The sequence below is a fragment of the Xyrauchen texanus genome, chromosome 3, assembly GCF_025860055.1.
Source record: "Xyrauchen texanus isolate HMW12.3.18 chromosome 3, RBS_HiC_50CHRs, whole genome shotgun sequence".
Taxonomy (NCBI): Eukaryota; Metazoa; Chordata; class Actinopteri; order Cypriniformes; family Catostomidae; genus Xyrauchen; species Xyrauchen texanus.
In genome coordinates, this window is record NC_068278.1 from 17,197,250 (window position 1) to 17,341,428 (window position 144,179).

Below are 144,179 nucleotides of genomic sequence, written 5' to 3' on the forward strand. Positions count from 1 at the left end.
TATTACATAGACTACTGACTATTCTATTCTATTAATTAAAGCATCTAATGAAGTAGCTTATTTTAAATTCAAATAACTCAAATCTGGAAAAAGGTCTGGAAGAAAGGCCTAAATGACAATTATCACCTGTCTGATTCTTGAATTGACTTTATGCTAAAAGTGTGGGCTAATGTTGAAGGAATTACTGAATAGTACATCAAATGGTTAGCGTTGAATTATAACACTTTAGTAAATGCTGGGCAGACTTTGATAATAATACACATTACATCTGCCTATGATTACCACAACACTGAGCTTTGACACTTGGCACTGCTAAGCTCCGCCTCCAGAATATCCACATCAGCACTCAGATGAGAATGAGCCAATGAGCATTCAACAAGTACCAAGCAAGACTGAATGAATGGGAAGAGACCTCAGGGCAATGTCTGTCAACACATACTAGCTATCAGAGGGCCTCGTTTCTCAGTGTGGATTGTCTTGAGAATTCATCTGTTTCATGGCATAATTCTTTAATCAAGAAATATTGTGTGTTTAACAATACATATGTAGCTGTATGATACAGATCAAGTTGAATAAGCATAATGAAGAGTTAGGATTACAGATGTCAATGACATTGGCCTTAATTACTAAACTAAAAACCTTGAAGTTGAGGATATAAAGCAATATATCTACAGGGATGATGACACTAAAGGTCTTTTCATGGCCTTGCCAATCCAAAGATTGATCAAATGATGCCATATGCATCTAATGCAAGCACAAAACATTCACCAAACCCTTAGTAACTAAATGTTTAGAGTTCTTTACTGCTATTTAGCTCAAAATAAGCAACAATGCAGTCAGCATGAAAAAGCAACAATCATGCAAATCTAAGAGAGTAAACTGCTTTTGCAATGCTAATGTACTGAACGTTGATGGCCTGAAGTCATTTTACTATTGCATATGGTCAATGCCACCTTATTTATTTTTTACATTACAGTGGTTGTCGTAAAAACAAACATAATGCATCACCTTTGCATTTATGCATCGTTTAACTAGCTAAAATCGTTCAAGGATCAAGTTTAAATGGCATAGTAAACTTTTGGGTGCATAACCACTCGAAAGCAGCCTTGTAAAGTAGAGCATAATTATTAAGATATAGACATATATTTGACTTTGAGGCCAAATGAAGGCATTACTCAGGCTTTCTGAAGTTTTAACATTTCATAAGAAAAGTGGTTGAGTTCCTTGATCCGAATCACAAGACAAGAAGTTAGTTGTTCAACAAGCCTATTTTGCAACAATGCATACAGGAGTCTAACTCCAAACAGAGACACGGACATTTCGCGGACTTTGCTCTGAGTAAGAAACATCTGCTGGTTTCGGAAACGACACAAATTCCGTGAACTCTCCGTGTTTTTGTGTGTCAGTTGACAAGGCCTTCAGTTCTGCTCTCACCTGATCCGCCACGTCCTCCGCGTTGTTCATCAAATCATTCTGCGCCATGACAGCAAAACCAAGCGACAGTTCCTCTCGCAAAGACGCCTTTGATGCTTTATGTTGTGCTTGTCGATATCTATGACCAGTCTTAAGTGTGTTACAGATTTCGCACTAGCTTTGCCTTGCTGTCGTCTCTGTATGTATGTGCTAGAATGCCATCTCCGCCCCATAATACCCTGCTCTCTGAGCTGTCGCCCCCTGTAGGACACAGATATGTCTGCATGCCACGTGTACTACTGCAGCCAGAATATAGAGCTCAAGCCGAGAAGTCTTGACCGTTTAGTGTTTACTACTACTGTCTATTATCACTGTAGAACCATATTGCCTAATATATATATATATATATATATATATATATATATATATATATATATATATATATAATAAACTGAAATAAATACAATAAAAAATGAATAAATTCTAACAAAATAAAATGCCACCACTTTACAATAAGGTTATTTATTTGGTAAAAATAATATATGCATTTGGAATAATGAACTAACAATGAAAAATATTTCATTACGGCATTTATTAATTTCGGATAATGTTAGTTTACGAAAAATACTACTATTCATTGTTAGTTCATAATGCATTAAAGGGATAGTTCACCCACGAACGAAAATTCTCTCACCCTCATGCCATCGCTGATGTGACTTCTATGTGACTTCTGCTCTACACAAATGTACGATTTTTTAGAAGAATATCTAAAAGTCCTCACAATGCAAGTGAACGGGGACCAACATTTTGAAGCTCCAAAAAGCACATATAGTCAACATAAAAATTAATCCATACGACTCCAGTGGTTTAATCCATGTCTTCAGAAGCGATATGATAAGTGTGGTGAGAAACAGATCAATATTTAAGTCCACTTTCACATTCTTCTTCTTTTTTCTTTTTGATAAGTCACATTCTCGTACATACCGACACCTACTGGGCAGGGGTGTGAATTTATGGTAAAAATGGAATTAAACATTGATCCTTTTCTCACCCACACCTATCATTTCACTTCAGAAGACATGAGCTGTGTCCCAAACGAACACACTATACACTATGCACTTATAAAATATACAATGCACTCAGCCATGTAATGTATGTATTTTCAAAGTGTATTATAGTCAGGGTCGGGAGGGTTAATTTCCACTACAGATGAAAGAATACATGTTGTATAATGTAATTTGTAACGTATTCAGTTAGATTACTCAAGGTCAGTAAAATAATCTAAACATACAATTACCCTAAGCTTTACTTAAAAGTGTGATGCAAAAATGCTACATATATATATTAAGTAAATCCAACACATAATTTTTTTCAGTGCAGGCAATGTATGATGTCCCATAAAATGTACTAAATTAAAATAACTAAACACTTTTTAACCATTGAAATACATGCACAAATACAAGATTTGACATCCTTTGCTGTTTAGTTAACGAAAAGATAAAATTGCACCTAATGATCACCACTAGAGCTGTACATTTGAGCAATGTCCTAAAACGTTATCTGTTTTAGCACCTTTTACACACTTCACAGATATGTATATAGTACAGAAAGTACAGATTTCCATGCTAACCATTTTTGATTTTTAAATACATTCATATTCAACAAATCAAGGGGAACCAAAAGGTCATTAAGAGCCCACGAAACATTTATAAGTATTAAAAATCAGGATCAGAGGTGTGTGACACGAGTTACATGACTCAAATTTAAGGACTTTTGAATTACTTGATTAAATGCCTTTTTTCATGTGATGTCAAATTATTTAAATTTATATTTCTAAGTAGGAAAATAATGTCACTATCACTGATAACCTATTATAGTGCATAAATAGAACAAATAACCATTAATTCTTATGTATATGGTAATATACGACAACGTGAACATTACTATACTCAGATTAGCTGCAGTATCTATAGAAAATAATCATACCCCTTTGGAATAGTCACTTTATTTGTCTTACAGCCTGAAATCAAACCCCATTAAACATTATATATTTCACCTTTTTTAAAATGTTTTCCTTAAAATATTCAAGTAAAAAAAAAAGGTAACGGTTCCAAAACATGTATAAAAGATGAAAAACAAGAATAACAGGGTTTGAAAAGTGATCATACCCATGGAGTTACTTAGTAGAGCTACCTATTGCTTTTATGACAACCATCAGTAGGTTTGGATATGTCTCTACTAGCTTTGCAAACCTAAATTGGGGAATATTTGCCCATTCTTCCTTGCACAATTGTTAAAATTCTGTCAAATTACTGGATTGCTCTCTTCAAGTCCATCCAAGGGTGTACATGGCAGCATTCATTTCCCTTCAATCCTGATCATCTCCCCAGTCCCCGCTTAATAGAAACACCTCCACAACATACAATTGCCTACACCATGCTTCACAGTAGGTATGGTATGTTTTGGGTGGTGTCCTGTGTTTGATTGTCTCCAAATATTCAGCTCAGTCCAAAAATATACATTTTTGATGAGACACAAAATCCAACAAAGGAAGACAACTGTTACTCTGTGTTTACTTGAGACTTGAAATCATTGGATTGTTCTCTGCTTTTGATGTTATAATGTAAACAGGCATGCGCATAACATTGAGCACATTAGAAAATACATTTTAGAACGTTGCTAGGGATGTTTATAATACAACGCAAAATTGGGGTAATGCTCAAAAATCTCTAGCTGTGCCCAAATATGCATACAGTATTTCCCTGCTATATAGTATACCAAAAACATGCCAATGAGTAGTACTGTATGTCCGAATCCTCAATATTCATAAAACAATAATCGTGAAATACCCGGATGACCTTCTACTTCTGGCGAGATTCTGAAGTGCTCATCCACTGTACACTGTTCTATCCCATCATGCCTCAGGAGCTGAGATGATGTCTGTATATGAAATCTATATTCACTTCTTTTTCTTTAACATAAAGAACTTTTACCAATGATATACCGTACAACAACATTTTACACCAGTAGAAAAACAATTTGGTAACAGTAATTTTATTTCAAACATAAATATCAAAAGACTAATATTAATTATATTATTAATTACAGTACAAGGCTGTGTATCTTTGAGACTCCAATGAGAAAAATCAGAGATTGTCTGAGGCAGATATGTATTTGAGCAGGAAGTGTTTGATCTCAGAGATGTGCATAGTCTCTCTGATGGTGGTGTCTCTGTTGCGGATCAGCAGAAGGCCATTCTTTAGTGTGCTTTCACTGACCATCACTGTGAAGAGGACACCCATCTCATCATACCTGCAGCCAACAGAAGACATCTAAATACTGATTTACTCAATTTTCAGAGAATATGGTTTAAAAATATGAAGAGTCAGTTACTTTGTATGTAAATTCTCCAGAGATGATAGCATTGTGCCCAGGTATCCAGGCCAGGTGGAAATTCCAGCGTCAAGAAACTCTTGGAGCAGACCTTCACAAACCTTAGGAGACACATTTGATTTGTCTTAACATATTTCTACAAAATCTTGATCTTGTCTGATATAAATGTATTTGAATGAACATTTTGTTTGGCAGATTACACATCAAAATGGTGCTAAATGTTTAGCCTTCATTGTACACATTAAGGGTGCGTTCACACTTGTAGTTCGGTTCTCTTGGTCCAAACCAAAAAAGAAATTGATACATTTAGTCCTGGTTCATTTAGCGTTCACACAGCCATTGTTAACACCAAACCTAAAGATACGAAACAAAAGGCATCAGGCAAAACTCACAACCTGATTGGACAGCTTTTATGACGTATATTTTGCGTCGGAACTTGCCGATCATCTAAAAAATGCTGGCTGCTGGGCGGACTGTGTTCGTTGGATTTATATATGTACATATGGTGGTATTTTTACCAGCTGAGAACAAACGAAGAGTTAATAAAATGTGTAAAGGAGTCAAAACAGCGCCTTGAATTCCTCCATTGCACACACAAACGAAGATATGCTGCAAGGACGGCTGATGGTTGTTCCGACACCTGTACCGAACTGTAATGGATAGAGCTCCTATGATGAGAAGGACAAGGTATGCTTGAGGTCAGTATTAGGCAAATTACTTCTTGTTTTTGGTCCGTTTAGTGGTCTTTGGTCAATGTCGCATTCATATATTAATCAAACCGCACCAGAGTTCGTTTGGAAGCGGACCGAGACCCACTATTCAGGCGGTCTCACTCCGCTTGTTTGGTGTGCACCAAGGTTCGGGTGACAGCGTTCACACTTGTTCAAATGAACTGTACAAACAGAGCAATCGCACCAGAGGTAATTTTAATCGAACCAAACCTGCCAAGTGTGAACACACCCTAAAAGACACTCAAGACACAATTTGGGTTCTTCAGCTGCCACACCAGTGGAACCCTCTGGAGAACCTCTTATTATACAGTATCTTAAGATCTCTGAGGCTCTCACTCAAATACATTTTTGTTTGAAAACGCATTGAATTTGCTATATCTACCTCTCATCCACACTAGAACAGCGTTTTTTCTAAATAGGAGAATTTCGAAAATGCTCTCCATTTCCACATACTTTGGAAACGATGACGTTAGGAAACTGGGAATGGTGTTTTCAAATCAAAATGGATTAGTGTGGATCTGGCTTGAAAAACAAACTCTAAGTTCCTGCAAGAATTCTTAAGAACTCTAGACACTGTCAACGGTTCCTTCAGTAACCCCACCATAAGGAAAGGCTTCAAGGCTCCTGAAATATATATTGAAGTTCCTAGAGTACATAAATAGGATACTTGAGGCTCCTTTTAAAGGGTGTCTGGATCATCTCCAGAGGCTTGTGTTGGTGTAGCAGCTGAGAAACCCCAAATGCCTCGAGTATCTTTTCGTTTTTATAGTGAGTACCTGTCTAAGCTCTAAATTAGAGCCCCGTCCCATATCCAGGGCCACTTTCACAGGAGTTAAAGTGGGATGCAGCTTCAAAGCCTGAAGAAAAAGAAAAAACCTGTCAGTCTCTCCATTTTGTTGCATTATAAATTACATCGCTCTTTTTCACCCAGTTAAGAACACTGAAAAATGGCAGAGAAAGCTTGCTTACTGTCCTCTGATAAAGTTTCATATTTCGGTCAGTTTTCTTCAGCAGCTGTAGTGAGTTAAACAGGTAAGACAGCATGCCTAGGTCCATATTCCCACTGATAGAGATAACATGAGGAACTACAGACTTCCTTCCATCTCTACACTAGAAAAAAAACAAACAAACATTCAATGCACTGTTGTGACTTGATGCATTGACATGTTAACAGGTTCAATACAAGTTACTCTCAATCAACAGCATTTGTAGCATAATGTTATATTTTATCAAATATTTTTGACTCCCGCCTCCTTTATTAATTTTTACAAAAATCATCGTTACAGTAAGGCATTTACAATGGAAGTGAAAGAGGCCAATTCGCAGACACAACTATAAGTGAGCCATTTGTATGTTCATTTCTCAAACTGTAAACACTGTGTCTACGGTTATAATTGAAATAATTTGTAATCACAAGTTACAGTTACATTCAAAAAGTATTTTGATTACTGAAGAGATTACTTTACATTTAATTGTCATTTGTTCCATTTTTTTCTCCCCGATTTAGAATTCCCAATGCACTCTAAGTCCTCGTGGTGGCGTAATGACTAGCCTCAATCCAGGTGGCAGAGGACGAATCTCAATTGCCTCCGCCAATCTGCGCATCTCATCACGTGGCTTGAGCGCAGAGATTTGAGCATGTGTGGAGGTTTGTCTAAATTCTCCCTGGCATCCACGCACCCCACCGTGAGTGAGAACCACATTATAACGACCACGAGGAGGTTACCCCATGTGATTCTACCCTCCCTAAATAAATATTCCTGCAAGGTATATTTACTTTAATGGATATATTTAAGGCTTTTAATAAGATATATTTAGGCTTTATTCAAAGAATGCATTTTTAATATACATTAAGTATATTTTGTATTTCTGTACTGGCAGACAAACTAAATACTAAAACACTTGTACAGTGATGTTTAATGAAGCCATTATCAAGTGTCCACATATTTTAAACAGTATTTCTATTGTTATATTATTTAAAACCTAACAAGCTTATTTTATTTAATTTTTTGCTTGAAAAGTGAGCTCATGCTATATTTCTTTACAATAAATGCCATTTAGTTTGATATTTTATTCTCTAATGCAAGGAAATTTATATATTTTTAAGTGATGCCCAAGTATCCAAATACTTATTGGGGCCACTGTATAATGTATACATCTTGTGGCTATACTTTTCAAGCTGTGTGTATTCTAATGTTTATGGACTTGCCCCATTCACTTTCATTGTAACTGTGATTTTAGCTTTTATTATTATAATCTTTTGCTAAATACATGAAGAACATCAATGATATTTATATTATGCCACATTTGCTGTCGATAGAGCTTAAAGGGATAGTTCACCCAAAAAAGAAAATTTACACATTTTTATGATAAATTCTCCTCCCTGCCCAGTAGGTGGCGACATGCACGAAGAATGAGAATCGGCAAAAACAAAAACAAGTGACAGTGGAGATTTATAGCAAAAAAAGGACTTAAATATTGATTGGTTTCTCACCCACACATATCATATAGCTTCTGATGATATAAAACTAACCACTGGATACTTATGAATTAATTGTATGCAGTCTTTATGTGCTTTTTTGGAGCTTCAAAGTTCTGGCCACCATTAACTTGCATTGTATGGACCAACAGCGCTGAAATATTATTTAAAAAATCTTTGCTTGTGTTGAGCAGAAGAAAGAAAGTCACACACATCTTTGATGCATGAGGGCGAGAATATGATGAGAGAATTTCATTTTTGGATGAAATATTCCTTTAACTTGTATTAAGCCTAGTTATTTCTGTAAAAACTAATTTTATTTTCATCCAACAAAAAATCTTGTACACTTTACACAGTATACGCACGCACGCACGCACGCACGCAGGCACACACACACACACACACACACACACACACACTGCTCTGACCCGTAGTTTTGTGCCAGTTCCTTGGTGAGTCTTCAGCAGATGAGAATCCCCCAGGCTCCAAAGTGTCTCCAGGGTCTCTGGGCCCCAGGGGAATTTATAAAGGACTTTGATGCCACGAGCTGCCCCCTCTTTCAGTTCCTCATCCACCACATCACACATACTAAAGTCAGACGGACCTAAAGCAAACTGCAGCAGGTGGTCTTATACTCATGTTCCATAACTGTGTTTCAGCATGCTAATAATAAAATATTCCATGCCTCTTCTACATGACTTTAATCAACCTATTTCCTTGACACCTCTTTCTTGTCTCACTACATTACAAGTTTACAATTCTGGTTCTCTCTAAAGAATTTTTGGACAATACCCTTAAAACCTTAAAGCTGAAATGTATAATTCTGTACCAGTAGCATTACCACATACAACTGCAAAAATGACCCCTGTTTTCAAACAGATTGCTCAAACAGAACGTGTATAACGTGTAAATGCATGTAAGCACAAGCTTTGACCTCTGGATTATGCAGTCATGCTTTACCTTTCTCCACCACTGCAGTCTCTGACGAGCCCAGAAATCCATCCACTGTGAGGAGGTACGAGGAGAACAGAACCAGACCAGCAACGATTCAGTTACCTCAGAGGAACTAACAGAAGTTGAAGAAAAATGTACATCTTTAGTCATATGTGAGGCAAATAAGTTATATAAATTATTAAATTGACACTATTTAAATATGGATATTAGTATTTGTTTGGTGAAAGTGAGATATGGAGAAAAAAAAAAAGAGATTGATAATTAGGCCTTACCAAAAGGGTGCATGTCTGAGCTGTTCATCGGGTCGATGGCACCAACCTATCTCTGCTAATCCAAAGGGCAATTTCCTATTTACAAGCTCCAAAGCCTGAATATACTGCTGCAAAGCACCTTGAGGGATAAACAGCAAATTTCCAGATGACACATAATATCTTCTGATATCTGAAAAGCTTTTCTGTTCTTAAACAAATATTTGCCTAAATATGTCAATCATATCAGGATCTACCATAAACCCCATCCATCCTTACTCCTAATTATATTCATGAAGTCAAAGAGGACCTAAGTGAAGTTTGTGGAATATGTTGCAGGTTCACTCTCCCCAAAATAAAGTATCCTGGCAGTGCAACTTCTACACTAGTGCAATATAAACTTCTGAGCAATAAATTAATTTAACATGCATATGTGTGCAATATCCATTTCACTATTTTAAAGTAAATTTGATATATGTATATAAAAATATAAACTATACTGCTCTGGCATATACAATTTCATCCACGCTACCTTAACCTTTACCTATGTGTGCAATTCACAAAAATTGTTCTACTGATTCTCTAGTAAATGGGTAAATGATGTGACACTCATTGTTTGTAAAAATCTATTAAATTATTCAAAAAATACTTTAAAAAAAATTTAATGCAATGCACACAAAACAATTACTTGAATAAACCCTGCTATGATGAACACATTTAATATTTCTGAGTTCAAAGTAATTTTTATATTTTTTCTTGGGCTTAAAGCAAAACAAATGTCATGTGGTATAACTGACCAGAGGCAGTATCATTAAATCCTGAAATTCTTGAAATTTGTTTGGCATGAGTAGTGAAGAATAATCTTATTAATATTTCTTAAAAACTAAAATAACAAATAAGCAGTGAAACAAGCTTTTGTCCACTAAATCAAAGTCATGTGGTGTACCCAACAGGTAGTCAGGCATTTTGTGGTGTAGTCTGACAAAGACCATAAAACAGATAGGACCCCATTAGACTCATTATTATGTCTTTTTTTTTTTTTTTAAAGGCACATTTAGTTCAGCTCATGTGATGTAACCCTGAGAAAACTTCTTGATATTCTTGTCTCAGAAATTTGTTACAATTTTTTATTTTTTTTTTAAAAAACACAAACAAACAAACAACAATACATATAAACACAATATATATATTTTATTTAAACGTAGAAAATTACTTTTTTTAATTAATAATTAAGTTACATATACAATCTATTTAATAATATATATATATACATACATTATTGTGGTAATCAATATTATGCCACAAATGCTGTCGACTGAGCTTAACTTGTATTGAACCAGGAATATTCTTTTTAACCTTTTTTTTTAATAAAATAATAAAAATGCTTTTTTTCATTTTTTTTATCTATGAAACCAGATCAAACACACAGATTACGTTTCTATGACCTCGAAATAATAATTATTTTAAACTAGATTATTACAACATTTCAAATGGTAATGGGGGAGTCTGTTCTTTCTCTACACCCACCTTGCAGGAGACTCGTCCGAACAGGCACACTATCTTGAAGAAGTTTTTGAATCTTTTGAGTTGCTTCTTCTTTAGTGAAACTGTTCTGGTTGAGAATTTCTTGAATGGCCCCACAGTTAACAATCCTGACAGGTTCCTGACATGTTCCGCCGTACAGTGACGTATTAATCCCCAGCACTTCTGCTCTTGATCTGACTACAGACGTCCACCACTGTTCGTGAATGTTTTTCTTCAGTTCTGTTCCTAAAGGTCCATATGTACAGGTTCTGCTGTGAAAAACACCAGGAGAAACGTAATAGCGATCAGCGCAGAGTCGCATCAGCAGGCTGGTTTGATCAGAGCTGTCATCGCTAGTTTCTGCACTACACTTAAATCTATTCTGATGATATTGAGGTATTTTTTGGGCTAAAAGCAGAAAACGCCTTCTAATGCAGCAAGGGATCATTTTCACGTTACTCAATAGCAGGTAGAAAACAGAAGACCAGCATAATTTATATTTCCAGCGACTCAAGAGCAACGTGAATGTCTCTGCAACTGTCTAGAACGGCTAACATCCTAAAAAGTGTTCAATTAGATCAGCGCGGAATTACACATTTGAAACAACTATAACAGTTTATAATCTATCCATGTAGAGGTGTTCCGTTGCTGTTGCATGACATGATCATGATCAGATTTGTTTCCATGCGCTTCGCGAGCATGTGCGTCCCTCCACCCGGAAGTTGTTCTTTTTTTTTTTTTACCCGGAAGGTATTTTCCGTTACCACGTGTGTACTTACTGGAAATTTTATTTGTGAATCATCAATTTATATTTCACCTAAAGTTTAATTATACTCCTCCGTACGCCGTAGACTCGGTGTAATGGCCAACACGGTGGTTTGCATAGTGTTAGTAGATATATTCACAGAGTGCACAGCCAAGTAACAGAAAATACCTTCATTTCTGAAATAACTATAGGTGCCATGAATAAACAAAAGCAAGTGCAATTCGTAGATTAAAAAGCAGCATATTAATTACATTATTGTAGCATTAAAACGATCAAAGTATGTAACATTTTGGTAAATATTACTATTATACCTGCCATGAAGCCACAAAATAAATCAGGCATTGTTGCTTAATTAATAATAATTATTTTGTGAGACCTTATAGGCTCCATTCTCTATATATTGACCAAAAGGAATTTTTAAAGGAATAGGCTAATTCACACAACAATGAAAATGATCTCACTCTCATGCAATCCCAGATGTGTTTGACTTTCTTTCTTGTGACTTTCTAGACTTTTCTTTTTTAACCCCCCAACAACAGAAATAATTATACTTCTATAGCTTCATGCCCATACTGCTATACAAAACAGGTTTGTGTAGCCTACTATTCCCCCCCGGGCGGAACCCGGGGAGCGATACTATAGGTGATTCCTCACCCCTCACCAATTTTACATCGGTGTGACTGTCTAGCTCATGTTTACATATATACAATATTTTGATATTTATTTGACATTCTTCATCTGGAACTCTTCACTTAGACTGTAGACAATGTGTTTCCAAAGCATAGACAACTTGTTATATTAAAATATATTATTGTAATAAAACTTCACCATGAAAGTCTGCACATGACATAGCAACAGAGAGAGCATTAAAAGCATAAGATGTTTACTGATAGTGGCACCAGGTAGCCAAGGTTGGTATCGCATTCTTTTTTTTGAAGAGGGAGAAAAAAAATTTGCTTTGAAGATAGAAAAAAAAATATTTTTTGAAGATAATTTGTAATTTTTTTGAAGAGAGAGAGAGAAAACAAATTTTGAAGAAAAAAGCAAATTTTTTTTGGAAGAGAGAAAACAATTTAAGACTTATGGTGCATTCAGACCAGACCACTTTGCTACTCCAGCCATCCCCCGTGGCTGTAGGTCAGTCTACACACCGTGCTTGGATGTTGAATGCCAAGCTCTCCTCAAGGAGTAAGAAGGGTCTGGAAACCCTGACATTATTGTCGCTTGAAGACAGTCTGACCGGAGGGGGACTGCCCGGAGGAATTCACAGAGTCAGAACTGGATGCGGTGCTCCGCACGGTGAAGGACGGCTCCGCGGCAGGATACGACAACATCCTACCAGAATTTCTGAAACATCTTGGACCCAAGGCAAAATCATGGCTTGCTTCATTCTACATGCAAATAACTTGTGAATAACCACGAGTCCGGCGCCAGGCAAAAGTCATCGCCATCCCGAAACCCGGCAATGACTCAACCCTCGCAGCCAGCTACCGCCCAACATCCTTGCTATCTGTGTGTTTCTAGCAACTCGAACGCTTGATCCTTCACCGAATCAGCCCAGTCTTGGAGAAAAACATCACAGTTGAGCAGGCAGGGTTCAGGCAAGGATGTAGCACCGGTGACCAAGTTCTTGCCCTGACGAATTACATTGAAAACGGATTCCAGCAAAACCAGAAAACTGGAACCGTCTTCTTTGACTTAACTGTGGCTTATGACACGGTCTGGCATGCTGGCCTCCTGTTGAAACTATCCAAGGTTTTACCGTGTTGGGTAGTAGAGGTCATAGAACTCTTCCTCCATTATAGACGTTTCCAGGTACACCTCGCAGACAAAAACAGCTCTTGGAGGAAACAAGCAAATGGAATCCCGCTGGGATCTGTCCTGTCTCCAAGTCTCTTCAATATCTATATTATGATCTTCCAGCAACACAGTCCTGCAAATTCATCTACACAGATGACATTTGCCTTGGGACCAAACATTGGACATTTGACAAGGTCGAGAACATGCTGAACAAGGACATGGACTTGATGGCGGACTTCCTCAATAGGTGGCGGCTCCAGCCCACATCAACCAAGTCGGTATCCAGTATCTTCCAACTCCACAATGCACAAGCCAAACGAGGGCTCAACATCTACCTCAAGTGTCAGCGGATCAAACATGACCTAAATCCAACATACATCGGAGTTACCATGGACCGATCATTAACATATCACAATCATCTGAAGAAGACAGCAGCCAAAGTCAGCTCTCGGAATAATCTACTCCGCAAACTGGCCACCACAAGCTGGGGTGCAAGGGCACAGACACTTAAGACCACTGCACTTGCTCTGTGTTACTCAACAGTAGAGTACTGTGCACCGGTCCCACAACACTACCATGGCTGCCAGATCTCAGCAGATCTCCGACGACAGGAGCCCACTGCCAAGCTGCTGACTAAATCCAAATGACAAATTGCCACTCAACACGGACATCACACTGCATCCAGCAGCCCGCCTGCCATCGAGAAAACCTGTCTGGTTGAAGCTGCCGCCAGAGGATATGACAGCTAACTCGGCATCGAGTGATGAGTGGGCAGCAACTGATGTTGTGAACCATGTCCTCGTCCTCCTGGCTTCGACCTTCCTCAACAACACTGGTCAATGCTGAACTGATTCCGGACGGGACATCGGTCAATGTGCAGTCAACCTTTTTCGGTGGGGGCAAGCCACCAACCTGAACTGCAGCTGTGGGGAACCAGAAACCATGCAGCAAATTGTCAACGAGTGTCTGCTAACTTATTTCAATGGCGGACTCGAGGCTCTACACCTGGCTGAACAAGATGCTGTTCTGTGGCTGGGCACGCAATGCAAACTCTAGGAAGAAGAAGAAGACCAGAGGCGTCGAGAGCGTCAAATCGACCGGAAGTCATTCATTTTCTATGGCAGCCAGCGTCTCGGTGGCGAAAAGCGACGCGTACGTGGCCGGCGTATCTTGGCCGTTGTGGGTGTCAGAGGAAAGTTCAAGTGCAGGCAACATTATGGTAATTTTCTTGACGCGATTCGGCGGCAACCTACTGGAATATAGAAGTGCTCCGCTCTAGCGAAATACAGAGAACACAACAGTATGAACTTTGGTTCCCACCAAACAATAGTTCCGAAGACACAATGGAGGAGAAACTAATTATTGCCGTGGTGGGTTTTCCCGTAATATATGTTCTGTCCCTGTTTGCTTACAGGGATATATGTATTTTATTTAGTTTATTTTGGTAACAACCAACCAAAATTTTTATTAGTTTCTGCCATCGATCGATTTCTTACTTTCACATTTAAAAGAATTCATGAGGATATACGCAGAAAAGATACCGGTCGTGGGTCGATATGTCTGGATGTTTTGTGGCCCCTTTAAATATAGTTCACAAAACCAAGCATTCTGAACCAACGTTGCCTCCTATTTCAACTACGTCAGAGCGTCCCCGCATCTTCAATAGCGTTGTTGGCAGGGCAGCCAGAGCGAATTTTGACGCTCTCACCTCCTCTGGTCTGAACGCACGGTTAGGCTCAGGAAGGAACTGAACTTTTTTTTTCTCCACCTTGCGGTTCAGGGCTTCCGTAAGCTTTTAACACAGCTGCTGAGAGAGTGACAGGAAATTTGGCCTGTTTCTGTCTTCTTACTGATGTTATCCAGCACTGTATATTTGTATTTTCTTTTGCAAAGCTGAGAAAGTATAATTGTTGAATTTGTTTATTTTGCTGTTGGAGCAAACGGGTAAGCAAAAATGTAATTAGCAGTGGTCCCCTATTCACGGGGGGATAGTTCACCCAAAAATGAAAACTCGCCCATTTACTCACCCTCATGCATCCCAGATGTGTTTTTTTTCTTCTGCTGAACACAAAAGAAAATATTTAGAAGAAAATGTCAGCTCTGTAGGTCCATACAATGTAAGTGAATAGTGATAAGGATAACAGAAGAATTAGCAGTAGACTAATTCTATAAAATTTTAAGCTTGACATTTCTGCCTTTAAACCCTCCAAAAATGTACTTCCATTGTAAGTGCAACACTGTAATCTCGATTTTTTTCACCGCACTCGGGAGTGATGTCACTCTGCTTACATTTACAATATAATTTACTGTCTATAAATGTAATTAATGTTAACAAATTATACATGTTTTCAAAGGTCTAAAGGTTCAACATTGATATCCGATCTCTGTTTCACGATAGCAATGGTCCATGTCAAGCATTTGTTGAAAAACATCCAATAGCACTTTTTGTCCATAAAAGTGATAAATCTGAGAAATATTGATATATTGTCAATTGTTTACATGAGATCTCGTCTGAAAGAATTACCCTTCGTCATCGTTCTTCAACAAACTATGCAATCTGAGCAGCATTCATGTTGTAAAACTGTATATTATCTTATATATTAGTCTCATAAACAAAATGAGCCTGTCTCCAAAGTCTATTTTTAAAAATGCGGTGTAGTTTTATTCATAATAGCCAGGAAGTGGAGTCAGATTTTCGTCTTGAAAGGTGGAGCCTTAATTTTACAGAGAAAAAAAGCTTGCAGGAACCAAATTTTTTGTTAGATCATCTTATAAAAACATGTTCAGCACAAAATATTTCCATTACTATAAACTTCAGCTTCTCTAACTTTAAAAAATAACAACATATATGAATTCTGAAATGTGGGAAATAAAGCCCAAAGTGTCTTTCAAAAGATACTACAACTGTGTCCATTCCCCAAAGGGTCCGGTAAATACAACCATTTAAGTTCAGGTATGTCATTTTCATGGATTGTGCTCAAAAAGGGGGTCCGCATCAACAGGTTAAAGAAAAGGAGATATGATTTTGAATAATTTTTTGTGGTAATCAATATTATGCAACAAACACTGTCGATTGAGCTTAACTTGCATTGAACCAGGAATATTCCTTTAAATTCACAAGAACACGTGAAGGGACTCCCTAAAATGTTTCAAATACCATATCGCCTAAAGGTTAAATAATAATAAAATATAATATAATATATATACACACATACCGTCACTGGTGGACAAAAGTTTGAATGAATGAACATTACATTTATATAGCACTTTTCTGACACTTTACACAGTGAACAGAGGACTCTCCTCAACCACAACCAGTGAGCAGCATCCACCTGGATGAGACTGCTGCCATAGTGCGCTAGTAACTCACAACACACCAGCTATTGGTGGAGAGGAGAGTGTGGAGTGATACAGCCAATTAATGGATGGGGATTATTAGGAAGCCATGATTGATAAGGGCCAATGGGGGGAATTTGACCAGGAAACCAGAGTTACACCCCTACTCTTTTCGAGAAGTGTCTTGGGATTTTTTATTTCCACAGAGAGTCAGGACCTCGGTTTAAGATCTAATCTGAAGGATGGTGCCTTTTTACATTATAGTGTCACCATCACTACACTGGGACATTAGGACCTACACGGTCCACAGTGTGAGCACCCCTGCTGGACTCCCTAAAACCTCTTCCAGCATCAACCTTAGCCTTTGCAAGAAGTCTCTCATCCAGGTACTGACCAGGCTCAGCCCTGCTTAGCGTCAGTAGGCAACCAGTCTTTCATCAGATGGAATAATGTACATATTTTGCTGTTTCAGAAGGAAATTGGTACTTTATTTCAGCAAAAAGGCATTCAACTGATCACAAAGTTTAGTCAGGACTTTACTGATGTAAAAAACAGCACCATCACTATTTGAAAAAAGTAATTTTTTATCAAATCTAGACAGGCCCCATTTCCAGCAACCATCACTTCAACACTTTGTCCTTTAGTAATCATGCTAAATTGCTAATTTGGTACAAGAAAATCACTTCAAACTCAGTTGAAAGCTGTTTGGATCATTAAATGAAGCTTAACATTGTCTTTGTTTGTTTTTTAGTTGCCAGAGTATGCAATAGACTGGCATGTTTTAAGGTCAATATTAGGTCAAAAATGGCAAAAAAGAAACTCGCTTTCTCTAGAAACTCGCCAGTCAATCATCGTTTTGAGGAATGAAGGCTACACATTGCTTGAAATGGCAAAAAAAATGAAGATTTCATACAAAGGTGTAACTACAGTCTTCACAGATAAAGGACAACTGGCTCTAACAAGGACAGAAAGAGATGTGTAAGGCAGATGTACACCTAAACAAGAGGATAAGTACATCAGAGTCTCTACTTTGAGAAATAGACGCCTCACATGTCCTCAGCTGACAGCTTCTTTGAATTCTACCCGCTCAACACCAGTTTCATGTACAACAGTAAAGAGAAGACTCAGGGGTACAGGTCTTATGGGACAAATTGCAAAGAAAAAAACACTTTTGAAACAGAAAAACAAAAAGAAAAGGTTAGAGAGGCAAAGAAATACAGAGATTGGACAACAGATAATTGGAAAAAAGTGTTATGGATCTTAACCCCATTGAGCTTTTGTGGGATCAGCTAGATTGTAAGGTGCGTGAGAAGTGCCCGTCAAGACAGTCACATCTATGGCATGTGCTTCAGGAAGTGTGGGGTGAAATATCACCAGAGTATCTGGACAAACTGACAGCTAGAATACCAAGGATCTGCAAATCTGTCATTGCTGCACATGGAGGATATTTTTATGAGAACTCTTTGAAGTAATCTAAGACGTTCTATTGTAATAGTAATTTTTCATGTTATTAATGTCCTGACTATACATTGTGATCGGATGAACGCCACAAAGTACCAATTCCTTTCCATAAGAACAAAATCTGTACATTAGTCCTAACTTTTGACCACCAGTGTGTACACACACACATATCTATATCTATATATCTATATATATATTAATAAATAATAGTAAAATGGTAAAACTTTTTTGAATTTCTTTTTTTTAATAATAATAATAATAATAATAATAATAATAATAATAATAATAATAACTTCTTTCTGGAATGCCCAATTCCCACTACTTAGTAGGTCCTCGTGGTGGCACAGTTACTCACCTCAATCCGGGTGGTGGAGAACAAGTCTCAGTTGCCTCCACTTCCGAGACAATCCATGCACAATTTACCACGCACCATATTGAGAGCGAGAACCACTAATTGCAACCATGAAACCGGGCCAATTTGGTTGCTTAGGAGACCTTGCTGGAGTCACTCAACACACCCTGGATTCGTCAGCGTCAATACTTGCTGAGCTACCCAGGCCCCAAGGATTTATTTGTTAAAATGAGTTACTTCAATATGTAAAGAATGCATAAGTGGGTACTAGTATTTGACCCATATGAGTTTTCTATGGTATTATGTTTGCAATTCATTGATTCCAGTTTCTAGTTGTTATATAATAAAATATCTTAAATACAATAGGTATGATGAACTAACTATGAACAATATATAATTAGAGATTAGGACTTTAAAACTGGGTAGGGGTCTCTGGGATGGTTCTCAGCTTTTTCATGTCATATCTAGATGGGAGGGGTTACTATGTGAACATGGGGAACTATGAATCTGAGTGAACATCCATGACCTGTGGAGCCCAACAAGGCTCAATTCTTGCACCACTCCTGTTCAACCCGTAGGCCAAATTATGAAAAGGAACTAAATTGCGTACCATAGCTATGAAGACCACACCCAGATTTACCTGGTCCTATTGCTAAATGACTAAAGCCCCATAGATTCTCTGTGCCTGTGCATTGTTTAATTAAAAGTTGGATGTGCCGAAACTTCCTTCAGTTAAACAAGACAGAGGTCATTGTATTTGGCAACAAAATAAAAATTCCCAAGATGACACATACCTTGACTCCAGAGGGTCTAAAGACAAAAAATCAAGTAAGGAATCTTGATGTAATTTCGGAGTCAGCCCTTAGTTTCAGTAGTCACATCAAAGCAATAAATAAATCAGCCTACTATCTCAAAAATATTGTGAAAATTAGATGATTTGTACCCAGCCAAGACATAGAAAGAAACTTGTTCATGCATTCATCATCAGTAGGGTGGCCTACTGAAAAGGACTCACCGGCCTTCCCAAAAGACCATTAGACACCTGCAGCTCATTCAGAATGCTACTGCCAAGATTCTCAACCAAACCAAAAAATCTGAGCACATTACTCCAGTCCTCATGTCTTTACACTGGCTTACAGTTACATTTAGAATTGATTTTAAAGTACTATTACTCATTTAAAAATCACGCAATCAACTAGGACCTAAATAATTGTGGACTGTGGGCGGTTAACTAACAATGAATTAACTAATACAACCTTATTGTAAAGTGTTCCAATAAAATGCATAAAAAGATTTTAAAAGATTTTTCAATTGGTATTATTATCAAATTCAAATTGACTATAAACACGAGACAGATATTGATGATGTGGAATATTACTGAAAGTGAGAATGAGTGTTCTTAAGAAGCGAGTCTGAAGAGTTTTGTGTTCTTTTGCCACAAATGTTAAACAAAGCTGACCAAGGTGCTTAAGAAAATGTCTAATGTTCCAAAAAATTCATAAAATCAAAATGACCAAACAGTTTTTTACCATTGAAACACATGCACAAATATTTAAATTCATAGACAAGATGCCAGACTTTATGGTGCTTCAGTGTCAGAAGCACCACACCATGAACAGGAGACCAGGTTAAAATTTGGCTGGTGTCTACTATAGCTGAACATTTGAGCAATGGCGTAAAATGTTATCTGCTTCATATGCAATCTTTTACAGATATGCATATACAGTTGTACTGAAAGTACAGATATCTGTGCTAACCATTCGTTTTTTAAAATACACTCATAATCAACATGTTAAAATACAGTTTTATAAAGCGTTAGTAAGTATCACAAAATAGTAATAGGCATTTTGTGACACTGTTGGACTGGTGTATTGCATTCTGTCAGGATTATTTCACAATTTTCACAGGGCTTTTACTGTTGCCTGAACAATTTTGAACATTAGGGGAATTTGTTTTCAGTATTTGCTGATTGTTTGTGGAAATTGAATCGGTTGTACAACATTTTTCACAGAGTTCAGCTGTGATGCATAACACATACTGTGTGTGGGTGCTGTGCTCCCATTTTCTTTCTTTTCTAAACAACAGTTTGGGTCACAGGAGCTTTTTAATTTTACACTGGATTCAAATTCCGAGCACTGTAGCCGAAAACCGGAATCAGGCCTCTTCCTTTTACGGTGGAGTGACTCTTTACTAGACCATGAGCCAAAGTCTGGAGTACATATTAAGTGTTGCATGACGACAGTTGGGTTCTGTGAAGCTGCAGCAGTTTTTGAGCATGGAGTCTTGGATTTGGGACGTCTTTTATATGGCTTAAGCTTTCTTGAGTTTGAGCGTTTTCTCGAAGGGCGGCTATGTGATTTGTTGAGAACTGATTGGCTGCAGACAGAAATCTCAGTCTCATTGGAGCAGCTAGCAATGACCTCCAGGTCTTGAGGATTCCCCATGGTGCTGCTACATGAGGCATCACTCTCAGACTCCTCCTGAGGTGGCTTCTTTTGCATCTTCAGGGTGTTGTACTTCTGAAAATGAAATAAAAATCTAATAATTTGACTTCGGATCAGTTCTAACTAGATCCTAATTTTATACTGCACAAAAATGGCAAGAGCTTTCTCAAAATCATAAAACCTTATCCGATTGGCTGGCTTTATGCAAAGGTTTTTAATTTGTCAGTTTGAGGCAGTAAGTGTGAAATAGATGGGATATACTTGAGTAGAACTGTATATTCTGCTTTGTTTTCAGATTTGACACCAAAAATAATCAGTACTTAGAATTTGGACATAAAAATATTCTGACCACAATGTCCACAGACATTTTCAAATAATTCCTTCAGTATTGTATATTTATCCAGTCTATTCTGTATTATTTGAACTGTGGCATCATCAATTTTAGATTTGCCCACCCTTTACAACGCAAAAAGTAAACTGTAGTTAGTCGTTTGCATGTTGGTCAGACATCACCTTTCTGACTATTTGGCCAGTTCTTGGCTGGAATAAGCAGAGCGGACTTCATGTAGATAGTCTACATTTTGTCTCTGCAAGACTTGTAAAGTTATTACTCATCAAATGACTTAATTCCATTATTTTCCTCACCTGTAAGTTCTGGAAATGCATAAGAGACCTGCAGTGAGTTTCCCGTGCAGACGACTCAAAGTGGTAGAATTTATGACATATCTTACAGAGGAATCCAGCGACAGGAACCACAAAACTAGTACCTTAGGGTCAGAATGCATGAGTCAGAGAGCTGTGATGTGACTCACAATAGGTTCTTTAAAATCTAGATATTTGGTTTAAGCCGAGCACTCACCATACTGTGTGTTTGGATCATACACCTTATAATCAGTCACCTCTTCAAGAATCTCCCTATGAGGAGGATGCTAATCACAAAATTTGATTAAACACTCAATACCAGCTCCTTTTAAAGCAACATGAGGGCATAAAGGGTCATGTGAAATCTAGCAACTTACCTTCTCAAACACTGGAACATCATCTTCATTTCGGTCCACTTCATAATCATCCTCTCCTTCAAAGCAGCCGATAGCATCTACTGTTATGAGCTCCTCCATAACCTCTGGGTCACCCTCGTCTTTTAGCTGCAACAAATATTGAAAGAAATATGCTTGTCATCAAATCAAGGTTCCCACACCTTGTGACCAATGAATTTACACAACCTTTGCTGTACTTTGTGATTAATACATAAGGATATAATTTATACAAAGACATTTAGATGGCAGATTTGCAATTATACTTTATAGTGTAAAAATGTCTCAAATATTTGCAAGTTTTATTCTACACAGGCAATCACAAAGAGCGATATCTAGTCAATGAAATATTTTAAAGTGATTACAAATATTATTTGAATTTATATATACATTTTATATATAGAAAAAATATATAGTTCAACCATTCTCTCATCATTTACTCACCCTTATGCCTTTCCAGATGTGTATGACTTTCATTCTTCTGCTCTGTAGGTCCATACAATGCTAATTCAAAGTTCATGGTGACCAGAACTTTGAAGCTCTAAAAATCACAAAGTAATCCATATGACTCCAGTGGTTTAATCCATATCTGCAGAAGCGATATAATGTGGGTGTAGTTGAGAAAGATCAATATTAAAAAAATTTTTTTTACCATAAATCTTCACTTTAACACCCTTTCACATTTTGAAGTGAAAGTGGAGATTTCTGGTAAAAAATGTTGTATCTGTTTCACACATATTATATCACTTCTGAAGATATGGATTAAACCACTTGGGTCGTATGGATTACTTTTATGTGGCCTTTATGTGATTTTTGGAGCTTCAAATTTCTGGTCAACATGAACTTGCATTGTAAGGACCTAAAGAGCTGAGAAATTCTTGTTGTTTGTTTTCTGCAGAAGAAAGAAAGTCATAAACATCTGGGATAGCATGAGGGTGAGTAAATTATGAGAGAATAACATTTTTTTTAAGTGAAATATTCCTTTAACAGCGGAGCATAACTAGAAATTTTATTTCATAACTAGAAATACAATTCCATGACTTTTCCATGCCTGGAAATCACAATTGTAAAATTAATATATTTCCAGGTTTTCCATGCCCCTGGGAACCTAGTTTAAAACTATTACGTTTTAAATTAAAATATCTATAAAACATACATACAATCTGTGAACACAAACCTCCTCAACCCTCTGCTTGTGCTCAGGAGACTTCATATGCTCCACAAACTTGCGAGGAGTTCTAAAGTAGCGCTCACACAGAGTGCAGAAAGGTCTAGAGGAGACTTTTGCCAGCTGTGGAGGAAACAAGACAGCATTTTTAACAGCTTTGACTACAGTCAATGATTCAAACACTACTCCCTATCTCTCTGGATGTCCCTTTCTTCAGTGATGAGACTGGGTGGCATATTGGTTGCTATTGTGAAGGTCACCTTGTGTTTCTTTGTTTGTCTGTGCTCAATAAGGTCTCCAGAAAAATGACACTGGCAGGTAGGACACCAGCGTTGATGACCCGTCCTCCTGCCTCTGTTACAAAACAACAACAGAAGTGTTGTAAAATGATTGAAATTAATATTAATTAATTGATGCTGTCTGTTTTGCTAAAAAATGCTTGGCTACCTATGAAACCCAATAATCACTTTAAGCATTATGATTACACACACCCTGTTCTATGGTTGTTCCTTACACCTTTTATGGATTCCAATCCAAACCGTGTCATGTTCCTCATTCCCTCGCTCTCTCTGTCCACCCCAGCATCTGTCTTTCTTTACAGATACTACAGCCCAAAAAAAGTTAAAAAAACACTTACCTGTTTGTGCCTTGCAGAGGCTCCTGGGCTTGGGGTGACAGTGTGGCCAAGCAGGCGTTACTTGCATTCTGAATTTCTATCATACGCTGCTGATGATCCAAACTGATCATGTGTGCCTGGAAGCCCTGCACATGTCAGATACTTCATTAGGCATAATCTTTAGTATGTGCTGTTATTTTAATTATTGGTTAACATATACTGCAGGGAAAGTCAAATTAGATCCTCCCTTATTGCTGAATCCATTATCAACAAGTGTACTGTATGACTTTAACCTCGTGAGACCCGAGCGTGACTGCTGTGTGTATTTTCCATTTCTCTTTTTGATTTGTAACTAGTAACACCTAATAAACATGCAAAAACAAACCACACACAAACATATACACAAACGTTGGGTTTCCATGTTTTATGGGGACTTTCCATAGACATACCGGTAATGGTTTTTATACTGTACAAACTTTATATTCCATCCCCTAACCCTAAAAGAAAACTTTCTGGATTTTGAAATTTATAAGCTGTTTTCCTCATGGGGACCGACAAATTGTCCCCACGTCAACATTTTGGGGTTTTACTATCCTTATGGGGACATTTGGTCCCCACAAATTGAGACACGCATGCACGCACAGAGCAGCTTACTTATAGTTTAGTAATAGTTTTCCTAAAAATGTATGGCCACATATGTGGACAGCAGGACTAAGTTGTGAAATTTTAAATAATATCAAACTATGGAAAGTAAGAGTTTTTTTTATCAAATTGTTCATTATGTTTTCAGGAGTGTTGATTATTCAAGTTTTTGAGACGTTACAGACATTACATTAGATTCAAAGTAATGACCAGCATCATCCAATCACTGCCAACCATGTTAAAATAAATACATTATAAATTCTGAATCAAAGCACTGATTACCATTGTCCCACGTCTGCCAAACATGTTGAGTGGTCCAAAGATCATCTGCAGCCTGAAACTGAACTTTCAATACGAAGTTTGGATTGAATGAACTTAGCAGCATAGAGAGATATAGGATGGTCCCTTGCTTCCTATTTATTGAATGACTTTACCTCCAGTGTGCTGTCTGTCTGCACTGGTCTCAGAACAGTTCGAAATGCAACTTATTTTCATCCTAACTAAATGTAAGGCCTCTGAAAGCCATTTTTTTCAACTTTTGCATGAACCCATTGATTCTCAATGTGAAAATAGAGGATTTCTATGGAACAAATGCACTAAAGTACACATTAATGAACATTGTGAGTAGCATCAAGGCATTTTGCGACAAATCGCTACAATTTAAAAAATGGCATATCGGATGAAACTAGAGACTCTAATCTTTTGACTCAAACAGGTTTCAATGTAAAAACTTAATTTGGTTTATTACCAGATGTAGTTATGTGGGCATTTTTCCCAAAGACATACTCCACTGTGGTCAGCGCCATGTTGTTTGGTCACATGACTCGTGAGTCGAAAGTTTATGCCCAGAGTCTTCTGAACTGACATCAGTTCAGAATCGGTTTAAATGAATTTAAATTATGTGTTGCGTATAGCGAAACCAAAATACAATGTCCACACATGTACGCAGGGTTGCACGAGGTTAGGACTGACTACTAACCTAAATAGTGTACAGTTATGTCTTACTTGCTGGTCAGGACAGGTGACTTTGCAAATGTAGCAGGTGAATTTGACTGTGTGCTTGCTTTTCTCTCTTTCGCCATCATGGCCTGCACCTGCTGTCATCTCATCAGGTTTAGTGCTGAAGGCTCGACTCTCACTACTGCGCTGGATGGTCACTTTAAGAGAGGTACCAACACCCTGAACCTGAACAACACAACATTCACAAATATCAACATACTCTTATAAAGTGCCTAATTATTATTCAAAACAAGAGTAGGTGGCAAATCAATTGCATTTTATAGATTTATGGATTACTGGGAATGTATTGGAATAATCTACAATGCCCAAAAGTAAAGCTGGAAAAATGTATTATTGATGGTGGGATAGTGCACCTCTGCTGCTCTGTTCTGATACATGCTCTCATCTTCAAACTGTGCAGTGCCACTTTCTTCCTCTGCATCAGGAAATACGAATATTTTCAATGTTACAATGCAACACAAGGTTATATAACACCGTACTTAAATCATAAGGTGTGACATTTCCTCAATGCATCTGTAACTGGGATAACGAGACTGCATACCTTCATGGTCTGATATCTCTGCTGAGTTTGCTTTTGGTGGCTGCTGTAATTGATTTCCATTTGGAGACTCCTCCCCCAGTTCATTTGGTCTACCTCATGAGAAACACAGAGAGTAAATTTTCATTAATGCCAGTCTAACTGCAATGACGTTTCATGCATTAACGGTGTAACTGCAGATAAGTGTCTGAAGATCAAGATTACCTCTGACCTCTCTGCTTTGTCAAAGTGGGTTCTCCTTGTTCTAGGATTGAAGAATGAATTTGGGTATTGGTAACTTCAAGTTTATTCAATGCATAAGAAGGAAAAAACTATTTATGTATTGAGGATGCTTCCCTACAGGTTTAAATGAAATTTTACAGCATATTTCACAATTGGATCATAGTATACTCTGTTGGAGCATTCCCTAAAGCAGGGGTCGGGAACCTATGACTCGTGAGCCACAAGTGGCTCTTTGTTAAAAATCAAGTGGCTTGCCGGGTCTCTCACCATTCACCAACACATGATCGTTTAAAACTTGCTAGAGATACTTTTCCAACAGACAGTGTGGGTGCGGTTGTTTTAAAGTCAATGACACTGTTTTGAGTTCCTTTCTCCCAAATTTTACAGCCTACTTCTGGTGAATAAGGTTTGAAATGAACACCCGACAAATGCAGATTTTTCATGCCGAGTATTTTGCTGATGTACCAGCTACTGTGGAAGGTGACCTGAAATTTCTCGGAGTGATATATTACAATAAATTAGACACAAAAATGGGCGTTTGACGAAATGTGATCTGAGTGCAATATAAGTGCTTCTCCAACACATGAACATTCATAGAGTTCTGGGACTTGTTTCCCAGTAACTATTGATCATAGCTGTTAAGTGCATTTTCTACGAGCGATTTTATGAATGTTTGTTATTTTTTATGTGCAACCAGGGTGTGATATAGAACCCGCAAAATGCGATGAGACTCAATCCAGTTTGCGAGCTCCTCTCCAAATGCAGGAGTAATATTGCTCATCTACATGCAAAGGGTGTATTGGAGTGACACGTGACAAGAAATGCTGTTTGAATAAGCAAAATGTGTTATATTTTTAAGAACAGACAAAAGAAAAGCCGTCAATGCTCATGTCTGATTCACTGTTCAGAGGCATGCAACGGGAACCTGTCTCGTGAAACAAGCGCATGTAAAGAGTAATCACTCATTTTTCTCGGTTTCATTCAACTGAAAACTGTTTGGGAGAATAATGTAGTCTATGAGAATGCTACAAATGATCTCAGATCATCTTGTGAGGTACTGTGAGTTTAGTTCACTCTTACACAACTCTACAGGTTCAGTAATATATATATACAGGTATATTTGTATTAAATAAACAAAGATAAGTGATTCATTCATAAGGTAATACAAGACATATTCACCTTGAACCTAAAATTGACCTAATTATTTTTTTCTTTAGGCAGAATAAATATGACCTAAACGGAATAAAAACACATTCGATAAGAAAACAAATTTGGCAGCATTTTTTGGGAACACAATTTTTTAGGCTTATTTATTATGATGATTATTATAATAATCTTTACATTTATTATTGTCTTTAGTTTTTAATTTGCACCCGTTGCCGCATACTGGTACTTGCGTGATGGCAAATGGAGCCGGTAAATGTTTGGATTTGGGGAGGTGGTTATATAGAAGATTTTTTTATCACTTTGTTATTTGCATTGCTTTTTCAATTTGTTTAAAGTGCAATTTGAATTTAGAAATGTCTTTTGTTCATGTTTTTCGTGTTTCAGTAAATTACATTTTTAAAGCAAAATCAATAAAGCAAAAATATTCACCGAACTTGGGGATTGACCATATAATCGGATATTAATATTTTTAATGCGATTATCATTAAAATATTTTTTATATATTGCCCAGCAAAAACGGAAGTAAAATTATTCCTTAAGTAATTTTATGGAGACCCGCACAAACACGTGTACTTAATTCCATATTGCAACATGTTACCTATTAATATTTGCATATTTGTTTGTTTTTGAGTAGTCCATGGGCAATATAAACATTTTATTTTATTGAAAAACTTAGTAAAATAGTAAATTATTCATTTGTAGTATGGATCTTTCGAAAACATGTATCAACCAAAAATTTTAAAATTGTCTCCTTAATGGAAAAAAATTTCCTGACTCCTGCCCTAAAGCATTTAATGTGTACTCACCCCCTTTCCCGTGTCTAAATCTGTGTTTGATTTTCTCATCTTTACATCACTTTTACCTGCTATGTTTAACATATTCTCCCTCTTTCGGTCTAGGCTCTGCACAGAACTCTCCTGAAAAGAAAAATCAGAGAAATGCAACATCATACCTTTTAACCTTAAGTGTTTCAGTTTAAGACTGACTATGCCCCTGTTAGTGTAAGGGCATGGTAAAGAGGAATGCCAACTACCCTACTGATGTGTGATCCACATGGATAAGGATAATGACCAGGCACAAAGTTCATAGTGAGGTGTCTTGCAGAACTGCCTATGGGAGGCAGTCCAAGAATAGATTGGCTGACCCCTCTCTCTAGAAACACCCTTGGGACTTGCTTAATATGAGTGAATTGCACTTCTATAATGATCCAGAAACAAGATACAAACAATTAATACAGTAGAAATTTATTTTTAAAAGTCAAATCTAATACCAATAACAGCATATAGGATGAGGTGGGTGTCTTTAACCTGGCACTGGTTGTATGAGATGTTTTGGGGATCGGTGGCTCTTTTGGCATGGTCTTATTGTAGGGAGAAGAGGAGGAGGACATGGTGCTTGAAGTCTGTTGGCAGAGTTTGGAGGAAGAGAATAATTTGTTTAGGCAATTATCTGTATATTACAAATACATTTAACAATGGATGCACAATTGTAAGACACTGAAATTTCTTACATCATTGTACATAAACCCCGGCAAACATATTCAATCTTTCAAGGGCTGCAGAAATTATATTAAACAAAGGGTCAGTAAAAGTCAAATCAGACAAAATAAAAGAAGTTTGTTGCTGTGCAGCTGACTTTGATTTTGTTCATGCTTTGTTATGAACAGCAAAATACTGTGCCATACCTGAAAACATTTTAATATCTCACATTCAAATATATGAATCTATTATATAATATGTACATTTCTCATGACAAAAGGTTTATGGTTTATAGGCCTGGGTACTGATATAGATTTTTCTATTCGATTCAGATTTGCAAGCTCTCGATACGATATAATCCCGATTTTGATTTACTATCAATTCATATATGTATATTTTAGTTATATTGTCAATTTTTCTTACATATGAAAGAAATGATCACCCAGCTAATGCTGTTCATTATACAGGGGACCTTCTAACTAGGTACATTATGAAAACATACATTTTACTAATTATATTTTTTTTTTTCATCATTTTGGGCACATTTAAGTTTTAAACGATCATGTGTTGGTGATTTACTTAATGCAGTTCTTTTACTGTCATTTTCTGTGTTATTTCATAAACAATCTGAGGCTTTTTATTTGTTGATTATAGTATCAATTTAGTATCGATACCAAGGTACCAGGGCTGGTATCGTACCGAAGCCCAAATTTTGCTATAGGATGCAACCCTACCCTGGAATACATTTTAGAAAAATAAGTTACCAGCTGAGATGAGGCTTTTAACACAGCTGCTGAGGAAGTGACAGAAAATGTTGCCCGTTTCTCTCTTCTCACTGATGTTATCCAGCACTATTTTTATCTTCTTCTGCAAACTGTGAATGTGTAATCGTTGATTTTTCTTTTGCTGTTGGAGCAAACAGGTAAGCACAAGTTAAATTTGTGGTCTCCCATTCACCAGCTTCACAGCAACAAGTTTACTCTGCTCACATTGTAGAGAGTTGCACATTTAGTAAAAGATCGATCTTCTGATTTAAGAATCAATAATATAGAGTTCGTTCAAATGAAGATTTCGATGCCCAGTCCTAATGGTTTAAGATCAATATATTGAAATGATGGCTCAGTGGGTAGCACTATTGCCTCACAGCAAGAAGGTCCCCGGTTCGAGTACCGGCTCACCATTTCTGTGTGGAGTTTGCATGTTCTCCCAGTGTTTGTCTGGGTTTTCTCTGGGCACTCCAGTTTCCCCCACAGTCCAAAAACATGCAGCTTAAGTGAAATGGAAACTCTAAATTGCCTGTAGGTGAGTGAATATGTATGTCTGTGTGTGTTAGCCCTGTGATGGAATGACCACCTGTCCAGGATGTTTCACTGCCTTTGGCCCAAGACAGCTGGGATAGGATCCAGCACTACCTGTGACCCTACATAGGACAAGTGTCTATAGATGGACGGATGGATGGAATTTGTATAAGCCCAATCATAATCCTTCAGATCTCATTACCTAAACATGGCTTTCCAGATAATACTTTTTTTGGCCTGGATATAATAAATACTCACAGGGAAAAAAAAAGAAAAGAATAAAAACTTGCAATAAAAAAATACTTAACAAACCTTAATTTTAGGTCACAAACAACAAACAAGCTAAACAAAAGCTGAGTCGGTGCAGCCCTATCTGATTTGTCAATGACTGACCCCAAAGAAGTCTACTAGAGACAGAGAGTTGCAAAATGCAACCAATAAATGTGTGCAAGCATTAGTAGAGGTCCTTCCTTACTGCCTTCCAGAAAACACATGTAGGTCAAGCCTCTGCTGAGGAGCCTGATGAGGATCACATTCAGGTGACGACAAGAGTGAAGCTTCTGGTGCTATTGGTCCACCAGGCTCCAATGGGGCTGTTCCGGGCATCTTCTGCATGTGTTGCTGGTTAAACTGCTTCTCTTTGATTTTGAGTATTCTTGTTCCTGCAGATGTGCACACTGCAATGTTCCCATGTGCAAAAATGTACATTTTAGGGAATATAAGAAGATATAAGCACCTAGACATGCTATATAAACACAAACCAGTTCATAACGGCAATTGGTAGATAAACGTATTTTAGAACACGAACACACACACACACACACACACACACACACACACACACACACACACACACACAACACCATGTCTTGTCCTGTAGATTAGCTATATGTGTGACTTAAAGAAAAGTACTGTGGCAGAACCACAGTGCAGTGAGGGCAACAGTTTGCTGTCAAACTACTTTGATAGTTACCATGATGAAGGATTACAATATTTATATACCATTGTATTACCATATGCAAAAACCAATGGCAATAATACCAGGGTACCTTTAGTACACCTTTTGGTACATTTTTATAAATAGAAATCAAATAAAAGGTAAATCCGACAGCATAAGATTGAATTATTTTACACTTGAAACGAAACTGCATGAGAGATACACTCATGTGTGAAACGTCTCACCTTTTGATATGAAAACAAGCTTTCCTCCATTAGTGTGTATGGTCGTCTAGCCGACTCTTCTTCTAGTACATTAGTTTCTATTTCAGTTAGGAATAACTCACGTTAGTGCGCCCTCACTTGCTTGGGAGAAATAATAAAATTATTGTAAAAGTTAAAAACGCAACATTAAAACACATTTTTGTGCAATAAATTAACCTGCTTGTAATATTTTAAGCGTGTCGAAGTCATCTGTTTGGACAAGCACAATGCAGTTGTACCTTATTCGTAGTAGCGCCGTATTTAAAGGGACAGTCCACCTAAAATTGAAAATTTTCTCATTATTTTCTCACCCTCATGCCATCCCAGATGTGTATGACTTTCTTTCCTCTGCTGAAAATCTCAGCTCTGTAAGTGCATACAATGCAAGTGAATGGTGACCAAAAATTTGAAGCTCAAAAAAGCACATAAAGTCAGCATAAATGTAATCCATATGACTCCAGTGGTTTAATCCGTCTTTAGAAGCGATCCAATCATTTGACAAAAATATATCTTAATTTTCTCAGTTAATCGTGACATTTCGTTTCACAAATGAAGCAAGGTTTGTAACACCAGTGATACATTCTCTTAAAATATGTTATTGCTGTTTGCCAAATTTCATATTCACAGAGGTAAATTCAGTATAAAGCCCTTATTTATTATTTTAGTGTTGATATGTAATATTTTATTCACTTACACTTTTCTCATGTATGTTTTTTTTATTTGTTAATACCCTGGCAATAACAACAATAATAATAATAAAGTTAAAAGATTAATTTTATTAGATGGTGTATATGGCATCACAAAACAAACACCACTGATTAGACAAAAATCAATAAATCATACAATTTACATCAAAATTTTTCAAATAAAAAAACATATTTAAAAACAATTAAATGTAAATTAATTACTCTTTCAACATGGCGGAGAAATCACTGTATGCACATTTGAGTAGCTCTTCCTATGAACTTTGACCTTCGAAGTTCTCTTCCAGACATTTTTTTGTATTTTCAAGAACATACAAGTTTTTAACACTGACAACACCAGTGACATGAAATCAAGGGAGGACAAGCATTCTAGTATTATATTATTATTAATGACTCGTTTTGTTTAGCTTTTTTGCACACAAGGCCTTGCACTTATGCTTGAAATTAGAAAAAAATAAATTAGTACAAAATATGAAGGAAAAGCCTCTCGAATGGTCGTTCCAAACGAAATTAAGATGATTTGGTTATTTTTATTTATAAACGCCCTGTCATGTCACTACAGGCCCCCATCGTGGCGCCCCCAGTGGCACGAGAAGGTACTGCAGTCGGCGCCTCATCGCCGCATCCAACCCGCAGATCACAAACAGTAGCTGTAGTGGACGCAGGCAGAGAGCTGCGGGTTGGGAGAAGGACGTATGTTGATTTGCAAAGCTGCCTGTAAAATTAAAGGAAACGCTGCAAGGGACAACATTCAGATATTGTGGGGCTCCATTTAGGGTAGATTCCCTCGTCTTTTCCCCACACTGTGAACTACAGCAGATTATTTTCCCTAAAGATGGGCAATAGGGGAATGGAGGACTTGATTCCTATGGTGAACAGGCTGCAGGACGCCTTCTCTGCGATCGGACAAAATGCCAACCTGGACCTTCCTCAGATCGCGGTGGTCGGCGGCCAGAGCGCGGGGAAAAGCTCGGTATTAGAGAACTTCGTTGGGAAGTAAGTGACATCCGACGCCAAATTGACGTGCAACGTTATATTCTACGTGCATCGAGACACAAGCTTATTCGGAAATCACACATCGCACTGCAAGAAACAAGCACCATAATAATGTATCGATGTTTATTTATATAATATCATCGAGCTATCTATTCATAACAATGATGAGCGTGATCATTCATACTGTCCTGTTTTCAGACAGGTTGCGCTTATAAATCAGGCGATTTTGTGATATACTCACCGACACTATAAACCTCTTTACCAGTCTCTCGACGTGTACATCACCCGCATTTAGCATCCCCCAATGGGGAAGAGTGTCAGAAAATGATGCTGATGGCTGACGTGTGTCCTCTGGTTTTTGTGTATCAAAACCAAGCGAGCTGCTAAACTAGAGCGCATTTTGGGCATCAGAGGCGCGTGTGGTGCACTATAGCTTTCAGTGACTGGAAGAAAAGGACCCGTTATGCACAATAATAGAAGAATCTAGAGATCCGTTATTATTATATCATTCCACTGTTATTAGCCATACACAGAAGATATAAATGCAAGCAGACGTTACTGAAAACGCGGATTTAAATCAATTGGGTTTAATGTTCACCGGCTCTTCATATCGGGTGTTTCTATCGTCTTTCTTGACATTCGTTTTTCCAATTTAGTGGCAATTATTTTAGGACCCCCTAAACAATTTGGGTTCGTGGTGGGGCACATTAAAGTGTTTTTAGATAGACATTTAACTGTGCTATTATATATATATATATATATATATTAGGGTTGCAACGGTATGAGATTTTCACGGTATGATAACCGTCTCAGAAAATATCACGGTTTCACGGTATCACGGTATACGGTATTACACAATTAGTATTATCAGTGAAAACAGAAGGGTTATTTTATTTATCTATTTATTTTTGAGCAAACACTTTATTATAATTGAAACTTGAAACTATTTATTTTATTGAAGTATGTGTACAAAAAGTCTCCCTTTTGAAAATAAAATAAATAGAAAAAATAAGCAAGAATAACAGATACATGTTAAATGAACTACTAAATGAAAAATGGCATCAGCTGTGTGAGCTTTTAATGTAATGTCCGATGATTATTAACGGTTAACATATACTGTAGGTGCACGACAGTGAGGTCAGACTGCTCCTGTCTGTACCTTTAACTCAGTGCTTCTCAACTGGTTTTGTTCAGGACAGATTTTACATTGGAAATCAAGTGTCGACCTGCCATAGATTAAACATAAACTGTATTTAATGTATTCTGGGTTGGATTTCCTTTTATGTTGCCTAGTTTTGTTCATGGATTTCCAGTACAAGGACATGCATCAAGTGTCATAATTTTTGTTGATGTCAAAAACAAAATCTAGAGGAAGTTTTCTCTCCCCCTTTTAAAAATTGAAGAGCATATTTACTTATATGAGCCAATTATTATCCAGTTTGTTACCTAATATTACATATTTACACACATTTATTCACAGGAAAGGCTCCTCATTACCATGGTTAAGTCAGTGTGCTAGTCTTTAATAATAATAATAATAATAAATTATAGTATTTATGAAAAATAAACACTAGCTGAAACACATCTTGAAACTTTAACTAAAACTGCCACTGTTGAATTAAAATGAGGTCTAATAGATTCTACCTTTTAGATAATTTAATATGAAATTATAACATTTTGTCAAAATATAACAGTTACTTTTACTCTTGTAAAATCCTGAGTAAAGGTGATGGTGTGTAATTTTGTATTTATTTATTTTGTGGCGCATAGCAGTGTTGCTCTTTTCCTCCCCAGTGCTGTTTGGCATGTCAGGGCTGCTACTGTTTGAGAGGTTCGACTTGACAATCTCCGTAATATCGAGGGAAGCCCAGTTGTGGAACGCGCGCACAGAGAGAAGAACAGATCATTAGCGTGAGCTCGTTACACTCGCGAAAGTGCAGATGAGAAGTCTTTAGCTGTTTATGAGATTATCATTAAATCTACCTCGGCAGTCCAAAATAGTCGATCACTTTAGCAGCCGCTGTAATATCTTCAATGGGAGAAGTTACCATAGCATTGTTATTTCCCTTCTGTCCGCGACCCAGTCCGAATAGACCAGATGAGAAACACTGCTTTAACTCACACACACACACACACACACACACACACACACACACACACTCATGTCAGACCCCTTAGCCTCGCTTCTCTCTGACATCTGCTGCATGTGTGTGTGGCGCAAGTTGACAAGTCTGACAGACAGTGGAGAAGGAAAGGAGATGCGCATGTGAGAATCTCCGTCATGTTGCATTTTTTTCTCAATACCGTAGATAAGCAAATGTACATGGTATGCCGCTGCTACCCAATATATATATATCAAGCAAAACAATTAGTAAAAACAAATGCCTAAATGAATTATGCATGTAAAAATAGAGAAGAGCCGCAGGAGGCTGAGCCGAAGGAGGCTCGGGAGGCGGAGCCGTAGGAGGTTCTGGAGGCGGGGCCGTAGGAGGCTCTGGAGGCTCGAGAGGCGGAGCCATAGGAGGCGAGGGAGGTGGCGCCGTAGGAGGTTTCAGAGGCGGAGCCCTAGAAGGCTCTGGGGTCTCTGAGAACAGAGCCGTAGGAGACTCGGGAGACGAAGCCGTAGGAGGCTCGGGGGGCGGAGCCCTGGAAGGCTCGAGGGGCTCGAGAGGCGGAGCCCTGGGAGGCTCGAGAGGCCGGAGAGGCGGAGCCCTGGGAGGCTCGAGAGACTTGAGAGGTGGAGCTCTGGAAAGCTCGGGAGGCGGAGCTCTGGAAAGCTCGGAAGGCGGAGCTCTGGAAAGCTCGGGAGGCTCGGAAGGCGGAGCTCTAGGGAGCTCGGAAGGCGGAGCTCTGGGGAGCTCGGAAGGCGGAGCTCTGGGGAGCTCGGGAGGCGGAGCTCTGGGGAGCTCGGGAGGCGGAGCTCTGGAAAGCTCGGGAGTCTCGGAAGGCGGAGCTCTGGGGAGCTCGGGAGGCGGAGCTCTGGGGAGCTCGGGAGGCGGAGCTCTGGAAAGCTCGGGAGGCATTGGCTCTCAGACGGTCATGGCTGCTGGCGCTGGCTCTCGGACGGTCATGGCTGCTGGCGCCGGCTCGGGGACGGTCGAGGCTACAGGCGCCGGCTCGGGGACGGTCGAGGCTACAGGCGCCGGCTTGGGGACGGTCGAGGCTACAGGCGCCGGCTCGGGGACGGTCGAGGCTACAGGCGCTGGCTCGGGGACGGTCGAGGCTACAGGCGCTGGCTCACTGCTGGCGGAGGCGACACGCGCTGGTTCCCTGATGGCTGAGGCGACAGGTGCTGGCTCACTGACATCAGGGAATAGTGGCTCTGGCTGGGTGACCATGGCTGACAAGGACTCAGGCTTGCTGACTGTGGCTGACGAGGGCTCAGGCTCGTAGACCGGGGCAGGCGTGGGCCGGAAGGTGGAAGCTCGTCTTCTCTCCCTCCTCCGGGCAGACGAAGTGGGCCGCGCTGGCTCATGGAAGGCGACTGGCGTGAGGGTGACCTCGTTGACAGGTGTAACTGGCGTGACAGGAAGCGCCATGGGTGACTGGAGAGTCACCACTGAGGGAGGCGAGGTAGGATCCTCCTCAGCGACGCCCACGGTTATCGGCCAGCCGCAGACACGCAACGTCATCTCCACGAAGCTGCATAGAGTCCACTCGTGCATTGCTGGTGGCAACCGCTCCCTCAATGAGGCGTTTAGGTTGCCCCTGAAGTAGACCACAAGGGCAGAGTCCGGGAAGTCAGATACGCTAGCCAGCTTGAGGAAGTCGCCAATGTGGCTCACCGCCGGTCGGTCCCCTTGTTGTAAACACATCAGCCGAAAGTTGGCCTGTTGGACCGCTGGATCCATTTTGTTGGTCGGTCGTTCTGTTATGCTGGGTGTGAAACCAGGACAAGACAGACAGAGGTGCGGATCCAAACGCGGTATTTTATTTAAGATAAACAAATAAGAAACAAAAGGTAAACACAAAGAAAAGTCCACGAGGGGAAAACAGGAAACTGATGCACAACGAAACAGATATAAACACGATGAAACAAACTCTGAACTCGGGTAGGGAACATGGACCAGGCTTGACAACATGCAAGAAACGAAACATTACCAAACAACGACCAACAGAGAGTGAACAAACAGACAGGGTTTAAATACACAGACAAAGTGGAGACTGAACGAGACACAGGTGAAAACAATGATGAGTGCAGGCAGTGGGGGAGGCCGGGAATTGTGGGAAGTGTAGTTTAACACGCGGACAGTGAGACTCAGGGCGGACAACAGGGAAACCATGACATGGACCGGGATCGGTGACGGGTGAGATGGAAAATACGGAGTGGACAACAAGGAAACGTGAAATAAATGTGATAGTGAAACCGAGAACAAAGGGCAGACAACACAGGAACGTAACAGTTACTCACACAAGCATGAAATACCTTCAGGGTAACACATTTTACACTAAAATAATGCAATAAACATCCAAACTACATAAAATGTAACACAGAACAATCTATTACTGAATTTTACCATAAATCTATTGTCTATTGTCTTGTTAAATGTATAATATTTTACCCTATATGTTAAGGAAACTATCTGTTAACCAATTAACTTTATTTTTTATTGTAGCACTTTTACTGTTAAAATTATGGATTTATTTTCAGTGAACCATCGTGGTGAAGAGTGGAGCTTTTATTAAGGTTGAGGACAGGTACACAAACACCATGCTGTATGTTGCTTTACTCAAGTAGCTTAGAATTAAGCATGTTAATGTTTTCTTTTGCTAGCTAGAAGTTATATAGCTAGCACAACTTTATAACAAATAATCAGTAATCCATCCATCCATCCATCCATCGTCAACCGCTTATCCTGTGTACAGGGTCGCGGGGGGCTGGAGCCTATCCCAGCTAACATTGGGCGAAAGGCGGGGGACACCCTGGACAGGTCGCCAGTCCATCGCAGAAATAATCAGTAATGTGACACAAAATAAATTAATCATGTTAGGGATACGAAATCACTTTGATGCTACTTAAATTGGTCATTTACAAATTACTTCATTACATTATGTTGAAATTATGTGAAAAAATATGTTTTTAACAAAGAATTAATGAGCTAAACAGAGAGGAAAAAATATGTTAATGCAACCTAGTTGATTCACGTGGAATGGATGTACATGATTAAATCATGTAAATTCAAAGCATTTGATATATACAGTAGCTGTGTACAGTATATAGCTGTTTTATTTACTTGCCAAAGGCATAGTGTTGCTTTCAGATTTGGTGTGTGTCGAGTGTTAATGTTGGACCTTGTTAACATTAATCAGGGGCGAAAATTTCATCAAAATGTTGTGGGGGACAATAAACATAACAATTCTCAAGAGCAATTTTTGAAGGGGACACCAAGGGTTTTTTTTGTTGTTGCCCCGTTTGCATTTGTATTATTTTATTTCTTAAACAATTATTTTAAGAATATATCATTATATTATTTACAATACACATATTTTAATGATATTTTAGGGGGGGGGACAACCCTCAGATGGGGAGTCCTGACCCCCGACTCCCACGATTTCCGCCTATGAATTAATATCTAGTTAAGTAGCTACATTGACATGTATGAATGACTATTCTTCTTTAAGAAACTCATAAATTGTCTGCTACCTCTCATTTTTATTTGCTCTTTTCTCATTTGAACGTCTGATTTCGGTTCCAGTGAGGGCCCCTGTTACTCAGGTCCACTATTACCCCATGCCAGATTCCCAAGTGTGTGCTTTTAAGTTCAAGGAAGAGTCCTATTGAGGAAGGCTGGTGATAAGCTACTCTTCATCACGTCACTGGTTTCATTTTGTACAGGCTAATTGGACATATCTTTGTCAGTTTTATAAACTATTTTTGCCTTCAACCTTTTCTTGAACTAATTGCTATCCTGACTCATAACAACGTCATTATCTTGCATCTGGCTCACATCCAGATGAACCCTATTTGTTTTAAGGACCATGGACAGTTCTTCAAAACATCCATTTGGGGAGGTTGAGATCTCTTGTTTTATTTAACATTAGATGATGGGCCAAGAGGGCCACAAAATTACATGTTAGAGCCCAATAAATTGCAGTACTTACAATGCAGCGCTGTTTGCATACTATAATTTTTTTATCCACAATTTCTGGATTCAGGAAGGGAAGACAACAACAACAAAGAAAACAAAATAGGCGAGGGAAAAGGCCAACACGGTGCGAAAGAGAAAGAGAGGAGAGAGAGAAAAAGCTAACTCACCGGTTCTCTGATGTACCGTCGCGTGGTCCTCGAACACTCCTCCACACTCAGGCGGACGACAGCCGCTCCGACCCCGGGCGAACCGGAGTCAAACCATCGACCCCCAGCTGGCAGAACGACCCTCCGCTTTTCTGGCAGCAAATGGGGACACTCCTCCACCCCTGGCAGCGGCCCTACCGCTCCGGGTGGTCTGGGAGTTTCTTCCCTCCTCCCCTCGCAGATGGCGGTCTCCCTCGACCCCTCCGCGATCTCTGGGGACGGCAGGGCACTCCTCCGCCCCCGGCAGCGGCTCCCTCGCTCCAGGCGGTCGGGGTATCCAGTCCCCACTTGCCCCGCGGACGGCGGCCGTTCCATGCATCCGGGCGGTCGGGCTACACCGTCACCCGACAGATGGCAGCGGCGCTCCCCTGGGTGGACGGCAGTGTCGAGGACTCTGCAACGGGTATCCCTCCTCCTTCCCGGGTTTTGGCACCAATGTAACACAGTTAAGATGGGCAAGGAGGAGGCGAGAACCGGCTTGTCAATATAAATGATAATTTAATTAAACTCAAACCAAAAGCACAAACAAAAACACACACACATGACGGACATGCCCGTAATTCTCTCTCTCGAACCATCGTCACCGGCCGCCTTTATCCCTCGCGCGCCTCATCAGGCCGATTGGGGACCGTGCGCGCGATATTCCGACCTGGCCCCGCCCCCCTCCGCTCCACAGCTGCCTTTAGAAGATATAATCCCTTCTTCTTCTTCCAAAAAATTTAATAATAAAATAAATAAAAAATGCTTAAACCAGTTTAAGGTGGCATGCTGGTCTTAGCTGGACAGGTTTGATGGGCTTAGAGTGATTTTGGGCACATGCCAACTGGTCAGACTTGGAGACTGTTTGCATTTGTGTTTGCATTTGTAATACATATCAGAAACACATCGCTCATATGGAGAGCAGTTTTCCTTCAATAAGCTCTGAACACTGTAAGCTTTGTACAGTATGCTGCAGTTTTAGCCCTCTAAAACACACAAACATCCACATCAGAGTGAGGTTGGTATTAAGTCTCAACAGTAAGGTTGTGATGCGGTTGTGCTCTCATCAGACCGTCATTGTTATTTAGCAAGGGTTTCACAGTTCACACAGTGTTATTGGTCATGCTATACTGTGAGCTCTGTGGAAACTAAAGTGTCTGTCAAGCTTGTCAGTCACAAACAGCTCCATTGACTGGCAGTTCAATGCTTACAGCTGTTAAAAGGATGGATGCCAAGGGTGTGCCTTGACAGTTGTTTGTCATGAAATGGTGTGCACTGTACAAATTGTCAGGATTTTACAAGAAAATTCCTGACAATAAAATACTGTTTTCAGCTTTTTTACTGTGAAATAAATGCCATTGTGGGATAATACTGTAAATATATACAGTATATATATATATATATATATATATATATATATATATATATATATATATATTTATTTTACGATTAGTGTTCCTTTTGGCTGGTACCTTCAGCTTTATTTATTTTGTGTGGCAATGTTAAAGTACAAAAATAATACAGTGTTTCAAAAGCAACTAAGGCAGTTAGTTTTCTTTACAATACTGTTGCAGTAAGTTGATAATTTTTTTTATTTTTATATCTGATGAACTTTTAGTACGAGTTATAAACAGTGTTACATTTTTAGAAAAATTTTATGTTTTATCCATTTAACATTTTAACATGGAAGTTTACTTAATCCATTTTCACTAGTTAGTACATAAAAAAATAAAAGACATATAAATTAGTTACATTCACACGTCAAATATTTTGGGTTTACCCAATTCAACTACTGTAGGTTCTTTCTACATAAAGTGTTTGTGTTGAGATAACTTAGTAATTTTAAGTTATTAATGTAATTCAAATGTTGCCTCAAGCATATGGCTGAACCCAAAATGATGTATTATTAAGTCCCCTTTTTTCTAGTAAGAGTGGATTGTGAGGGGGTTACTACACTCGGTGACCTATATGAGAGTGTTGAGATCCTTTTAAAATATGGTTCAACATTTTGGGATTCCCAGGTCTCAATTTTTTAGGTGTTTTCAGATGCCCCACCTGCTTTGTACTATTTTTAGGAGTAGCATACACCCCCCTAAAGCGGCAGACACTCTGGGAGTGATGATTACTGCTTTTGGAAAAGGTCATGAGGCATCAGTGTATTACTCCCTGCTAATTCAGAGTCTGGGAGACAGAGCTTCAGCTTCTCTCAAGAGATTATGGGATAAATATATTAGTATTGGAGGAGGGAGTGTGGGCTAGGATTCAAAAAAATGTCAAGTCTGCATCTAGAGATGCAAGGGTTCACTTTATGAAATGTAAGATTTTACATTGATTCTATTGAACACCCTCTATAGATTGTTTTGGCTTGCTCTTAAAGACACACCCACCTGCTGGTGATGCCAATCAGAAGATGGGGACACAACCCATTTTTTTAAGATCCAAGATTTTGGTTGAGGGTTCAGAGAAGTATTGGGCACTCAAATTTAATTTTGCACCAGATTCTGTGTTTTTGGCAATGGGGCGTTTACTATAGGGGATAAGTACATAAAGAATTGGGTACTAGCCAGTGTTATGATTGCCAGACAGGTCATCCTTAGGGGATGGAAGTTGGCTCTTGCACCCTAATTTCAGGAGTGGTGCACAGAGATCGGCAGGGTGGCGGCATTTAAGGAGGTGTTTTATAGAAGGCTAAGCAAACGGGAGTTGATTGATAAAAAGTGGGGCAGCTGTTCATTTTTGGAGGGCTCTCAGGATGGGGCAGTGGAGAGGGACTTATAGTTTGTGTGTGTTTATTTTTATTATTATTAAATTTTATATATATATATATATTTATTTTATTTTTTTCTATATATATTATCTGCTCTGGGGTTTTGGCCACAGGGTTGTTTGTTGGGGGTCGGGTGGGATTGGGAATTGGGAGGGGGAAGGGAAATAATGGGGTTTATGGGGGATAATGGTTGACTCTATACAGGAATGTTTTGCTTTGTTTTGTGTCATGCTTGAGGTGCAACCAATAAAAATGTTAATCTGAAAAGAAAACTCATTTCCAACACGTGGAACTACTGTACATGATTAAATCAAGTTCAGCAAGAGCTATTTATTTGAGTGTAAAAAATAAACTCTGAACATTACAAAACAAGTAACTAAAAGTGACAACAAAAACAGCAGCTGCAAACAGCCAGCATTGTACTGTGCACATCCCACTATTACAGGTAATAAAAATGTGTATAACTCTATGAAAACAGATACAGCTCATCAGTGTGATTACAACACAGTACTACTACAATACAGTCATTTCCTGGAAATATTCACTTTAAAGTCAAACAGTTTTCAGTTTTTAAATTGTACAACTTCTACTGTAAAAATTATGGTAACCAGAAAGCATTGCAACTAATGCCCAATTATATACTGCAAATTGACAGAAAACGTTTTACAGTGTAGTGTTGTGTTCTGCCTGGCTACGCTTACAGTACTTCAGAGTTTTCAATTCAGAGCAGAACAAATCTTAGCTGATTATTCTGCCATACGTGTCTTTTACTCACATACTGTTCATCGAATTTATGAATCAGTTTCAGTGTCTCATACGGTTGAATGAATATGAGCTCATCCACACTGTCACTTGTGGTGCCATTTATCAGACAGACGTTATTATGGATGAGACATATCCTTCAAACGGAGGCACGCGCTGATGTGGCTTATCACCATCATAATTTGACAATTAATTACAAAATGGTGCAGTCTGGTAAAAAGCAGCAGGATATCACAGCTGCTGTATGAATGTCATTACATTGACTGTGAGAAGCAGATATGACATCTCTGTGTAAAAGTATTGTTGCGGTTTCAATACAAGTTAAGCTCGACAACATTTGTGGCATAATGTTGATTTCAAAATAAATAAATTCAGTTTTTGTTTATTTATTTAAATTTTTTTGTTAAATAAATCGCGGTTACAGTTACATGAATGGGGCCATAAACGTTAAAAAAACAAACACTGTTTGTGATTGTTACATGTTGAAGCTAGACATGTTGAAGTAGACTTTATAGTAAATGAATCTAAGCAAAGTGACATCAGGCCCAAGGGTGGGGAGCATGAGCTTCAAAATGTTCAAGTCAAATGAGCCCATCTCCAAATCTCCAAATGATATTCTGGTCCCTATTTCGCTCCTTTTACGTTAGTCTTTGGGATTTTTTTACATGTTTTATCGTCAAACAGGCGATAATTTGATTATATTAGGGTACACTCTTAGAAAAAGGGTTCTTTGGGGTTCTATATAGAACCCTAGGTTTCTTTACTCAGCTTCAAAGAACCCTTTATGCCAAAAGGTTCTATTTACAAAAATTGGAAGAAAAAATAACCTCTTTTGCACAGGTTCATTGGGTTGACAATTGCTTAATGTGAGTATGTACAGTACTGTGCAAAAGTCTCAGGCACATAAGATGTTTCACAAAAGCATTTGTCTTAAGATGGTTATTTATATGACAATTCATATGAATTGAATGCCCGTCTAGCCATTCAGCTTGACGGGCTCACCTCATTTCGTGCTGACAGAAATGCAGCTCTGTGCGGTAAGACTCGCGGTGGTGGCTTGTGTGTTTACATCAAAACGGAATGGTGCAAGAACTATATGCTAGTCTCTAGCTACTGCTCATCGCTGGTGGAGCTTGTGAATGTTAGATGCAGACCTTTTTATTTACCACAGGAATTCACCACTGTCATAATAACCAGACATTCTCCCCAGCGCTAATACTAAGGAAGCGCTCTGTGAACTGTATGGGGCTATTAGCGAACTGCAGAACACTCACCCTGACAGACTTTTTATTGTCGCTGGAGATTTCAACCATGCAAATCTCAAGAGAGTGCTCCCTAAATTCCATCAGTATGTGGACTTTGCAACGAGAGGGGCGAACACGCTTGATCTTGTTTACACAAACATCCCAGGCGCTTACTGGGTGGAGTCCCGCCCCCACCTCGGCTACACAGACCACATCTCTGTTATGCTAATCCCAGCATACAGACCGCTTGTCAGATGCACAAAACCGCTTCAGAAGCACGTGAAAACCTGTCGAGCAGGAGCCATCTCTGCTCTTCAGGACTGTTTTGAGTGCACTGACTGGCACATGTTCAGGGAGGCTCCAACATATATCGACTCTACCAACTTGGAGGAATACACAGCATCAGTGATCAGCTATATCAGCAAGTGCATTGATGTACGTTTCTCCAAGACCATTACCACACGCTCCAACCAGACGCCTTGGATGACTGCGGAGGTGCGTGCGCTGCTGAGGACCAGAGACTCCGCCTTCAGAGCAGGTGACAAGGCGGCCCTAAGAACATCGAGGGCCAAACAGTCCTGGGTCATCAGAGAGGCAAAGCGCATACACGCCCAGAGAATCCACAGTCACTTCCAGGCCATCACCATCTACAGGACAACATCAGTTGCCTGTGACAAAGATGCCTCCCTTCCAGATGCGCTGAATGACTTCTACGCTCGGTTTGAGTCACAGAACGACACGGTGGTGAGGAAGATCACCCCTCCTGGTCTTCAGGTACTCTGTCTTACCACGGCCGATGTGAGGAAAACTCTACATAGAGTCAACCCACGGAAGGCTGGTGGACCAGACAACATTCTTGGCAGAGTGCTCAGAGGATGTGCAGACCAAGTGGCAGATGTTCTTACCGACATCTTCAACATCTCTCTAAGCAGCGCTGTTGTTCCAATGTGCTTCAAGGCAACCACCATCGTCCCCATGCCAAAGAATTCTTCAGTGTCCTGCCTCAACAACTACCGTCCCGTCGCACTCACACCCATTATCATGAAGTGCTTCGAGATGCTCGTCATGAGGCACATTAAGACCTAGCTGCCCCCCTCACTAGACCCACTGCAGTTCACGTATCGTCCCAACCGTTCAACAGACAATGCCATCCATGGGAGACGTCAGTCAGTCCGGATCGGGAATAGCATCTCCACCACCACCACACTGAGAACTGGGGCCCCCCAGGGCTGTGTGCTCAGTCCACTGCTGTTCACTCTGCTTACTCACAACTGTGCAGCAATGCACAGCTCGAACCACATCATCAAGTTCGCCGATGACACGACCGTGGTGGGTCTAATCAGCAAGAACGACGAGTCAGCATACAGAGAGGAGGTGCAGTGGCTAACGGACTGGTGTAGAGCCAACAACCTGTCCCTGAATGTCGACAAAACAAAAGAGATGGTTGTTGACTTTAGGAGACCACAGAGATCGTCAAGAACACCAAATTCCTTGATGTTCACCTGGCGGAGAACCTCACCTGGTCCCTCAACACCAACTCTATTACCAAGAAAGCCCAGCAGTGTCTCTACTTTCTTCGAAGGCTGAGGAAAGCACATCTCCCACCCCCCATCCTCACTACATTCTATAGAGGGACTATTGAGAGCATTCTGAGCAGCTGCATCACTGCCTGGTTTGGGACTTGCACCGTTTCGGACCGCAAAGCCCTGCAGACGATAGTGAAAAGATAATCGGGGTCTCTCTTCCCTCCATCAAATACATTTACACAAAACGCTGCATCTGCAAAGCAACCAGTATTGTGGACGTCCCCACACACCCCTCACACAAACTCTTCACCCTCCTGCAGTCTGGCAAGAGGTACCGAAGCATTCGGGCCCTCATGGCCAGACTGTGTAACAGCTTCTTCCCCCAAGCCATCAGACTCCTCAATACTCAGAGACTGGACTGACACACATACACACATACACACCTGTACACCATCCAACTTATGCACATGTCCAGAGTTGCACTTTAATTAATTGTCATTTTATACCTGGCTGCTACCTCAATAACTGCTATGTCCATAGAACACTATTACATAGTATGTTATGTTTACATTTGGCATTTTTATAAAGTGTCATCTTTTTGCACTACTCGATTACAAATGTGTACTGTCTGCACTGCCTCTTACTGTGCCTATTGTCCTGTTCCTTTTAGTAATATATTGTACTGTCCTGTACTTTTTGGACAAAGTGTTAAAGTTAAAAAACAGTATTCATCTTTAATGGATATAATGAACATGGGCTTGGGATAACTTAAGTAAACCTTTGTTTGTCAACAACATTTGCCACTGCATCCACAGATGCAAGTTAAGACTTTACTGTGCAAAGCAGAAGCCATACATCAACACTGTCCAGAAGCGCTGCCAACTTCTCTGGGCTCGGTCTCATCTTAGATGGAAAGTAGAACAGTGGAACTGTGTTTTTTGGTCTGAAGGGTCAACATTTTCAAAACGTTTTTTGAAAAACAAAGCCATCGTGTTATCTGTGCCAAAGATGTAAAGGACCATCCAAGCTGTTATTAGCATCAGGTCCAAAAGCCAGTGTCTGTATGGGTCAGGGATATGTCAGTGCCCATGGCATGGGTAACATGCACATCTGTAAGAACACCATAAGAATCCTTTATTTTGGTCACACATTATACACACAGGTTAATATATATATATATATATATATACACACAGTGAAATGTATTAGTTTTTCACATATCCCAGCTGGGGTCAGAGTGCAGGGTCAGCCATGATACAGCATCCCCTGGAGCAGCTAGGGTTAAGGGCATTGCTCCAGGGCCCAACAGTGTCATCTGGTGCTGGGGCTTGAACCCCCACCTTCTGGTCAGTAACACTGAGCCTCAACCACTGAGCCACCACTGGGACATCCCTTCATTTTCCAGCAGAAAACCACATACTGCCCAGATTTCAAGTGCATGGCTGTGTAAGCAGAGAGTGTGGGTGATAGATTGGCCGGTCTGCAGTCCTGACCATCTCCAATTGAGAATGTGTGGCACAATATGAAGCACACAATACGACAACGAAGATCTCGTACAATTATGCATCTAAAGACCTACATAATGGAAGAATGGGGGAAAATTCCATTTTCTAAATTTAAGAAGCTTGTGTCTTCAGTGCCCAAATGCTTAATAAGTGTTATTAGAAGAAATGGTGATGTTTCACAGTGGTAAACACTCGACTGTCCCACTTTTTTGGAGCGTGTTGCAATCATCTGATTTGAAATTACTGTACATTTACAAAAAAACTATTCGATTCACAAGGGAAAACATCATATAATGTGTAGTTGTAGTGCTTTCAATATAGAAAAGGGTGAATATAAGTTACAAATCATCCCTTTTTGTTTTTATTAGTATTTTCCATACTGTCCCAACTTTTTCGGAATTGAGGTTGTATTTATTACAGAACTGTCTCTCACAGTTCCTACTTTTACTGTAAGGGCGGCTTAGTATTAAATATCCCAATTACAGACATGTATATACAATTGCAAAAGCGCCACAAAATCTAGAACAAGTACAAAATGTGTCATCCACGCAGCTGCCAAACCAGACGTGTTTCTAATGTTTCTAAAGACAGCAGTTTTTCATGAGCTCTTTTTGGCGTGGACGTAGCCACCGTTTCATTAAATTGAGAGTTTGTTTTGTTGTTGCATTTATTTAAAAATACATCTATATGTATTTTTCTCTTTTTGGCTTGGCTTGAAAAAGCACCTTCAAATGTAGCTGCATCACCATTAGCCTACATTTATTTGATCATTTGCATTATTTATTTATATTAGAAACCACACTGATTTGTGTAATGCACAGCACTTCATGCAGCATTTGTAGGCTTGAAATGCACAATGATATTGAACACTTTATGTATTGAAATGAATGATATTCAATGCTGCTAAAAGTCTTCTCTTTTAGGGACTTTCTGCCTCGTGGCTCTGGTATTGTCACTCGGCGCCCCCTAGTGCTGCAGCTCATCCACTGCCCTACTGGTAAAAATGTTGCTTCTTTCTGCACACTATTGTGTTTGCCAATAAAAGTGATTGTTTTAGATGCATTTTTTCCAGTACAAAATGTAACTGAATTGTTGGTAAAATGTCTATTTGTCTATAAATGTCTATAAAAATCCCAATTGCTTGTTTTCAGAGTATGCAGAATTTTTGCATTGCAAGGGGAAGAAGTTTACAGATTTTGATGAAGTTCGTCAGGAGATTGAGGCAGAAACAGATCGCCTCACAGGCCAAAACAAAGGCATTTCACCGGTGCCTATCAACCTGCGTGTCTGTTCGCCACATGGTACCTACACACTTATATAGAGACAGTTATTTAAACATAATAAGACTTACATAATATTTTACAGAGTTTTTTTTTTATCATGGGGGTCTACCAATGAAAAACATTAAACATTCATACAATATTAACTTCAACCAATAACTTCAAAGCTAATGTTGAGAAGCTAAAGTTTAGGTAAATGTTTCATTGTCTCTCTCTCGCATTCAAAGGTTTCCAGTAAAATTAAAGTGTAATGTACTAATATATGATTCTGTATATCAATATTGATTATTGTAGTAGTATAGTACACTGTTAAGTATACTGTACAATTCAGTAATGTAGTATTAAACCTCGGTAACAACGGGCCCCCTTTCCATCCCTATATCCACCAAGACCCCTGTTCTATTATGTTACATATAGGTTGTAACAGTGTCACGTTGTGTCTTCTTCACCAGTCCTGAATCTCACCCTTGTGGACTTGCCTGGCATGACCAAAGTGCCCGTAGGTGACCAGCCAGCTGATATAGAGTTACAGATCAAGGAAATGCTAATGCAGTTTGTGACTAAGGATAACTGCCTGCTGCTGGCTGTGTCTCCTGCCAATTCTGACCTGGCCAACTCAGATGCCCTCAAGATTGCCAAAGAGGTGGACCCTCAGGGTGTGTTGGTTGTTTTTCTTTATATATTGCAAAAAATAGCTGCACTTAATTAATTCGTAGTAGCCTTATTTACTGAAGACTAGTCATACAGTTAAACAAACATTAAGCTTATTATTCATCATTCTGCTTCACATAATGAAGAGTTGTGAATCAATTTATAGGACAATGAAAGTGTGAACATTAAAGGCTGATAAAAGATGCTCATATAAAAGGCTATTGCTATTATAATAAGATACTTGTATATCATTATTGCTTTATCATCTTAGAGGAATAGTTCACCCAAAATTTTAATTCTCTCATCATTTACTCAAGCCATCCCATATGTGACTTTTTTCTTCTGCAGAACACAAACAAAGATTTTTAGAAGAATATTTCAGCTCTGTAGGTCCAAATAATTCAAGTGAATGGTGAATGAAGCTCCAAAAAGCTCATAAAGGCAGCAAAAAAAAGTTATCCATAAGACTCCAGTGTTTTAATCCATGTCTTCTGAAGTGATCCAATCGCTTTTGGGTGAGATCAGACCAAAATGTAACTCCTTTTTCACTGGGCATCTTGCCATTGCAGTCTCTAAGCACAATAATAATTTCAAGCTTGATTACATTTCTTAGTGCTTGATGCATGCGCAGACTGCAGATATCAAGATTTATAGTGAAAAAGCATTTATATATTAATTTGTTCTATCCCAAAACAGATTGGATCACTTCAGAAGACATGGATTAAACCACTGGAGTCAAATTGATTACTTTGATGCTACCTTTATATGCTATGGTCACCATTCACTTGCATTGCATGGACCTACAGAGCTGAGATATTCTTTAAAAAAATCTTTGTTTGTGTTCAGCAGATCAAAGAAAGTCATACACATTTTATTTTTGGATGAATTATGACTTCATTGCAATATCAAAATAACAAAATATGACCAAAAAAATAACCTGGCCATCAGTGGACCCTCAGGGAATATTTTTATCCAGTAGTCACTAAAATTATGTTGGTGAATTTTGTCAAATCCTTCTGCATAATATAAATGGCAACAGACAATATTCTGCATGAATTTTAAATCAGATATAACTCATAATTGAAGAGATACATCTGTTCATCTGTTTATGCATCAATGTTTATTTGTTTTTGAACAGGTCTGCGAACTATTGGTGTGATCACTAAGCTGGATCTAATGGATGAAGGAACTGATGCACGTGATATCCTAGAAAACAAGCTTCTTCCTTTACGTAGAGGTAAATTCAGACTACAAAGATCTTGGCTTGATCTTGTATAAATCATTAGACACCCACATGTCTATAAATCCATTTGTGCCATTGATACATTGATACTTGCATGTCATTGCACTTACACTAGAAGATGGTGAAGGAACACATCTCTGGTCTCTTTAAAAGATCTCTCAAAGGAGCTAAACAAATCTTGTATAAGAAAGCAGAGAGGTATGTCATATTTTTATAATGTCTGTAAAGGAACTCAGACCTAGAATCACTTCAAATGACTTCAAATGAGGAGTCCAAAAATGGCTATTATGCCTGCAACATGCTTCTAGATGAAATCTTTTATGGAGTACATTTGTGCATTTGAAGCCTTTGAAGCACTTTTAATGAATTGGTGTACTTGTGTATTTTAGTGACTGGTATTCTTGTTTGCATTTGCAAATGGCCTTTTCCCCCTCTTTTGTTCACTGAAAGTGATTTCTTGTCATTTATCAGATGCTTTTTTAGCCAAGTATACATCGTCCGCTTGGATCAACATTGAGACATAGTACCTTTGAAGGAAACAACAGTGACATGGCTCTCTCAGTAACTCACATTTTAAAGAATATTTTGGCAAGACAAGACAAGTTATCAGGAATGTCCATTAGATGAATATAATTTAGCAATTACGAAAGGGGTTAAAAGTGCAGAGTGTAATATCTGTGACCAAACATAAAAATTAGAGTTGGGAATACTACAATATCTGTCATACATATACAATACTACTACAATATCTGTCATACATAGCTTTGGTGGAAATAGTAGTTGTATTTTCAAACAGTTTTTCCAAACACTCCCCCTGTCTTTTATAATTGTTTTGTGAAACAGGTCACTTCCTAAACTTACGTCATTGGTTGAGCCAGAAGTTGACATGTCGGACTGCTTAAAAAACAGGGCAATGCTTTGATAGCACCAAAGAGCCACTGTCCTAAAACACTTAGGTGAAGTCAGCTTACTTATGGTTGTCTCAGCACATTAAACTGTGATAGGAGAATTTTCTTTAACATAATTTTAAGAAACATATCCAAAATTACAACACAGTGATGAGTCTGTAAAGCCAATATGACTAAAGTGTAAACTTAAAGGGATAGTTCACCCCAAAATGTACTTTCTCTCATCATTTAATCACCCTTATGCCATCCTAGATGTGTATGAATTTATTTCTTCTGCTGAACACAAAAGAAGATTTTTAGAAGAATATTTCAGCTCTGTTGGTCCATACAATGCAAGTGAATGAACTTTGTAGAACTTTATAGTTCCAAAAGCATATCAAATAAAAATAAATTAATCCATACAACTCAAATGTTTAAATCCATATCTTCAGAAGTGATATGATGATGGTAAGAAACAGAGAAACAGATCAATATTAAAACATTTTTTTCTATAAATTCTCCTCCCTACCCAGTAGGTGGCGATATGCACAAAGAATTTGAATCACCAAAAACAAAAGAATAAGTGAAGATGTGAATGTGAAAGTAGAGATTTATAGTAAAAAACATTTTCATTTTTGGGAACTATCCCTTTAAAATATGTGTTTACAAAAGCAGCCTTGAGTGTATCATAAGGTGCTTTCACCTGTTTGTAGGCTGTATGGATTTATTGTTATCTTTTGTCCATTTTGATAAAAATATCTCCTTGCTGCAAAATGTGTGACTGACATTTCACAATTGCTTTTGTCAAGAATAACATTGTTATACATGCACAGATATAAACGAAAATTCTGTTTCAGCAGATATGAATGTCAGAAATATGATGAGAATCAGACAGGACTGTTTAGACTTGGGTCAGATGTCCAGATATCGGATATGTATGTATCTAATTTAGAAACACATTTGGGAGTGGCTTATATGGGATCCGAAAAAATCCAATCTCATGTGTTTTTTCTGTTTACACGTGTTCCTTAATATCCAATCTGTGCCGTGAGTGAGTACAAAATCAGATTTTTATGACCGTGTAAATTTAGCCAAAATTCACATTTGTCATGTATTTCAGATATAAACAGATTTTTTTTTGTATTTTTTTTAGCTTATTTTGTTTTGTTTTTTGTTTGACAATATGGATGAAGAGAACAATCCACAGTTAACACACATTCAACTTCATCTGGTAATAATAATACTACTAATAATAATATCATTAAATTATACTAATACTACTACTTCGTTTGGCTGCTTCCGTTAGGGGTTGCCACAGAGAAATTATTATTTTATGAAATAATAATGTTCTGGATTATATAAGGCATATTTTAGACATATATAAATGTAACAGGTAAAGTGGACAGGGAGGAGGCGGGAACAGTCAATGTAACTTTAGTGACAGCAATTCACCTTAAAACAACTTAAAACAAAGACGCACACACATACAGCGTCCGTGTGTGTGTCTCTCTCTCTCCCGAACTGGCGTCCCCGGCTCCCCTTTATCTCACTCTCCCACTGATCAGTTGACTCAGCACCGGCCGTGCACCCTCATGGCCTGGCCACACACTCCTCTTCGTCACAGTAAGCTATAAATGCAATAGAGTTACATTTAAAAATGGGCATTGCAACCTAAAAATAATTAGAACAGGATGATTTAATTTTAAATGGGCATTTGGTTTTTACACACTTCCGGTTTCAGCCCCACCCACATCCGGATACATCTGGATATAGATACTTTTGCCATAGTATTAGGTGCAGGCACAGATACAGATAATGGCTTTGCTGCACACCCCTATTTGGCAGTATGTTTGTCTCAGTCACCATTCACTTTCATTGAATGGAAAAAAAGACGGTAATGAAGTTAATGGTGACTGAGTCTAGCTTCAACTACTTGCATGGTTCTTTGATTTAGCTTCGGACATTCTGGATGAATGTAACTGCATCAGACTCACAGTAGGTGATTCTTTTCTGTAGGCTACATTGGGGTTGTGAACCGCAGTCAGAAGGACATTGATGGCAAGAAGGACATCACTGCTGCAATGACAGCAGAGAGGAAGTTCTTTCTCACCCACCCAGGCTATCGACACTTGGCTGATCGCATGGGGACTCCCTACCTGCAGAAAGTGCTTAATCAGGTAGGATGCCATTTGGAGTTTCTTTAAGCTGTGTATGTACATTTGTTTTCTAATATGTTTTCAGTCCTTTATTCATTCCACTTCCATTTTGATTCAGCAGAATTTAGCCTCACACATTAAGTTGGGACTACATTCTAGAGGTCGACCGATAGTGGATTTTGCTGATAATGATAACTAAAGTGTTGGAAAAGGCTGATAACAGATTTATCGACAGATAATTTTTTTATTTGATTTGAATAATTTTATACTGAATAATATAATGGGCACAGACATAGGGGCTACAAGAGTGCAACATGAAAAAAATTACAGATTCAAATTATTGTTGATTTGGTGCATAATGTGGGACTTTTAACTGTAAACAAGCCCAAAACACACAAGGGACACTTATTTTGAAATGACACTAGACATGGCTCTGCTAAAATGTTCTATATTTATGTATTTACTAAATTAACAAAATAACCTATACAGTATATTCACCAGATGAAGAGTTTGTAAATATATTTCTTGAGGTTTAATGAGGAATAATGTCAGTTATTATTCACTAGATATGAAGTTGGAGACACAATGTATGTGCTGATAGGGCATGCTTTCATATTGTTGCATTTTTTTAGCATGCCCTCACTTCAATTTAGATTACTTGATTATCTAATCAAAATAGCACTGGCCACAGAGAAACACAAAGGAATAATAATACAAACTTTTGCCAACTATCGGCATACATTTTGGCAGTTAACCAGTAGTTCAAATAAGCAACTATTAACCAATGTTCGTGAAGATCTACCACTCTCTACTCAGAATGTCTAATTTTAATTATTAGTTATCCCTACAATAAACTAAGTCATGTTTTTATTATTGAAACTCTCTGAGACATTTTTGATGGCATCCAAAAGGGAATTATCATTCTCGTCCAAGAAAAAAGCAAAAGAAGACGATTGACTTCACACCGCCATAGCAGAGATGCTAGATAAGCAACTTATAGAGCACCATAAAGATCAGCATGGCTTCAATCGTGAGTGAAGAGATTTTGACCATTTCCAACCGACTCGATCTGCTTGAAAGAGATGTTAAATCTTTTGATGACAGATTTGATTATGTCCAAACTACCGTGTGAGATATTAAAAAAATATATCGCAAGCAAGTCCCTTCTGGATGAACTTCAGGAGAAGTTGTTTCTTTATGAAGACAAATCTAGACAAAACAAATGAAGGCTGGTGGGCTTACGTGAAGGAGCTGAAGTTTGCAATTACATCTCTGCAGACCCAACTCCTGATGTGGATTACGGCTTTGTGGGGTAAGATGATTGAAATTAAACGTGCACACTGCCTGTGCGCGGATGACATTGCCTCTAGAAATAGGCTGAACACTCTGATATTTAAGCTCCTCTGTTACAATGACAGGCAAACAATTCTGAAGGGATCACGAGGCTTGGTACTACTTCGGTTTGAGGGGGGTAATTTGTGTGTTTTTTCCCGATTTCAGTAAAGGCACGTCTCAGAAAAGGAAGCGTCTACAACAAATTAGTATTGAGTCATTTCTGTTATATCCAGCATCGAACAAAGTAAGGAATGGTCAAGAGTAGTTGCGTTTCAAGACCCCGGGAGACCTTGAGAGGTTCGTCTCCACTCTGAAAGTTAGCCCACAGATGGACGTTGCCTTGCCAACAGAGAAGGCGAATGACTAAAACTTGACACTTTGAACTAAGTGAACTTCAGACTTCGAAGTATGGATGTAAGTTTTATAATAGTGCTATTTGACATTTGGATGTGAGGAGTTTGAGTATGTGTGCTACCTTGGTGTTCGAGTGCATGGCTCTGAGTAAATAGTTTTTCCAGGCAGATAAGAGTGTATTTTCTTTGTGGTCCCATTTTTGGTTTTAAGTTTTTCTGTAATTCCAGGGTTTGTCACATCATGCCACATCATTACCAGGGGTGTTTGTTATGTGCATGTTTACGACCATTATTGGAAAACCCTTGCTCCTCTATAAATTGTAATTGAATCGCCGAATTACCATGATGATTGACTTTAATGTGTTATCGTGGAATGTTAATGGTTTGAACTCTCCCATTAAAAGGATGAAATGTTTGGATTATCTACATCATAAATGAGCTGATGTAGCCCTCCTACAAGAATCTCATTTTAGGGCATCAGATGTCACCTGTTGTCAGAATAAACACTTTAAACTCATAGCCTTCTCATCTCCTACTATTGCTTCCAGGGGAGTAATTATACTCCAGAATAGAAAATTTGCCTTTTTAATTGATATGGTTGGTTTACTTATTGTGATAACTCTCAGGTCAGTTCAGGGGAAAATGAGGAAGTGGGAAACAGCTTACACACTTGAGGGTGATTTATTCTCTGGTGCTTTTCAGCGTTAAGTCAAACAAAATTCAGTAGCTCCAAAACACAAATGAAAACATTCTTTGCCACTGCAGTCCATGCCCTTGTAAGACTCAAGTCTCTCTCTCCCCCAACTGCCACTCTGGTCGCTCTTTATGGCGTGGTCCGAACAGAGGGTGAAAGCATGCCCCAACAGATAGTACCAGAGGGGGAGGACCACCCATTTGATTGCCAAACACTCCTTCCCTATCGTGCTGTACTTAGATTCCCTCAATGAGAGTTTGTGACTAATATACAGCATGGTGTGCTCCTCCCCCTCCACCATCTGGGACAGTACTGCTCCCTACCCCCTGCATCCATCTACAAGATAAAAGGGAGAGTGCAATAACGGTCCACTGCAAAGTGTATATTTCATCTTCGTAAATACCTGCTGACATGGCTCTGTCCACTGAATCGGATCTGGTGCCCCCTTTTTAGTAAGGTCGCTCAACGGGCTGGTGACAGTCAAATAGTTAGGCACAAACCTGTGAGAATAGCCAGCCAGCCCCAGGAACTGTCACACCTCCTTTTTGGTCTTAGGACTCAGGCAGGCTACAATCGCTTCAGTTTTATCAATTTGCGGCCCGTGACCCAAGTGGAAGCCCAGATACCCTAATTCCACTCTTCCAATTGCGCACTTCTTTTGGTTTGCCATGAGTCTCGCCCATCTCAACGACCTCAGGAAAGCCCTCAGATGCTGCAGGTGTGGCATAAGCAGCGTGTGGTCTGAGGATTCACTCCATGAGCCATTGAAACGTAGCTGGGGCCCCAAATAAACCGAACAGATGGGTCACGAATTAGTGTAATCTGAACGGTGTGGAAAATGCCATTTTTTCACAGGACATGGGAGTTAAGGGGATCTGCCAATATCCCTTTGTCAAATTCAGTGTTGAATAAAAGTGAGCCGTGCCTAACTGATCAAGCAGTTCATCAATCCAAGGCATCGGATACGCATCAAATTTAGACCCCGCATTGACTTTTCTATAATCCAAGCAGAACCAGACCGAGTCGTTGCTCTTAGGTACCAAAACCACATGACTGGCCAAGTCACTGTGGGATTCTTCTATTACCCCCATATCCAGCATAGCAAACAATTTTTTTTGTGCTGGGGTAATTGGTAGGGACGACTACGTACTACTACCCCTATTATACAGCCTGCTTTGATGTTCTTGAGCCTGGAGCAAATTCTCTTGTGTTAATTGCCCCAATGTGTGGAGTTTTGCTCTCAGCTCAAAAATATATAAAATTTCGTTTTTGCTGTTTGAAGGTCCCTCCTCCCAAGTTTCCCAGAGGACGTTGAGCACGCCGCGCAACAATTCAAATGGTGAGAATCCCGTGGAGGCTTGTGTGACCTCTTGAACTGCAAATAATAGGGGCTCAAGCCACTTGTTCCAATTTCAAGCATCTCCATGCACAAACTTGTGAATCATATTCTTTAGGGTCTGATTAAATCATTTGACCAAGCGTGCATTTGGGGGTGGTAAATGCTGTTCCAAATCGATTAAATCCCAAATAATTAGTACAGTTTGCGTAGGGTACTTGACATAAACGTAGTCCCCGATCAATGAGGATTTCTTTCGGAATCCCCACTCAGGAGATGATTCTGAAGAGTGTCTCCGCAACACTTTATGCTGAAATGTTGCGCAGAGGCACTGCTTTTGGATATCATATTGTGTAGTCCACTAGAACCAACGCAAAGCGATGTCCGCGTGCCATCCGTTCTAATGGCCTGGCGAGGTCCATATGAATTCTTACAAAGGGGGCCTTGGTCAATGGAAGGGAGCACAATGGCACTCTTGGGGTGGACGCGGATTCACCAGCTAACGTTCATGGCATGCCGCTCATCACCTGCATACATCCCCTCAAATGCCTGGCCAATAGAAACGGGCCATTAGACGGTTTAGTGTCTTTTCCTGCCCTAACCCGCCATTGGATTATAATGAGCTGTCTGGAATAACATTTCCCGACGGCTCCATGGTATTACCAATTGGAGTGTATCCTCATTTGTCTGAGTGTCCTGCTTCAATCGATACAACAAATCCATGATAATTTAAAAATACAGATATGCAAGTGCAGTGTCTGGCTGGAGGCATTGAACATCAGTCATTTTCAGTTTGTCAAAGGCATGCCTAAGGGTCTCCTCTCGTGTCTGTTTCGGAGGGAAATCCCCTGCAGGGAATCCTCTAAGGGCTGGGTAAGCCGAAACCTCCCCCTCCCTTACATCCTTCTGAAGTGGAGTTTCTGTAGACGGCCGTGGCACTGCCTCCCCAGCCAGCAAATCACACACCATACACCTATATGCTTTGATGCAGGATCCGTCCACACATATTCCCCTTAATAAAGTAGTAAATACCAGCCAATTCATACGCAAGATTAGCAGATGTGAGAGGCAGAGACTAACCACAGCTTTGTCATTATGCTTTTGTCCCTGAAATTGAATGATGACCTTCACTAAAGGGTAATTTTGAATATCCCAGAGAGAGAGAGAGAGAGAGAGAGAGAAAGAGGGCTTTCTGTCCCCTGATACACTGCCAAGTGGTACTCAGCCAGCGACGCCGGGTGGTTGCACTGGACACATTCCACCATACCTTTTGGCAGTTGATAGATGAATTGCTCCAGCACCACCAGAATGATCACTGCCACAGTGTCAGGTCCTGCTGCCTGCAGCCACTCCCTGATATTCAGCTGTATTTTTTGGCAGTTCAGTTGCAATCACTAAGCACATGGTTGGATATTGACTTTGGTTGCATGATGGGAAATAGAAGCTTCAAGTGTGTTATCAAACCACTTACACGATTTATTGTTCACAGGTATATCAGAATCAGAATCAGAACGAGCTTTTTTGCCAAATATGCTTACACATACAAGGAATGTTTCTTGGTGACAGAAGCTTCCAGTGCACAAACAATACAACAACAAGACAGATATAATAGTAAATAATAGAATGAAAATAAAAAGCGAATAGAAATAGAATTACAGTATATATAAAAATATGCAATAAGACAAAAAAAAAAAGATATAGTATGTACAAATACAAATGCAAGGTAATGCAATACAGAAGAGGTAATATATGTTAAATAATATAATTGACTAGGCTGTGTATTGCACATAATTATAGTATAGTTTTTATCTGTTCATGAGATGGATACCCTGAGGGAAAAAACTCTTCTTGTGCCTGACAGTTCTGGTGCTCAGTGCTCTGTAGCGTCGGCCAGAAGGCAACAGTTAAATGTTGTGGGCTGGGTGAGTGAGGTCCAGAGAGATTTTACCAGCCTTTTTCCTTAATATGAAAATGTACAGTTCTTGACGGTAGGGCAAGGGGCAACCAATAATCCGCTCAGCAGTCCGAACTGTCTTTGTAGTCTTCTGATTTCGTAGCTGCCCCAAACCAGACAGATATTGATGCGCAGATGACAGACACAATGACTGCTGAGTAGAACTGTATCAGCAGCACCTGTGGCAGGTTGAACTTCCTAAGGAAGTACAACCTCTGCTGGGCCGTTTTTTTCATGCTTACGGAGTACCTTGGGAGTCTAATTTGGACTCTTACCCATTGATGGACTGTTTGAAAAGATCATGGACATGAGGAGCAATTTCCTTAATCTACAATGTGTTACTTGACCATGTCTCCCACACACTTCCCATACCTACTGTGTGGGAAAAATAACTGAGTCCTTATAAACCTTATTGGGACTGGAAATGGGAAGGTATTTCTTTCATGTCTAAAAACCCGGCGCATCAACTCTACATTACAAAATCATCCATACAGCCTACGCTACTCTGTGTGTTTTGTATAAAATGCAGCGTGTACCCAGTCCCTTTTGTGTAATTTGTAATTCTAATATAGTTGGGACATATCATCACATGTTTTATTATTGCATCAGTACTTTCTGGGACAAGGTTTTTCAGGTTGTGTCAGAGTTATGTAAAAGGGATATTTTAAAACATCCTAGCCTTTGTTTGTTGAATGATGATTATGATCTCTATTAGCCAACATAGAATACTCCACGATGCATTAATGGCAGCAAAAAAGGTTATCTTTAAAATATGCCATCAACCTAATTATCCTGCAAGTAAAATGTGGCTCATAATACTTAAAAATAGTGCATTGTTAGCGTGTTCAACAATGAGGATTAACAAAGCCAAGTCAAGAACAATTAAGGCTTGGATAGACTTACATACATAAATATATACAGTATAAACACACTAAATACTGTTAAATATATATACTGTTGTATATATATATATATATATATATATATAAAACAGTTAGTTCCGGTCCTCAAATCTTACTGGACGAGAGACGTTCCATTAGCACTGATGATCTGACACCATCAGCACTCCGACGCTTCACTGTGTGTATCACTCTGCTTGTGTTCATGCCGCTCTAAACTAAAGTGTAAGAGCAGTGCATATGTGTTAAGAGTTACTGTATAAGTGCAATATGGCCCTACATAAGCACTGTTATGTTTTGGCCCCAACCAAAACGAACACAATCGAAGTGATACAAACAGTGAAGCATCGGAGTGCTGATGGTGTGAGACCTCTTGTCCAATCAGATTCGAGGACCTGATGGAGGGAACGAGACGTTGTGTCAGAGAAGCGACACTAGGGGTCTCTCTTGAGCGCCAATATTCACCTCTGAACTATGAAAAAAGGCCAATGAGAGTTGGCAACCAGTATTTGCATGTCCCGCCCCTGGACATACGGGTATTTAAGCGGCGCAAATACGGGAGTTCATTCAGGATTTTTCTGAGGAGCCGGAAATGGTCCGGCCACAACAGTGGCTCGGCTCAGCGACGTGGCAGGGGAGACACAACGTCTCGTTCCCTCCATCAGGGAACGGGGGTTACATACGTAACCTAGACGTTCCCCTTCTGTCGCTCTCTCCACGTTGTGTCAGAGAAGCGACACTAGGGGTCCACTTATAAAAGCGCCACGCGCTGAGCCGTGTATGTGAACTGCTGATACAGGAGCGAGCAGGTATTCTTACGTGCAGGACGACCAACTGTATTAGGCTGCACGTACCCTTCCCCAATGCCCCATTTAAGCCATCAGGATTCCTTATTGTTACCCTGGAGGGGGGAACAAGGTGCTGGCCGCCAACCTGGGAACGGGCCAAGCCTGGCCGGGCCTCTTTTCTCTCTATGTTTCTCGCATAGAGCAACTTAGGCCGGGGCCCTTACACGCATTGAGGGAAGGGGGTCTTAGCCCTTATTCAGGGCGGAGAAGACCCTGCGGAGGCCACGCCTACCCGAGAGGGGAGGCAAGTTTAAGTGGCAAAACCATCAGAGGCCTGACTTAGGGCCTATGTGGAAAAGTCGGTGCGGTGGTGGATCCAGCCTATAGAGGGGGGAACATACAGCACGGCAACCGAGGCAGCACGGGAGTCCACTCGCCGCAGTGGCTTGGGTCGGCGAGTTCCTCCACTGAACTGCAACCCACGAGGGCTAGGGAGGAATCAACCAGTGTCCCAAACCTGAGATCTCCTGGGAATGAAGGTGCACTGTTTCCCCTGGTTAGGGGGAAGGGCGCTAGATGCAAGCGATTCACCCGGTCAGATCGTGGGCGTGCCACCGAGTTCTACGGGCTCGGTACCTGAGAGAACACGGGACGATACTGACTCAACTCGGAGATTGTAGAATCTCGCGAAAGTGTTCGGTGTTGCCCAGCCCGCTGCTCTACAAATGTCTGCTAGGGCAGTGACCCTAGCCAGTGCCCATGAGGACGCAACACTCCTGGTGGAGTGGGCTCGGACCTGCAAAGGTGGGGCACGGCCTGGGTGTGATAAGCCAGGGAAATGGCGTCGACAACCCAGTGGGCGAGTCTCTGCTTGGAGACAGCATTCCCTTTCTGCTGTCCCCCAAAGCAGACGAAGAGCTGCTCAGAGCGTCTAGTGCTCTGTGTGCGGTCCAGGTAGATACGTAAGGCACGTACTGGACACAGCAGTGAAAGGGCTGGATCTGCCTCCTCCCGAGGCAGCGCTTGCAGGTTCACTACCTGATCCCTGAAGGGTGTGGTAGGAACCTTGGGCACATAGCCCGGTCACGGTCTTAGGATCACGAACGTGTCTCCCGGACCAAACTCCAGGCAAGCGTCGCTAACAGAGAACGCATGCAGGTCCCCGACCCTCTTGATGGAAGCGAGCGCGATCAGCAGGGCGGTCTTGAGAGATAGGGCCCTGAGTCCAACTGAGTCAAGCGGCTCGAAGGGGGGTCTCTGGAGTCCCGTAAGGACGACCGAGAGATCCCAGGAGGGGAACAGTTTAGGCCGGGAGGGAGCTATCCTCCAGGCACCTTTTAGGAACCTGACGATTAAGTCGTGCTTACCAAGAGACTTTCCGTCTACCGTGTTGTGGTGGGCCGCGATAGCGGCGACATACACCTTGAGGGTGGAGGGGGACAGCCTCCTCTCCAGCCTCTCCTGAAGAAACATGAGCACTGACCTAACTGCGCACTTCTGCGGGTCTTCGGCTCGGGAAGAACACCAGTCCGCGAACAGACGCCACTTTAGGGCGTAAAGATGCCTGGTAGAGGGGGCTCTGGCTTGATTGATTATATCTACGACGGCAGATGTAGACCAGCTAGATCTTCCGCATCCCGTCCAGGGGCCAGACGTGGAGGTTCCAGAGGTCTGGGTGCGGGTGCCAGAGCGTGCCCCGTCCCTGAAAAAGAAGGTCCTTCCTCAGGGGAATTCGCCAGGGAGGGGCTGTCATGAGGAGTGTGAGGTTTCAAAAACCAAGTCCGGGTAGGCCAGTAGGGGACTACCAGAGTGACTTGCTCCTCGTCCTCCCTGACCTTGCATAGCACCTGTGCAAGAAGGCTCACTGGGGGAAATGCGTACTTGCGCAGCCCCGTGGGCCAGCTGTGTGCCAGCGCATCTGCCCCGAGGGGAGCCTCTGTCCGGGCATACCAGAGCGGGCAGTGGGAGGTTTCTTGGGAGGCAAACAGGTCTACCTGGGCCTTGCCGAACCGGTCCCAAATCAGCTGGACCGACTGGGGGTGGAGTCTCCACTCTCCGCCGGACAAGCTTTGTCTTGACAGCGCGTCCGCCATCACTTTGAGGTTGCCGGGGATGTGAGTGGCGCGCAGTGACTCCAGTCGCTGCTGACTCCATAGGAGGAGACGACGGGCGAGCTGTGACATGTGGAGGGAGCGTACTCTGCCTTGACGGTTTATGTAGGCTACGACCGTGGTGCTGTCTGTCCTGACTAAGACGTGTTTGTGCCAAATTAACGGAAGAAACTTCTGCAGGGCCAGAAAAACAGCCAGCAGCTCTAGGCAGTTGATGTGCCAGCGCAGCGGGCCTCAGTTCCACCGGCCTGCGGCTGCGCGCCCGTTGCACACGGCGCCCCAACCCAATTTGGAGGCGTCGCTCGTGACCAGAACGCGTCGGGACACCTGCTGCAAGGGTACTCCAGCCCTTAGAAAGCAAAGGTCTGTCCAGGGTTTGAAGGTCTGGCGGCAGGCAGAGGTAACTTTTACGTTGTGCGTGCCGTGGCGCCATGCTCGTCTCGGGACTCGAGTCCGGAGCCAATGTTGAAGTGGTCTCATATGCATCACCCCAGCGGCGCGGCCGCCGCGGAGGATGCCATATGCCCCAGGAGCTGTTGGAAACGTTTTAGCGGGACCATGGCGCCTGGCTTGAAGGAAGCGAGGCACTTCAGCACTGACTGAGCACGCTCGTTGGAGAGACGTGCTGTCATTGAGACGGAGTCTAACTCCAGACCGAGAAAAGAGATGCTCTGGACCGGGGAGAGCTTGCTCTTTTCCCAGTTGACCTGAAGCCCCAAACGGCTGAGGTGCATGAGCACCTGGTCTCTGTGTGCGCATAGTAACTCTCAAAAGTGAGCCAGTATGAGCCAGTCGTCGAGGTAATTGAGTATGCATATGCCGGCTACTCGGAGCGGGGCAAGAGCTGCCTCTGCGACTTTCGTGAAGACGCGAGGGGACAGAGACAGGCCGAAGGGGAGGACTTTGTACTGATATGCCTGACCGTCGAACGCGAACCTTAGGAAGGGTCGATGTCGAGGGCAAATTGAGACGTGGAAGTACGCGTCCTTCAGGTCTACCGCTGCGAACCAATCTAGATGCCGGACACCAGATAGAATTTGTTTCTGGGTGAGCATTTTGAACGGGAGTTTGGACAAGGTCCGATTGAAAACTCGCAGGTCCAAGATCGGTCGTAAGCCGCCGCCTTTCTTGGGTACAACAAAGTACGGGCTGTAGAAACCCTTCTTCGTTTTGGTTGGAGGGACAGACTGTATCGCGTCCTTTAATAGAAGGGGCCCGGCCCGGCCCTCCACCGGGGGACGGAGCGGTCTTACCACCTCCGCAGCTAACTTCTTGGACTCTGGGTGTGTTGTCTCAGGAGCGCCTGGGAGCCTTCCGGGTCCTCGAGGGGGTCCGTGAGACAGGGGGCGTGCGCTTCCCGCGGTTTGCTCAACGCTGGGGCTGAGAGCTGGGCCCGGGTTGAGGCGGAGCAGGAGCTTGTCTTCTGGCCGCAGGAGGACGCCCTCGGCGAGCAGACGGGGCATGGGCCGTGGCGGCAGGCTTGCGGCGAGGCATGATGTGAGATATGGCCTCCGTCTGCTTCTTTACCGTGGAGAACTGCTGGGCAAAGTCCTCGACGGTGTCGCCGAAGAGGCCGAACTGGGAGACAGGGGTGTTGAGGAAGCGAGTCTTGTCGGCTTCACGCATCTCGACCATGTTCAGCCACAGTTGACGTTCCTGGACCACTAGCGTGGCCATCGCCTGCCTGAGCACTTGCGCTGTGACCTTCGTCGCTCTCAGGGCGAGGTCGGTCGCTGAGCGCAGTTCCTGCAGCGTGTCGGGATCAGGGCCACCCCCGTGCATGTTGCGAAGTGCCTTGGCTTGGTAGACCTGCAGGAGAGCCATGGCATGCAGGGAGGAAGCGGCGTGTCCGGTTTCGCTGTAGGCCTTCGCTGTCAGCGAGGAGGTTGCTCTATAGGTCCGGGAAGGGAGTACGGGGCGACCTCGCCAGGTGGTAGGGGTACCGGGGCATAGATGGATCGCAACCGCCCTATCCACCTGGGAAATCGCCACATACCCATGGCGCGCTCCGCCGTCGAGGGTGGCGAGGGCGGACGAGCCTGTGGCGGTGTGACGAGTGGAGAGGGGTGCTCTCCACGAAGACGTCAGCTCGTCATGCACTTCCGGGAAAAACGGAACCGGGGGGGGCGAGGCTGTGAGCGGCGCACAGACCCCAGGAACCAGTCATCCAGCCGTGATGGCTGTGGGGAGGATGGAGGGTTCCAATCCAAGCCTACGCTGTTGGCTGTCCGGGAAAGCATGTCGGACATCTGTGCGTCAGCCTCAGCCTGGGCGTGCAAGCCCGAAGGCGGCAGCCCAGGGGAGTCCTCTGCATCAGATGCCGCGCCCTCCGATGTCGCGGCGAGCTCATCGGCTTCCATCGCAAGAGGGTCGGCTGACTGGCTGTGAGGCGAGTCGCCACCGCCTCGAGCACGGACGGGAATCAACGAGCGTGCTGGGGCGCGGGTGGTCTGAGGGGGCGTACCTGGCGGAGCTGCACCCGCAGCCATCCCCAAATCGCCTCCATCGCCAGCCGTATCGTCCTCAATCCCGTGGGAAGAAGGAGCAATACGGGGGGGCGGCTGGAGTGGCTTGCTCACAGTTGTAAGCAAGCCGCGACCGCAACGTTGTCATGGTCATGTTCTCGCAGTGAGAACATGAACCATCCACAAACGCAGCCTCGGTGAGATCGCTACCCAGACACACGAGACAGCGCCTGTGGCCGTCGGAAGCGGAGAGCACTCTACAGAAACAACACAGGGGCGGAAGGGCATCTTTATAAAGACGCGTCCTTAAAAGGACGTTCAACGCCGCTGTGTTTTGCTCTTTTAGAGGAAATTACTCTTTTAAATAAAATCACTTTTAGGGAAAAAACTCATGAGAGTTTTTAAATCTGCACTGTCGATGCGCCCAGGGGCAGGAATGCACAGCCGTGCAAACAGGAGAAACCCGCTGTTGTGCGCCATGGAATCCAACAGTTATGCAGCAGAGGGATGACAGGAACTCGGTGTGTAGTATGCAGCAGCTGCAGACACGACCATCGGCTCCGAAGAAATTTTCTGAATGAACTCCCGTATTTGCGCCACTTAAATACCCGTATGTCCGGGGGCGGGACATGCAAATACTGGTTGCCAACTCTCATTGGCCTTTTTTCATAGTTCAGAGGTGAATATCGGCGCTCAAGAGAGACTCCTAGTGTCGCTTCTCTGACACAACGTGGAGAGAGCGACAGAAGGGGAACTGTTATTCTTCCTTTTTCTCACCTCTTTGGGGTGGCAATTATAGTATGTACCATGGTACTGTATATAGTTGTGTTTGTGTTGTTGTTATAAGAAAATAAAAAATAAATCACAAATAAAAATAGCATCTATCAGCAGAGAATAATCAGTAAAACCGATATATCGGTCTACCTCTAATGATGCGTTATGTTGTTTTCATGTTGTTTTGAGTTACAGTTTTGCCACACAGAGGTGTCAGACTTAAGATTACTGCATGAGAGAGTCAGAACATAAGCAGAGATGGAGGCAAAAATGCCACTGAAAATAATAAAAATGGCCCAGATATTTAAAATGTGGGGAACCAATATTTATTTTCTTTGTTTCTATCTGTTATCTGACATTTGATGTATTTCATAATATACTATTCTAGACCTATATACTGAAGTTATGGGTTTAGTATCTCAGACACTGTAGTGACCTGTGGCTATTAGATTTCTGTTGTTAAAAGTGTGATTGAATGTATTAAATCAGTGTATGCTGACTAGAAAGACTACAATTTGGTAAACATTGGCCAGTAACCAAGATTTTCCACTTTCATCAAGCAATTAACTAACCACATTCGAGACACCTTACCCGCACTGAGGAATAAACTGCAGAGCCAGCTGCTGTCCATTGAGAAGGAGGTGGAGGAGTACAAGCACTTCCGTCCAGATGATCCCACCCGCAAAACCAAGGCACTACTACAGTGAGTGCAATACTGTATAGTCATAGTCAAGTCATAGTCATAGTCTTTTTTGTTTGTTTTGGATTCATGTGTGAATACCAGAGTACCGAGTATTGTAGGTATAACTTCGTATTGGTGTTTGTAATGTTATATTCAAGTCAAGTCAAGGATTTGTTTTACTTAGCATTCCCGTTTTTAGGATTTATTGCACAGTAAATATAACTGCACTTGGGTTCTATACTCCATCGTATTGCTTTCATCCTTTCTTCAGCCTGAGCACACGTTACAGAATACTTGACCGCAATTATGAACCCAGCTGATGCATCTTCGTGAGGAAAATAGACCCATTGAGGACTATGTCCATGACTTTTGTGAGCATTGTCAGTTGGTGGACTTGGGTGAGGCTTCCCTTAAACACTTTTTCTATAGTAGCTTGGATGAGCCACTATATTCTTTGTTGCCTGGAGGCTTTATTAACTTAACTCTGATTCAATACAATGATTCTGCTCTACAATTGAACGGATCGTCTTTCACTGTGGGAGTAGCTGGTGAGGAACCCTGTGCTCCTACAGTGGCCACCTCATCAAAGTTCACTGTCATGGCCGCCAAGCCTGAGTTCCCTGTCATGGTTGCCAAGGCTGAGTTCCCCGTCATGGCCACCATGTCTGTGGCGCCCATCATGGCCACCACGGTCAACGAGTCAGTGCCCAAGCCTGCCACGGTCAACGGGCCTGCACCCATGCCTGCCACTGTCAATGAATCAGTGTCCACAACTGCTATGGTCAACGAGCCAATTCCTGAAGCCTCATCCATCCCAGAGCCAGCGCCAGAAGCCTCAACCATTCCAGAGCCAGCTCTTGAAGCCATGACCATCCCAGAACTAGCGCCTGAAGCCTCGACCGTCACAGAGTCAGCACCTGAAGCCTCAGCCATCCAGAAGAGGGGGAGGAGGAGGAGGAGGGTTCCTGTTTCCCTGTCACTGCCTGCACTCACGGAAGCTGTTCACCTGTCACTGCCGTGCTCACAGCCACTGAGGCCATTTTCCAGTCTCTGCCAGCGCTCCTAACCACGGTGATCGTCGGCGAGACTGTCCTATTCCCTGAGGCTGGCGCCGAGTCTTTCCAGTTACCTGAGGCTGTCGACGAGCCTTTCCAGTTACTCGAGACTGTTGACGAGCCAGTTCAGCTCTCCGAGGCTGACGACAAGCCTGTACAGTTCCCCGAGATTCTGTCTTCCATGGCTCTGCCCCTTGAGCTTCCTAGGGCTCCACCCCTTGAGTGTTCCATGGCTCCACCCCTTGAGTCTTCCATGACATCGCCCCTCGAGGCTTCCAGGCTCCCCAGTGCTATGTTTCCCAGTGTCATACTCCCTAGAACTTTGCTCTCTATTGCCCTGAATTTTGAGTCCCCTAGTGCCTTCACTTATGAGTTCCGTAGTGCCTTTCTTTTCGAATCCCCTAATGCCTTGCTCTCTGTGTCCCCTAGTACCTTGCTCTCTGAGTCCTTAGCTGCTCTGATCTCTGAGCCCTCTGAATCCCTACATGAATGAGTGAATGAACATTACATTTATTTAGCACTTTTCTGACACTACAGTCAAAGTGCTTTTTAGTGAACAGGGGACTCTCCTCTGGATAATACTATGGCAGCCATAGTGCACCAGTGTGCTCACCACACACCAGCTATTGGTGGAGACAAGAGAATGGAGTGATAGAGCCAATTAATGTATGGGGATTATTAGAATGCCATGATTTATATGGGCCAATGGGGGGAATTTGTCCATTTGTGGGATTTTTAATGACCACAGAGAGACAGGACCTCGGTTTCATGTCTCATCCGAATGACGGTGCCTTTTTACAGTGTAGTTTCCCTATCACTATACTGGGGCATTAGGACCTACACAGTCCGCAGGGTGAGCACCCCCTGCTGGACTCCCTAAAGACCTTGCTTCAAGTAGCTCCATCTCCTTAGCCTCCTGGTGCTCCGTCTCCTGCTCCTTCAGCAAAAAAGGTTTTGCTTACTGTGTGTGTCTGTTTTTGTGAGAGTGTATGTGCCTTTTCTGTGACTCACTCTTAAAACTAAATTTTCTGTGGTTTAAAGGATGGTGCAGCAGTTTGCGGTAGACTTCGAGAAGTGCATCGAAGGTTCAGGAGATCAGGTCGACACGGTGGAGCTGTCCGGAGGTGCGAGGATCAATCGCATCTTCCACGAGCGCTTCCCCTTCGAGCTGGTTAAGGTAATTTTTATCATGTAACACACAATACAGCTGTGTTGTTTCTTTGAGAAAACCAACATGGCTCCAGTGGTCAATCAACAAACAGCAGACAAAACAATTAAACTAACAATTATATTTAATAACCCTGTGATGGTCTGGCCACCTGTCCAGGCTGTTTCACTGCCTTTGTCCTGAGACAGCTAGGATAGGCTCCAGCACTACCTCCAACCCCACATAGTACAAGCGGGTATAGAAGATGCATAGAGGGATGGATGAATGGATTTTAATTAGGGCTGTCAAACAATTAAAATTTTTAATCATGATTAATAACATAATTTTTTGTAGTTAATTGCGATTAATCACAATAACTTTATTAACATGAGTGGACAAAATTTGCTTCATCCAGATGTATTTTTCAGTCATTCACACAAAACCTACCCCACGATCAGAGTTGAATAACAGAAAATGAACACAGCACAACTCAATTCAAATGATATACAAAATATGGTAGTTTCAAGTATTATGACAGGATTTATTTGCTTCTTTTTATAGAGTTTTGACAGACATGCAATAAAGTCTGCACTGTCATTTACGATGGACAAAATACATGTACATCAAAAACTCCTTTTAGACCCCAGTCACAATTGTTATGGGAACAGTGTAGATTACCTGCAGGGTTCTGGCAATGTCTCCAACTTCTGCATTGGCTAGAGATGCTGTGACAGAACCTTGGAGAAAGCAGCAAGGTTTCCATTAGTCATAATCAGTACTGCCGCTGGTCTTCCAGCCTCACTAAGCTGGTGTTTAGCTGGCCAGATAGTTTCCCAGCTTGACCAGCTGACCTCTAAAACCAGTAAAACAGGCCAGCATAACCAGCTTGACCAGGCTAATGAGACCAGCTAAACACCTTAGACTGGATTACAATGCTTTTTCAGCAAAGTTGTACTGCAGCCATCTACAGTATCTGTAATACAGTGTCTCTGTCTTTTAATGGTGACTAGATGGAGTTTGATGAGAAAGAGCTGCGTAAGGAGATCAGTTATGCCATCAAGAACATTCACGGTATCAGGTGAGCAGCCTTTGCCACACACACAGTAATACATCCTTCAGATATCTTACTATTTTGTTCACTGTTACTTGTTAGGACCGGCCTGTTCACTCCAGACATGGCCTTTGAGACTATCGTGAAACGGCTGATCGCCAAGATTAAAGAGCCATGTCAGAAATGTGTGGACCTTGTCATCACTGAGCTGGTCAATACGGTTAGGCAGTGCACAAAGAAGGTAAAGCTTACTGCCTGTACCCTCTGCAAATCACTGTAGACATATAAATGCCTTTCAGAGACATTAATGCAATACAAGGTTACAAATTCAAACCCCACCTCACATCATTTTGGGGTGAATCTCACAAAGCCTGTCAAAAACATGCCATATTAACCAGGTCATATTTCACCCCAAAGAAAAACATAATAAATTATATTTTACATATAGAATAATGAATTCAATATTTTGGACCTGTAGGATTATTATTGGCTTTGTTACACTATTATCATGACAGTTATACTTACTTCACAGTTGTCATTACAGTATGTGAAAAATCTCATTACCGCAGTGCTAAAAAAAAAAAAAATATTTACACCGTAAAGTAGTTAGACACCATGGATTAAATTTTTGTATTGCATTTAATTTGCATTATATTTATTGAAATCAATGTGTCTGGACAGATATACTGTCATTACTGTATTTAATTAATGAGAATCTTATGAGAATAATCACTGAGAATAATAAAAAATTATTAATAAACTCAAGTAAAACATCTGAATGCATTACAGTATTAAGAATTGGGCAGAAAACTTGCTTAATTTTCATGAAAATAATGCTGCAATGCCAAAAAATCTTAATGGTTCTTAAAATAGGCTTCATTTTCTTTGTGTAATATACTATATCTTATTTTAATCTTTTATTATTTCCTTTGAATTTAGGGTAAAATATTACCCAGAAATGTTTTCGTAAAATGCATCCTTTAACTAATAATCCCTTGTTAATTTGCCTGTGTTAATAAGATTTGCTTCATAAATCCTACTAATTCAGTGGTTGTTTTTAATGCAGTCTGCATTTTGTGTTTTTGTGGGACAGCTGGCTCAGTATCCCATGCTTAGAGAGGAAATGGAGAGAATTGTCACCCAGCATATCCGTGATCGTGAGAGTCGCACTAAGAATCAGGTACAGCCCACCCACCACACTCTTCCTAATCATTCAGACATAAAAACTAATGTGGTGAAACCAAAGTATATTTTAAATTGAAACATAAGCAATGAAACATGTTTTGTTGTTTTCTTTTTTCTGGTGACAGGTCATGTTGCTAATTGACATTGAGTTGGCCTACATGAACACTAATCATGAGGATTTCATTGGTTTTGCGAAGTAAGAACATTGGACTGCACAATTTACTAATATTATTGTTTATTACTTTACTTACAAACAGTTAGAACACTCTAACATGAATGTGAAGAGATCATTAGGCTAATTGAAACAAGGATTGAAAATCTTACCAGTTTACCAGTGGACTAATGGAGGCTTTGTTCAAAGGCACTGGGGTTGTATTCTCCGTGAACCCCCTTGTTCACAGGAAACACATTGGAGCTTCATTTATAATGATGTACATAGAATCATGTTAAGCAACCTTGTCTTAGATCTAGCCTAGAATGAATATCGGTTATGTTTAAGGGTTTGGTTTAGGGTTTGGATGTCTGTTTTGTTCACCTTTCATCTGCTTTAATGACACTATCGGATAGATTTAGGGGTTGGTTTACGGTTAGGATGTCTGTTTTGTTCAACTTTCATTTACTTTTATAGCACTATCAGTAGGTTTAGATTAAAGTTTCAGGTTAGGGAGCTATTTTTTTACTCATTAAAACCAACATCTAGCATTCACCTTAAAAATCTGATTCGGCATTCACTTGCTTTTGTCGCCCCTCGCTGGAAATTTCACTGGGAAACTGCAGCGAAACGCGTAATACGGCACATATGTAATAAGGTCATGTAATTTTCATGTGATCAGGCTGATTCTAAATGTGAATGTATGATAATTTCTGTTTCTACAACCAAGTTACGATAATGTTCCTACAAATTATTTATAAAGCACACCATTGGTACACCATGCTTTTCAGTTGATGTTTGTATAAGAACAAATTAGAGATCTACCGATATATCGGTTTTGCCGATTAATCGGCACTGATAACGATTTCTGGAGTTATCGGCAAAAATCCACACCAGTAATTTTCCCCCGTTATTATTAACCCCCGTTGTGTCCGGTGCTGGAGCTGCTGGGAAGGGTGTGCTGTCGTTATACAGTATGAGGGTGGCCTCTAGAGGCGAAATAAAAACTATCACTGATGCCTCGTGATGGTTGTTTTGACACTTGAGACTGCACGTCGAATGCAGCGGAACAGTGCACAGAGCTGAACAATGTAGATTTAAAACACTAAAAACTAAAAGGTATGTATACAGTACATGTTGTCATATCATTATAAAGTAATTCATTTCTTGAATAGATTCTGACAAACGAAAATATCACTGAAGCGTTAAAAAAAGCAGAAGATATTGTAATTTGTCTAGTTTGCCCTAGTTTCACATTAAAGACCCCTCACCAGAAGTGAAGTGATCAGCCAGTTGAAGACGTGCAATAGCTCTGTGAACCACAAAAGGCTGTGTTTAATAAGTAAATGTATAGTATGCGCAGCTCCAGCACGTTAATGAATGGCGCTGCTCTGTTTGCACACACTCGTGGCTATTTTTAGCCTTCACGCGTTATATTTCAATATTTGAGCTCTACTCACGAACATCATCTCAGATGTAGATGCTCAATAGTTCTGTTCACTTATAAAATCGGAGATTTCCGATATCGGAATCGGAAGAGAAAAAGTGGTATTGGTGCATCCCTAATTTAAATGTAGTTTTTTCATTCAGTATCAATTTTAAAAACTATCGGCTAATTAATTGGTTATCGGCTTGTCTTTCCAACTTAGTTATCGGTATTGGTAATTGTCTATTCTTATCGGTAAAATCCTATATCGGCCGACCTCTAGAACAAATACATGGAATTTATGATCAAATGTAATGATCCCTGCTGAAAAGACCATTTAAGATCAGGATGATTTGGTTTCAAGGCTGGTTTATGCTGGTTTGGGGCTAATTTTGCTGGTGGACCAGCATAGCCAGCATTTCGAACAAAACTTTGCTGGTGAAGCTGGTCAATCAGCATAGTCTTTCCAGTAAAGCTGGTTGAGGAAGTAAGACTTGCTATTTAAGAAGCCATAGGGCACCAGGACACCAGCATCCTAAACACAACTTATACTGTTGTCCAGCTATGCTGTGTTTTTCAGCAGGAACTTGTGTGCATTTTGTAGCATTAGTGGCCATTAGTTGTTCATAATACCAATCTCTTTGTGCTTTCCTCTTGCTTTTAATGGACATTTGGTTTTATCTGTTTGTCTTTTCAGTGCCCAGCAGAGAAGCAGTCAGATGAATAAGAAGAAGGCTACTGGTAATCAGGTAAGCAAACAGATGCTGCAGTCTGCATCAACCACACAAACCTCACAGTTGTGTGCTGCGTCCTTTAAACATTACAGTAACACATGCAGGAACAACAGAAGAAGGTTTGTAGTCTGATACTGTAACTCTCAAGTTCTGTTCCAAAAACTGGTGAGCTCTCTCTTGAGGAAGCATTTTAAGGGGCCATTCACACCGAATATGTTTTTGTTTGTCTGCACTATTTTTAATGGTTTTTCTGTGTAAATATGCCCTAGATGGACATATTTGAGTCTTGCGTTGTGCCTCACTTTAATTTCAGTGCATGAATGTTGTGTTTTTAAGGCACTGTATCAATTTAAAATAACTTTTTAAAAAAATGTCTTAAGACACCTGCATTCTGTTCCTTTCATTGTGCTGTGTCTAGCTCACAGGTGCATTCCGAAATGTAGACAGCTTAATGTAGAAATCTTGTATCATGTATCCTGTTAGTCACTTCTGGAGTTCCATGTCACTTAGGATGTGCTGACTATGTAGGCAGTAGGCAGTGAGGTAGCTCACTATGTTTGGAAACAGAGCCTTAGTATTTAATTGTTGGATGTACTGCAATTCACAAATACAGTATTATCTTAAAATTATCTAATAACTGTGTCCAATTTATTGAAAAAAAAAAAAAATTTGTAGGGACTTCCGGTAAGATGGCGGCATGAGAAGTCGTAAAGTTTCTGCTCTGAGCATTTCCCTATATTTAACTGCTTATTTAGCACTTATTTTTCGATGCACCACTTATATGTGCAGAAGTTATAGTGCTTTTGGCGAGAAGTTTAATTCTATTACATTGGAAAAGGGCTGACCCCCCCAACACACAGCAGATGGATTAAGGAAGTAATGACTTGCATTCAACTTGAAAAGATCTAATTTACTATCCGAGGTTCGAAATGCAATTTTTGTGAAACATGGTCCTCCTTTTTAGCATATTTTGAAGAATTGCGCCTGCCTGTAGTGTGAAACGCCCAAATCCCCACACTTTTTCTCTCATATTACTAAGGACCAATCACCGATGGTGCAAGGACCCTATTGTTCTTCTTGGCGTTTATTATTAGGGCCTGAGCACCGATGTTGCGAGGACCCTATTGTTCTTCTAGGCATTTTTTATTATTATTATTATCATTTTATAAAAAAAATTCCCCAAATGAATCGCATTTTTGAGGGCCTAAACATACTCGAAATCTCATGAAACTTTGCACACATCTGATATTGGTTTCAGAATTAGGTGTGGCAAAATGGCTCAATAGCGCCACCTACCAAATTTCAACAAGCAGCCCTCACGCCACATTTCACCTACATGTAAGAAAATCGGTAGGCATATGTAACATGTCAACATGTACAAAATGTCTCTTAGAGCCATATCCTAAACCTAACAGGAAGTCAGCCATTGTGATTTTTCTCTTAAATATTTACTCAGTTTTTGGCATTTCCAGGCCTCGTACTTTAAGGAGCTCCTCCTAGAGATTAAATCGGATCAACATCATATTCGGTCAGTCTAATCTAAATTGTGAAGCTTTTGAGTTTCTTTGAACACTATGTCCATGGTGGCCAGAAAAATTCAATGTTTTGCAATGAAAGAGGAAGTTGTTATAACTCAAATATAAAATGTCCAATCTGCTCCAAACTTTACATGTTTTATAAGAGTCCCGGCTTGAACACTTCTATATGCCAATATTCAGTTATGGTCATAGCGCCACTCACATATTTTACACTGTGACACTCTTAACAACATTTAAGTGCTAAAAAATCCCCCAAAAAATGTAAGTGAAATGACCCTGGCACAACAGCCCCAATGTACACCAGTGTGCGAGGGTCCGTTCATCGCTGCTTGCAGCTTTAATTATTATTGTTATTGTCATTGTTAGAATTATTATTCCTTTATGTATTTGTATGTATGTATGCAAATACCTTTGTAATGCTTTTTGTTTTTGTGCTTTTTGCACGGGTAGGGGAGGGGGAAAGTATTTTGGGTATCTGCTTGTAACTTTTTTTTTTGTTGCCTTCATTGTGAGAATTATTGTAATTATTGTTAAAAACTCAAATAAACATAGGATTTAAAAAAATATATATTTTTGCATGTTTTGTTACAAGCTGTGTGCAGTGGTTACTGAACTAGCACTATCATTCTTCTACTTGTGTATTCTGTTAATTTTGTCTATTCTTACTGCTGACTTTTCCAGTTGATAATTACCTACTGTATCTTCAACCCTGTCTTTTGCTTTGCTACTGTTGCTATGCCAACACGCCTCAGGATGAGATAATGGTGAGTGTTCATATAGTGCAGCCACGTTGTGTGTGTGTGTCTCTGTGTGTGTGTGTGTCTGCAAAAGCACTTTGGCCTTTTTATATGTATTTAAAAACATTGCATTGCATTCTCATTATTATGGGCTTTATTTGTGATGTATTTTTTAAACACAAATTGCCACAGAAATCAACAGAAATAATACATTTCTGACCATATCAATAAGGTTAACTGTTATTTGTACCATGGCCCATTCAAGAAGCTTCTGTGAAATTAAATGAAGTTTTCAATGGAAACCCATTGCCCTCTTGAGAGCTGTTGCTGAAGCTCAACTGGTAGAAACAATGATTTATATCTATTGTAACAATATATCTATTTTTGTATAATTAAAAATGTTTAAAAATTCTTTTTTTTTTTAAATATTTTGCTTGAAAAGGGTGCAGTTCTTGAAATAAATGCCTCTCTGGTTTTTGTTATCTAAACCAATGATGTTCATGCATTTTAAATGTGACTTAAGAGGCCAAATGCTTTTTTGGGCCTCTGTGCCGTGACTAGTTTCATATTTCAGGAATCACTCCGCAGTCCATTTATTTATACAGTATATTTGGTAAACAAAATAATGACCATCTGACTGTACATTACATGTCTCTTTCATTTGCCTGTGTCTAGGTGATCAGGAAGGGCTGGCTGACCATCTATAACATTGGAATTATGAAAGGAGGAGCAAAGGATTATTGGTTTGTCCTGACCGCTGAGAATCTGTCCTGGTACAAAGATGATGAGGTGAGCCTACTTTCGTTCCTCTGAAATTGTTTCAGAGAGCCAGTGCTTTTTATCTAGCTGTAACACACAATAGACACACTGCACAGTGGGACAGTGGTCCTGAAACAGCCTTGTTTTCTTTTCAAGTACTCTGGCCTTTGTAGAAGTTTATTATTATTTCCACCAATGGATCACAATGAAACCATCTTTTCACCAGTGATCCATGGTTTAAAAGCACTGCTCAATTGGTTCCAAGAAAAGATGGATTCTATCTGAAAGCGACAGATGAGGTCATACACCATACATGGTATAAATGAGCGTTTCAGTTTGTGCATAAGCTCTGTTTCATATTTCAGTAATGGCCAGGGATTTTGCCATCTTAATGGTCTGATCAAGCACAGGTACCACCATGACCCCCACCCCCACTGTCAGTCCAGACTGGAGGTATGAGTAGAAGCAGACCAGGGGCTGGTGAGAGGACTGCTCTGGGGGTTGGGGTGGTGGCATATGGTTTTCATTACCATACATACCAGATTTTGGTCCAACACTTCCCAAAAGCCCTCCCTGAGTTTAGGCATGCAGAGAAAGTCCTTTGAAAACCAAAGAGTTCATGATCCAAAATGACTTCTTGTTTTAAATAAAATCCCACTTTTGTATATATATTTTTTCATTTAATCTCTTCATTAAAAAAAAACACAAAAAAACCCACAGTTATGTTTCACTTGTGCCAAAACAAGTTCCTTATGGTCCAAGTGAATGAAATGAGAATCCAGCCCATGACAATTACACAATTACATAGAAATTGCTTCTTTTATTTTCCAGCAAAATCAACCTCATAATCACATTAGTTTGTCATTCCTTTCTTTCTTTCTTTTCTTTCTTTCTTTCTTTCTTTCTTTCTTTCTTTCTTTCTTTCTTTGCCATTTAAATGGGGACAAGACCTATAATGATAATTATGATTACTACAGACTATACCGAGCCCAAACCCTGTTAACCCTAAACCAAACCTGTAAAATACTTTTTGTAACTTAAGGGTAAAAATAAATAAATAATAATAATAATATAATATAATATAATATATATATATATATATATATATATATATATATACATAATTTTTTTTTTTTCTCAAACGAGGCTGTCTCATCCATAGATTTGGATACAATTTTAAAATGAAAGGATAATATTATTGGGTATTATTATTTATTATATTATTAATATAATGATATTTTGTATTTATGAAAGCACATCATGAATTAGCACATCAGATTTTTGCATATTTAGATTTTGTTTCTGGGGACATATTTTTATTGTCCACAAACTATAGCTAAGTACAATAACACAGACATTGCTAAACACATGAAGGCATGCAGTTTTCTTTGAAAAGACACACAGAAACATGTATACTTTGGTGAGACTTCAGTATTGATGAATAGAATGGGATGATATATGTGCACCTCCCACACAGCCTAACCAATGTGCAGACTACTGTACAATCTCAATGCCCTGAACAGGTAGTCTGAACACTGGGAAAGCGGGGCAGGCATGACGCCTCACAGGGAGATGGGATGGGTCCAGCAGCACTGAGGAATGAACATGTACAAAACGTTTAGGACAACACATATACATACATATACATATACAAATACAACATTTAAATGAAATTTCTCACACACCCTCAAAGTGAAAATGTTACTAATGTCTGTGCTTGGTGGTGTCATAATGAACATACATAGAAGAAGAAATGAAAGGTAATTATTATGAGCTTGGTTTTCACAGAAGCTTCTTTTGCGCGGAAATAATGCAATATCACAGCATGTATTGCGCAATGTAAAAATTACACTTTTATCCAAACATTCAGTGTTAAATAGTCAAATAATTCATATTTTTTTCAGAGATACTGGCCAAGACACATTTATAGCTTTTTTTTTTTAACAATACTTTTACAGTATATAAATGCAACTCTTTTATTTCATGTGTCCATTAACAGTTCCTTCTGTGAAAAGAAATCAACCCACTAAAATTGAAAACTTAAACTTACTGTAATCGATGCTCTAAAATTTGAATTAAAATCGAAGTGAGGCCAAAGTAAAAACTGCAGTGATACGTTCATTACACTTTCGACCACTTTAAATTGTTTTGCAGATGATGGAAATCAAGTTGAAACTCTGAAAACTAATAAAATTGAGTAAATTTGATTTTTTTTTTAATAGATATTGTAAATAGTAAATGGATGGAAACAATACTGTTATTACAAAAGGATAAAAAAAAAGATTTTAGTATATCCAGTACATTGTCCCTCCTTAACTTTTAACTTTCAGATCTAGCTCACCCATATGCAAACAATAAATACTTCAAAGGGAAAAAAAGAAGAAAAAAAAAAGAAATACCTCAAAGTTCTCGCATCTGTGCCAATCTGATTTGGCATTAGTGATCAGACCATCCGATTGTCCTCCGAAAACCTCCATCCATCCATTCATTTCTCTGTCTCTCTTTTTCTCTGTCTCTGTTGGGCTGGACGTCCGAGTGTGTGAGATGCCAAAGAGTGGTGGGTGAGTGGGGGAGGTGGAGGAGAGGAGGACCCTTTTAAACCTCGAAGTGTTTGATGGTGGTAGAAGGCAAAGAATGTGGGTGGCAAGAAGCATTGGATTTCCTGGACCTTTCACCCCCGCTGACTCATAAATCCCTCTAAAAATCATCAGCAAAGTCTTTGAAAACAGAAAGTTTGCAAAAAGACAAGATTATAAGTGATGCAACATTTTGAATTGTATTGCAAGCCTGGTTTGTAACGCATGAGATATATTACAAATAATTATATTTTCGTACTCTCAAAAGTGGACTTTTCAGAATCGACGTGGCAGACTTTAGATTTTCCCCTGTTAGAGATGAAAAAAGGGAGAGGGAACGAAAGAGGTGGAGCTTTTTTTATTTTTTCCTCTGCCATTGGTTTATGCTACTTTTCTTGTTAAACAGGAAGTAAAAGGTCAGAGGTAAAAAAAAAAAAAATAGTAACACAGAGAAAGCTGGTACTAATGAAGACCTGTCAGACAACATTTTCTCTGTGATGTATTTCTGGCATCTGTGTGTGTTTATATACTGTATGTTTGTGTGTGTGTGTGTGAGTGATGGTGTGGGTGGTGGTGCTGACTGAGTTTCTTGGCATGGAAATGGAATTGTAATATCTCCAGATGTGCAGTCCTGTGGCCTGTACCTCTCTTTAAGCTTCTATTTCTTCTGAAGCTAACTTCCTCTCTGCATACTGGATAAAGGGCCCTTTATACTGGCTTACAGCCCCCTTAACAATTACACACACATATGCATGCTTTTAAACATGTATGCAGACAAGAGTTAAGGTGTTTTAGTGTCTGACGGGAAGTCTCGCTTAGTTCACATCAGGATTAAAGTTCAGTCCCACCGCAGAACATTCTTCTACAATGCAGGAGGGTTCTTATTAAAGACACTGACACAAAGATGACCTATAACCAGGATACATAAATCAACTTTACACCGTTTGATCTGTCCCTGGGTTCGGGGGCTCCCCTTACATTGGCTTGTGTGGACATTCATCTCTCATACTGACAGTTTAGATGGAGAAATGATTCCGTCACGAGACACAGTGAAAGAACTACTGGAGAAAGAACTATTGTAATGGCTCTCTGCTTGGTCAGCGGTTCTGAAGCCCTGTGGTTGAAAATGAATTAGAATTTATGAGGTTTTTAGAGGAATGTTATGGTGTCAATACAATTTAAGCTCCATAAATAGCATGTGTGGCATGCTGTTGATTACCACAGAAATGAATATGGACTCGTCCATCAGTTTGTAAGAACAAGCATAATTTGTGATTTTAGTTATGCTGTTACAATTGAAGTCTGAAATACACACTGTTTTGAAACTATAGCCACAAGACGTAAACATTATTCAAAATATCTTGAGAGTAGTGTTACACTTTGTAAAGGGTTCAATGGAAAGGAGGAGGCGAGAACCGGCTTTTCAACATAAATAATATTTTAATAATAAACTGAAGCACACAAACATAAACACACACATGACGGACATGTCCGTTAATGATCCTCTGCAGTCGACCTTTATCCCTCACGGAGACTTGATTAGCCTAATACGGGACCAGGTGTGTAGGATCACGACCCGACCTGGCCCCGCCCTCCGCCCTGCCACATTCCTCCCTCGTTCTCTCAGGCTGGGGAGCCCCCAGCATGACGTACACCCCCTCTCTTTCCCAAACTTGTATCCAATCAATCAACTCCCATCATGACCATGTAAAGTGAGTAAATCCTTAACACTTTAAGCTCGGATTGGGTCAGTAGTGAAACAAATAAATATCAACATATTAATATCTACAGTCTTGGCCATCACAAAATATGTATAGTTTTAAAGCTTAGAAGCTGTACTTTTCAATGCATGTAAGCATTTTGACAAAAACTGAACAAGTGCTCTGAAATTTGCAGACAAATCACAAGTTTTCCATTTTTATAATTTATTAATAATTGTGCACTGTACTTATTATTGTAAATGGTAAAAGCATCAAACTAATCAAATAGTCTTGTGCCATATGTCGTTGGAAATCTCTCAAAGAGTAGAATACAACCAACCCATTTGTTTTACTCACAGACAAAATAATTGTGAGCAATAGCGAAGTACATGTCTTTGACATACATATTACATGTAAACAGGTGTTACGTATAAGCAGCATTTTGCTTATATCTTCACATAAAAAAATAGAACATAAAATATCACATAACATTACTTAAAGAAGGTGATTATCTTTAAAACGAGCCCACACACAATGTATTCGGATGCATAGATCATTTGGTAATCCACCCAAAGCACAATGTGTACACAGTACATAATGTGCAATCTGGCTAAAAACACGTTTGCTTTCTTGGATCAAAAGACTTCCTTGGAAATTATGTAGTATGTTGTCCAGCATCATGGAATGCTAAACCAATCGTATTAGGCTTCAGATTGCTGCAACCAGAGGTGGAAGTCATCCAAATATGGGCAGAGAGGATCGTTCACTCTAATTACATATGGCCACCAGGAGATGGTACCAAGTACATGACATAGACTCGATGATGGCTCAAATGACACAGAATGGAACTGAATGATATTTCGTTACTCATTTCTACATGAGTTGTATTTGCATGTGTAATTATTTATTATGTACAATTATTGGGTTTTATTTGTTTGGAAAGGCTTTTGGACACTTGGAGACTTTTTTGATAACTAGTATAAATTATTTTTGTAATGCTATAACTTTTGATTTTTTTGTTGTATCAACAAAATTGTTTTGTTTTATTTTGGAGCTTCTTTATTTACACCCTATATGTCAAATCAGGAAAATAAAAAAAAAGTTACTTTTTGGCTTAAGTATTTTTGTGTTTTTTTTAGACTGAGCTTAGACAGTCTCATCATTTAACATAATCAATATCATTAAAAAATGTAAAAGGTTTCTTTAAAATGGTAAAAAATGTATCTTTAAAAAACACCTACAGAGCTTAAAGGGATATAGAGACTGTCCACATAGATATAAATTGACCCACAGGAATTATTTCACAGGAGACTTAAACTTGTATTGAACTCAGAACATTGCTTTAACTTTTTGTATTTTTATAATTGTGTGTGTATATATATATATATATATATATATATATATATATATATATATATATATATATATATATATTAGTATATACAATTTATATTTGTGGTAATGACTCAAGTGTTTTCAATCAAAAAGATTTCACTTTGTGTCATTTCGACTCATTTTCATTTAATATTTGTGGTAATACTTATACAAAATGTTTGCTCTTTAAATGAATCATAGCCAAAAAGCCACAGTCTTGGTACAGTCATCTTTATAACATGAGGTTTGGTGCAAATCTGACAAAAATGTCTAATGATCACTCACTAAGAAAGCAAATACAGCAGCTCTGTTCCTGATCTTTCCAGACACAGCTTGTGCGATTTTATTATACTGTGCTTTTAACATTTTTGTTTTCCCAAACTTGGGAGTCACTCTGAAGTCTGTTATTATTGGATATCGTGTAGTGAAGGAAAATTATAACAAATTACAGGATGAATTATTGAACCAAAGAATTTGAATACTGAATACGAAATCAAGAAAGGAGGTTTATATATATATCCATTGTAAAAAAAACTTTTCACTTTATAATGTATTGTTAATCACTGTAGTAATTACAGAAGGGCACATGATGACATGAAGTTTACCAATAGTGGCTCTTCCAGGAGCAATGACCAATGACCAATAAACCTGTAGAGATATGTGCTCAGTGTCTCAGCGAGTATTGACGCTGACTACCACCCCTGGAGTCACAAGTTTGAATCCAGGGCGTGCTGAGTGACTCCAGCTAGGTCTCCTAAGCAACCAAATTGGCCTGATTGCTAGGGAGGGTAGAGTCACATTTGTTAACCTCTTCGTGGTCACGATTAGTGGTTCTCGCATGGATCACGGAGAACATCATGAGCCTCCACATGTTGTGAGTCTCTGCGGGGTCATGCACAGCGAGCCACGTGATAAGATGTGTGGATTGACAGTCTCAGAAGCGAAAGCAACTGAGACTTGTCCTCCACCACCTGGATTGATGTGAGTAACCGCACCACCACGAGGACCTACTAAGTAGTGGGTATTGGGCATTCCAAACTGGAATAAAAGGGAATAAAAATAATAAAAATAAAAAATAAGAAGAAACATAACTGTTACCATAAAATATAATGAAATGTAATGGGTCACAGTTTTTACCGTAACTCTAACAATAAACAGTAAAATGAACTCTCTTGTTAAATATAATATACATTTTAACTGGACAATCATACTTTTTACATCTAAAAAATTTAATATATAAATATACTTAAATATATATAGTTTCTAAATTAAGTATATTTTATGGTAAGTACTCGTTAACCAATAAAAATTGTTTTACTGTAGCATTATTACAGTTTTATCTTTAAAATGAAGAAATGTTTTACTGTGTGTATATACAGTATATACACTGCCGGCCAAAGGTTTGGAATAATGTACAGATTTTGCTGTTTCGGAATGAAATTGGTACTTGAATTCACCAAAGCGGAATTCAACCGACCACAATGTATAGTCATCTCATTACTGATGTAAAAAAACTTGTAAAATCAATACAGGCCCCATTTTCAGCAAACATCACTCCAACACCTAAATTGCTAATTTGGTACTAGAAAATCACTTGCCATTATATCAAACACAGTTGAAAGCTGTTTGGTTTATTAAATGAAGCATAACATTGTCTTTGTTTTTGAGTTGCCACTGTATGCAATAGACTGGCATGTCTTAAGGTCAATATTCGGTCAAAAATGGCAAAAAAAGAAACAGCTCCCTCTAGAAACTCGTCAGTCAATCATTGTTTTGAGGAATGAAGGCTATACAATGCTTGAAATTGACAAAAACTGAAGATTTCATACAAAGGTGAACATTACAGTCTTCAAAGACAAAGGACAACTGACTCTAACAAGGACAGAAAGAGATGTGGAAGGCCAGATGGACAACTAAAAAAGAGGATAAATACTTCAAAGTCTCTAGTTTGAGAAATAGATGGCTCACATGTCCTCAGCTGACAGCTTCATTGAAGTGTACATGCTCAACACCAGTTTCATGTACAACAGTAAAGAGAAGACTCAGGGGTGCAGGCCTAATGAGAAGAATTGCAAAGGAAAAGGCACTTTTGAAACAGAAAAACAAAAAGAAATGGTTAGAGTGGGCAAAGAAACACAGACATTGGACAAAAGATAATTGGAAATGGATATGGATCTTAACCCCATTGAGCTTTTGTGGGATCAACTAGATTGTAAGGTGCATGAGAAGTGCCCGACAAGACAGACACATCTATGGTAAGTGCTACAGGAAGTGTGGGATGAAATATCACCAGAGTATCTGGACAAACTGACAGCTAGAATGCTAAAGATCTCTAAAAATCCATTGCTGCACGTGAAGGATTTTTTGATGAGAACTCTTTTAAGTAGTTTAAGAAGTTCTGAACATTATATATATATATATATATATATATATATATATATATATATATATATATATATATATATATATATATATATACATTGGTGATTTCACCACTTATTTGACGGAAGATTGTAAATCATGAATGGAGAGAGAGAGAGTGAATTAGATGGGAAAATGACACAGGCTTGACTCAAACTTGCATCTTCCACATAAGCACCCTGGCTATCGAATTCTTAAATATAGTAAATAAGTCTTATGAATGGCAGGGCAAAATTAAATCAAAATAAATTAATGAATAAAACTTGAAATTCATTATAGGTTTTATTCATATATGTTTGTTAAAAATTACTCAATTTGGTTTGATGAAAGAAATTCATGAAATTTAAATGCATAAATCTTTAAAATGGTCTGAAATAGATAGAAGATAAAATTCCATTAATTTACAAAAGATGGAAAAATCTGTGTTGTATGTTTTGAAGTATTTCCTATTACATGACACACAACTGCTGCTATTGAGGCCCTATGGCAAAATACAATTTCAAATCCAATGCAGAATAAGATCACACACACAATGCCATGGTGGAACTGACAAAAAATCTGTCTTACCTTCTAGTTGTAAATAGTCGTCGATGGAGATTGTGATCCGGTTGATCAAGTAACTTCAGTGCAAACCTCCTCTCATGTGCCACTTAGGCAATGCCAGAGTTAGGAACTTAAGAACTTGTAGGCAAGCCTAATGAAATTTAAAGTTTTTGTGTCCGTTCATGCTCTTTTAAATTGTTTTCCTATGTAAACATGCGCTAGTGCCACGGTTTTCAAACTGGAAGGCGCGCCTCCCCAGTGGGGTGCCAGAGCTTGTCAGGGGAGGTTGTTGAGATTAATGATAAGTTCACCAAGTAAAATCAAACGATACATAAATACAATAAAAATGTATTGTTAAAATAAATTAAAATTAATACTACTACTCTCTCCACACCCCACACCACCCGAAGAGCCCTGCAAAAACTCTAAATAATTGCCACATTTCCCAACAATCAAATCTAAGTTACCCCTCTTCCAAATGACACCTCTTCAAAAGCCGCCACCCTCTCCATATCGTGCACCACTCCTGAAATTGGGGCACACCAGCTGACCTCCAACCGGAACGAGATGCTGTGCTGAAAGCACTTTGGGAACAACTTCATGTGTGTGACCAGCTGTGAATATGTGTGTGTAACACGTCAATGAACATTGACCAAAATGTATAGCCTCTGCCAGTGTAATCATTGGATGCACCTGGGGCTGGGCTATAAATAGATGCGTAACCAGTGCGTCATCAGGTATTTTGTCTGAAGAGCAGTCCTGAGGCATCCCAGTGCGGCAGGGAAGCGCAGCATCTCGTTCCGCTTTAATCAGGGAACAAGGGTTACATTCAAGTAACCTGTGACGTTCCCTTTACAAAAAGCTACACTTCTGATGCTGTGCTGAAAGTGCTTTGGGAGCGTGAATACCCACGACGCCGCACTGGGGCTGTCCGGACCCCCTACGGTTGTGTAGTGTGCTCACAAGAGCGTGAGATGTCTCAGACCTGAGCTTGAGATGTCGAATCAAGGACAGAAGAGCCCGGAGTGGCATGAACATCTAAACTATAAAATCTAATGAAGGTGTGCGGAGAGGACCAACCTGCCGCATCACAAACATGTTGCAGAGGGACACCTCTAGCCAAGGCTTTGGAGGAGCCGACACCTCTGGTAGAGGGAGCCCTGATACCTACTGATACCTCGTAGGCAAGGGCAATAGCCTCCCTCATCCAATGCGACATAGTCTGCTTGGTGGCGGCCACCCCCCTGTTGCGGCCCCCATGGCAAAGAATTGTTGCCCTGACTTACACCACTGGCTAGTGCGGTGGACATAAGTCTGAAGGGCATAGACCTGTCAAAGTCTGTGAAGCCTTTCCTGCTCCGCCGTTCTAAACATTTTAAGGTCAAGAAAGGCACCTCAGGCAGGTAGTCAGGATGAGGGTGCAAAATTGCTTTGGTCATTCCTGGGGCAAACTCTAAACAGGCTGGCAAAACAGACAGAGCCTGTAGGTCCCCAATTCTCTTTAGAGAAGTAATCGCCATAAGAAACCATCTTGAGAGTCAGAAGTCTGCCAGAAGCTCACTCTAGATGTTACAAGGGGGTCTCAACCAGACCCTCAAGGACTATTGCTAAGTCTCATGAAGAGGTCCTGATCCTAGCAGGAGGCCACAGTTGCATGGCTCCATGAATGAAGCGAGCGAGTAGAGGATGCCTCCCAAAGGGCACCCCGTCAATCAAGGCGTGGCAAGCCAAAATGGCGGCCACATAGACCCTGAGAGTAGCGGGGCATATGCGTGCTGACAGTTTTCCCCTGCAGAAAGTCCAGAACTGAAGCAATCTGGCAGTTAACTGGATCTGCATTATGTGCACTGCACCATCTTTCAAAGACACCCCATTTATTGGCGTAACTCCTAGTAAAGGGAAACACATACAGGCGCATTCTGGGCAATGGAGACATTATCTCCGAGAACCATACCCTGTTCGGCCAGCGCGGTGCACCCTTGCTGGCGAACTCTGGCCAAGACTCCCAGGAGCAGACAAACCAGGGGAATACACATACAGACGCATTCTGGGCCATGCATGTGCCATCGCGTCCAGACCCAGGGGGGCTGGGTGACTCAGAGAGAACTAGAGGAGATATTGCGCTGTTAGTCGAGGCGAAGAGGTCCACTTCTGCCCTGAAAAATCACACCCAGATTTGTTCCACTACCTTGGGGTGGAGTTTCCACTCCCCCATCGGTATTTCCTGTCTGGACAGTAAATCTGCTCCCACATTTAGGCATCCAGGGATTTAAGCTGCCCTGAGTGACAGGAGCTTGCCCTGGGCCCCAAAGATAGGGCTAGGCCGAAAGGAAGAACCCGATACTGGGAGGCTTCGCCCCCAAATGCGAACCTCAGGAACTTACTGTGCTGTGGCAGAATTTCTATATGAAGATATGCGGACCAAGAGATTGATCGTGACCAGCCAAACGTGATGTTGGGCTTGTGACACGATCGTCTTGATAGTTAGCATCTTGGACTTGAACACCCTAACTGAGCAGGTCGGATGCAACCCCCCCACCCTTCTTGGGAACCAGGAAGTATCTGTTGTAATAACCTGACTCCTTCTGTGGAAGGGGAATACGTTCTATGGCCCCTAGACTGATAAGATTCTGCAGTTCTTTCCACAGTGTGCAGAGCAGTACCAGCCTGACCCGCTGCTTGATAAGCCTTCCCCACTAAGATGGAGGTAGTTCTGCAAGGCTTTGTGGGGAGAGAGGGTTTTTTAAGTGATGATGCCGAACCCGGCGAGAGATAACCCACAAGTGTCTCTTCAACCGGCGGCATCATCGAATACCCCCATGTCTCAGCACCCACAATAGTTGAATATATCGACGCCGAGGGTACGTGGACACGGGAAGTATAAGGCTTCCCCTATGAGCGAGAGAGCTCATCATGGAGGTTATTAAAGAAGGGAAGGGACTGATAAGGCGTTCCGTTCCTCTGGTCACCAGAAAGAAATCTATCCTCCAACTTGGAGCGTTTGGGGGTCTCTTGTTGGCGTGGCCAATATAAGTGAAGCCTGGCCACCGCACGAGTAACCATGTAGAGTAATTCCTCCGCTGATTTGTTAGCATGGACGGATCGCTATGCTCGCACCCGCCCCGCCCCAATGCAAGAGCAGCATGCTCTTCCCCCAAACAGACGAAGCAAATCTGATGCGTGTCCCTCTCAGCCATAGAGCGGAGACAGGGGAACACATCGTTTGATCTGACTTTCAGTCATTATCTCTCTTTTCTCTTTTTTTTTTAATTATATTTGTTTATTATGAATATAATGTACAGCAGCAATATTAATTGTTTTATTGCCCATTTTTTATTTCTATATTTTTATATCACAATATGCATCGCTTGCTAACATCTACATTAACTGCTTTTATTCATGTAAAAAACATTTTATCTGACTAAATAAACCTGACAAATTAGGTGACCTCAACAGAAGTCATTTTTAAATCAGGTAGAAACAGATCCTTGTGGTAACAATTGGAGGTTACCACTTTTTTTCAGTGTAGTATGGGTTTTTCAGTGGCCAATGCTGATACAGATAACTAGACAACAGGATGGATTGAGGATTTAAACACATATACGCTGTGATTAAGCAAATGTTTTGACAAAATATTTGCTCAATTCATTTAAAATATTTGAAGAAAAAAAAGAAGAAATTGTGCATTATCCCATGCCAAAGCTGTTTGTTGATTTATTAGCTGGTAATCTCAAAATGGCCAAATATTGGCTGATTTATTGGCCTAGCTGATATATTAGTCCATCACTACTTCTTTCTTCACAGATTTGTTTTCTTTTATGTAAAATCAAATATGCCATCTACACTAACTAAGGTCCATATGGGTTGTGAAAAAAAGAGGAGGACTCATTCCCATCATTAGCAGAAACAGAATTGTTAAGTTTGTCTTGTAGCTTATAATAGATCAGCACTACACAGAATCTTGCATTGATGCTGTAGTGCATTCCTCTGGTTGTTTGCAAGTAGGTTACTCTTCAGCTGTATGCAAGCATCACACTTTTAACATGCAAAATATTTCATCTTCACTGCCTCTTCTCCTCCTACTCACTTTATTCTGTGATCTCTCCTGTTCTATAGCTTTTAAATCCTGTATACATTTTAAAAGGGATAAGCATAAATCAGAATGATGAATCATTTCTCTTTCTGTCCCCTGCAGAAAAATGAAGAAACATACTATAATAGAGCATAGTTTATTTAATTCAGTTTCTACTACAGATTTCCATCTGCTGCTTCTCTGATGCTGATTAATTGAGTGAGTCATAAATGATGATGCTAAGTGTGCCACTGCAGCCTTCCAGTGTGAAATCAATACTCAGCATCACAAGTTATTTTTAACACTTTAGTATGAAAGCTGATTAGACCAAAGCATAACTTAAACAGCACCATTTAATCCCTCTGAATTTGACTTGAGTTCATACACACAAACACATGATACAAGTATAAAGAGTGCTAAGTCTGGTTATAACAATAATGCATTACATAATGTTCACAATAATTTTGCTGTATATACTTTACACAATAAGCAAACTCTCTGTATACATACAAATCCTTGATGACCAGTGTGACAAAATTAATATCAACTATGATTTTTAACATCTCTTTCTGGACACATTATTTGAATAGACCACCAAGACTTTTCTACACACATGCATTTTCTTTTTTTAAATGCAAAAATAAATAAAGAAATAATAATTTTTTGTTCCAAGATAATAACAGTTCCCCTTCTGTCGCTCTCTCCACGTTGTGTCAGATAAGCGACACTAGGGGTCTCTCTTGAGCGCCGATATTCACCTCTGGACTATGAAAAAAGGCCAATGAGAGTTGGCAACCAGTATTTGCATGTCCCGCCCCCGGACATACGGGTATTTAAGCGGTGCAAATACGGGAGTTCATTCAGAAAATTTCTTCGGAGCTGATGGTCGTGCATGAACTCTGCTGCGAGTTACACACCAAGTTCCTGGTTAATCCTCTGATGCTCTGCATGCTGTTGGATCTGACGGCGCATAACAGCGGCTTTCTCCTTCGTGCACGGCTGTGCATTCTTGCCCCTGGGTGCTTCGACAGCGCAGACAACTCGAAAGAGTTATTCTAAAAGAGTAATTTCGCTCTAAAGAGCAAAACACAGCGGCGTTGAACGTCCTTCTCAGGACGCGTCTTTTTAAAGACGATATTTCCGCCCCTGTGTAGTTTCTGGATGTGGTTGATGTCTCCCCGCCTCTGACGGTCATAAAAACTGCCTTGCATTCCTGGGTTGCGCCACTTCAGCCGCCCCCGCACCTCGCCTCCTTCCCACGGGATTGAGGCAGGCGCCGCGGGCGATGAAAACGATCTGGGGTCAATGACGGGCTCCGTTTCGCCGGGTGAACCCCCTCGAAACCCCCCGCCTCCCCGGCACACTTGCTTGTTTCTGTCCGAGCTCGGGATGAGCATTCTCTCCAATGGGTTATGTTTTCAGTGTGAGAACATAGCCGCGGCAGCATTGCGATCTCTGCTTTCTCTTGTAGTGAGAGAGAGCCATCTCAGCCGCCCCCCGCGCCTCACCTCCTTCCTACGGGATTGAGGCAGGCGCCGCGGGAGATGGAGAACGATCTGGGGAGAATAACGGGACGCTTTCGCCGGGTAAATCCCCCCGAAAACCTCCCGCCTCCCCGGCACGCTTGCCTGCTTCCCTCGAGCTCGGGATTAGTGCGGTCCGCTTAACGGCCTACCGTCCGGTCCCTCGAGCTCCCCAGCATTGGATGATGACATCACCGCTGCAATAGGAGAGCGTAACAGTGGCGTCGGATGCGGATAACTCGCCTGGGCCGCCACCTTCGGGTCTCCGCCCAGTCTGAGCCTGACGCAAGAAGGTCCGCTATGCTTCCCCGGGCTTAATTGGTTCCGCGGGCATATGTGCCGCTCACAGCCGCGCCCCCCCTGGATTCCTTCCCGGACGTGCATGACGAGCTGAGCAAGCCCAGCTTCCTCACTCCTCTGCTCTCGCTGCCGGGTGCGCGGAGCAAGGTAAGTGCTTTGAGTTTATTCTCCGCAGGCCGGTGGAACCGAGGCCTGCTGCGCTGGCACATCAACTGCCTAGAGCTGCTGGCTGTTTGTCTGGCCCTGCAGAAGTTTCTCCCGTTAACTCGGAACAAACACGTCCTAGTCAGGACAGACAGCACCACGGTCGTAGCCTACATAAACCGCCAAGGCGGAGTACGCTCCCCCCACATGTCACAGCTCGCCCGTGGTCTCCTCCTTTGGAGTCAGCAGCGACTGGAGTCACTGCGCCACTCACATCCCCGGCAACCTCAATGTGATAGCAGACGCGCTGTCAAGACAAAGCTTGCCTGGCGGGGAGTGGAGGCTCCACCCCCAGTCGGTCCAGCTGATTTGGGACCGGTTCGGTAAGGCTCAGGTAGACCTGTTTGCCTCCCAAGAAACCTCCCACTGCCCGCTCTGGTATGCCCGGACAGAGGCTCCCCTCGGGGCAGATGCGCTGGCACACAGCTGGCCCACGGGGCTGCGCAAGTACGCATTTCCCCCAGTGAGCCTTCTTGTACAGGTGCTATGCAAGGTCAGGGAGGACGATGAGCAAGTCACTCTGGTAGCCTCCTACTAGGCCTACCCGGACTTGGTTTTCGGACCTCACACTCCTCACGACAGCCCCTCCCTGGCGAATTCCCCTGATGAAGGACCTTCTTTCTCAGGGACGGGGCACGCTCTGGCACCCCCACCCAGACCTCTGGAACCTCAACGTCTGGCCCCTGGACGGGATGCAGAAGATCTTGCCGGTCTACCATCTACCGTCGTAGATACAATCAGCCAAGCCAGAGCCCCCTCTACCAGGCATCTTTATGCCCTAAAGTGGCGTCTGTTCGCGGACTGGTGTTCTTCCCGAGCCGAAGACCCGCAGAAGTGCGCCGTTAGGTCAGTGCTCGTGTTTCTTCAGGAGAGGCTGGAGAGGAGGCTGTCCCCCTCCACCCTCAAGGTGTATGTCGCCGCTATCGCGGCCCACCATGACACGGTAGACGGAAAGTCTCTTGGTAAGCACGACTTAATCGTCAGGTTCCTAAAAGGTGCCCGGAGGATAGCTCCCTCCCGGCCTAACCTGTTCCCCTCCTGGGATCTCTCGGTTGTTCTTACGGGACACCAGAGACCCCCCTTCGAGCTGCTTGACTCAGTTGGACTCAGGGCCCTCTCTCTCAAGACCGCCCTGCTGATCACGCTCGCTTCCATCAAGAGGGTCGGGGACCTGCATGCGTTCACTGTTAGCGACGCTTGCCTGGAGTACGGTCCGGCAGACACTTTCGTGATCCTAAGACCGCGACCGGGCTATGTGCCCAAGGTTCCTACCACACCCTTCAGGGATCAGGTAGTGAACCTGCAAGCGCTGCCCCGGGAGGAGGCAGATCCAGCCCTTTCACTGCTGTGTCCAGTACGTGCCTTACGTATCTACCTGGACCGCACACAGAGCACTAGACGCTCTGAGCAGCTCTTCGTCTGCTTTGGGGGACAGCAGAAAGGGAATGCTGTCTCCAAGCAGAGACTCGCCCACTGGGTTGTCGACGCCATTTCCCTGGCTTATCACACCCAGGCCGTGCCCCCCCTTTGCGGGTCCGAGCCCACTCCACCAGGAGTGTTGCGTCCTCATGGGCACTGGCTAGGGGCACTGCCCTAGCAGACATTTGTAGAGCAGCGGGCTGGGCAACACCTAACACTTTCGCGAGATTCTACAATCTCTGAGTTGGGTCAGTATCGTCCCGTGTTCTGTCAGGTACCGAGCCCGTAGAACTCGGTGGCTCGCTCACGATCTGACCGGGTGAATCGCTTGCACCTAGCGCCCTTCCCCCTAACCAGGGGAAACAGTGCGCCTTCATTCCCAGGAGATCTCAGGTTTGGGACACTGGTTGATTCCTCCCTAGCCCTCGTGGGTCGCAGTTCAGCGGAGGAACTCGCTGACCCAAGCCACTGCGGGTACCGCAAGCTACCCTGCACTGGTGTAGGTGCTCCACAGGTAAGGCCTCCTTCGGACTCCCCTGTGTGTAACGCCACGGTTCTGTCCCCTCTGGCGAGCGGACTCCCGTGCTTCCCTTAGGCAGTCACGGCTGCCTCGGTTGCCGTGCTGTATGTTCCCCCCTCTATAGGCTGGATCCACCACCGCACCGACTTTTCCACATAGGCCCTAAGTCAGGCCTCTGATGGTTTTGCCACTTAAACTTGCCTCCCCTCTCGGGTAGGCGTGGCCTCTGCAGGGTCTTCTCTGCCCTGAATAAGGGCTAAGACCCCCTTCCCTCAATGCGTGTAAGGGCCCCGTCATAAGTTGCTCTATGCGAGAAACATAGTGAGAAAAGAGGCCCGGCCAGGCTTGGCCCGTTCCCAGGTTGCAGCCAGCACCTTGTTCCCCCTTCCGGGATAACGATAAGGAATCCTGATGGCTTAAATGGGGCATTGGGGAAGGGTACGTGCAGCCTGATACAGTTGGTCGTCCTGCACGTAAGAATACCTGCTCGCTCCTGTATCAGCAGATCACGTACACGGCTCAGCGCGTGGCGCTTTTATAAGTGGACCCCTAGTGTCGCTTCTCTGACACAACGTGGAGAGAGCGACAGAAGGGGAACGTCTAGGTTACGTTTGTAACCTCCGTTCCCCGATGTAGGGAACGAGACGTTGTGTCTCCCCTGCCACGTCGCTGAGCCGAGCCCCTGTTGTGGCTGGACCATTTCCGGCTCCTCAGAAAAATCCTGAATGAACTCCCGTATTTGCGCCGCTTAAATACCCGTATGTCCGGGGGCGGGACATGCAAATACTGGTTGCCAACTCTCATTGGCCTTTTTTCATAGTCCAGAGGTGAATATCGGCGCTCAAGAGAGACCCCTAGTGTCGCTTCTCTGACACAACGTCTCGTTCCCTCCATTGGTGAACGGAGGTTACATACGTAGACTCTTTCTTCTGCTGAACACAAATAAAGATTTTTTGAAGAATATCTCAGCTCTGTAGGTCTTTACAATGCACGTGAATGGTGACCATAACTTTCAAGCTCCAAAAATCACATTTTGGCAGCATAAAATGAATCCATACAACTCCAGTGGTTAAATCTATATCTTCAGAAGTGAAGATCGATATTTAAGTTTTTTTTAACCATAAATCTACACTTAACCAAAAAAGTGGAGATTTATAGTAAAAATTATACAAACTTTTATCTTTTTCTAACCAGAGTGATTGCATTTCTTCAGAAAACATATTAAATCACTGGAGTCATATGGATTACTTTTACTTTGACTGTCTGTGCTTTTTGGTGCTTTGAAGTGCTGATCACCATTCACTTGCATTGTATGGACCTTCAGAGCTGAGATATTCACATAAAAATCTTTGTGTTCTGCAGAAGAAAGACACATCTGGGATGGCATGAGGGTGAGTCAATGATGAGAGAATTTAAATTTTTGTGTGAACTATACCTTTAATATTCCATTCCAAACATCATTTAAGCAGTTTTTTTGTTTTGTTTGTTTCACTGCTATTGCTATATGCATTTACTGCAAATTACAGTAATTAAATGGAAGATAAATCATTTTAGCGAGTAGATGGTTTTCTTTTTGATAGTACTGCAATATAAGGCCTGGTCTCTTTTGCTCTTTGTTCCTTTTTAAATTGTTTTTGTTGCCACCTGCAGGAGAAAGAGAAGAAGTACATGCTGCCCTTGGACAACCTGAAGCTCAGAGACATTGAAAAGAGCTTTATGTCCAGCAAGCACGTGTTTGCCCTCTTTAACACTGAACAAAGGTTAGAGAAAGAACATATTACTCTTAAAAAATAATGGTAAGCAAGTATAGAACGCCTAATGTATTACTCTGAAAATATTGTGCTAATTTTTATTTAGTAAGAACAGCATAGCATGAAATAATGACTATTTTAGTTCATATACACTGTTGAACTGTTGTCTCTCAGAAATGTGTATAAAGACTACAGGCAGCTGGAGTTGGCTAGCGACACTCAGGAGGAGGTGGACAGCTGGAAAGCGTCTTTCCTACGTGCAGGTGTCTACCCAGAGCGCATCATTGTACGTGCATACTATCATTGATCAACTCTCATTACTCACTAAAATATAACAACTGTCACATGCATATGAATTTTAACAAAGCCATGTTAACAAACTACATCAATTTGCCAAGATTTATATATTCTATTAATACTGAACCCTTTCTTTGCTGGTCCATGCCTAAATCTGTAGGATAAAGAGAAGGTAAGTTGAAAACTGTCTCAAAATTCAGTCATATGGAAACTTATTTCTCTGTGGAAATCTATATGTGTTGCATTTCACAGAACTTTCATACGATAATGAAAACATTACCACTCCCACCAGTGATCAATGCCTATAGAACAATGTAACAGGACGGAGGGCGGGGATGTGATTATACACACCTGGTCCCTTATCAGGCTAATTAAGCCTCCGAGAGGGATAAAGGCCGACTGCAGATGGTAGTGCGATGAGAGAGATCATGTGACACACACATGATGGTCATCTGACCGTACACGATCTCTCTTGTCACACCACCATCCGCAGTCAGCTTTTATCCCTCTCGGAGGCTTGATTATCCTGATAAGGGACCAGGTGTGTACAATCACGACCCGGCCCCGCCATCCACCCTGTCACAAACTACTTTTCATGAATTGTGAAATGTTGGGTAATTAATTATATGATGAAATATATTAGTTTTAATATTCCACTTATTGTTCTTGAAAATATCAATAGTGTTCTTAGTCATATGCAAATATCTGTATGTTCTGATGGCCATTATCAGAGTGATACCAGTGAGGAGAACGGCTCGGAAGGCTTTATGCACTCCATGGATCCTCAGCTTGAGAGGCAGGTGGAGACCATCAGGAACCTGGTGGATTCCTACATGGCCATCGTCAACAAGACTGTGCGAGACCTCATGCCCAAGACTATCATGCATCTCATGATCAACAATGTAAGCAACATTTTGCCATGACTAGCATCTGCTGTTCGGTTTTTGATTTACTCTTTTGATCCACTTTCACCTATCAATATTTATTTTATCCATCTATAATCATTTGGAATCAATCCTAAAAGATCCTAATGGGTTCCAATATGAAATCCTCTAAGAATGAAATAAGATCTTACTGGATTAATTGACATTCTTAAAAAATAAGATGAAAACAAAACGGAATTTAATAGGAATTTGAAAGTGTTCACAAATGATTCATTAGGAATATTTTTTTAGAATTCTCTTTTTGACTGTTCTATGTATGACCTTAAAGGGATAGTTCACCAAAAATGAAAATTCTCTTATCATTTAATCACCCTCATGCATCCCATATGAGTTTGAATTAAACATTTTCTGCAGAACACAAAGATTTTTAGGGGAATATTTCAGCTCTATAGGTCCATACAATGCAAGTCACCATTGAACCAGGTGGCCAAAACTTTGAAGCTCCAAAAAGCAAATAAAGGCAGCATAAATCTTGACATCAGCAGTCTCCTTGACAATCATGATTTCAAGCTTGATTACACTCCTTAGCACCATCTAGCACTCCGCACATGCGTCAAGTACTAGGAAGTGTAATCGAGCTTGAAACTATGATTGTGTCTAAAGACTGCAATAGCAAGATGTATAGTGAAAAAGGATTTGTATTTTGGTTTTATGGATTACTTTTATGCTGCGTTTAAATGCTTTTTGGAGCTTCAAAGTTTTTGTCAGCATTCACTTGAATTGTATGGACCTACAGAGTTGAGATATTCTTCTAAAAATCTTCTTTTGTGTTCTTCAGAATAAAGAAAGTCATACACATCTGAGATGGCTTGAGGGTGAGTGAATGATGAGAGAATTTTCAATGCTGGGTGAACTATCCCTTTAACCCTGCAATAAGGCAAATGTAGTTGGCACAGCACTTTTTCTCTTTGCTTTCTCACTCTCTTCCACTTCCCGTAGACTAAGGAGTTCATCCATGCTGAGTTGCTGGCTAACTTGTACTCATGCGGAGATCAGAACACTCTGATGGAGGAATCACCAGAACAGGCTCAACACAGGGAGGAGATGCTGCGCATGTACCACGCTCTGAGAGAAGCTCTCAACATCATCGGTGACATTAGCACCACCACTGTGTCCACTACCATGCCCCCACCAGTGGATGACTCCTGGCTGCAGGTACAAGGAGGACCTTCAGGGCGCAGGTAATGTGTCCTCTTTTTTTTTTTTTTTATCAATAAACTTGAATGTGAATTTCAATGTACACCTACATTTCAAATAAGGTATACATTTATCTGTTCATTTAGTTGTTCAGTATTCAGTTCTTCGTAAATATAATGACAGATCCCACATTTTCATCCAATAATTTTCGGGTCAGGTCTGTCTTCATGTTGGTCTGGTTATTGGTTAAAGACCCCAGGAAATGGTATGATTAAGGATTAGTGCACCCAAAAATTTAAATTCAGTCATCATTGCCATCCCAGATGTGTATGACTTTCTACAGCTGAACACAAACAAAGATTTTTTAGAAGAATATTTCAGATCTGAAGGACCATAAAATGCAAGTAAATGGGTGCCAAATGTGTGAAGCTCCAAAAAACACATAAAGGCAGCATAAAAGTAATCCATATGACTCTAGTGGATTAAATGATGTCTTCTGAAGCTAAATGCTAGATGTGTGTGAGAAATAGATCAATATTTAAAACCTTTTTAACTAAAAACTGTAAACACTTCCAGCCAGTTCGTTGATGAGGGTGGAGTCCAAACGGCCTCTATGTTATGTAAGTGCATAAGCCTAAGCGTGGAAGTGCAGTGTTGTTTACAACAGAGGAGCATAGATATTTATACATAGATGCCTCATTCTGCTGGTTTGGATACGTCAACTGTGGCGCTATCTTAGAACGGTCAACAAGGAGAGCTGTCTGAATCAGTTTGAAAGCAAGTAAGAGGAGATGCCTCAGACTGAGCTCCTTGCTCAGACCACTGAATAAACTGTGTTTGAGTGGAAAGCGTATCGAACCTAGGAACAGCTACTAATAAGGGATCTACATATGAATATCTATGCAGAGGATGCTTTCACACTTGCGTCATGCGAGAGGCAGTTTGAACTCAACCCTTGTCAACGAGCTAGCTGGAAACAAACATTTTGAGTAACAAAGTGTTACATTTTGATCTATTTCTTATACACACCTAGTGTTTCACTTCAGAAGACATTAATTGATTCACTGTAGTTGTTTGGATGACTTTTATGATGTTACATGTGCTTTTTTGATCTTAAAAAATGTGGCACCCATTCACTTGCATTGTATGGACCCACAGAGCTGAAATATTCTTCTAAAAATCTTCATTTGAGTTCTACTGAAGAAAGAAAGTCATACACATTTGGGATGGCATGAGGGTGGGTATATGAAGAGAGAATTTTCATTTTGGGGTGAACTATTCCTTTAATGCAATTTTTGTTCCTGTGTTGACATATTTTCTACATATTGAAACAGGAGGTTAAGGCAGGAAATTTATTTAAAAAGTCAATAGTCTTTGGTTTATAACCTGGTTAAACCATGATTTGCTACTTACTGTAAGACAGTGGTAATAGGGGGAGCGGACATTCTCATTCTAGAGAACATTTTATTGGACATACAATTGTATACAGCCCTGCTTATAAGATGACCCATCAATATTTAGTTACATTTCTCCCAGAAGAGAAAGACTTCTATTAAAGGCTTATACGTTCTGCAAGTATTTGGTCAACTTCTAGTAGTACACCGCCATATAGATAAAATTGGCCTCAAAATTATAGACATGTTATTTTATTTTTAGTATTTCATTTTTTTATTTTTTCATTTTCTGAACAGGTCTCCAATGTCTAGTCCCACTCCCCAACGTCGGGCCCCACCTGGGGCCCCTCGTCCTGGTGGTCGCACTGCCCCAGGCCCCCCTACTGCTGGAGCACCTCCTGTACCATCCAGACCTGGTGCGTCTCCTGATCCCTTCGGTGGGCCTCCACCCCAGGTCCCTTCTCGCCCCAACCGTGCCCCACCAGGTGTACCTAGGTGAGTCAAAGCAGACAGTTCATCTGTAGTTTATCTGGAAATATCAGGGAATTTTTTTAATTGTGATTTCTTAGGCTGGAATAGTCATGGAAATGAATAAAATCATAAAACGTCATAGAAAAGTCTGTATTATTATTATGATTATTTAGTTATGTTCCATTGGTTTGTTTTAAATTCATTGGTGAAATGGTGTGGGAACCCTGTAGAGATGGTGTCAAACATACTTAAAAACATTAACATTTAAATCAGGGATGCAAACTACTCATCTTTTGAATTAAGTAACTTTTTTTTAAGCCAATTTTCCCAATTGTTTGGTACAATTGTCTACATTTTACTCAGAAAATCACCCAAAATTGGTTTAAACACTTAAAAATATATTTAAAAAGTTTTTTTTTTATAGTTTTATTATTGTCCCTGAGGTCCAGTGATAATGTTAGTAACAGTCATAATTTATTAATAAATGATCATTTTCCACCCTGTTTTTGGCCATCTGTCTGAAATGCTCGGTTTTGGACTAAGAGCCTCCTTAAAACTTCAACGTAAATGCCCACTGTTATGATTGGCTAACATCATGCAGCCCCTCAAATACAGCCATATTTGAAACTCAATTGGAAGAGAATGAACCAGCTCAAAAACATTATAAAAATAAATGTCAGGGTTTACACATAACGCACATCCAACACATTGCATCTGAATATATTAAACTGTTCATCTCAGGCACAACTGTTAACACTCACACACCCTGTCTACACCAGACACGAGTGTCACGTCACGTCAAAAGCAATAGAACCCAATATAATCAATTATGCTGTTTACCTTGGAAGCATCTGTTGCAGCGCATCGCATTGCGCCGACAGTAAACAGATGCCGTTTAGGATGAATCTCCCATGACAGGCCCAATCTCTCTTCACCTGCGTGACTGACTGGCTGAGCAACAATGGGCGGGGGCAAGGGTGCAATGACGAAAAAAATGCTTGCATATTCAGATGTATTTGCTCCTTGTGATGTCACAAGTTCCACAAATTCCAAACGAGCCATTTTTGCAGCTTGGTTTAAATAAATGCCCTTTTTCTATTGAGGAAGTTTCTATTTTCTGAAATTTTCAGTATGTTTTTAATAGAACAATGACCTCTTATATGTCAAAAGTTCAAGGAAATGTGATTCCTCATGTCATGTTCCCTTTAAATACAACAAATAAATCAACTGAAAATGTACCTTTTTCACCTCTCATGAGTTTGCATCCCTGTAAAATGTATCACCATTCTGACATGTATGAGATGTTTGACACAGTTATGATGTTTCAGTGTAATTGTTCAGATTCAGACTTTTTTGAGGAGTAATACAAGTGTTAATGGTGTTGAGAGCAATGATCTACAAACTACCCTCCATTTACATCCTTTCCAGCCCTTCTACCCTGACCTGATCCTTAACACAAGAAAGATCAGCAATACTCCTCCTTCACTCCCCTTTCACAATCCATCACTTTTTCTGAGTACACACCCCTATAGACAGTCACACCTACAGACCTGCACTAACAAACCACTCACTTATGCTGGTTTTCTTTTCCAGTCTCCTCGGCATCCATTCATGTGATAATCCACATGCACATTCATTCAAATAATGTTTGAACTCATTAAAATCTTTTTTTTTATATAATTAAACATCACTGCCTCCGTTTTGTGAGATCATTCTCTCGTGATGCATTTTAGTGTTTGGGAGGAAAAGAGAAGGGAAACAGACTAATTAAAGTACGTCTCGGGTTACTTAACTGTAACCCCTGTTCCCTGATAAAAGCGGAATGAGATGCTGCGCTGATTTAGTGCTTTGGGAACAACTTTAGGTGTGACCAGTTGTGAATATTTGTGCAACACGTCAATGGAATTGACTAGATGCACCTGTAGAAGGGCTATAAATAGGTGCATCTTCAGGTATTTTGTCTGAAGAGTAGTCCTGGTGCTCGGGATGAAATATTGTCCCTCCAAGAACCATACCCTGTTTGGCCAGCACGGCGCTATCAGTAAGAGGCAAGACCCTTGCTGGCGAACTCTGGCCAAGACTCCCGGGAGCAGAGAAACTGGGGGAAATATATACAGGCACATTCTGGGCCATGTATGTGCCATCGTGTCCAGACCCAGGGGGGCTGGGTGACTCAGAGAGAAGTAGAGGGGATATTGTGCTGTCTGATGTGAGGCGAAGAGGTCCACTTCTACCCTGTAAAATCTCACCCAGATTTGTTCCACTACCTCGGGGTGGAGTTTCCACTCCCCCGTCGGTATTTTCTGTCTGGACAGTCTCCGCACAAGCCGTCTGCTTGGTTGTGCGGAGAGACAGATCTGTGGCTTGACGAAGCTGAGAGAAAGCCTCTTTGTCGACCGTGGTGCCCGCACTCAGGTCCTTCAAACAAATCAGCCTGGTACGCCTGTAACACTGCCATAGTGTGCAGGGCAGCACCAGCCTGACCTGCTCCCTGATAAGCCTTCCCCACAAGCGTGGAGGTGTTTCTGCACGGCTTTGTGGGGAGTGTGTGTCTCTTTAGTGATGATGCCGAGCCAGGCGAGAGATAACCCACAAGTGTCAGTTCTACCGCCGGCATCACTGAATACCCCCATGCCTCGGCACTCACGATAGTCGAATATGTCGACGTCGAGGGCACGAAGACACGGGAAGTATAAGGTTTCCTCCATGAACGAGAGAGCTCGTCATGGAGGTCATCAAAGAAAGGAAGAGACTGATATAGCGTTCCCTTTTTTTTTTTTTTGGCCACCAGACAGAAATCTGTCTTCTAGTTTGAAGCATTTTGGTGTCTCTTGTTCGCGTGGCCAGTCTAACTGTAGTCTGGCCACAGCCCGAGTAACCACCTCGAGTAATTTCTCAGCCGCTTTATTATTGTGCTTGGAATGTTCAGAGGTTCAGTGTCCCCCTTGTGAACCAAAGAGGCGCCGAAGTGCGCTTCAGGCTTACGAGAAGGATCAGCTGGATCTGGGGAGAGAGTGAGCGATAGGGACAGACCCGTCTCTCGCTCCTCAGCCAGATCTATGCGAGAGCCCCACGATGAAAGAGCGGGCGCTGACTCTCGGAAGTAAGCGGGACAAGTGCGAAGCATTTTGACTGTAAACAGATCGCAATGCTCACACCCACCCCGCCCCAACGCAAGAGCAGCATGCCCTTTTCCCCCAAACACACAAAGCAAAACTGGTGTGTGTCAGTTTCAGCCATAGAGCGTAAACATGGGAACACACAGCTTGGTTTGTTTATCAGTCATTCTTTTTCTTCTTTTTTTTTTTTTAAAGAGAAAGAGAAAGGTTTCTGTGCACTGCCTAACAATTCTAACTCCTAACAGAGGAAAGTAGAAAGTTCTGACAGTCAAGAAGCACAACACACACAGAATGATCTGAAGACAAAAGATCTGACGATGCACCTGTGACGCATCAATTTATAGCACTGCTACAGGTGCATCCAATGATGTCATCAGTAGAGGCTATAAATTCTAGTCAATTTCATTGACGTGTTGCACACATATTCACAGCTGGTCACACCTAAAGTTGTTCCCAAAGCGCTAAATCAGCGCAGCATCAAAGTGTAGCTTTTTGATAGGGAACAGATCATGGAGATACCGGTAATAGGTTTTTGCTTCCTCCCATTGCCTCTTTCCTGTCGACAATTTTCTCCTCAATCTCAGTCCCACTAAACCGCTTCCACAATGATTCCGGTTATTCTTTCAGAATTTCTATCAGTGACCAATGAGGAGTTACACAAATGGTATGTCTGACACATTTTGTCCTTATGTGACATCACCCCCTCTTTTGCATGGATCCATCTTTAAACGTGTTAACATCTGCTGTCCCATTGTTCTCTTTATATGTCCATAGTAATTAGTCCACTACTTGTTATACAATTCATCTGAGTGTCTAACTATGTGTAGTACTGACATTTAATTTCCATAATCCTTAAAGAAGATATGCCACCATGTTTGGTGATATATGTGGTAACAAATCTTTATACAAAAACAGATCAGTCTTAATGTATGTTGCTGTGTGTATTTAGGTTATAGCATTGCATTTAAGGTTTACAAAAATGTATATTTCATTTCAGTGGCAAATTAAATCTCATCCCAGTCCACCAAGTCTGACTGTCAGCCTCCCATTTCAGATGTGTCTGTGTCTAGTGTTATGTTGGTTTAAAGACACCCACACACTCTTAGAAATTCAGCTAATGTGGGATAGTCCAACAGCTTTATGTCATTTTTTTGCTCTTTGTAATTTTTTGTTTTGTTATTTTGATGTATGTGTGTGTGTGTGTGTGTGTGTGTGTGTGTGTGTGTAACAAATCCCACAATGCAACTCAACTAACTAATTATAATACATTTGCCCTTCCATTACTGAATGAATGAATTTTTATTCATTGATGTGCTGTCTGTTTTTGTGTGTCATGTGCTTTTAATACTTGATTATATTATTTTACTACATTCTTTTATTTGTTTAACAGTTTACATTAACCGCAAATTATGTGGAGTTCAGATGGATTATTCACTGAAGGGCTAAAATTATTATTTTGCTTAAATTTTATCTTCAATGTTCTTTTCACACTGAATTATATATTATAGAAATATTCTGGTTTCCTTAAGCTTAAGTGCTTCCTAAAGCTTAAGACATGAGTTTCAGCAGTTCATGAATTCTTTGACAAAGCCACTATGTCTATTATATCTGTTAATTTTCAATATACTGTCACTGTTCATTGCAACTGCATATGTCTTTGTGTCCAGTGACACAATTCGTATGAGTTGTTCCTAATTGTGTGTCTTTTCCCATGCTGTCTGTCTTTCCCTCTGTGTGTCTGCATCCTTCAATCTGTCTGTTGTCATCTTTGAAGTCGAAGAGCACCAGCCTCCCTGTCCAGATCCAACAGAGCCACTGACTTGCTCACTGAGTATTAACACTGGCGTTGAACTAACAGAAGATAACCACTGACCCCCTCTGCCACATGCATGCACACACACTCCCATGAATACAAGCACAGTCCACATACATTCACATGTTTACTTGAAGGTGCATTTTCTCATACACATGAAGGAGAGGACATCAGTAAATGTGTTTTTATTACAGATTAGCCTGATAAGTGTACTGTACATATTCTCATGAGGACAGGTGTGGTACCATTGTGTTCCATTACCAGCATAAGTACTTTGTATTTAGGAATGAAAAACACCAATTATAAAATGCACAGGGAATTTTGTAAACCAGTCAAGTTACATTAACATATAGGCGCATGAATGCTACACAATGCCAACTTGATTTTGCCTTTACTATCTACAACTAAGCCTTAATCAACATTTGACTTACCTGCATGTTGCTCTAAAAATTGTACATTATTTTTCTGCTACATTCTCAATTTGTTTTAACATGTAGACTGAAGATGAAATTTAATTTCACTCCCCTGCATTTCTATACTGCCATCCATACATACTGTATACATTTTTGCTGTATTCATCTTTTAATTACACTATTGAATTTAATTAGTTTAAATTCATGGACCCTTTTCACAGAATGATGAAGCATTTCCACGTTAATTTAGCAGCGTAAATCTAGCAATCATTTTAATGGTTTAAATTTTTTTTTATTATTTTGTGCAGAATTATAAAATAGTTATTTGAGTTATATAGCAGTAATAATAATAATTTTAAAAAAAGTCTCCACTTATGTGACTGGGTTTTCAAATAAAGCTGTTGGGTGAGTAACATGGAAGTGTTAAAATAATATTTGCTATGGTCTCCCGTGTATTCTTATAGTTTACGGAGAGCAGGTCTTGTGCTTAAAGATTTTACATACTTTATTTCTTGATTTAACTTGTTAATAATCAACCAGGCAGAATTACAAAATCTAATATGTTGTATTATAATTCTCAGATTTTTCTTGGGCAGTTCGTAAATTCTCATATTTGTCTTTAATCTTTTCCAATTCTTTACATGAATGTTTCCCACCACAAATTACCAAATGATACTTAAAAAATCAAATACTTAAAATGGCAAATATAAGCCCTTTATACAGGACATACATTTTTTTGTTAACAATTTGATCTTACTATCGCACTCATTCATTTTCAAAGATTAATCACATTTTTGTTTTATTTGCAATTCTTTTCTCTTTCTTGTAGCCGTCCAAGCAAAGGAAGCCCTTCTCACAGTGAGAGTTCACATCCTTCGTTTGACACTTAGAACCATTCCTCCAATTTGTATTGAAAGATACAAATGAAGAATATGAGAGTGCTGTTGGGTTAGTCACTCCCTCTGTCTGTACTACTGTATACACTAATCACTTTGTTATCGGCCTCTGAGTGACATGCCCATTGTGGAATTATGTGTCAATATCTGAAGTCACTGCAATGTTAATTAGACTGAAGATACTGTGTAATGTTTGTGTTTACACACTAGACAGTGTCAGCATATTCTTTATAGAGGTCACTCGAACTAAATGTGTATCTACCGTACTTAGGCTTACAGTATATTTCTGTCTATCCAGCACTATGGGATAGTGGACAAACACAAAGTAAACCACTGATTTGTGAGACTTGTTATGTGCTACTGTATGTGAATGTATTCTCCTCTGAAAATTAGAAAAATACTTTGATCCCACAATATTTGTTCCATCCACAGTGTATTTTCACTATAGCCTTTGTATTTCCCAATAATACTAATAATATTTGACTGAACTGTATATACATTAGGATTATGAAGTGTTTGGTAAGGAGAAAAGTGTCAATTTTGTTTACTGGGGATACCTAATGTATTGCAATTAATTTATTTGTTGATGCAACAGTGGAAAATGTCTGAATAGGGTGTTTTAATGACCAAAGGGATTTTTAGTATAAAATAAAAGGTCAAATGTAATTGAAAAATACATTCAAACATCCGTTACCCCAACACATGTTTAAGAGTAAATATAGCCTCTGTTGTGACAGATATGGTATATGAATATGGTAAAAATAATCTTAATGTGTTGATGCATATTTTAGAGTTGGGGTACTCGAGTTCAGACTCTAGTCCGAGTCACGAGTCCAATTTTTTTTCCCCAAGACATGTCCTCTTTTTTTCAGACCTGAAAAAAGCGTCTGGCCGGGATTTCAAAATTGCCTCTAATGTCCGGGATTTGTCTTTGTCTTCATATTGATGTGCTCTCTACAGTTAGTACTATCATACATTCTGTGTATTTGATACTGTGCATCAGTTTTTACGAATATATGTCCTTATGTGTGTTTTTCTGGCTGAAAGCAGCAGCGTGCACTCTTTCAAGTACTTTTTTTTTAACTCTCTCACCTGCATGCCCTTGCTGTATGTGTGTGCGGGAAAGAGATTGCCATTTGCCACACGTGCTCTGCCGCTCTCATCCAGAAATATCACTAACGGAAAAGTAGGTTCCCCAACTGGCACTTGCATTTCAATGTCAAAAAAGTCACAACACAAGTGAGGGGAGAAATCTCTATTCACCTAAATATACCATTTATATAATATATTTATATAATATAAATATGACCATTTATTAAATGTATTAAACACATTAAATGTATTTATCTCATAATTTTAAATAAAACTAAATTGAATGGACAAATTGAAAATGTAGTAATAAAATTCGAAATAATAATAACTCTGGTTGTAATGACTAATGCAGCTTTCACTTTCTTTGTTGTATGTTTGAGTGGAGGGGAAAAGAAACAAATAGTTGAAGCAAGATACTAATCATTTGTTTTTTGCATTTATATTGATAAATCAATTTTCTTAGTTGTGAAGGTTAAAATAAGATTAAAATATTGATGCTGAGTTTACAGTAACAATTTTAATTCGATTCTTGAACAGATTCATTCGACTCGGACTCTGCCTGTTATGGACTCGGCCTTGAGTTCGACTCAGCCCCTTTTGGACTCGGACTTGACTTGGACTCGAACCCAACACTAGTATATTTGTTCTGCATCTCTGGGATTTGCTCTTCTGTTGCCTTGTGTCGACATGTACATTTACTAAGTTATTGTATTGAAAATGAATTGATTGTAAAATATTAGTATATGGTTTGTATGTGTGTATATATATATATATACATATATAGAGGGGTCTACAGGATCACTAAAATCTCCACTCTAAATGGAAAGGGTGTGTGTGTGAATCTTAATGCTGATATCTGTATCTTATTGTGGTGTGGTGTCAAAAACTGGCCAGTGCTTCTTGATGAAATAAAAGTGTCTTTGTGTAGAAGATTACAATAAGACTGTTATATTCTCTTGATCCCTTCCACTCTATGTACTCGCCCTTGGGGTGCTATATCACAGAAAAAGTTTATGCTCAAATGTTAGTCTCTGTATACATAAGTCAGGCATATGAGGTATAATTTGAATGCTTAGAATCTGAACCATTCACTGATAACCATTACTTTTGCATCTATGTTACTTAAAATGACAAAATAAGGCCTCAAAACATTTGTGTTGAAAATTAGCGCCCACTAGAGGTAATGGGGAAGACATATTTATATGAAATAGAAGTCCTTCACTTAGCACCTAAATGGACAAGTCATATATCAAATGAAAGCTTTCATTCTCAGGAATGAGATTGTAGAGTTGTGAAGGATGTGAGTTAATTTTGTTGCCCTAACACCACAATTTGAAAGATTTTCAAAAGAATCACAAAGTCATCAAATACAAATGTCTCCTTTATGCTCCGATAACTGCTGCTGGAAGTCCCAAGTAGCCAAAAACTTTATATCTGCTTTTACCTTAGGGAATTTTATAAATGAGCCATTTTTTACTTGTTGTTGCTTGGCTGAATAATCCAATGTTAGATCTTAGATGACCAGAACAAAATTTGCCATCCAGAAGGAAAAACATGCAAAAGAAATGATCAGTTTTCAACTAACGATGATAAAATATTATATATCATCGAAAATGAGAGGATTTCAGCTTTCTAATGACACCTAGATTGGTTTCTAGTCCACTCAGAGGCTAAGATATTCTAATAAAACAACGAAGGTGTTGCTTGAAAGGAAAGTTATATTGAATGTCTATGCACGAACATATCTTTGATGAATAAAATGCGCTACAGTGCCACCTACATTTCAGATCTGTATATTGTGATGGAATGTGTGAGAGAGAGAAAAAAAATCTACCGCTTGCTGCCATCTAGTGGAATAAAATGAGACTTTTCAAAGTGAGGTAGAGTGAACAGAACCAGAATTACATGTTTACAAATTTAGGATATTGTTTAAAAAAAAATTATCAAAAGATTATAAACACATACAATATTATAAAGTAATAATTCTCTAAAATTGCAGTGTGAACAATTGCAGGTGGCAGAGTATATATATATATATATGTAAGGGATAATCCACGGCTAGCCATGCATTAAAGGATTTTAATGCACGACGTAGAGGCGAAGAACCACCCGACGCGAAGAGGAGGGTGGTTGCCTCTACGTCGTGCATTAAAATCCTTTAATCCATGGCTAGCCGTGGATTATCCCGCTTATACCACGGTTATTTGCCAAGTTAAAAATAAGTTAAAGCTGTAACTGATGTTAATTTTGTAATAATAATGTAATTTTTTAACAGACGTGTAAAAATGACGGTTATTTTCTTAAGTTACGGCTCGTTAGTTCTAGCACTCCGTCCACTTTAAATAAAGTAGAGCCATCGGATTGCTTTTATTTGAATGAATTATCACATTTATTTAAATTCATTATTAAAAGAGAGAGACAAAGAACTGAAAGAGTCCCCTCGTTGCTTAAGCATATAGCTAACTTAATGATTATTTAATGGATTTATTAAAATTATTTATGACAGGCAACACTGACAGTGACAAGGTAATCTTTATTTGAACTAATCATGTCATTTATTACGTAGAGTGTGAAATAAAACCGGTGTCGCTAACCACGATTAGGCTACTATATAAAGACACATTACATTTATTGAAATGCATTAAATTAAATGAAAACAAAAAAATCAAACAGTTGGAAATTTTGATAGGGGATTGTTTTACTCACCATTATACTAATTGATGTTAAACTCCACATTTCCATTTATCGTGAAGTTAGACATGGAAAAGGGTAGGGTTATTTCAGTTTTAGGCTTGGAGGTGAAATTATGTTTTGCTTTGCTTGTTGAGGTTCTAGATGTCAGTATGTCACTCCATGCCCTCCTCTCTGACAAACTCGCCTCGCATCGGTGGCCTGTCACTGACATGATCTGGCGACTTTCTAGTCCTGCATCAGAGAGTCGTCCAACGGCAGTGCTACGCAAACTATGGTTTGTGTACATTTGTGAGATACCTTCCACCTGAACAACAAGAATTTAAAGTATACAATTTAGATTTGGAAAATAATATAAACACAGTTTAAATTTATGGGCAAAAATGAAAATGAAAATAAATGAAATAAATGAAAATGAAGCCAATCAGAATCGAGTATTTAAACATCCCGTGGTATAAATATATATATATATATATATATATACAGTATCTCACAAAAGTGAGTACACCCCTCACATTTTTGTAAATATTTGATGTGCCAACTCTGAAGAAATGACACTTTGCTACAGTGTAAAGTAGTGAGTATACAGCTTGTATAACAGTGTAAATTTGCTGTCCCCTCAAAATAACTCAACACAGAGCCATTGATGTCTAAACCGCTGGGAACAAAAGTGAGTACACTCCTAAGTGAAAATGTCCAAATTGGGCCCAAAGTGTCAATATTTTGTATGGCCACTGTTATTTTCCAGCACTGCTTTAACCCTCTTGGGCATAGAGTTCACCAGAGCTTCACAGGTTGCCACTGGAGTCCTCTTCCACTCCTCCATGATGACATCACAGAGCTGGTGGATGTTAGAGACATTGTGCTCCTCCACCTTCCAGTTGAGGATGCCCCACACATACTCAATAGGATTTAGGTCTGGAGACATGCTTGGCCAGTCCATCACCTTCACCCTCAGCTTCTTTAGCAAGGCAGTGGTCGTCTTGGAGGTGTGTTTGGGGTCGTTACCATTCTGGAATACTGCCCTGTGGTCCAGTCTCCGAAGGGAGGGGATCATGCTCTGCTTCAGTATGTCACAGTACATGTTGGCATTCATGGTTCCCTCAATGAACTGTAGCTCCCCAGTGCCGGCAGCACTCATGCAGCCCCAGACCATGACACTCCCACCACCATGTAGGCAAGACACATTTGTCTTTGTACTCCTCACCTGGTTTCCGCCACACATGCTTGACACCATCTGAACCAAGTTTATCTTGTTCTCACCAAACCACAGGACATGGTTCCAGTAATCCATGTCCTTAGACTGCTTGTCTTGAGCAAACTATTTGTGGGCTTTCTTGTGCATCATCTTTAGGCTTCCTTCTGGGACAACAGCCATGCAGACCAATTTGATGCAGTGTGCGGCGTATGGTCTGAGCACTGACCGGCTGACCCCTTCAACCTCTGCAGCAATGTTGGCAGCACTCATTCGTCTATTTCCCAAAGATAACCTCTGGATATGATGCTGAGCACATGCACTCAACTTCTTTGGTCGACCATGGCGAGGCCTGTTCTGAGTGGAACCTGTCCTGTTAAACCGCTGTATGGTCTTGGCCACCGTGCTGCAGCTCAGTGTCAGGGTCTTGGCAATCTTCTTATAGCCTAGGCCATCTTTATGTGGAGCAACAATTCTTTTTTTCAGATGAGGTGCCATGTTGAACTTCCAGTGACCAGTTTGAGGGAGTGTGAGTGCGATGACACCAAATTTAACACACCTGCTCCTCATTCACACCTGAGACCTTGTAAAACTAACGAGTCACATGACACCGGGGAGGGAAAATGGCTAATTGGGCCCAATTTGGACATTTTCACATAGGGGTTTACTCACTTTGATTGCCAGCGGTTTAGACATTGAGTTGAGTTATTTTGAGGGGACAGCAAATTTACACTGCTGTACACTCAATAATTTACATTGTAGCAAAGTTTAATTTCTTCTGTGTTGTCACATGAAAAGATATAATCAAATATTTACAAAAATGTGAGGTTTGTACTCAGGTGTATTCAGACCCCTGATCAATTATCTTTTATTACTGAATTACAAATGGTGCAATGCAATTTCATTCTGTTTGATATTTTATTTTAAAACACTGGATCTCAAAATCAATCATTGTTGGGTGACATTGGTTTGATGATAGGAAATATAAAATAATAAAAAAACGAAATATCTTGTTTGCAAAAGTATTCAACCTCTGTGCTGTGCAAGCTGCCAGGTTACACCGATGAAAGAAATTGCCATGACGAGGACACACCTGTATGGGAGCGTGGCAAGAAAGAAGCCATTATTCAAAAAGTACCATCTGAAAGCACTTCTATAGTTTGCCAGAAATCATGTGAGTGAACCAGCTGCGATGTGGGAGAAGGTTTTGTAGCCAGATGAGACCAAGATAGAGCGCTATATGTGGCGCAAACCACACCATCCATACAGTGAAGTATGGTGGTGGCAGTATCATGCTGTGGGGATGCTTCTCATCAGCAGGGACTGGGTATCTCTAGGAAGAATGGATGGAGCAAAATATAGGGAAATAGTGCAAGAGAACCTGCTTTGGTCTGCTAAAAAGGAAATTCACCTTTCAGCAAGACAATGATCCCAAGAACAAGGCCAAAGCAACATTGGAGTGGCTCAAGAACAAAAAGATAAATGTCCAACAGTGGCCCAGTCAAACTCCTGATCTCAATCCTATTGAGAATCTGTGGCACTATTTGAAATTTGTAGTCCACAAGCATTACCCAACCAACCTGAACATCTGCAGAGAAGAATCAGCCAAAATCACTTCGTCACTGTGTGCAAAGCTGGTACATATGTACCCCAAAAGGCAGCAAAAGGCGGCTTGACCAAATATGAATGTGTGCAAACAAGATATTTCAGTTTTTTATTATTTTATATTTCCCATCATCAAACCAATGTCACCCTACAATAATTCATTTTGAGTTCCAGTGTTTTAAAATAAAATATCAAACAGAATGAAATTTCATTGCACCATTTGTAATGCAGTTATATGATATAATTATAGGAGTGTGTGCTTTAATAAATAAATGTATATATATATATGCAACTAACCATATAATCATGCATGGTTGGGACAAAAAGAAATACAGGCATATCCACTTTAAAAAGAGATGGGAAAGCAATTCCCATATCTTTTACTGACATTAAAGATCAAGCGATATCACGATGCTAAATCATCTGCCACTTTGTAGACACTATAGCCAAAGCATATGCCAACATGGGTAGGTTGCATGACATAAAATGATAAAAAAGGAACATTCAGGGAATTAAATGTTGAGATCAGAGGAACAGGAATCCCCTAATTACCCATTAATATTCCATGTAGTTGATGTAAAGTGCAGATATCCCCATAAACTGCAGATTTTAACACATTTTGAGAGAAGCCAATAGCATTTGAAAGTACTTTGAAAATGGGGGGAGGGAAAATGTGTGACAGACCAACAAAGTCAATTCTGAGTTCTTCATTGGTGACACAAGTTAACGGGATTGACTTTAGCTTTTTTTTTTTATTTGCCTTTTTCACACAATTCTTTACAGCCCACAATTGTGATCTGTGTTTAGTTGCACTGACATGAATAGCTAATGTAGGAATAGTTTTGGAGCCCACATGGAAAGTGACATTCATTCTCCTACACTCTTAACACTGCAGTCTGATGTTTGAATTATCAAACGTGCTGTATGTTGTGTTGTGCTTGCATCACATGGTGTGGCTTTGTTTATGTTAAGTGGGTCAACACTACATAATGTATTGTTTTCTCAATAGAAGAAAACAATACATACACAGCAATGGTCTTTTGGAGTGGGGGAGAAGGTGCCACACTTTATTTGGGGCAGTAAGACAACATTTCCTCTAGTTTTTAGTATATGTTTATATAATATTATATAATAATAAGTCATACATTCGATTAAGAAAAAAAAATCCTTTAATTAACCTAATTTGTATTTGCAAGTAAAAACTATGTAGCAGATAACATTTCAAATCCACCAAGACTTGAATATGTTTCATTCAGTGTATACAGGTGAAACTCGAAAAATTAGAATATCGTGCAAAAGTTCATTAATTTCAGTAATTCAACTTAAAAGGTGAAAGTAATATATTATATAGACTCATTACAAGCAAAGTAAGATATTTCAAGCCTTTATTTGATATCATTTTTATGATTATGGCTTACAGCTTATGCAAACCCCAAATTCAGAATCTCAGAAAATTAGAATATTGTGAAAAGGTTCAGTATTGTAGGCTCAAAATGTCAAAGGGTTCCTGAGCCTTTAAATGGTCTCTCAGTCTGGTTCAGTTGAATTCACAATCATGGGGAAGAATGCTGACCTGACAGTTGTGCAGAAAACCATCATTGACACCCTCCACAAGGAGGGAAAGCCTCAAAAGGTAATTGCAAAAGAAGTTGGATGTTCTCAAAGTGCTGTATAAAAGCACATTAATAGAAAGTTAAGTGGAAGGGAAAAGTGTGGAAGAAAAAGGTGCACAAGCAGCAGGGATGACCGTAGCCTGGAGAAGATTGTCAGGAAAAGGCCATTCAAATGTGTGGGGAGCTTCACAAGGAGTGGACTGAGGCTGGAGTTACTGCATCAAGAGCCACCACACACAGGCGTGTCCTGGACATGGGCTTCAAATGTCAAACGTCTTACCTGGGCTAAAGAAAACAAGAACTGGTCTGTTGCTCAGTGGTCCAAAGTCCTCTTTTCTGATGAGAGCAAATTTTGCATCTCATTTGGAAACCAAGGTCCCAGAGTCTGGAGGAAGAATGGAGAGGCACACAATCCAAGATGCTTGAAGTCCAGTGTGAAGTTTCCACAGTCTGTGTTGGTTTGGGGAGCCATGTCATCGGCTGGTGTTGGTCCACTGTGCTTTATTAAGTCCAGAGTCAACGCAGCCGTCTACCGGGACATTTTAGAGCACTTCATGCTTCCTTCAGCAGACAAGCTTTATGGAGATGCTGACTTCATTTTCCAGCAGGACTTGGCACCTGCCCACACTGCCAAAAGTACCAAAACCTGGTTCAATGACCATGGTATTACTGTGCTTGATTGGCCAGCAAACTCGCCTGACCTGAACCCCATAGAGAATCTATGGGGCATTATAAGAGAAAGAAGAGACATGAGACCAAACAATGCAGAAGAGCTGAAGGCCGCTATTGAAGCATCTTGGTCTTCCATAACACCTCAGCAGTGCCACAGGCTGATAGCATCCATGCCACGCCGCATTGAGGCAGTAATTAATGCAAAAGGGGCCCAAACCAAGTACTGAGTACATATGCATGATTATACTTTTCAGAGGGCCGACATTTCTGTATTTAAAATCCTTTTTTTATTGATTTCATGTAATATTCTAATTTTCTGAGATTCTGAATTTGGGGTTTTCATAAGCTGTAAGCCATAATCATAAAAATTATATCAAATAAAGGCTTGAAATATCTTACTTTGCTTGTAATGAGTCTATATAATATATTAGTTTCACCTTTTAAGTTGAATTACTGAAATTAATGAACTTTTGCACGATATTCTAATTTTTTGAGTTTCACCTGTATTCTTTTTTTTTTTTAAGGGATTATCCTCAAGAGAAGATCTTTTGGAACAGTTATTTACAGAGCTGATGGGCAATGAATTTTAAGATGTTTCATTTAACACCAATGAACAATAAGTGTTCTCACATTGTAATGGGGTACATCCCATGTGTCATTATGTCCTTCTTTATTCTGCCTTTTTTTTAGGGATGTCACTCACTGTGTAGGAATAATGGCTGAATCAAAACTGGAGATTACTGTTTGACTTTACTTCTGTGCTTTCACATTGTTCTTGACTAAATAAGACAGGATCCTAGATCATGTTTTAAATATGATTACTTTCGTGGTGGCTAGTTTTGACCCACATATAGGTTTAAGGGTTAAATACACCTGAAGACAAATTTAAAACTATTAAGGAAAACCATTGCGGACTTTTATCACACAAAACAAAATGTGCTTCATCAGATACATTTGAGAAAACTGCTTAAAGGGATAGTTCACCCAAAAATGAAAATTCTCTCATCATTTACTCACCCTCATTCATCACATACGTCATCATGGGATCACAGAGTAAAGTAAAAAATAACGTATAAATGCATCTCGAAACACGGTTTCATGACTGCTATCAAACGAGGTCCCTGGTTGTTTTTAACAAAGTGAAGTTTCAACGCTTGATAAACGGTAAGACAATGTTTCCCCCCCTTTTGCTCTGCAGACTTAAGTACAACAATTTGACAAGTTCAATGTCATTTGATTTTAAACCATTTAAAAATCAAGGCACCGCAAGGAGGCAATTTAAACATAGCAGTTCAAGTAACTTCACGCACATGACATGGAAATGCGCTTGCAGAGCGCATATACAGGCAGTCATGTTTGTTTGACTTTAATGTGCAATAAAGAATGCAATAAACATTCTTTGTACCGACTCCCAACTAAACTCGAATAACCAAACAAGATGACTGGTGCAACATTAAAATCTACTTGGTGTGTGGATTGTTAAAAACAAATGAAGATTAGAAATGAGGCTTATAGATTATTTATTTAGAAATAAAGCTTGCATAATAAAACCTCAGTCCTAAGCAACCAGCATTGTGGATGACCCCACACAAACTCTTCACCCTCCTGCTGTCTGGCAAGAGGCACCAAAGCATTCAGGCCCTCATGGCCAGACTGTGTAACTGTAACAGATTCTTTCTTCCCCCAAGCCATCACTGGACTGACACACACACACACACACACACACACACACACACACACACACACACACACACACACACACACACACACACACACACACACACACACACACACACACACACACACACACACACACACACACACATCAGCGAGAAGAACTGATGGGGAAGTTCTGGAGTTTGAATGCTTGCGGCGGAATATCTGGACTTCTCATAGCTGGTTCAAAAATAAACAGAACAGCCGGAGATATAATGTGCTTATAGACAACACGCCCGCTGTATGGATATCCGTGAAAGGTAGGTGTAAATAGCTCGGTAATTTTGGAAATACAGATTCGAACTTCCCGGATCTAAAACTCATAAACGAAACGTTGTTAAAACACAAACGACGCCTCTTTCCAATCGTTTCATCAAAAAGAGCGGGACAAATAGCATTGATCTCTACGTGCAGACGGTTGTGAAATGAGAGCACAGGGATTGTCTACAAGTGCAAAACCGAAAAGTGATACTCAAAGATATTCAATAACTTCACTCTTACAAAGTGTAGTCACCAAAATCACTTCACACATCACTCAATCAATGTTCATTTTAATTTTGCAACTTATAAAGCGTTTCAATAATGCATATTAAAACGAGTGTATGACATGGCAAATGTAAATTATGTAATTCATTTTCATTTTCATTTTGCACCAAACGTTGCTAGAATGGTAATGTAAAATGTAAATTTAAATACAGAATGCATTGCCATTTTACATATTGCATTGTCATTTTGCATATTACATTTCAAATTGAATATTGCTACTCATATGCTTCCATACTGATGCACTCATGCAGCAAGTTCATGATTACTGGATACATTTGTAAAGATTACATCTGTTTTTTGTCTGGCACATACAACTGCATTTTATACCTCGACGATGTTATATAACTTGACGTGAAACTAATTTTACCTTATTGTGGTTAAACGCTCAATACATTGTCCCCAAAAGCCCATCTGTAAATTATAATAGACCTTTTCTCAGAACTAACTAACTAAAAGTCTTTTTTTTGTGTGAAATGTTTGCCATCTAACTCAAAATACATTAATACATTTGTTCAAGTGTCCAAATGTTTGTGGCCACTGTAGCATAAATGTCTTTATAATGTATCAATGCAAATCTAATATCTTTAGGAGGTAGTTAAAAGGGATGGTTCACCCAAAAAGGGAAATTATCTCACCCTCATGCCATCCCAGATGTGTTTGACTGTCTTTCTTCTGCTGAGAACAAATTAAGATTTTTAGAAGAATATTTCAGTTCCCTTCCGAGGGAACTCGCACTGCGTCGTTGAAAACGACTCTTTGTGGAACGCTCCATAGCGTGCGCCTCTGAAGTATGAATGAAACTATTCCAATCTTGATTGGTGTTGCGTCATGACGTAACATGTAACGGCATAACCGGATGCATAAAAGTGACGCCGGCACACACACACATTAGCTTTCGCTCTTCAGCAAGCGCTCTATGTATATTGTTTGTCTTATTTGGTGTTGTTTGTCCTATTTAAAAGAATTATGGCCACCGAACAGTTCAAGAAGTGCGTGCACCCCTGCCCTCGTTTTATTACGGGTACGGACACGCCACGATTTGTGTGTGAACTGTTTGGGGCGCAGCACGCACAGGCAGCTCTCGAGGGATCTGCCTGTGAAAGCTGTGAAGCACTACCCCTGAGAGTGCTGCGCTCGGTTGGCGTGCTTGATGAGCACGGTCAGGCTCGCGTTCCCCACGGTTCTGGTCCAGCGTCTGTTGAGGCAGCGGCGATTGAGATCGTGGGGTTCGCAGCGGATCTTGCAGATGAGAATGAGACTGCTCCGGCACTTTCTCATTCTTCGTTTGAGGATCCGAGCCTACTGTGAGTGGTGCAGAAGCCGGCGTCGCGGCTTCTTCTGCCCACGATCAGGTCCCAATGCTTCGAGCTCTCTGCTTCGAGGAAGTGGAAATGCTCAGCATTGATGTGGGCGACCGTGAGCCAAGCACGCCGGGTTTCGGCCAGGCTTATGAGGAGCTGGTTCAGGTTGTGACGCGTGCTGTGGCCAGACTTAACATTAGCTGGCCACAAAATGAGCAGAGAGCGCGCGTCGGAAGCAAATTAGGCGGCGTTTCCTGCAGCACACGTCACAACCCCAGCGCTGGGGTTTGCCGTTTTTCCGATCTCCACAAAGAGATCTCGAGATCGTGGGATAAACCACATTAGATCCCGTGTCTCCACCCCCAGTGTGGTCGATTACAGCTATGTTTTAGGGGCGCGGGATATGGGCTATGGGAAGATGCCTGGTGTGGAGGAGGCTTTGGCGGTTACCTCTCTCCTGAGTCGGCATCTTCCCTTAAAACCCGGCTGCCTAGTAAGCCCTGCAGAGATACATCTGCATTAATAAGCAGGGCTTACATGGCGGCAGGTCGGGCTTGTTCATGCCTGCACTCAATGGTGATTTTGCAGGCGTACCAGGCCGATCTCCTGAAAGATTTAGACGAGGGGAGGGCCAACTCCGAAGATATCGCGGAGTTGCGCAGAGCCGCAGATCTGTCTCTCCGGGCCACAAAAGTGGCGGCCCGCGCTATTGGCAGCTCTATGGCAGCTATGGTGACCACGGAGAGGCATCTGTGGCTAAATTTGTCGGGAATAAAAGAAAAAGACAGAGCTTTTTTGCTTGATGCCCGCTCTCGCCCTCTGGCCTGTTCGGCGACGCCGTTACATCGATCGTCGACAGGTTTCAGGAGGCGAGGAAACAATCTCGCGGCGTTCAAGCAGTTTCTCCCCGTAAATCCAAGTCTAAATCAAGTAGGGTGGGGCAAACATATCAGCCCCAGCCTTCAGTCAGCTCCTCGCACCACGCAGAGCAAAGGAGGCGTTTCCTCTAGAGCCCCTCCTCCAGGAGCTTGGCAACAGAGGAAACACTCCCAGCGAAGCCCTCCAGCCAGGGGGCCGACCTGAGGGGCGTCCTTAAGGCTAGGAGGGCTTCGGGAAAAGGTCCTAACGGGGTGGTAGAACCTCGGAGGGCTGCCCCAGCTGCAGAGCAACCGAGGTTGTTCTCGCAGCGGACCCCTCAGGAAATCGGTGTCGGTTTCCGCCCGTCTCTGGCGCCGGGCCACACCAATTTCCAGCGAACGCACACCGTGCCGTTAGCGTCAAAAGATAAAAACACACATCAATTGTGGTCACAAGAACTGTATCGACCAAATCCTGCCGGTATCCGCTTCAGGAGGTCGAGAACAATGCTTGAAAAACACCGAGACCAGCCTCGAGAGGCTGGTTCCTTAGTAGATTTTGTAGAGGCATGGAATCATCTTCCCAACATATCTGCATGGGTCCTGCATATAATAAAATCAGGGTACAGACTGCAGTTCGGGCACCGCCCCCAAATTCTCTGGGGTGGTGCAGACTACAGTGGTTCGGGGCAGGCTCAGGTGATGGAACAAGAAGTGCAATCTCTGCTGCTGAAGGAGGCCATAGAGCGTGTTCCTCATTCAGACAGGGAGTCCGGTTTTTACAGCCGGTACTTTATAGTTCCAAAAAGGATGGGGGGTTGAGGCCGATTTTAGATCTCAGAGTTTTGAACCGGTCTCTGAGGAGGTTCAGGTTCAAAATGCTTACTATTCCTGTCATCGTGAGTCAGATCAGATCCGAGGACTGGTTTGTCACGATAGATCTAAAAGACGCCTATTTTCATGTATCCATCCTTCCATGTCACAGGAGGTTCCTGAGGTTCAGCTTTGGGGCAAAGCTTACCAATATCGGGTTCTTCCGTTCGGCCTAGCACTATCTCCCGCACATTCACCAAATGTATGGATGCAGCTCTTGCTCCACTGAGACTTCAGGGCATCCGTATACTGAATTATATCGACGACTGGCTCATTCTGGCCCAGTCTCGAGAAATGGCGATTCGGCATCGAGATGTCGTTCTTGGCCACATTCGAAGTTTGGGGTTGAGACTCAACACAAAAAGAGTGTGTTACAACCATCCCAGTGCACAATGTTTCTGGGCGTTGTGTGGAACTCGGTTACGATGCAGGCACGCATGTCTCCTGCACGTATCGAGTCCCTTATGACGATGGTGGCCGGGTTAAAGCTAGGCCAGGCCATCACTGTAAAGCAATTTCAAAGACTGCTGGGCCTCATGGCAGCGGCATCCAACATTGTACCTTTGAGCCTTCTACACATGAGGCCCCTCCAGTGGTGGCTGAAAACCAAGGGGTTTTCCCCCAAGGGTAATCCATTTCAGTATAATCAGAGTAGCAGCGCAGGTGCCTTCGTTCTCTGCTAATATGGAAGAAACCTTGGTTCCTGTCCCAAGGGCCAGTGTTGGGAGCGTCATGTCGCCGGAAAACCGTTTCGACAGACGCCTCCCTCACTGGCTGAGGCGCGATCATGGACGGCAGCTTTGCCAGGGGTCTGTGGCAGGACCATCATCATTCTTGGCACATAAACTGTCTAGAGATGTTGGCTGTGTTCAGGGCTCTGAGGAGCTTCCTTCCAGACATCAAAGGTTACCATGTCCTAGTACGTTCGGACAATACATCAGTGGTAGCTTATCTGAACCGACAAGGAGGACTCAGATCGCGCCCTCTGTGCAGACTGGCGCATCAGATAATTCTTTGGTCCCAAGGGAAAATACTGTCTATCAGAGCAATATATATTCCGGGGTTCAGAATCAGGGAGCAGACATCCTGTCGAGGCAGGGGCTGAGGCCCGGGGAATGGAGACTTCATCCAGAGGTGGTGAAGTTGATGTGGGACAAATTTGGACCATCGGAAGTGGATCTATTCGGCGTCTCGAGAGCGTCCCACTGTCCACTTTGGTTCTCCCTCTCACATCCAGCCCCACTGGGGTTGGACGCCATGGTACAGGCTTGGCCGAGGCTTCGCCTGTACACATTTCCCCGATCAGCTCTGCTCCGGGAGTCCTGGAAAGGGTCCGCCAAGAGGGCATCAGTCTTCTTCTGGTTGCCCGATGTGGCCGGCCAGTATGGTTCTCAGACATAATTTCACTCCTGATAGCTCCGCCATGGCAGATTCCTCTGAGGAGGGATCTGTTGTCTCAGGCAGGGGGCAGTCTTCCACCCTCGTCCAGAGCTGTGGAAACTGTGGGTCTGGCCCCTGAGGGGGTTCAGTACCTAAATGCTGGTCTATCAGCGGGGGTGGTTGAAACCATACTTAGCTCTAGGGCTCCGTCTACTAGGAGATTATATGGCCTCAAGTGGAATGTGTTCTCCACTTGGTGTAGAGAACATGAATTAGATCCAGTTAATTGCCCGGTGGCTTCAGTTCTGGAGTTTCTTCAAGATCGTTTCTCTGCGGGTCTCTCCCTTCCACACTTAAGGTGTGCGTGGCTGCCATTTCGGCGTTCCATGCACCACTGAGTGATGGGCCTCTGGGGAGGCACCAGCTGGTCATTCGTTTTCTCCGTGGTACATGGAGGATGAGACCGGCAACCAGGTCCAGGGTTCCTGCCTGGGACCTGGCGGTGGTTCTCGAAGGGTTATCCCGGCCCCCTTGAACCCCTTCAGTCGGCTTCGCCCAAGGACCTGATGTTCAAGATGGCTTTTCTCTTAGCTATTACCTCTCTAAAGAGGGTGGGTGATCTTCAAGCCCTGGCAGTGAAGCCAGCTTGCTTGGAGTTTGCCCCTGGCGGAGTTAAAGCCATTTTGCACCCGAGACCTGGCTATGTGCCTAAGGTGCCGTCTAACACGGCACGGTCTACGGTCCTGCAGGCATTTCATCCTCCACCTCATGTGTCGGCAGAAGAAGAGAGGCTCCATTTGCTCTGCCCTGTCAGAGCTTTGAGCGTTTACCTCGAGAGGTCCTCTTCCTGGAGGAGGTCGGACCAACTGTTAGTGTGTTTTGGGTCACCTAGGAAGGGGCTCCCTGCCTCGAAACAAACCATTAGTAATTGGATTGTTCAGGCTATTATCTCGGCCTACAAGGTGCGCAATTTGCCTTCACCTTTGGCCGTAAGGGCTCATTCAACTATAGGCATGGCGTCCTCTAGGGCTCTCTTATCGGGAGTACCCCTCCAGGAGATCTGTGAGGCAGCCGGTTGGGCTACCCCGCACACTTTCATCAGGTTTTATAGTCTGCACCTCCCTAGTACGCCTGGCGCATGTGTGCTCTCGTCCTAGCTGAGTGCCTGAGTTCAGTTTCACCCTAGGGCAGGCCTTTTTCGGTGCGTGGCCTAGTGGGCATTCGTTCCCCAAAGAGTCGTTTTCAACGACGCAGTGCGAGTTCCCTCGGAGGGAGCGTCTCGGGTTATGACTATAACCCTTGTTCCCTGAGAAGGGAACGAGACACTGCGTCGTCCTGCCACGCCCCTCAAGGCCTGAGAGCGGCTTGCTTCATCGCTAGGCTAATGTGTGTGTGTGCCGGCGTCACTTTTATGCATCCGGTTATGCCGTCACATGTTACGTCATGACGCAACACCAATCAAGATTGGAATAGTTTCATTCATACTTCAGAGGCGCACGCTAAGGAGCGTTCCCCAAAGAGTCGTTTTCAACGATGCAGTGTCTCGTTCCCTTCTCAGGGAACAAGGGTTATAGTCATAACCCGAGACGTTCTGTAGGTGCATACAATGCAAGTGAATTGTGACCAGAACTTTGAAGCTCCAAAAACCACATAAAGGCATCATAAAAGTAATCCAAACGAATCATGTGGTCTTTAAAAGCGATATGATAAGTGTGGGTGAGAAACAGATCAATATTTAAGTCTATTTTATCATATGGGATGACATGATGTTGAGTAAATTATGAGAGAATTTTCATTTTTGGGTCTATTTTAAAATGTTTTAAAATGTAAAAAATCTGTTTAAGAAATAAATAGCAACCTAATTTGAATCTATATCACATGTGAACCATAAAACCTAAAGATTAAAATGTTTTGTCTGGAGTGAACAGTGTCCCTGAGTCCTCACTCCTGCAAGTACATGATTTCCTGCTGGGCTGTCAGGAGAAATTTCCTTCAACTTGTCCAGAATACCTTAATTAATCTTAATGAGTGGTATTCCTTGTTGAAATGGTATTAAATAATTTATAAAATAGCAAATTAACAACATTTAGTGTGTACAATCAGCCAAATAACTAGCAACTTTTTAAAAGTTACATTTAAAATGATGGTTAAAATAGCGGAACATTTTCGGTAGTCCAGCACTGACATCTCTTGCATGATTGTTAGTGGATTAATATAATTTAAGAGCTTCCTGCTGGGTGCACTTGTCTATCACTCTGTATTGCCAAACACATAATCATCTCTAGCTGTGCCCCCAGGAAGAGACTTCAGATGGAAACCTTCTGGCTACAGGACCTGTACCTCACCAAGGGCCCGTCAACAAAGAAACCGGGCAGAGAAAGAACCAGGCTTACAGACAGCAGAGAGAGGAGATCTTCTGCGAGATACATCAGATCTGTCAGGGACAAAAGGGCATTAGCAACTAGCCAACAGGCAAAGTAAAGAGCCTCTGTGTCTTTGAGGCTTGTGAGCCAGAGTGGAACATTTCTGTTTAATGCAGCATGACCAAAATAACCACGCACTGTTTAGCTTTGATATATCAGACCAATGAAATAATACGTGATCCATATATGGTATTATTGTCATGTTAACAATAATGAATAGCTAACTTTCTGCACATACACCTCTAATCTAGATATCTGCTAAATTAATACATGTAAATGTAATTAATGTTAAGAGTCACTATCTGCTAAATTAATACATGTAAATGTAATTAATGTTAAGAGTCACTATGTAAAAATAAACAAATTGCATGGATGATGGAGGTGATGGTTAATTTGCTCTCATACAAACTAGAATCCTTTTTAGAATCATAAAATCTCATCTCACTCATTCAATGTGTCATATTGAATATCAATTAGACACACATTGTGTTCTTTTATTCATGCTGTTACTGCTTCCTGTGATTTCTGCAGTGTCAGTGCTGGTAGGCCAAATGAGAGGGAATTGGGCAACGCTGTGAGCAAGAGTACATCTGCACAGGTTAAAGTGGCTGCAGTGGTCAGATCCACAGCTAGTAACAATACAGAAATTGCTCCCAAGAAAAGGAAGAAGATTCACCCTTCTAGTATCAGAGGAAAGAGTAAGAGATTCATTTTTATGCAAGCATTGGTTACTCACACAATAATGACACATGCAATATTTTTGTTGGTGTTTCCCAGACCATTCTGGCGGAGATAGGTGAACATTTATTACAGGAATGATTTAAATTTTCAGCCACTAGATGGCAGTGTTGGAATTCTCAGAGCATGATGATGAAATGCTGGCTTACTGAATGTGGTGCAGGATACACTGGCTACTGTCTACTATTGTTTTACAGCAGACATTTTTGTGCGATAACCGTTTTCAACAATAGTATGCTGCCTACATTTTTGTTACATGACCTCAGTGTGACTAGTTATGAATTTGCACTTTTAATTCAATTTTTGTGTTAAAAATATAAATAAATATATAAATAATAATTTAAATAATATATAAAATATAATCTAAAATATATAGCTGATCAAATAATTAATCAAATTAGAGATGTTAAAAGTTGTATCGAAAAACTAGTAAAATCACTACTGTAATTACTTCCATGAGCACTTGACCAAAAATAAATAAAAAAAATTATACATATAATATATATAAATATATATATATACTTTGTATACTACTGTTCAAAAGTTTGGGGTCAATTGACTGAAATGTTTCTTCATGATCTGAAGGCGTATGTTTAAATGTTTGAAATGAGTTTTGTATAAATATAATTGTGCCACCATATTAATTTATTTCATTACAAAACTAAGTTTTTGAAATTGTTGAATTGGACCAAATAATAAAGAAAGGCAGCCAATAAGTGCCCAAAATAGATGGGAACTTCTTCAATACTGTTTAGAAATCATCCCAGGGTGATACCTCAAGAAGTTGATTGAGAAAATGTCAAGAGTTCATGTCTGCAAATTCTAGGCAAAGGGTGACAACTTTGAAGATGCTAAAATATAACACAGTTTTGATTTATTATGGATTTTGTTTAGTCACAACATAATTCTCATAGTTCCATTTATGTTATTCCGTAGTTGTGATGACTTTATTATTATTATTATAAAATAAAAATAAAATAAAGAATGAGCACGTGACTGTAAACCTTTGAATGGTAGTGTATATACAGCCGTGGCCAAAAGTATTGGCAGTGACATAAATGTTGTGTTTTGCAAAGTTTGCTGCATCAGTATTTGTAGATTCTTTATTCACATGTTTCTATGGTATACTGGAAAACAATGATAAGAGTTTCATAAGTTTTAAAGACTTTATTGTCAAAAACATTAAATATATGCAAAGAGTCAATATTTACAGTGTTGACCTTTGTTCTTCATAACCTCTGCAATTCGCTCTGGCATGCTGGATATCAGCTTCTGGGCCAAATCCTGACTGATGGCGATCCATTCTTGCCTTATTAGTGCTCGGAGTTGATCAAAATGTGTGGGCTTCTGTTTGTCTTCTCGCCTTTTGAGGACTGACCACAGGTTCTCTATGGGATTAAGATCCGGGGAGTTGCCTGGCCACGGATCTAAAATTTCAATGTAATGATCTCTGAGCCACTTCATTATCACTCTTGCCTTGTGACATGGTGCTCCATCATGCTGGAAAATGCACGGATCATCACCAAATTGCTCCTGGATCGTTGGGAGAAGTTGCTCTTGTAGGACGTTTTGATACCGTTCTTTATTCATGGCAGTGATTTTGGGCAGAATTGTGAGAGGGCCCACTCCCTTGGATGAAAAGCAACCCCACACATGGTTGGTCTCGGGATGCTTCACTATTGGCACGACACAGGACTCATGGTGGCGTTCACCTTTTCTTCTGCGGACTATTGATTTTCCAGATGTCCCAAACAGTCGGAAGGGGGCTTCATCAGAGAAAATATCTTTGCACCAGTCTTCTGCTGTCCAATCCTTGTACTTCCTGCAGAATTTCAGTCTGACCTTGATGTTTTTCTTGGAGAGATGTGGCTTCTTTGCTGCCCTTCTTGACACAGGCCATTGTCCAAAATTCTTCACCTCACTGTGCGTGCAGATGCACTCACTCCAACCTGCTACCAATATTGAGCAAGCTTTAAACTGGTGGTGACAAGATTCCGTAGCTGACTCCTCAGGAGGAGAAGTCCTGGCGCTTGCTGGACACTCTGGGACGTCCTGAAGCCTTCTTCACTGCAGTTGAACCTCTCTCCTTGAAGTTCTTGATTATTCGGTAAATGGTTCTTTCAGGTGCAATATTCTTTGCAGCAATTTCCTTGCATGTGAGGCCATTTTGATGTGAAGCGATGATGGCTGCATGTCTTTCTTTAGAGCTAACCTTTTCGAACAAGAACACAATGATTGGAAGCACTTCTTACCTCCAATTATAGCAATCAGTCTGCTCTTATAATGCAATCAGAATGATAGTGATTTCACCTGACTAGTACTCGTTCACACTTTCCCAGGTGCTGCTGATGTGTTTAGTGTAATGATGTTAGCTGGTCATTTTGTGTCAGGGCCAAAAAACAGTGAAATTAGTTTTTTGTGATAAAGTAAATGTTTTTGGCCAATGAAGCTTTTCACACTGATCACTTATTTATATATTCTTGTTGCACTCTAATCTGTCTTGGATACTTATATTCTGATGCAATTTAAACTTTGTAAATACAGCACTATTCATACTACTGTCTCCTTAAGATGAATCGCTTATGATGTATTATTCCTCTTTTGTAAGTCACTTTGAATAAAAGCATCTGCCGATTGAATAAATGTAAATATTGTAATAATATAAGTTAAGCTCAATCTACAGCATTTGTGGCATAATATGGATTGCCACAATTATTTATTTAGTCTCGTCCCTCTTTTTCTTTAAAAAAAGCAAAAATCATGGTTACTGTTACATTAAAATACTCACTGTTTCAAACGTATAGCCACAAGACATAAACAATATGCGTGTAACTAATTTGACATTTTACACAATCACTTACTATCATTTTCTGTGTAAAGTTATAGCCAATTTTACAACTTTGTTGCCATGATGTTGCAATGTCAACAAACCCTAAAATGACTGTAAAGTTGATTATTTAAACAACTTTACAGCTCAAATAAGAATCATTATTACACAAAAGAATTAATGTAAGTGCTTTTATAAAATTACAAGCTTCACTTTTCTGTCTTTAAACCCTCTAAAAATGGTTCCCATTCACTTCCATTGTAAGTGCCTCACTTAACCCAGATTTTCACTTTTTTTTTTAAAGAATATTTTTTTTGTGGTAATCAATATTACACCACAAATGCTGTCGATTGAGCTTAACTTGTATTGAACCTGGAATACTCCTTTAGGCCCTTACTGCTAAACTCAGCAATCCTACATTTGGTTATAACATTGCAAAGCTTTAGTGAAAAGCTCAACACTATACAAATGACAATGCATCACCCTTTAAATTTTTTTTTTTGTATATAATTTAAATGAATAAAGCATTCTTTTGCATGATCTTGTTATGCACGGATCCCTATTTCTGTACATTCTGCTCAAATAATTTGTGCTCTCTGAAACAACAGTCAGTAATTGCTACAATGGTCATTGACAGATGTTGTAAATGCCTCCTGACAATAGCAGAACAATTGTATATTTGTAGAAAGAAAGCTAAAATCTGGGGTTATGGTGTCCCATCTCAATGATCTCACAAATGTTAAGCTTTATGCTTTTTTAATTAATTTGACAGCATTACTGCATGCTCCGCTGCCAGCTGTTTATTGTTGTTTTTGTCTGTCTGGATGTGTTGCATGCATTTTCCATGGCTTCTGTTTCCCAAAGGAAGCTATGAAATGCTTTATGCAGTCAACATGGTTTTGCTCTTGCTGAGGGATGCATACCATCCACAGCCACACAAGGGATAATTCAATTTTGAGTTATTTTGAGTCCAGCTAGCATGGTTACACAGCAGCACCATTTGTTCATCAGTAGAATCTGACAATCTGGATTTAACAACTGGAGATGGATAGTCAGATCTAGGAATTAATGAGCCAATGACTCATTTAATTTCCTGCATGGTGTGTCAATGAATGACTCGTAGAGATTAAAGTCCTTTAACGGACAAGAAAAAGACTTTCCCTTAAGGCTGCTTTTAGAGCAATTATATGTATTTGGGGAATTGATACTTTAATATGTTATATGTTTAATATTTTTTAATACATGTTTTGTAAGAAAGGAGAGGGGTAGTCCAAGGTGTTTGTGACCATTTACTGATCTCAAATAAGCACAAAAGAGCAACCTCAGCCAAAGGCTTTGTTTATTATTATACAGCAGGTGGACTTGGCCTTCCTCCCCCACATGGCACACCCCCTTTCTCTCCATTCAGTGCTGCCCTCTGACCAATCACAGCTCTTTCTGTCTTATCAGCTATTCAAAATGAAAGGCGGTTGAAATGTATGCCTGTTTTCTCTTGCTGTGCTTTATTCTCTAGTTGCAACATATGCATAGTGGCGGTTAAGTTCATGAATAGCTGTGAGGCATCAAATTTGAAATAATTTTCCAGTTTTTTGAAAATTAATGTGTGATGCATACAATTACAGGCATTTAAAAAAAAATTGGCTGCTGTTTTTATTATGATATGGACTGTAAGAGGGCAAAGAGAGAGACACTGGGCTGTTTAAGCCAATGGCAGAGATCGTCCTTTATTTTACAAACTCATGGTGAGTCTTACTGGCTCAAGTCTTTATTGACTCATTGTGTTTAAGTGATACATGCTTAAATATTCTTTATAATCAATAACATTTTTGTGTCTGCTATTTGTTGTCAAATCCTGAGGCAAATACTTTAACATTTGCTTGTTTGGCTGCAATATCAATATCGTTATGGCACAAGATGACCTGTTTGTGACAGGCTTTGCTGATGTTTTGGAGGAAATATATGTGTAACACCAGCAGGTGTGTCAGGCTTTGAGTACACATTTTTTTTCTTTTAAGAGATGCTCTTATAATTTGCACTCTTCTTGCTGGAATGAGCTTTATTTTACACTAAATACTGGGAAAACATTTTTGGTCAGGCAAATTTACAATATAAAGTCCAATTCCTTATACGTCCAAGATGCTTAACATGTAAGGAAATAGTTTTTAGCCTTTTACATTTTTTTTTTTTTTTACATTTATTTATTTTACCTTGGTTAAACTGATATTATGGAAATCAAGGAAATTAATATTATGAAAATGCTTAGCTTTGCTTTTTGTGAATGCAATTTCTATGCAATTATTTCAGTCATAGAAATGTATTGGAACCATATATATAATTTGTTTTTGTATCTTGTGTACACAGGTCAACTGAAACTGATAGTTACTCCTGGCAATGGGGTGTTCTATGTTCAAAGTAAGCATTATTACATGTCTGTGAACCGTTTTTGTACTTTGTACTTTTGAAGTTTAACAGTTTCTTTGGTCTAAATGAAGCTCTTCTCATGCATCAATATAAAATTGTATTTAATAGGTTCTGCTTGCAATGATTTCATACAGGAAACCTTTATACTTACATTTCTTAACAACAATCTGAATTTCTTACACTATAAAGCATTTTGTAAGGTAACTTAAACCTAAACATGTAAACGAAATTCAATAAAGTTATGAATGAATCAACCTGATTTTATTGGATTGTACCAACAAATATTTAAAGATTAGATCAAGTAAAAATGCACATATACAAAGACGTATTTGTCATTGTTGTGCCTTTAGTTGTTGTTGTTGGTGCTTTTTGTTTTTTAACAAAGCCTCACAAATTTCAATGTTCAGTTTCCATCATGTGTGATCTGTGCAAATGACAATAAAAGACATGACTTACATCCACCTTTAAACTGCAGGCAGTATCTTTCACTAATGTTGTGATATACTGATATCTTCCACAGTTTTGGAAGCCAGGGGGCTAATGGGAAGAGAGTACAGGCCGTGTGACTCATATGTCAAGGTGGGTACACATTCGATAAGCAGTGTGTTTTTATGACTCTGCAGGCAATATTTTGGATGGCACATAAGCTCATGTGTCTTTGATGGAGCCTAACAAAATGACTCACAGTATATGTTTATTTCTTTGCTGCATAGGATAGAACTAAACAAACTGGCTTTATTCAAGTCAAAAATATTATTTAAATGTGCACTCAATATTTCTTTCCTCATTTAAAAAGCTTTACTCCTAAAGAAATACATTTTAATTTTTAAACATGTATAAAACCATGACAATTTACAGCCATATCAGTAACCTTATGAAAGCTGTTTGATTCTACATGGAGAGGGTCCCCCTCATGGGTGCTGTCATGTTTTAATCACACAACCATCCGAATACTACTCGCTTAATCTCGGTCCTGTTATTTGACACTTTCACTCATAGTTTTAATTAATCATGGCTGACTGTGTATAGTGAATTTCTACAGTGGCATCTGAAACTGAAAACTATTGATTTTAAATGGTGCTGCACCCTAGCTGCTCAGTGTCAGTGTAAGTCCAAGAAGACAAAAACAAAAATGTTACTGAGTGCACCTTTTAATATGACTAAATCAACCTGAAAATATTACATTACACATTACACACGTAATTTTAATGGTTAGTAGAAATAAGGAGCTATTTCCTAATGATCTAACCCATAAAATTATTTTTGTTGATAAAACCTAATGTGATGATTCAGTGGTTAAATAATATTTTTTACTTGAATAAAACAAGTTACTTTAGATCTGTAATGACTTGAGGAAGCAGACAAGGGGTTGGATCCAAGCGCGGTTTATTTGTAAACAATAATCAGGAAAACACAGGAACAAAGGAAGAGACCACGATGGGCAAACTAAACTCAAACACAAAATGAAACACAGGAGCAAAGAAAAGTCCACAATGGGAAAATCAAACTAAAAAAACGAAATGACACATGGCTGGGAGAACAAACACGAAGGGCAGGTAACAAGGGCTAAGGCATGACAAGAAACCATACACGATATATAACCATACAACGAACGACAAGGGAAAAGGAAAACAACAGGGTTTAAATACACAAAGACACAATAAAGACTAAACGAGACACAGGTGAGAACAATGATGAGTGCTGGCAGAGATGAGTGCCGGGGATAGTGGGAAATGTAGTTTTTTACACGGACAGTGAGACTCAGGGCGGACAACAGGGAAAACGTGACATGGAACAGATCGGTGACGGGTGAAATGGGAAACACGGAGCAGACCACACGGAAACATGACATAAACGTGATGGGTGAAACAGAGAACCTAGGGTAGACAACACAGGAACGTGACAAGATCCTACCACATGAAGCACATTTTTACCAAATGTATCCTCTTTTAACAGACAAATTTGGTTCATAATTTAAAATTACTATGTAATCTCAACACAACTACTTTGTGTAGAAAGAACATCTTAATTAATTGGCTTTATTGAAGTAAAAAAAAACAACTCCATGTATCGTAAGAAATATTTTAGGTAGCCTAAAATTGTGCTTTATGTGGTAATATTTAAATGAACTGGCTTTATTCAACAAAAGTAATTTTGAAAGATAAAAAATTATAAAATTGCACCTTAAGGTAACAACTGCATGTAACCAAGTTGTTAAAGAGTAGAAGGCAAAGTAGGGGAGAGAAAGCGGCAATGGAATCAGAACATGACACAGACCGAATTCGAAACTGGGTCTCCATGAGCCAAAAGCTTTCATTTGTCATGAGCATGTGCACAACCCAGTGGACCACAGCTCAGACACAATATTTAAATAGAGAAATAATGATAACTGTCCTGGTCACAGTTGGTGATGATGGGATATTATTTTTGTCATTATTTGTCACATAATTCTCTTTGGAGGTCTGCCCTTCAAATGAACCCATGTTCATGTAATCTCGGGCAGGTTTCAGGCATGAGAAAGCATCAGTTTTGTTGGCAGCTGTCCACTTGTATTCAGATACAAGTGTTGATTGATGTTCCCTCCGTATATGATGAAGATGTCCACTAGCAATGTTAAACTAATGAACTTGATAGTAACCGCTAACACGTGTTTTTTTATATTGCAGATAGCCATTGCTCCAGATGTTGACCACAGCAAGCGATGCAAAACCAGGACAGTTCTAGACAGCAAGAGTCCTGTTTTCAATGAGACTTTCATGTTGTAAGTGATTATCTTGTAGTTATATTTTTAAGCTAACAATGTTTGATGTTCAAACTGAACACTTTGTGTTCTGGGATTTAAAATGAGGAAGTAGAGGAGTTTCTTATAATCTTATAGTTGAATAATTTATGTTAAACATTACGTGCTTCCTAACCCCTTGCTTGACAGGCTCTATATCTCACTCAGTCATTCCTTTGAGAATCAACTTTAGGCTTGGGTCTGCTGCTTCTCTTTTGTTGAATAAAGGCAAACCTCTTTTAAGACTTTTGAAGTCTTTGGAGGAGATGGCCATTGTGTTGTTGGATAAAGCTGGACATTGATGGATGAGCTTTTCAAGTGTTGCCCTTATGTTCCAGAAATGTGGATGAGGATGATCATAAGAAGAGGTTTTTGGTGACAGTGTGGAATCGCAATCGGACATCCAGGTAAAACTTTATTTTCTTTCATTGATCTAACCCTTAAAATGAATTTTGATGGTATAACCTAATGCATTCAGTTTGATTTAATGATGTTAAATAATATTTTTGACTTGAATCAGACCAGTTGATTTAGATGTTACCAAAAGGTAAAATATTTTCAGGTGTACAATAATACAATTATTGCTGAACCATAAGACACTCACAGTGCTACAAACCATATAAAAAACAATATGTTATCGGCAGGATTTTCTATACCAGCTGTGTCCCTGGGCAGAGAACATGATGATATTTAGAGTAACCAATATGAATATCACCAATACAAAGTTATCAGGAGTTCAAAAATTCCCTGTCTGCTGTGGTGTTTTTGTATATTAGAGTGTTTGATTCTGCCCACAGGCGCAGTGATTTCCTGGGCTGTATGAGCTTTGGCGTCCACACTCTCATCACCTTATCTAAGGTAAATATCCCACTGTCAATGTACTTTTTAATGTTTACTCACTCACTTAACATTTATCCATACTGCTTCACCCACAGCATTTGGAAAATGGTTTGGACTATATTTATGGTAAAACTTTACAATGAAGTATACGTTAACATTAGTTCAGTGTTTCCCAACCACTGTGCCACGGCACGCATCTGCTTTGTGTGGTGTCTCTGTAGTTCATCTGTTCTCTTCATAAATAAATAAATGCATAATCTGCTATATCGTCCTGTAAATTCATGATTAAAAATTAAAATGTGAACGAAAATAAAAGCTAAATGTATTAAATGTCTTATTATCATTAAAATATGAAAATTAAAATGACGGGTAATAATATATTATGACAGAATGAGAAAGTCTAATGCAAGCATGTGACTTTTTTTCATAGACGAATTTCAAACATTGCAAGTAAACACGCTACTAAGATGGATAGAAAACATGGACAAGTTCTTGAAAAGGAAAAATATTGATGATGGTTAGCCTATGTGGGATAGTGGTTTGCCATAGGATTTTTTAGACATAAAAAGTGTGCCGTGGCAGAAAAAAGGTTGGGACACACTGCATTAGTTATTACGTGGTGCTGGAACACTTGATTCTGATTGGTCAATTGCCCCGTCCAGCAGTCTGATATTTCAGAATAATATCCACATATCCAGGAATTACTGGACCGGTCATCCGGGTATTGCTATCTTGTATCACCGTGATATTTACAAGTAAATTATTTCAACTCATATCAATGTTTCAAGCACATTTGTTTTATTTATTAATTTAGCAAGTCTTGTAATAAGTAATGAGCAATCAGACTGGCAGCAGTGTAATGTAGCAAATCTTTAATGTTGTGGAAAAAATGTGATCTCAGTGATTTCGAGTGTGGCATGATTGTTGGTGCCAGACATGCTGGTTTGACTATTTCTGTAACTGCTGACTATTTTCATGCACAACTTTCTCTAGAGTGTAGAGAATGTTGCAAAAAACAAAAACAAATAACCCAGTGAGATTCTGAGTACCACTACTGTCAGCTTAGAACAGGAAACTGAGGCTGCAGTGGGTACAGGCTCACCAAACTGGACAGTAGGTGATTGGAAAACCATTGCCTTGTCTGACACATCTGGATTTCTGCTGAAGTACACAAATTATGCAGCCTCAGTTTTCTGTTCTAGGCTGACAGAAGTGGAACCAAACAGAACCATTCTGAGATGATATTCTGCTCACTACAATTGTACAGAGGGGTTATCTGAGTTACAATAACCTTCTGAAAGTTTGAACCAGTCTGGCCATTCTCCGTTGACCTCATCAACATGGCACTTCTGTACGCAGAACTACCGCACACTGGATGTTTTTTGTTTTTGGCACCATTTGAAGTAAATTCTAGGGACTGTTGCACATGAAAATCCCAGGAGATCAGCAGTTACAGAAATACTCAAACCAGCCACGGTCAAAATGACTGATATCACTTTTTTCCCCATTCTGATGGTTGACGTGAACACTAACTGAAGCTTCTGACCCATATCTGCATGATTTTATATATTACACTGCTGCCACATGATTATCAAATTAGATAATCGTATGAATAAGTAGGTGTACCTAAATAAACCTAATAAAGTGGCCGTTGAGTATATATGCATATGAAAGAATTGTAGATTATAATAATTATATACAGTAGATAAAGACGTAACAAAGTTTCCAGGTTATAAATAATGCATGGAAAAGAATTACAAAAGCAATAATAATGTGTAATCATGAGAAGCTCCATATGATAATTACATATAAAGTACATGTGAAGTTAATTATGCGCATAGTTAAGTATATGTAAGAAATTAGTATTACACAGTACATATGTAACATAATTACCCTTTAATTACTTAATTGTCTAATTTTATATTAATTACACTGTAACATGAAAACTGTAATGTAAAACGTGATTGGAAATGAAAGCAAAAAGTGTATTGAATATTAGGCATTTGACTGCCAATTGCAACAACATCTTTTTAAACAAAAAGGTGTTTTCATTGTAAGACCACTTTGTCTCACTATAGGCTCATTTTAAGGAAGATATCATTTCTTGTTTTTAAAGCTATTCTCTTCATTTTATTATCCACTTGTCTGTGAATTTCTTCCACACCATCATCTAATCTTACAGTGGGGGAAGTTGCAGTTGGACTGCTTATTGAGGCTTGAAAAATGACCTACAATTACCTAGAGCACACTGCAAACATACTGGCATACTGCCTTTATTTTGCATGCTTGCCTGGAAAAGAGTGAAATATCGCATCTGATGTCCTTGTTCCTTTGCATTTTGTCCTGATGTCAAAAGCAGGAGTGCTATGCACATGCATTATCAAATAAGACACTAAAACATTTCTCGGAGGGTGATCATTTTTGAAAAATTAGATTTAGGCCGATGGATGGTTTTATATAACACACTACCATCTGGATGAGCAGGAGAGAAACGGGGCATCGGGTGCTGACCCGCAAAGGTCTCAAAAACATGCACGCATTCACGCTGCTATGAGCTGCGAACAACCACAGGTTCTGTCCCTATGAGGGATGCATGAACAAGTCAACAGATATTGGGATTGTGAAAAACCTTGCAAGAAAAGAGCAGCTTTTTCCCATGACTGCCGCTTGCAGTCTTTTCCTCTTTCTGTCTGACTGTTTTTCTCACATTGTATACTGACAGGAGATCAAAGGTTGGTATTATCTCCTGGGAGAAGAGTTGGGCAGGAGCAAACATCTGAAAGTGGCCTCACGTCGCATCAGACCGACCGCTGGTGAGATTCAATGCTGTTTTCTATCTCTCTCTCTCTTGTCTTGCTCTCTTTCTTATTCTGTTTTTTCTTAGTTCGTGTCGTTACAAGGCCATATGACATTATTCCTTCCGAGGTACACAAAAGGAGATATTTAGAAGAATTCCAAGCTGCTCTTTTCCACTCCATGAAAGTGAATGGGGACCAATGTTAGCTGTAGTCATCATTCACTTTTATTGTATGGAAATGAGCAGCATTGGACATTCTGCTAGATTGTTCTTTTTGTGTTCCACAAAAATAAAATGCAAATAAAAAAGGCGTATGGGTTTGCAACTACATGAGGGTGAGAACATGATGACAAATTAATTAAATTATTTTTTTTCCCTCAGCAATATAAGACTGGGTGTTCATAGATATGTTTGTTGATTTTTTTCTTACAATAATAAACAAAAGTAAGATGGTCCATTGCTTTTTTTAAGGTATATTTCATACATAAATGACAATTCTGTCATTATTTACTCTTAAAACCTGTATGACTTTCCTTGTTCCTTGGAGCACATAATATTTTATTTATAGTAGAATGTCCAAGCTGCTATTTTTCATACAAGTGAAGTGAATGGTGACTACGTCTGTCAAGATTTTCAAAGTAATATTTTAAGTGAAAAAAAAAACAACTTAAATTTCAGTTTGTTCCTCACAGGAACTATTATATGTCATCTAAAGACTTGGAAAGAGTCGTTTGGACTACTTTTTTGTCCAATTTTGTAGCTTGACAGCCCCTAGTCACCATCCATTTTCATTGTATGGAAGAGAGAAGCTCAGACATTCTGCAAAACTTAAAAATAAAGACATTCAGGTTTGGATTAACATGAGGGTGTGTAAATGATGACAGAATTTTCATTTATTGGTGAACTAACCCTTTAAGTCCACGAAAGTTATTTTGTATCCGACCAGGTGCTCTGAATGGAATTGAATGTATTTTCTTACTCAGAAAATGCTATGTTAAATGAACAAGCATTGCCTTTTATAGAGGACTTGGTGTTGAAACGTACAGCATCCCTGCAGAGAGAAGTAACAAAGATCTGGGGGCCAGGGGCTGGCTTACTGTGATGAGCTGTCGGAGTGAGATGAGAATTAAAAGGCTAAAGCGTCATGCCGTGTCTAAGTCAGTTTAAATCCACTTTAGAGATCTTCTCTCCCTCCCAATGCATTTTCTTATTATGACTTTTACCAAGAAACTTTTGAAATATTAGGACAGATCTGAATGTGCATTTCGTTCAATGTATGTAAGTGATCATCTTAATTCCAACACAACAGGAAGGATTTTGCTCCTGGGATGTGGATGGAAGGACACGTGTGCCATCTGAGAAATTCAGCCGAGATTAAGTTTGATTAGAGAGAGAGAAATTGAGGAATGAAGGAGAGAGAGAGAGTTCTTGAGTCAAGGCACTGTGCTGACTTTAAGAGCGAGAGCCAGCTGTATTGTATCTCTCTTGAATGCTGTTTCCACGAAGAATGTTTTAAAAGACATTGTTTCTTGGGAGTGTAATCTCTATGGTTACAAAGTAGGGGAGCCTGTCGCTGGTTGTTAGGGTGGGGGTTAATGCTTTTAGGGGAGTAGATTTCTTGTTCTTTCTCTCTCTATCTTTCACTCCCCCTCTCTGTCTCTCTATTCTGGGGTAGTAAGCACTGTGTCACATGGATGCAGGCTTAGTTCATCATGGTGCAGATAGAGTCACTTTAATTTGAAGCCTGCAGACGGTGCTGACCGGGTTCTGCTGTCCTCTGTCTTCTGCTGGAAGAGTGTCAGGGTAGAGAGGCAATTGTACCCAGGGCTAAGATGTACTCAAAGAGCAATCTGTCATCCTGGGACTCGTGGGACTCTCTTGTGTATCTTTCAGAAGCCGCCGCGTCCAACTATGAAGCTGGACCCGAGACCACAATTCCAAAGAACATGCAGTCATATACAGTAAGTGTAATTAGTATTTTATTTTGATTGTACATTTTTCTTTTTTAAGGCTTTGATTTTTTTATTATTAATATATTAGTAAATAGATGTAAATAAATGTTGTTGTTTTTTTACGCACTGAAAAATTATTTAATTATTTAAATTACATTAAATTGACTGGTATATATATTGGCAGTTTACAGTGTGTTTTTTCAGGTTAAGCAAAAAAAAAAACATATGGGGTAACATCTAAATGAACTGGTTTTATAGAAGTCAAAATGATTATTTATAAGTGAATAGATGAGCGAATCCACCTGACTGCATTAGTTTTCACCAATGGAATTCAGTTTTATTGGTCAAATCGGGTAGAGGAGGTATTTCAACTTGATCTGACCCTTAAAATACTACTTTCATTAATGTATTCAGGGTCATATTAAATAATATTTTTGACTTTTTTATATCTGCATGGTATTACATTATACAGTGAAGGTTGTCTATCGAGACCTATGAATTGCTGGAATTTTAATTGTGTTTAGATGTTGTGAATTATAAATGTTGTGTAATTTCTACAAACATGACAGATATTTGAATTATTGATGACTCCGGAAGGTCGTGCTCTATTAGCTTTATTTGGGGAATGCTGTAAAAAATGGTAACATGCAATTATAACCTTAGGGAGCTGTTTCTTTGTGATCTAACTCTTAAAATGAGTTTTGTTTGTGTAATGAATTCAGGCTGATTCATTAATGTTAAATTATATTTGACTTGAATAAAACCAGTTAATCTAGATCTTACTACACGATGAACATTTTAAGGTAAATATTTTTTCAGTGAAGCGGTAACATCTTTTTTTCATAGATTGAGCTGTTACCATGTAATATTGCAGCTACAGTTTAATATATTTCATGTTTGATTTCTCAGAATTCTTCGGTGCTGTTGTACTTGCCAGATGTGATTGGCTTAAACTCTGATTTTAGGAAGATTAGATTTAACCACATTGTTTTGTCAGGAAAAACAAGTAAATATGACTAGTAAATAATCAACCTAAATACATTAGGCTACACAAACTAAAGTAATTTTTAATGACCAGATAAAGGTTGCATTTGCTGTAACAAAGGCAAAGTTTCACTTTTCAAGTGCAGGCATTTTAAATGCGATTTCACTGGAGAGAGCCTAAATTGACTGGCTGCATGCAGGCAGATGATTTTTTCAGCAGAGAGCCATCAGTGATGCGACAGACTCCATCGGCTTGGAAATACAAGTGCCTCTGTTGCATTCACTAATGAGATGGACTGTAGATATATGAGGATGTGCTTTGGATATTGCATGATTGTGTCCAGCCATCAGCCCACACCTCCGACACACACGCACGTAAACACACACACATACGCACACACACTCACTCATCAAACCCTCCCATCCACTTTGGGGAGCAACTTTTCCCAGGACTGTTCTCCGCCTGCTCTGTTCTCCTCAGACAAAGCTGGGAAATGGGAAAGCCAACAAAGTAGCTGTAATAGGAAGCCCAATCCCACTTGGTGCTTATTATTTATCCCTGTTTGGTTCCCGTCTCATTGACACTCTTGCTGGTTCCCTGCATTTTTACGCGGAGGCCAGTCAAATACGCTGCTAATCATTATTTTCTTTTCCCGAAATCCATTTTTCAAAATATGTAGGTGACTGTGCAGGGTTTCTAGTAATATAGTTTTGTAAGTGGGAAAATATCAGCAGACTACACTATTAAAAGTGAAATTGTGCAGTTGTGATCTTAATGGGAAAATTAACTAAAAATAAAATAGAAATATATATGACATGATTTACTCACCCTTATGTTGTTCCAAACCAGTATGACTTTGTTTGTTCTGTGGAACACATAAGGTGAATATTGAGACTTCACAGGGTTTATTCACCATATAATGAAAATAAATAGTGACTATAGTATAGTCTATAGACTGTAGTATATAGACTATAGAAAATAAAAACACAAAAAACAAAACAAAACATAAAACCACAGTAAAAGTGATTGATACGACTAATGTACTATATTCCAATTCTTCTGAAGCCATACAATCACTTTTTTCTGCTAAACAGAATTACATTTAAGTTGTTATTCACTCTCAAATCAAATGAAATCAAATCCCTGACAAAGTGCACAAAGTGATCGATGTCTATAGAAGACTTGGATTATTTTGCATGAGTCATATCGATTGCTTTACTGCAGTATTTTTTTGTGTGTTTTTTTCCATTTTGTAGCGTGACAGACCAGAGTCACTTCTCACTTATTTTATATGGCAAATAAACCCTGTGTAGACTTTAAATATTTTCCTTTTGTGTTCCACTGAAGAAAGAAAGTCGTACGTGTTTTGAGTGACATTAGGGTGAGTTAGAAATTACAGAGTGTTCATTTTCTGTGAACTGTCACTTTAAGGCACCTTGAATAAAACCAGTTATTATGTTAGCGCATAAAGCATATTTTTAGGTTATTTTTTTGTTTGCATTGATAAGGTTGTTATTTTATTTTAATTATTTTTACAGTGATATGGACTATTGTATAGTTTGTAAATGTCAAATTTCTGACACAAATTACCTGATTACAGGTCTGTAACCACCATAGACATTGAAGGAGACAGATCCCTCCCCAATATTCAGTTTAGTGGTCGATCAATATAGTTTTTTCAATGAACAATTCTTACAATTTTACCTGTGATTCCTCCTAATCATGTTTGGTTACATCCTTGCCTAATTTTGCTTCTTTTTTACACAGATACTACTCTAGTTGTGTTACATTATTTAGTTTTATTTAGATATTAAGACATCCGTGTCTTTCAGTCTACAGTCCTACTCTTCGTTAAACAAACATTAAACATGCTTTAATGTCTCTGGCTCATAATGAATGTTTGTGTTTACACTAAATTAAGCCTATCTGTGTGAGCTCCATCTCAATGCAGAGAGAGAGAGTGAGTTTAGCCACTACTGTTATGAGCTACTCAGGAAACATGTTGGCTTATCGAGAGCAGACATACTGCCTGGCCACTGACTGGGGGGTTGGAAGGTGGCTTCCTGTAATTCTTCTACTCAGAGTAGTTCCCATGAGTGGGCATGCATAGCTGTGCTACAGCAACAACGAAGTGAAGCATCATCACCTGTGTGACTACTTTTATTGAAGACACCAAAAGTCGAATACAGTGGCGTAGATGTAGGTGGATGCATATAGAGTGAGCTATGCATACTATCCACGGACTGTGCAGGCTCTGCATCGAACGAAACTTGCCACAGGTTTGTTCTATTACTTTAATTTATTTGGTTATGAGTTAGACATTTTTTTTAAGGAGTTATGGCAGGTTTGGTCTGAGGTAGTCCTTAGGAATGTTCTTATTAGTCTACACTGTGGCTGTCTGGAGCCTAATGGTTGAAGTTCTGAACTGGTTGCAGGTTTGAACTCCACAATGGGTGATCATGAGATTTCACCTTTGGGTAAGGCACTTGGGTTGCTTCAGGGTCCTTTTAATAAGTGAAGTGTGTAAACTTTGGATAACAGTTTGAGCTAAATGACAAAGTGGTAAAGTAGTAGTAAGTCATCAGAACTCAGTATTATGTAGGTTGACAACATGCTTTTGATGATGTTTATAACATTTCTACACATCAGACCTCTGGGATTAGTTTAATAAGCTGGATTGAATATGGTATCATATACAGTGGGGTCAAAACGTTCGAAAGACCACGTTGAAAACTGGGATTTTTGTCATTTAAACCTGGAAATAAACATTAAAGTTTAGGAATTAGAAAAATTTGAAACAACAATAAAAAAGTTATGATGTAAAAATTAAGAAGAAATGTTACTGCACTACTTGTTGACCAATCAAATGTCAGTAAATTTATGAATTTTTAGTCCTAAAAAGGTAGCATCCATTTAAAGACTGAAAAAAATGTATTCTAAAAATGTGCTTTATATGGTAACATTTAAATGAACTGCTTTTATTCATTTAAAAAATATTATTTCACATTTATGAATCAACCTTATCACATTAGGTCATACAAATTAAACTTATTTTAAGGGTTAGGTAACAATTGCAGGTGTTCTTTGGAACATTCTTAAATCATGTTGATTAACATGGATCATTAAGTTTTGCACAAGGTTATTGAGTCCATTCCAACTTGAGTGCATGCTGTCATTGAAGCAAAAGTGAGATCATCATATTCTCAGAAATTGTTGTCAATTTAATTTGAACTTTTCACTTAAAATGTTATGCATATAATAAGATTTGTTACGTTGCAGTTTTGTTTTAAAAATACTAAATAGAATCCAAATTGAAGCTTTAGTGGTCTTAGACTTTTGGACCCCACTGTATTGTGTTGTGATTGACAGGACTAGATGAACAAGCTCCTCCCAAACTTGTGTATAAAACTCCATATAATGATTACTCAAGACCTCTCAGCTTACCACATTTTAATCTGGAATAGGGCATCATGTATGAGTATTTTCATAACAAGAGCTAGTCTTCATTCAGGATTGCCAACACTGTTATATGTTCTAACAGGTGAGTACCATTGTTAGAAACAATTGAGAACAAAGGAACAGCAGAAGGGAGCAATGGAAAAGAGGAAACTCAGTGGAATTTGATTTGGATAATTATTTCATCAGAGTAATTAATGGAGCTTGTAAGGAGGGCATCCGCGTCGACCCAGAGGAGAGAAGAGGAACAGCAGTGAAAGTTCTAAAGCTGTCATCGCTCTTTATCTTTTTATTCGCTCTCCCTTCCTAAACAAGGCTCTTTGTTGTTGTGCGGTCAATGTCATGTTAAATGCGAGATACCCCCCTCCCTCTACATTTCCTATTTAGTTTGGCTCCAGGTTGTGTTGCCATTTTGAACTTCTACTGTCCAAATATTCATCCTCTGCTGTTTTCTCAGTGCCAGGGCAGTTTTCGGCCCCCGTCATTTCCTTTTCTTGCCAGGGAAAAAGAAAGGCTCCCTGGTCACTCAGCAACCCTGACTAATTTCTCAGCTTGTAGTTTTTAATATCCCTGACTATTTGCTGCTTTGGCATTTCTGTCTTCAGACTGCTGGGGTACAGTGCACCCTCCATGCTTGTGTCTCCAGCACACACTCACACACACACATATAGACACACTCTCTGAACCAGTTACTGGTAGGTCTTCTGGCACTGTACTCCTACTGTGGAAGGTCTTTTTTCCTGAATGCTTCTTTAAAGTTTGAAGCTTTCATTTTATTCCATTAAAAACAAATTATCAATTTATTAGGGTTTGTTATTGGAGAAATGCAATCTACGTAACACATTACATTTTATTTAAAGGGATAGTTCATTTCAAAATTAAAAGTTTCATCATTTACTGTGCACTTCTTCATGTTGTTCCAAACCCATATTACTTTTTTCTTCCATGGAACATAAAAGGAGATGTTAGGCCAAATATTAACCACAGTCACCCTTCACTTTAATTGTATCGAAAAAAGATGCTATGAAAGTGAATGGTGACTGAGACTAACATATCGCCTAACATCTCATTTTGTGTTTCACAGAATAAAAAAAGTCATACAGGTTTAGAACAACATGCGGAAGTAAAAAATAATGACTTAATGAATTTTCATTACTGGGTGAACTGTTCCTTCAATTTACAACTTTATGTAGAAATGAGTGGACCCCAACCTTTGATTGAAAACTCTCTCTCTTTTCTTATGTAAACATGCAATGTGGTCTCTCAAACAGGTGACCATTTTGAGAGGAAAAGATGGTTTTGGTTTCACCATCTGCTCTGACTCACCTGTGCGGGTCCAAGCTGTTGATCAAGGTAACTTTAAACACATTCTATTAATATCAGTTTTCAAGTCGCTTCCATAATTAGCCTGTACAGTGGGCTGTAAATTATGTAATGCAGCGAATGTATGAATATGTTTTACCAGGAGGAAAATTGCATTGCTCAGAGGTTGCTCTTTTTTAGATCAGGGGCTTAATGTATAGAGTTATTCATGTAGTTATCATTCATGTAGCTCAGATAATTTGGTCTTGGAAGTACTTGATGGTAAATGACTTTGGTATCTTGGCAAATTTGAGCACAGTTCATTATGACATTAAAGGAACCCATTTGTGGTTGTTCTTTCCTATGGGTATACTTATACTTTATTTGACTATGGTGTGATTGGCTCGAGTGTCTTTCTCTGTTGTTGTTTTTTTTTCTATCAGGCGGACCAGCTCATCAGGCTGGATTACAACAGCTGGACACATTATTACAATTGAATGGCCAGCCAGTTGAACACTGGAAGTGTGTGGAACTGGCGCATGCCATCAGGTTTGTAGTTTTGTTTTGATTATTTCTGTAGTCATAGATTTCACAACACAGTCTTTATCACTTTCGATTCTGGAACGGTTATAGTTGAGGACGGTACCATGAGTCAAAAAGAACTAAAGGGATAGGTCACTCCAAAAGAAAATTCTGTCATCATTTACTCAACCTCATGTGTTCTTAGCCTGTAGGATTTGTAATTTTCTCCATGGAACACATAAGTAGATGTTAGGCA

The 144,179-nt window shown here is 40.3% G+C and overlaps 6 protein-coding genes across 11 annotated transcripts in view; 3 read left to right on the forward strand and 3 right to left on the reverse strand.

Annotated features, from left to right (window-relative positions):
* LOC127629182 (surfeit locus protein 4-like) overlaps positions 1–1,641 on the reverse strand; it is an 8,183-nt gene extending 6,542 nt beyond the window's left edge. The window contains exon 1 of the mRNA XM_052106290.1: positions 1,435–1,641. Within this exon, the coding sequence (XP_051962250.1) occupies positions 1,435–1,482 (48 nt within the window). The 5' untranslated portion in view covers positions 1,483–1,641. The remainder of the gene's footprint in view (positions 1–1,434) is intronic.
* Positions 1,642–3,408: 1,767 nt separating this feature from the next.
* On the reverse strand, positions 3,409–11,447 carry polg2 (polymerase (DNA directed), gamma 2, accessory subunit). The gene is made up of 8 exons (XM_052106227.1): positions 10,746–11,447; positions 9,243–9,360; positions 8,977–9,082; positions 8,445–8,630; positions 6,507–6,647; positions 6,314–6,394; positions 4,807–4,907; positions 3,409–4,725 (listed from the first exon to the last, which is right to left on the reverse strand). Exons 1-8 carry the CDS (start codon positions 11,188–11,190, stop codon positions 4,560–4,562), a joined length of 1,344 nt encoding a protein of 447 aa, XP_051962187.1. The 5' UTR covers positions 11,191–11,447; the 3' UTR covers positions 3,409–4,559.
* A 7,695-nt stretch (positions 11,448–19,142) lies between these two features.
* Positions 19,143–33,596, reverse strand: ciz1b (cdkn1a interacting zinc finger protein 1b). Of its 3 annotated transcripts, none has more exons than XM_052106164.1 (16): positions 33,226–33,596; positions 29,551–29,692; positions 28,616–28,710; positions 28,342–28,505; positions 28,171–28,225; positions 26,124–26,163; positions 25,923–26,011; positions 25,735–25,796; positions 25,367–25,546; positions 23,741–23,865; positions 23,364–23,457; positions 23,113–23,226; positions 21,921–22,046; positions 21,761–21,830; positions 21,547–21,668; positions 19,143–20,976 (listed from the first exon to the last, which is right to left on the reverse strand). In XM_052106164.1, exons 4-16 carry the CDS (start codon positions 28,393–28,395, stop codon positions 20,413–20,415), a joined length of 1,695 nt encoding a protein of 564 aa, XP_051962124.1. In that variant the 5' UTR covers positions 28,396–28,505; positions 28,616–28,710; positions 29,551–29,692; positions 33,226–33,596; the 3' UTR covers positions 19,143–20,412. The 3 variants fall into 3 exon arrangements, with proteins under 3 accessions (XP_051962124.1, XP_051962105.1, XP_051962115.1); XM_052106145.1 differs by lacking the exons at positions 29,551–29,692; positions 33,226–33,596 and adding exons at positions 30,560–30,761; positions 31,267–31,321; XM_052106155.1 differs by lacking the exon at positions 33,226–33,596 and adding an exon at positions 30,560–30,688.
* Positions 32,613–107,357, forward strand: dnm1b (dynamin 1b). Of its 3 annotated transcripts, none has more exons than XM_052106125.1 (23): positions 32,613–32,984; positions 47,986–48,059; positions 48,214–48,363; positions 48,795–48,998; positions 50,132–50,230; positions 53,140–53,300; positions 66,549–66,691; positions 68,767–68,902; positions 69,883–69,950; positions 70,026–70,164; positions 71,017–71,103; positions 71,234–71,304; positions 73,383–73,434; positions 75,710–75,721; positions 76,370–76,483; positions 94,756–94,865; positions 95,031–95,142; positions 95,314–95,325; positions 95,885–96,055; positions 97,037–97,278; positions 98,926–99,123; positions 102,846–102,882; positions 105,274–107,357. In XM_052106125.1, exons 1-22 carry the CDS (start codon positions 32,824–32,826, stop codon positions 102,865–102,867), a joined length of 2,538 nt encoding a protein of 845 aa, XP_051962085.1. In that variant the 5' UTR covers positions 32,613–32,823; the 3' UTR covers positions 102,868–102,882; positions 105,274–107,357. The 3 variants fall into 3 exon arrangements, with proteins under 3 accessions (XP_051962085.1, XP_051962093.1, XP_051962080.1); XM_052106133.1 differs by lacking the exon at positions 105,274–107,357 and adding an exon at positions 103,993–104,655; XM_052106120.1 differs by lacking the exon at positions 102,846–102,882.
* Positions 107,358–116,040: 8,683 nt separating this feature from the next.
* On the forward strand, positions 116,041–137,084 carry LOC127624291 (regulator of G-protein signaling 3-like). The gene is made up of 11 exons (XM_052099055.1): positions 116,041–116,184; positions 123,179–123,358; positions 123,836–124,002; positions 129,231–129,281; positions 129,811–129,869; positions 131,957–132,051; positions 132,408–132,476; positions 132,867–132,927; positions 135,632–135,722; positions 135,794–135,834; positions 137,016–137,084. The coding sequence occupies exons 1-11, from the start codon at positions 116,168–116,170 to the stop codon at positions 137,082–137,084; spliced, it is 900 nt and encodes a 299-aa protein (XP_051955015.1). The 5' UTR covers positions 116,041–116,167.
* LOC127625311 (regulator of G-protein signaling 3-like) overlaps positions 135,644–144,179 on the forward strand; it is a 31,544-nt gene continuing 23,008 nt past the window's right edge. The window contains exons 1-4 of one of the 2 annotated variants that reach the window (XM_052100546.1): positions 135,644–135,722; positions 137,600–137,667; positions 143,371–143,452; positions 143,845–143,950. In XM_052100546.1, the coding sequence (XP_051956506.1) occupies positions 137,653–137,667; positions 143,371–143,452; positions 143,845–143,950 (203 nt within the window). In that variant the 5' untranslated portion in view covers positions 135,644–135,722; positions 137,600–137,652. Of the gene's footprint in view, positions 135,723–137,599; positions 137,668–140,770; positions 140,923–143,370; positions 143,453–143,844; positions 143,951–144,179 lie in introns of those variants that run through there. The other variant, XM_052100536.1, reaches the window with a different exon arrangement.

Excerpts from the sequence above, each read along its gene's own strand:
- polg2 (XM_052106227.1), bottom strand. The coding sequence starts at position 11,190 with ATGATCCCTTGCTGCATTAGAAGGCGTTTTCTGCTTTTAGCCCAAAAA. Across the intron at positions 6,648-8,444 it reads GAACTGGCACAAAACTACGG|TGTAGAGATGGAAGGAAGTC; the intron begins GTCAGAGCAGTG and ends TTTTTTTTCTAG. Across the intron at positions 4,908-6,313 it reads CTAATTTAGAGCTTAGACAG|GTTTGTGAAGGTCTGCTCCA; the intron begins GTACTCACTATA and ends GTGTCTCCTAAG.
- ciz1b (XM_052106145.1), bottom strand. The coding sequence starts at position 30,699 with ATGCAGAAGATGCCCGGAACAGCCCCATTGGAGCCTGGTGGACCAATA. Across the intron at positions 25,547-25,734 it reads ATCAGAACAGAGCAGCAGAG|GTTCAGGGTGTTGGTACCTC; the intron begins GTGCACTATCCC and ends TGTGTTGTTCAG. Across the intron at positions 21,669-21,760 it reads TGATCCAAACACACAGTATG|GTACTAGTTTTGTGGTTCCT; the intron begins GTGAGTGCTCGG and ends TCTGACCCTAAG.
- dnm1b (XM_052106120.1), top strand. The coding sequence starts at position 32,824 with ATGGGCAATAGGGGAATGGAGGACTTGATTCCTATGGTGAACAGGCTG. Across the intron at positions 53,301-66,548 it reads TGCAGAAAGTGCTTAATCAG|CAATTAACTAACCACATTCG; the intron begins GTAGGATGCCAT and ends ACTTTCATCAAG. Across the intron at positions 99,124-105,273 it reads GCCCCACCAGGTGTACCTAG|CCGTCCAAGCAAAGGAAGCC; the intron begins GTGAGTCAAAGC and ends TCTTTCTTGTAG.
- LOC127624291 (XM_052099055.1), top strand. Across the intron at positions 129,870-131,956 it reads CGTGTGACTCATATGTCAAG|ATAGCCATTGCTCCAGATGT; the intron begins GTGGGTACACAT and ends TTTATATTGCAG. Across the intron at positions 132,928-135,631 it reads CTCTCATCACCTTATCTAAG|GAGATCAAAGGTTGGTATTA; the intron begins GTAAATATCCCA and ends GTATACTGACAG.